This window comes from Giraffa tippelskirchi, chromosome 4, assembly GCF_054371585.1.
Source record: "Giraffa tippelskirchi isolate mGirTip1 chromosome 4, T2T-mGirTip1v1.2.pri, whole genome shotgun sequence".
Lineage (NCBI taxonomy): Eukaryota > Metazoa > Chordata > Mammalia > Artiodactyla > Giraffidae > Giraffa > Giraffa tippelskirchi.
The window spans coordinates 194,929,343-195,073,521 of NC_137278.1; the positions used below are offsets into that span (position 1 = coordinate 194,929,343).

At 41.1% G+C, this 144,179-nt stretch overlaps 3 protein-coding genes and 1 pseudogene across 16 annotated transcripts; 3 read left to right on the forward strand and 1 right to left on the reverse strand.

Annotated features, from left to right (window-relative positions):
* The first annotated feature begins 7,043 nt into the window (after positions 1-7,043).
* Positions 7,044-8,213, forward strand: LOC145545720 (sorting nexin-7 pseudogene; annotated as a pseudogene).
* Positions 8,214-35,205: 26,992 nt separating this feature from the next.
* Positions 35,206-70,873, reverse strand: RIMKLB (ribosomal modification protein rimK like family member B). Of its 6 annotated transcripts, none has more exons than XM_081587910.1 (7): positions 70,837-70,873; positions 70,472-70,554; positions 57,775-58,005; positions 44,574-44,804; positions 41,146-41,232; positions 39,918-40,121; positions 35,206-36,547 (listed from the first exon to the last, which is right to left on the reverse strand). In XM_081587910.1, exons 3-7 carry the CDS (start codon positions 57,947-57,949, stop codon positions 36,084-36,086), a joined length of 1,161 nt encoding a protein of 386 aa, XP_081444036.1. In that variant the 5' UTR covers positions 57,950-58,005; positions 70,472-70,554; positions 70,837-70,873; the 3' UTR covers positions 35,206-36,083. The 6 variants fall into 6 exon arrangements, with proteins under 6 accessions (XP_081444036.1, XP_081444034.1, XP_081444037.1 ...); XM_081587908.1 differs by having other exon boundaries at positions 70,787-70,838; XM_081587911.1 differs by lacking the exons at positions 70,472-70,554; positions 70,837-70,873 and adding exons at positions 61,745-61,830; positions 70,078-70,228.
* Positions 70,874-71,235: 362 nt separating this feature from the next.
* On the forward strand, positions 71,236-110,936 carry MFAP5 (microfibril associated protein 5). Of its 9 annotated transcripts, none has more exons than XM_081587916.1 (14): positions 71,236-71,277; positions 90,611-90,737; positions 94,841-95,100; positions 98,518-98,657; positions 98,810-98,943; positions 99,442-99,501; positions 101,028-101,063; positions 104,012-104,056; positions 104,534-104,566; positions 104,942-104,977; positions 106,782-106,811; positions 107,730-107,817; positions 108,752-108,825; positions 110,509-110,936. In XM_081587916.1, the coding sequence occupies exons 4-14, from the start codon at positions 98,557-98,559 to the stop codon at positions 110,619-110,621; spliced, it is 750 nt and encodes a 249-aa protein (XP_081444042.1). In that variant the 5' UTR covers positions 71,236-71,277; positions 90,611-90,737; positions 94,841-95,100; positions 98,518-98,556; the 3' UTR covers positions 110,622-110,936. The 9 variants fall into 9 exon arrangements, with proteins under 9 accessions (XP_081444042.1, XP_081444050.1, XP_081444044.1 ...); XM_081587917.1 differs by lacking the exon at positions 71,236-71,277 and adding an exon at positions 71,398-71,586; XM_081587919.1 differs by lacking the exons at positions 71,236-71,277; positions 90,611-90,737; positions 94,841-95,100 and adding exons at positions 71,376-71,586; positions 81,826-81,942.
* A 19,089-nt stretch (positions 110,937-130,025) lies between these two features.
* Positions 130,026-141,516, forward strand: AICDA (activation induced cytidine deaminase). The gene is made up of 5 exons (XM_081591435.1): positions 130,026-130,126; positions 135,428-135,575; positions 138,534-138,807; positions 139,077-139,192; positions 140,018-141,516. The coding sequence occupies exons 1-5, from the start codon at positions 130,119-130,121 to the stop codon at positions 140,069-140,071; spliced, it is 600 nt and encodes a 199-aa protein (XP_081447561.1). The 5' UTR covers positions 130,026-130,118; the 3' UTR covers positions 140,072-141,516.
* Positions 141,517-144,179: the final 2,663 nt, after the last annotated feature.

The window sequence follows — 144,179 nt, forward strand, 5'->3', positions numbered from 1 at the left end:
CCCATCATCAGGGTCTTTTCAAATGAGTCAGTTCTTCGCATCAGGTGGCCAAAGTATGGGAGTTTCAGCTTCAGCATCAGTCCTTCCAATGAATATTCAGGACTGATTTCCTTTAGGATGGACTTGTTGGATCTCCAACATCACAGTTCAAAAGCATCAATTCTTCAGCGCTCAACTTTCTTTAGAGTCCAATCTGCAAGCAGTAACAAAGATCAAAGATACTGAGCAACTAAGACCCAGAAAAATAAACAAATAAAAATATTTTTAAAAAGAAAGAAAGAACTGAACCAGAGAAACTGAAAACTTTATGACCTGGAATTGGAGCCTTGATGCTGCCAGGATTCATTTCCCCCACCCCCAATTTTTCCATCTTATTTGTTCATCTCCTGCCACACAGAGGATTTCCTTCAAGTGATGAGGAAGATGGCAACTGTGCGTCCTCAATCCATATTCCTTCAGCTCTAGGATTCCAGTGGACAAAAATTTTCATCTAAGTTATATAAATTTCTAAAGAAAGATTTTATTCCTTCTTTCACACACTCACTTCTGAATCAACTATTGTAGCCAGGATACTATGATAGGGCTTCCCAAGTGGCACTAATGGTAAAAATACACCTCCAATGCAGGAGACTTAGGTTCAATATCTGGGTCAGGAAGATCCCCTGGAGAAAGTAATGGCTACCCATCCCAGTATTCTTGCCTGGAGAATTCCATGGACAGAGGAGCCTGGTGGGCTACAGTCCATGGGGTTGCAAAAGAGTTGGACACAACTGAACTTACTTACTTGCTTACTTACACTATGATAGGGAGTTCTTGGGTCATTCTGAGGCCAGCGTTATGGCTTACTATGATTGACAGCCCCATCGAACCACATGGACCTGGAGACGAGAAACCCTCTAAAGAAAGAAGAGGGTTGGGGTAAAGATGCTGGGGAAAAAAAAAACACGAAGTCTATTATAATGCCCAATAATATGAGTTTGGTTGAAAACATTGCCATAGTAATATAAATTAATACAGTTCAGCTATTTAAAATAATGTTTTTATGACAAAGAGAATTGTTTGCAATACTAATTGAAGGGGTAGGAGGAAGAAATAACAAGACAAACTGATTTTTACAAATTTTCACTTCCTCCATGGCTGCAAAAATGCCAGTGAGGAAAAGCAAGACAAACTGCAAGATCATGGCTTTTCTTGAACCAAAAAGTTGAATCAGAGAGCTGAGTCAAAGTTAAGTCAACTAAACAGCCTGAAATCTAAGGAGGCACGGTTCCTCCAGAGCAAAGATGGGATGTTTAATCTGTGCCAGTACATGGGAAGTACTGGAGCCATCATAGAAACAGTAAGAATAATACAGCTAAAGGTTTCTATTTTCATTTTATGTATTTATTTTTGGCTGCATTGGGCCTTCATTGCTGTGCACGTGATCTGGTTTAGTTCTGGTGATCGGGGTCCATTCTTTGGTGCAGTGCCCAGGCGTCTCACTGCTTTGGCCTCCCTTGCTGCAGAGCACGGGTTCCAGGGTGCAAGAGCTTCAGTAGTTGTGGCATCCATACTTTGTAGATCTGCAGCATGAGGAATCTTCCTGGACCAGAAACTGAACCCATGTCCTCTGCACTGGCAGGCAGACGCTGGACCAGCTGAAGTTTTATAATGAACTATCCCTGGTAGCTCAGTTGGTAAAGAATCCACCTGCAATTCAGGAGACCCAGGTTCAATTCCTAGGTCGGGAAGAGCCACTGGAGAAGGGGTTGGCTACCGATTCCAGTATTCTTGGGCTTCCCTTGTGGCTCAGCTGGTAAAGAATCTGTGTGCAATGAGGGAGACCTGGGTTTGATCCCTGGGTTGGGAAGATCCCCTGGAGAAGGAAAAGGCTACCCACTCCAGTATTCTGGCCTGGAGAATTCCGTGGACTGTATAGTCCATGGGGTCACAGAGAGTTGGACACAACTGAGTGACTTTTCACTCACTCACATTAACTATTAAAGGCCTATGTGGGCTTGAGTGCTATCTCCCCAATCACAGGAGATGGCAAGAGTGAACATCGACATTTTAGGAATAAGCAAACTAAAATGGAATGGAATGGATTTAATTCAGATGACCATTGTATGTACTACTGTAGGCAAGAATCGCTTAGAAGAAATGGAGTAGCCCTCATAGTCAACAAAACAGTCCAAAATGCAGTACTTGGGTGCAATCTCAAAAATGACAGAAAGAACTCTGTTCGTTTCCAAGGCAAACCACTCAATATCACAGTAATCCAAGTCTATGCCCCGATCAGTAATGCTGAAGAAGCTGAAGTTGAACAGTTCTATGAAGACCTTTTAGAACCCCAAAAAGATGTCCATTTCATTATAGGGGACTAGAATGCAAAAGTAGGAAGTCAAGAAACACCTGGAGTAACAGGCAAATTTGGCCTTGGAGTACAGAATGAAACGGAGCAAAGGCTAATTGAGTTCTGCCAAGAGAACGCACTGGTCATAGCAAACACCCTCTTCCAACAACACAAGAGAAGACTCTACACATGGACATCACCAGATGGTCAATACGGAAATCAGATTGATTATATTCTTTGCAGCCAAAGATGGAGAAGCTCTATACAGTCAGCAAAAACAGACTGGGAGCTGACTGTGGCTCAGATCATGAACTCCTTTTGCCAAATTCAGACTTAAATTGAAGAAAGTAGGGAAAACCACTAGACCATTCAGGTATGAGCTAAATCAAATCCATTAAAATTATACAGTGCAAGTGAGGAATAGATTCAAGGGATTAGATCTGATAGAGTGCCGGAAGAACTATGGAGGGAGGTTTGTGACATTGTATAGATGGCAGGGATCAAGACCATCCCCAGATGGCAGGGATCAAGACCATCCCCAAGAAAAAGAAATGCAAAAAGGCAAAATGGTTGTCTGAAGAGGCCTTACAAATAGCTGTGAAAAGAAGAGAAGTGAAAGACAAAGGAGAAAAGAAAAGATATACCCATTTGAATGCAGAGTTCCAAAGAATAGCAAGGAGAGATAAGAAAGCCTTCCTCAGTGATCAGTGCAAAGAAATAGAGGAAAACAATAGAATGGGAAAGACTAGTGATCTCTTCAAGAAAATCAGAGACATCAAGGGAACATTTCATGCAAAGATGGGAACAATAAAGGACAAAAATTGTATGGACTAATGGAAGTAGAAGATATTAAGAAGAGGTGGCAAGAATACACAGAAGAACTAGACAAAAAAAACTTCATGACCCAGATAACCACAATGGTGTGATCACTCACCTAGAGCCAGACATCCTGGAAGGTGAAGTCAAGTGGGCCTTAGGAAACATCACTACAAACAAAGCTAGTGGAGGTGATGGAATTCCAGTTGAGCTATTTCAAATTCTGAAAGATGATGCTGTGAAAGTGCTGCACTCGATATGCCAGCGAATTTGGAAAACTCAGCAGTGGCCACAGGACTGGAAAAGGTCAGTTTTCATCCCAATCCCAAAGAAAGGCAATGCCAAAAAACACTCAAACTACCGCACAATTGCACTCATCTCACACGCTAGCAAAATAATGCTCAAAATTCTCCAAGACAGGCTTCAACAGTACGTGAACCATCAACTTCCAGATGTTCGAGTTGGATTTAGAAAAGGCAGAGGAACCAGAGATCAAATTGCCAACATCCGTTGGATCATTGTAAAAGCAAGAGAGTTCCAGAAAAACATCTACTTCTGTTTTATTGACCATGCCAAAGCCTTTGTGCGGATCACAACAAACTACGGAAAATTTTGAAAGAGGTGGGAATACCAGACCACCTGACCTGCCTCCTGAGAAATCTGTATGCAGGTCAGGAAGCAACAGTTAGAACTGGACATGGAACAACAGACTCATTCCAAATCAGGAATGGAGTCAAGGCTGTATATTGTCACCCTGCTTATTTAGTTTATATGCAGAGTACATCATGAGAAACGCTGGGCTGGAAGAAGCACAAGCTGGAATCAAGATTTCCGGGAGAAATGTCCATAACCTCAGATATGCAGCTCACAACACCACCCTTATGGCAAAAAGTGAAGAAGAACTAAAGAGCGTTTTGATGAAAGTGAAAGAGGAGATGACAGAGGATGAGATGGTTGGATGGCATCACTGACTCGATGGACATGAGTTTGAGTAAACTCTGGGAATTGGTGATGGACAGGGAGGCCTGGCTTGCTGCAGTCCGTGGATCCCAAAGAGTCAGACACGACTAAGTGACTGAACTGAACTGAATTGTGGGCTTGAGTAGCTCCCAAGAAAAATCTCTGTGTGCCAAAGAAGCAAGGGAACTTGTATTTACTCACAGATTCTTTTCCGAGACTTTGACCAGGTGTTGCCAGAAAGACTAAGCAAGGATGACAGAGTAAATTAAGCCTCCCTTAGTAGTACAGGCATAGAGGACAACATTATCTACCCCTGCAAGAAAGGGCCAGCTCCTCTTATTGTTCTCTCAAAAGTCTTAAGCCTCTGAAAAGGAACAGCAAAAACCCACTGTTGCCAACAGAAGGAATAAGGCGAGAAAAATCTACCCTGGGGAGAGAAAAGAAACAGCTCTCAGTGAAGAGTTCTGTGCCGGTGCTTTTATCCATTATGCGTGTATGTATATATGCATGTTATTTATTTTTGGCTGCACTGGGTCTTCACTGCCGCACGCGGGCTTTCTCTAGTTGTGGCAACAAGGGCTGCTCTCTAGCTGTGCTCAGGCTTCTCATCGTGGTGACTTCTCTTGTTGCAGAGCTTGTGTCCTAGGGCACACAGGCTTCAGGAGTTATGGCGCACAGGCTCAGTTGCTCTGAGGCACACAGCATGTTAGTTTCCAGGTCAGGGATCCAATGCAGTGTGCTCCTGCGTTGGCAAGCAGATTCTTAACCACTGGACCACCAGGGAAGTCCTGCCAGTGCCTTTAGACATCTCCTAAAACTGAAGGAGGGGCAAGAAAATCCTTCCCACACAAGACCTGCCAGAGGTAGGCAGGAATGCTGAGAAACCTCATTCTCCAGGGCCCAGGTATATAAAAGCTATCTAAGATTGAAGATGAAGAGGACCACAGAGAACCACCCTACCCCCTCCCCACTACTCTAGCAAGCACCAAGTCACGAGTAGTAGCATCTGCCACTGGCAGAGGAGCAAGAACAACGAGAGAAACTGTTTCTGTATAAGCCTCCAAGGTGTATAAGGAATGTGAAGAATTGAGGGTGGAGAACAAACATTGAGAAATCTTTCCATCATTTCAGACCCCACCCTAAGCCTAAGACACCATAAGAGGAATTTGAAACTTATGGTGCCCTAGAAGTAATCTTGGCAATAGCAAAACCTAATTCCACCTTACCTTTTAACTAGATGGTTCCATCCACCAAGCAAACTGCCTGGGAAGAGGCACAAATAGTATTTATCTAAATCTCTCCTATTCTACACAAGATGTCTGGCATTCAATCAAGAGTTACATGATCTGGACTTCCTTGGTGGTCCAGGAGTTAATACTCTGTGCTCCTAATGCAGAGGACCTGGGTTCAATTCCTGGTCAGGGACCTAAATTCCACTTACCGCAACTAAGACCTGGTCAAACAAATAAATACATATTTTTAAAAATTATATGATCTATCAAAAGAAGAAGAACAAAGAAGACAAACCCCTGCCTTCTAAATACAAAACAATTGACAGAACCAGGTTCAGAGGTGATCTACATGTTAGTAATATCAAAGAGGGAATTTAAAATGGCTAGGAGAAATTTCATAAAAGATCTAATGATAAGGGCTTCCCTGGTGGTCCAGTGGCCAGGACTCTGAGCTCCCAACACAAGGGAACTGGGTTCGATCACTGGTCAGGGGACTGGATCCCACGTGCCGCAACTAAGATCCAGCGCAGCCAAAAAAATAAGTAATTTTTAAAAAGATCTAATGATAAAGGTGGACAGCATCTATGAACAGACAGGGAATTCTAAAAGAAAGACATTAATGATAAAAGATAAAAATACTGAAAATAAAAACTATGGTATCAGAGATGAGCAACTCCTCTTAAAGGCTGATTAGTAAACCTGACAGAGCTGAGGAAATAATAAATCAATTTCTACTCTTGAAATGAGTCAATAGGAATTATGCAAACTGAAACGTCAAGAAAAAAGAGGACAAACAAATTGAACAGAGTATCCAAGAGCTGTGGGACAATATCAAATCCTTTAATGCACATGTTATTAGAATCCTAGGGGAAGAGAGAAAAACCAAGCAGAAGAAATGTTTGAAGAGATAACAGATGAGTTTTCCAAAAGTAATGAAAACCATCAAATACTATATCCAAGAATCACAGCAGGATAAATGCCAAAATAAAACACACCTAACCCATCATGTTCAAACTTCTCTAAACCAGAGATAAATAGGGAGTCCTGGAGGTGGCCAAAGCGGGAAAAAAATACATATATATATATTTCATATTAAAAAAACAAAGGTCAGAATTACAACAAACTCTTCTTGAAAAACATAACTATCCAGAAGACAATGGACAGACATCTTTAAAGCATCAAAAGAAGAGGGGGAGGGGATTCTGTACTCAGCAAATGTATCTTTCAATAAGAAGGGGGAAAAGAGGTTTTTTTTCAGACAAACAAAAGCTGAGAGAATTTATTGCCAGAAGATGTATTCTACAAACAACATTAAAGGGAGTTCTTAATTAAGGCAGAAGAAATAAGACAGGAGTTGACAAACTGGCCTGCTGTTCATATCCAGCCTTTCACAGGTTTTGCAAATAAAGTTTTATTGGAACACAGTAATATTCATTTGCTTACATATTATCAGTGGCTATTTTGTGCTGTAGTAGATCTGAAGGATTATTAAGAGACTATGTGGCCCCCTTCGCCTCCAGCAGGCCCCAAGCCAGGTGGGGACGAGCTCAGGCTGGGCGTTCACTCCAGCAGTTCCGCGTCTGCGCAGCGGACGTGGGGCTGGAGCGGAGACGGCGGGGAAGGCGCAGGATGCGCGGGAGCCAATGGGCAAGCTCTGGGAAGCCGAGCTGGCGGCGGCGGCCGGATCGGCGCTCACTCTCGGGATGGAGGGCGAGTGCCGGGCATCTCAGGCGCGCTCCTGGGGCCTCCCGGCTGGGGGCGCCGGCGAGGACAGCCCGGGGCGGGGTGAAGCCCCCCTCCCCGGCAGCATCGGCTCCTCCTCCCTGCTGCAGGCCGAGGTGTTGGATCTGGACAAGGACGAGGACGACCTGGACATGTTCCGTAAGGATGCCTCATTGATGGACATGAATTCCTTCAGCCCTCTGATGCCGACATCCCCTTTATCAATGATAAACCAAGTCAAGTTTGAAGATGAGCCAGATTTGAAAGATCTTTTTATTACAGTCGATGAACCTGAAAGCCATGTTACTACAATTGAAACTTTTATTACTTATAGGATTATTACTAAAACATCTCGTGGGGAATTTCACTCCAGTGAATTTGAAGTTAGGAGACGTTATCAAGATTTCCTTTGGTTGAAAGAAAAACTTGAAGAAGCACACCCGACTCTGATTATTCCACCATTGCCAGAAAAGTTTATAGTGAAAGGAATGGTGGAATGCTTTAATGATGACTTCATTGCGACACGCAGGAAGGCATTGCACAAATTTTTTAACCGAATTGCTGATCATCCAACTGTAACATTTAATGAAGACTGTAAAATTTTTCTTACTGCACAAGCTTCGAAATTCTCTTCTCACAAGAAGCAAGGGCCTGGATTACTCAGCAGGATGGGACAGTCAGTCAGAGCAGTTGCATTGTCAATGAGAGGAGTTAAAAGTCGCCCCGAGGAGTTCATGGAAATGAATAACTTCATTGAAATATTTAGCCAGAAAATAAATTTGATAGATAAAATATCTCAGAGAATCTACAAGGAAGAAAGGGCTGTCATGAAAAGAAAAGACCAAATACAGGCAGAATTGGATTCTCAAGTTGAAGCTTTGACATCCAAAAAGGCAGATACTGATCTGCTTACGGAAGAGATTGGAAAACTGGAAGATAAAGTGGAGTGGGCTAATAATGCCCTGAAAGCAGATTGGGAAAGATGGAAAGAAAACATGCAAAATGATATCAAGTCAGCATTTACAAATACGGCTGAGGAAAACATCCTCTATTATGCGGGTGGGAATCCTCATGGGAATCCTACATGGGAATCCTACATGGGAATCCTTCCTTACATCACAGACAGATCTCCACTTGGAAGAAGCCTCTGAAGATAAATTGTAATCTCATTGAAGACCTCTATGTCATCTTTGGAAGATAATGTCTGTTAACCAAAGTTATTCTTTCTCAATGGGCTGGATCCTTTCTAAAGTGGATGAAAAGTATTTCACACTATCTGGAAAACCAAGAACTTAAAGCTCAGGTGTTCCCGATCATTGATATAAATTTGGAGATATATATATATATATATATACACACACATATATATACACAGATACACACATATACAGACATATAAATATTTAGCTTAGTTTTAACTATGTTCTTAAATTTTATGCCAATAATTATACATAAAAAAGTTTTTTCTTAAATATTTGTCTGCGGAACATGTCATTTTAAATATATTGTAAAGACTCAGTTTTAATAAAAAGTTTAACGTAAAAAAAAAGAGACTATGTGGCGTGCAAAGCCTGCATTATTTATACCTCATCGTTAACAGAAAAACTGTGCCGACTCCTAGGATAGACATCATATGGTTGCGTCACTGCAAGCAATTGGTACCTAGTCATTGTGTAACACATAATGATACTTATTGTACAACAAAGCCTGAGTTTCTACCAACTGTAAACCCCTAGAGTTAGGCGTCTTCCTCCTAATCCATTCATCTGTACCATGGCCTTTTCTCTTCACATTCAGCAGGTTCATAAGTTTATTTGCCTTTAGTGATTTTGCTTTCTTACAGTATGAAATGATGAAGGTTGATTAAAGGAGAGATTACATTAAAAAAATAAATAATAAAGAACAGGAAAGCAAAGATAAAAGAAACAGCAGCTCTAATTTATTTCTCTATGAGAGTCTCAAGTCTTTTCCTATTGTGACTCTTCAAATCCAGCCTAAGCTAAAGCGAAGAGGTATGGTAGATGCTGTTACACATACGCACAGTTCCCAAAGACCCCAGTAGCATAAAGACCAAAAGGAAGCAAAACTAAAAGAAGATAAAACAGGAGAGCTGCGTTCGATTCCTGGTTTGGGAAGATCCCCTGGAGAAGGGAATGCCAACCCACTCCAATATTCTTGCCTGGAGAATACCATGGACAGAGAAGAGCCTGGTGGGCTACAATCCATGGGGTCGCAAAGAGTCGGACATGACTGAACGACTTTCACTCGCTCAGAAACTGCACAAATAAATGCAGATCTCTGGATATGATATCAAAATATAAAAGGCATATAGATCAATTTAGATCACTCTAAAAGACAAATGACTGCCTAAAGCAAAAAATAATTCATTCTGAGCTATAATGTAGGAGTAAGGTACTTTTTAACATGTCAAAACAATGGGACTGAAAATGAATAAAGAGGACTTCCCTGGTGACACAGTGGATGAGAACCTGCCTGCCAATGCAGGGGACATGGGTTCAGTCCCCTGTCCAGGAAGATCCCACATGCCTCAGAGCAACTAAACTTGTGGGACAACTACTGAAGCCTGCGTGCCTAGGGCCTGTACCCCACAACAAGAGAAGCCACAATAAGAAGCCTTTGCACCACAACAGAGAGGAGCCCACCCTCCCCAAAACTAGAGAAAGCCCTCGCCCAGCAACGAAGACCCAGCGCAGCAGAAGATGAATAAATAAATAATGAAGAAAGAAACTTTGTAGAAGCGGCTTATCATAATCCCTTTGGCATCTCTTCCTTCTTTCCTCCTACTTTGGATTTTCTGATTCTAAATTTTTCTCCTCTTTTTCCCTTTGTAAAATGTCAGAGCCCACCACTATCCATGTCTACTTCTCTCTGCTTTTCTAAAATCCCAGAAATACACCTTCATTCTCTTCAGCCAACGATCTTTTACTCTGGTCCTTTGATTTTAGTGGATAAAATTCGTTAACCATGGGATCTTGTTGAACATCTTCTAACCCTGTGGATCTAAAAGAAAAATGAGAATGGAGGCAGGTAAGAAGTAAAAATGTTTAGCTGCATATCCAGTAAAATATTGGCTGTGCAATGAAAACATAGTAATGCCTAGGCTAGGGAGGGGTGCTGATCTACACGACAAGTATTTTTTGTTTGCTTGTTTTTGGCCATGCAGCATGTGGCATCTTAGTCCCCCCAATCAAGCCTGCAACCCCTGCATTGGGAGGCAAAGTTTTCACCACTGGACTGCCAGAGAAGTCCCTACATTATATGTATTGAATCTGGATACAGTGACAGATTACATTTTCCTGGGCTCCAAAATCACTACAGACAGTGACTGCAGCCACGAAATTAAAAGATGCGTGCTCCTGGGAAGAAAAGCTATGACAAATCTAGACAGCGTATTCAAAAGCAGAGACATGACTTTGCTGACAAAGGTCCTTATAGTCAAAGCTATGGTTTTTCCAGTAGTCATGTACAGATTTGAGAGGTGGACCATAAAGAAGGCTGATTGCTGAAGGATTGATGCTTTAAATTGTGGTGCTGGAGAAGACTCTTCAGAGTCTCTTGGACAGCGAGGAGGTCACATCAGTCAATCCTAAAGGAAATCAATCCTGAATATTCATTGGAAGGACTAATGCTGAAGCTGAAGCGCCAACACTTTGGCCACCTGATGCGGAGAGCCAACTCATTGGAAAAGACCCTGATGCTGGGAAAGATTGAGGGCAGGAAGAGAAAGGGACAGAGGATGAATGGTTGGATGGCATCACCAACTCAATGGACATGAGTTTGAGCAAATTCTGGGAGATGGGGAAGGACAGGGAAGCCTGGCGTGCTGCAGTCCATGGGATCACAAAGAGCTGGACACGACTTAGTGACTAAACGACAAGTACTCAGTACAGCTAAGGAAAAAATTTGTTCTGCTGTGTAGGGAATTTTTTTAATTTATGTTATCCCAGCATTCTCAATCCTTTTCTATATATTTTACATTTTATCCCACACCCTTCTGCTTCAGAATGTTACTTTCTCATTTTCAGGTTATTTCCACTTTTTCACATATATTCTTTGATCTTCCATCTGCTAACATTTTCTTTGAAAATTTCGTTGTCCAAATGTGACCAGCTTTCTTTGCTTGGTAGTCTCCTAGGATACACGTTGGTACTATGGTATTCTCAGCAAGCTGGGTTTCTGCTCTCCTCATTTGAGAGGAAGAAAGAAGAGAGGGGTGTGTTTCTGTCCCACTGTCAGCCTGCTGAGCTGAGACTACCTCCGGAGAGCAGGGACTAACTAAATCAAGTCCTGCTTTTGGGAAAAAAGCAGGGAAGAACCGCCCAGAGCTGGGCCACTCCTTGCTTGCTTCTGTGTCTCCTCCACCCTTCTTGACTAATTATAAGCTCAACTCTTTTCTTTTCCAAATCCATTCCAGCAAAGGACGTATGTGTCAAAGTTCAGATATGAATGCATCAGGGCAAATGTGGTTCTCACGCAACCCCACCTAAGCTTCGACAGTACCTGAACTAACATTTAGTTTCCTGAAATAAGAAATGAAAGAAAACTGAACATGCCTATTACAAGAGGCAAAGGAGAAACAGAGATCACATGCTCAGATTATACACAGGAAAAATATTTTTTTTTCAATAAATATCTATTGATCACTGTTATAGGATGAATTGAGCTCCCCCAAAATTTGTATGCTGAAGCCCTATCCCCAGTCAGTATCTCAGAGTATGACTGTGTTTGGAGATGGGGTCCAGTCTGCCAGCTGAACCTAAAGATTTTGGATGTGTCTCCACAATCATATGAGCCAATTGTAAATCATATTTGTGTGTGTGTGAATTTGATTTATATATAAAAGACATCTTCAGCATGTTAAACATAATAGGGAAAGTATTTGAAGACCTTTTCTTTGACTTCGAAGTAAATATTTCATAACATAACGTACACATGAAAAGTCTAATAATGAATGAGAAACATACTAAAGAAATGCCTTGTGGGGCTTCCCTGGTGGTCCAATGGTTAAGACTCTACGCTTCCATTGCAGGAGGCTCCCTCTCCATCCCTGGAATGATTTAGTACCTAAAGCATGCTACTGATATTACTGGATTAGAAGACAAATCTGTGGGCTGGGTTAGAGTTGAAAGGAAAAGTTCAAAGGAATACAGTGTGTGACAGAAATTTCCGGGACCCTCTTTCATACAGGTTTTCATTGGACTTTTATGGCCTTTAATTTTTTATATGTAATTCTATTTATTTATTTATTTTTCGCTATGCTGGCTCTTCGTTGCTGCTCAGGCTTTTCTCCAGTTGCTTCTCTCTAGTGGGCTTCTCACTGCGGTGGCTTCTCTTGTGTGGAGCACAGGCCTGGATGCTCTGTGTGATGAAGGGTCTTCCGGGATCAGGGAAGATTGGCAGGTGGATTCTTAGCCACTGAGCCACCCGGGAAGCCCTATCACTCTTACTTTTTAACTTTAAATCCTTTACCAAAGCCAAAAAGAAAGAAAATCTTCCATTTTGAAAGACAGGACCTTCCTCTTCGATCATAACCATATTATTTTGTCCAGGAGGCACTGATTTATCCATACTAAGCCACTCTTCTTGAATGTGCTGGGACTATTTGGGAGAGGGGGAAGAAGAGGAAGGAGGAATAAAACAGATGTAAGTGCTTCCAGGAAAGCATCACCTTCCTTCTGGAGACGCAGACTATAAGAGATTGATATGAGAGTAGAACAAAAGTTTTCCTAGAAAGTCAGCAATGCTGGGCACATAGGAAGCAGTCAATATGTTACTGTCGACTGCTGAAGTGAACCAATAGCACCTATACACTTCACAGCAAGACACTGGATACTCTACACCAGCCACCACTATTTTATTACTGTGGTTATATATTAAGAATATATGAGCCCCAGGGAAGAACAAGCTGTAACCTTAGGCCACTTAGATCAGTGTCTGGCTGTGGGAGGCATTTAATAAATATGAAAGAATGAAAAAAAATGAGAGAAAAAAAAAAAAAGGCCTAACAAAGGTAATTTTGTTATAGCCACCCGTTCTGGGAAACAAGCTCACTCAGAAGGACGATGCAGATAGTGAAGTGCAGTTTATTACACCGGCGGGTCCAAGGCAGAGTCTCCTCTTAGCCAAGGACCCCGACCAGCATTTGTGAAAATCTTTTATACCCCGTGTGTACGTGTCTGAACCCACCACCCAATTTCCTTTTGACTTACATAAACAAAGGAAAGGTAAATACAATCACAATAACCCTATCATTCATGTGTTATGTGTTCAAACAATCAATAATCAATAAGCCCGAGGTTACAGAAAAAACCTTCTATTGTCGTTTCCACAGGCACTAAGCACAGAGTTCAGAGTCCATTAGAGAGGTGGCCGAACATGATTAGCACAAACAGGCCTAAGATGGAGTCCAGGCCCTATGAATTCCTTCTTCAATTTCAGCAAAAATCATACAGTAAGACCCTCCAAAAATTTGTCCTTCCATAAAACCGACCAAAAAAGCCTGGCACAAATGGTAAGAATGTATCCAAGGAATATTTAGTTAAGAAAAAGAGCCAAACCTGGTAACAGCAATGAACTTTGCAGCATTTTAACTTATCTTAACCCCACTCCTCACTCCCCAGTTCTGTGGCAGCCTTAAAAATAAAGCCTGCATTTCTAATACTGTGCGTGACTGCGTGCTAAGTCGCAGTCGTGTCGGATTCTTTGCGACCCTATGGACCTTAGCCTGCCAGGCTCCTCTGACCGTGGGATTCTCTAGACAAGAATACTGGAATTGGTTGCCATGCCCTCCTCCAGAGTATCTATCTTCCTGACCCAGGGATCGACCGGCGTCTCTTACGTCTCCTGCCTTGGCAGGAGGGTTCTTTACCGCTAGCGCCACCTGGGGGTGGGGGAGCAGAAAAGATCTTATTCCCAAAGAAAGGTCATTATTTGATCTATTTGCTAGGGGTTCCCTGTAAGACCATTGGCAAGGCTCTTTAACTTCACACAAACTTGCCCAGAGCTAACCACCTTGGGGACCGAGGGAAGAGCATTTGCTGAATGTTTCAACATCACAGCTGCCTGAGATGTTGATACACACAATAGACTAACCGCAAAGCTTAAAAAGAAAAGCTGAGGAATGAGGTATCCACAGGGGCTTTGAAAAAGCCTGACATTGAAAAATTCTTTGGAATTATTTTAAAAAACCACAGAACAAGCAAATAACAAGTTTAAGAAGCACCAAAATGATAAACCCCGAGGAGGCAGCAGAATCTACTTTGCAGAGCTGGCCTGTATTATTTGAGATGTTTAGTTTTCAATAAAAAATTTATGAGAAATAAGAAAGTATCATTTATACACAGGGGGAAAAAAATCAATCGAAATAGTCACTGAGGAAGTCCAGATGCTGTACTTATTAGGTAAAAACTTTGTCTTAGTTATTTTGTTTTTAATTGGAGAATAATTGCTTTAAAATGTTGTGTTGGTTTCTACTGTACAATAGTGTAAATCAGCTGTAAGTATACATATGTCCCCTCCCTCTTGAGCCTCCCTCCCACACCTCCAATTATTTTAAATGTGATCAAATCACATCTAAAGAACTAAAGAAAGTATGGGAATGATGTCTCATCAAATAGAGAATATCAATAAAGAGAAAGTTTGGGGAACTTCTCTGACTGTCCAGTAGTTAATATTCTGTGGATTCCAATGCAGGGAGCATGGGTTTGATCCCTGGTTGGGGAACTAAGATCCCATATGGTGCAGGGTGCAGCCACAATGAAAAAAAGAGAGAAGAGAGAGAAAAAGTTTTTAAAGGATCTAAATCGATATTTTGATGTTGAAAAACATATATTCTATCCTGGGGAATGTTTTATATCCCCTCTTTTTGTGTTTTCGCTAAATTGCTTCAGTCATGTCCAACTCTTTACAATGCTGTAGCCCACCAGGATCCTCTGTCCATGGGATTCTCCAGGCAAGAATACTGGAGTGGGTTGCCATGCCCTCCTCCAGGGGGCTCTTCCTGACCCAGGGATCAAACCAGCATCTCTCATATCTCCTGCCTTGGCAGGCGGGTTCTTTACCACTAGTGCCACTTGGAAAGCCCTTATGTGCAGTAGAGAAATGTGTTTTGCTACTGTTGGGTGTTGAACTAGTCCATGGATGTCTGTTAGATGTAAAGTTGGTCAAGTCTATTTCCTTGTTGATTCTCCTTGTACTTGTTCTAACCATTATTGAAAGTGGGGTATTAAATTCTACAGTCATTATTGTTGAATTGTCTATTTCTTCCTTCAATTTTGTCCATTTTTACTTTTCAGACCTGTTTTAGGTGCATATGTTTATAATTGTTACTTCTTCTTCATAGATTGACCTTTTCTCATTATGTCTTTTTTTGGTTTCTGGTAACGATTTTTGTCTTCAAGACTGCACTGTCTGATATCAATATAGTTACTCTAGCTCTCTTTTGGTTACTGTTTCACGGCATAGCCTATTCTGTTCCTTTACTTCTAACCTACTTTCACCTTTGAATCAAACATGACAACATATAATTGGATCATGTTTTTCCTTTTATATATCCATATGCCAATTTCAGCTTTTTGATAATTTAATCTTCTTTCATTGAATGTATTAAAGGAACAGTTAGAATTTATGTCTGCTAGTTTGACATTTGTTTACTATGTCTTTTTGTTCCTCATTTCCTCCATTCAATTCAGTTCAATTTAGTCGCTCAGTCATGTCTGACTCTTTGCGACCCCATGAACCACAGCACGCCAGGCCTCCCTGTCCATCACCAACTCCCAGAGTCCATCCAAACCCATGCCCACTGAGTCGGTGATGCCATCTAACCATCTCATCTTCTGTCATCCCCTTCTCCTTCTGCTCTCAATCTTTCCCAGCATCAGGGTCTTTTCAAATGAGTCAGTTCTTCCCATCAGGTGGCCAAAGTATTGGAGTTTGAGCTCCAACATCAGTCCTTCCAATGAACCCCCAGGACTGATCTCCTTTAGGATGGACTGGTTGGATCTCCTTGCTGTCCAAGGGACTCTGAAGAGTCTTCTCCAACACCACAGTTCAAAAGCATCAATTCTGCAGCGCTCAGCTTTCTTTATAGTCCAGCTCTCACATCCATACATGACCACTGGAAAAACCATAGCCTTGACTAGATGGACCTTTGTTGGCAAAGTAATGTGTCTGCTTTTTAATATGCTGTCTAGGTTGGTCATAACTTTCCTTCCAAGGAGTAAGCGTCTTTTAATTTCATCGCTGCAATCACCATCTGCAGTGATTTTGGAGCCCAGAAAAATAAAGTCAGCCACTGTTTCCACTGTTTCCCCATCTATTTGCCATGAAGTGATGGGACCAGATGCCATGATCTTAGTTTTCTGAATGTTGAGCTTTAAGTCAACTTTTTCACTCTCCTCTTTCACTTTCATCAAGAGGCTCTTTAGTTCTTCTTCACTTTCTTCCATAAGGGTGGTGTCATTTGCATTCTTTTTTGTTACAGCTTTCTAGTGGACCACTTAAATGTTCTTGTTTCTTTACTACGTAATTTTATTTTTTGGCCACAGGATCATACTTCCCCAACCAGGGATGGAACCCAGGCCTTTGGCAGTGAAAGTTGAGATTCCTAACTACTGGACCACCAGGGAATTCCCTACATATTTTTAAATTGTGTGTTTAGTGGTTGCTCTCCGAATTATTATTAACATCTTAATTGGTTGCAGTCTGACTTGGATTAATACAAATTCCATTTCAATAGTTTACAGAAACTTTACTCTTACGTAGCTCCACTCCCTCCTACTTTGTCCTGCATATTTTCACCCTGCTTATTTAACTTCTATGCAGAGTACATCATGCGAAATGCCGGGCTGTACAAAGCACAAGCTGGAATCAAGATTGCTGGGAGAAATATCAATAACCTCAGATATGCAGATGACACCATCCTTATGGCAGAAAGCGAATAAGAACTAAAGAGCCTCTTGATGAAAGTGAAAGAGGAGAGTGAAAAAGTTGGTTTAAAAGTCAACATTCAGAAAACTAAGATCATGGCATCTGGTCCCATCACTTCATGGCAAATAGATGGGGAAACAATGGAAACAGTGACAGACTATTTTGGGGGGCTCCAAAATCACTGCAGATGGTGATTGCAGCCATGAAATTAAAAGACACTTGCTCCTTGGAAGAAAAGTTATGACCAACCTAGACAGCATATTAAAAAGCAGAGACATTACTTTGCCAACAAAGGGCCATCTAGTCAAAGCTATGGTTTTTCCAGTAGTCATGTATGGATGTGAGAGTTGGCCTATAAAGAAAGCTGAGTGTTGAAGAATTGATGCTTTTGAACTGTGGTGTTGGGGAAGACTCTTCAGAGTCCCTTGGACAGCAAGGAGATCCAACCAGTCTATCCTAAAAGAAATCAGCCCTGAATATTCATTGGAAGGACTGATGCTGAAACTGAACTCCAACACTTTGGCCACTTGATGGGAAGAACTGACTCAATTGAAAAGACTGTGATGCTGGGCAAGATTGAAGGCAGGAGGAGAGGGAGATGACAGAGGATGAGATGGTTGGATGGCATCACTGACTTGATGGACATGAGTTTGAGTAAGGTCCAGGAGTTGGTGATGGACAGGGAAGCCTGGGGTGCTGCAGTCCATGGGGTCGCAGTCGGACACAACTGAGCAACTGAACTGAACTCCTACCTTTATGCTCAAATGACTTGTCCTCGAGTTTGTTGATTCTTATTTCTGCTGAAAGCTCCTTTAGTGCTTGCTTCATTTCAGCTATTATATTTTCCAAGGGCAAAGTTCCCCTTTGGTTCCTTCTGTTTTATTTTTTGGCCAGGTCGCAGGACATGCGGGATCCTAATTTCCTGATGAGGATCTAACCTGTGTCCCCTGCAGTGGAAGCTCAGGGTCTCAACCACTGGACCACCAGTGAGGTAACCTGGCTCCTTTTGTAATTATTTATTGATATTCTCTATTTGATGAGATACTGTTCTCAAACCTTAGTTCTTTAGACAAAGTTTTCATTTAGTTCTTTGAACATATTTCAAATAGCTAATTTAATGTGTCAATATTTTTTTGGAAACTGGGTGTATCAAATAATATAATGTAGCAACTCTGGCAATCAGATTCTCCCCTCTCCCCAGTTCACTGTTGTTGTTGGTTCCCTGATCAGCAGTTCAACCCACGACCACAGCAGTGAAAGTGCCTAGTGCTAACCACAGGACCACCAGGGTGGTCCCTTTTTCTTGTCTTTTTTCCTTCTTCAGGTCTTTCTTGAACACATGTTCAGCCTGACTCATGCATATGGCCTTCCAGGATATATTGAAGCTTTCAAAGCCCCTATGGCTAATTCTCTCTTCAGCTTTTCCCTTTTAAGCTTTTTGGTTATCTATTGTTTGCTCCAGCTGTGATCAAAGTTTGTTTTTTTTAAAACATTATTTATTTTACATAGCAGCCAGGTCTTAGCTGCAGCATGTGGGATCTAGCTCCTTGACCAGGGATGGAACTTGGATCCCCTGCACTGGGAGCATGGAGTCTTAGCCACTGGACCAAGAGGAAAATAACTGCTTTTTAAAAAAATATGTATTTTCATTTCACTGGAGTACAGTTGATTTTCAATGTTGTATTAGTTTCAGGGGTACAGCAAAGTGATTCAGTTATATATATACACATATTAATGTTTTAAAAGTATTCTTTTCTCATATAGGTTATCACAGAATACTGAGTAGAGTTCCCTGTTCTACACAGTAGGTCCTTGTTGGTAAGGCTTATTGCTGAGTTTTGTTAAGCGTGGTCAAATGACTTTCAAACTATGGCAATTTTTTTTCCCACTGCTGAGGCAATACACTTCCGAGTTCCCTCCTTTTGGTCCCATGATATATTTGGGTTTTCCATTCTGGTTGGTGGGAATACAAACTGTTCAAGTCCGTTTGTGAGCCTGGGTGACTGTTCCTACTAATAATTTCAGGTGCTTCTTTTGTTGCCCTTGTAGGGACTTCTCTGGCCATCCAGTGGTTAAGACTTATCATTTCCAATGCAAGGGGCTGAGTTTGATTCCTGGTCAGGGAACTAAGATCCCACATGACACATAGCCAAAAAAAAAACCTAAAAATATATTACTTCTCTGCTCAAAACTGTTCAGTGCTTCTCAATTTCTCACCACATAAAACAATGTCTCTACAGTTTTCTTAAGGTCTGTTAATCTAGCACTTAATTACCTTTCTTCTACCATTGCTCTCTGTGTTCCGTCCATACTGGCCTCATTGCTGTTCCTCAAACATTCCAGGCACACTTCCAGCTTAATAACATTTACCATTTACTATCTGTTTTCCCCTACTGTAATATAAAGCAAATGATGATGAGGATTTCATTTTTTTGCTGATTTAACCCAAACATCTAAAATAGTGTGTGGCAAGTAGTAGATCCCGTAAATATTTGTGGAATGCGACTCTAAACCTAATCATAGAGCATTCAGGGTACTAGGAAGGTTACAGAACAGACACTCAGCCACAAGAGACAAAACAGAGATCTGGTTATCGAAAACAGAGTACAGTATCAGAATCTTGCCAGTAAAAAAGATTCTTTGAGGACAAGTGTTATTGTTGGACCAGAGATATTTAATGCTTTTACTAGAGATAGAGTTTAACCTAGAGATTGGGCTAAGTGACGCAAACTGTGGGAAGCAGGATCTGATATTAAGCTCAGCCTGAAATGCCTCAAAAACATGACTTCAAAGGGTAAAAATGTCTAATAGAACTTCAGGAGCAGCTCAGATGTGTACTTGGAAAATATTATTCCTACTAGAAATATTTGAAGACTTGCTATATAATACCATCAGGCTCCTTTAAAAACCGAATTCGTCAAGATTTTTAATACCAATGAAGATGTGAAAGGGTGTCTTAGAAACTAACGGTAGAACTGTAAACTTTTCAATTTAAAAAAACGTGCTAAATTATATGAAATGTGAAATTTACCCTTTAAACCACTTTAAAGTGTCCAGTTCAGTGGCAGTAAGTACATTTACATTGCTATGCAACCATCACCACTATCCATCTCCAGACGGTTTCAACACCACCCTTCTTTTTTTTTTTAAAGATCAGTTTTCTCATATATTTATTGGCCATGCCATTGAGGCATGTGGGATCTTAGTTCCCTGACCAGGGATTCAACCCATGATCCCTGCAGTGGAAGCTCAGAGTCTTAACCACTGGACGACCAGGGAAGTCCTAATACCACCATTCTTAAAAGGAAAAAAAAAAAAGTGCAACAATAATTTTTTTCTAAAAGTATTTATCTACCTATATAATTGTTGGCTTAAATAGAAACTTCTTCCTTCAGTATCCTGAAGGGATTAGTTATATAAGCAAAAGCAGGAGAAAGTGTAAATGAAGCCCAGAGGCCCATCTAATTCCATGTGTTCTGTCTTTGAAGTAGAAAAGCTTACATCTCTGTTTAAGTAGAAAAACGTGTGCTAGACTCAACCTCCTTTCATAACACCAGATCTCATTTTTCTTTCAAATATACCTTACTAGGAAGGCTGCTTGGCAGGTCCTCCATTCTTTTATTCTGTGATAGCTGCCAATACCAGTTCTCCTGGCTTTGACAAAGGTGGAGCTCTACACGGAAGGCCACCTCATGTGAAGCCAGCAGCAGTCTGTGTGGGCTGAGGTCTCTGTCTGCTGGAGACAGAGGAGCATGCAGTACCCATAGAAGCTCTAAAACATGATTTCTGCTTTCCAGGGTAGTAATTACCTTGGTGTTCCCATTTAGGCCAGAGAGTTATAAAAGGCACAGAACATTTTTTGCCTGTCATCCTTTGAGTGGCCCCAAACTGGCAAGCTCGATTTCTTAAAACACATCCCAGCTGCATGGAGAAGCTCACTTCTCCCTTGATTTCCAGACTTGTCCTTTATAGGTTCTCTCTTTCCCATCTCCCCACCCCCGCCTCATCTTGTCCTCATGCCTCAGTCTTTCTCATAAATTTGTCTCTACTGCTTCTCTTTTCAGACCTAGTCTTTGTGCACATACAGTAGATTTTATTTTTCCTTTCTGGCCACACCACAAGGCATGCAGGATTTCCCTGTTTAGAGATCAAACCTGTGCCCCCTGCAGTGGAAGCTTGGAGTCTTAACCACTGGACAATCAGGGAAGTCCTTATTAGGTTTCTTCTACTACATAACTCACTGTCACAAGTTTAGCTTTTTAAAACAATTCACATTTATTATCTCACAGTTAATGGGTAGGGAGTCTGGGCACAAGTCGGCTCAGGATATCAGCAGACTGCCATCTCATCTGAGTCTCAGGCTCCTCTTCCAAGTCCAAGATCTTGGTGGAACTCAGTTCCTTGTGGTTGTAGGAGTGAAGGTGTTGACTCTCAGACACTCACTGTTCCTCATCCTCTCTTCTGCCCTCCATATGGCAGTATGTTGCAAAGCCAACAAGTGTGTCTCTGCTCCTTCAAATCCAGTTTCTCCTTCCTGTTCTCTAGAGCTTCTTTTAACCAGGCCACCTGATTAGGCTGAGCCCATCAAGGACCATCTCCCATTTGATTAATTTAAAACCAACTGATTAGAGGTCTTATAGTCACAAAGTCCCCGGACCTTTGTCATACAACGTAACCTAATCACACAATGGTATGCCACCATATACACAGGTTCCATTTAAAAAAAGGGAAATATAGACTTCTCTGGTGGCCCAGTGGTTAAGAATCTGCCTGCCAATGCATGGGACATTTCAATCCTGGGTCCAGGAACTATGCTCCCACTTTCCACAGGGCAACTAAGCCCGCACACCACAACTGCTGAGCCTGCACACCACAACTACTAAGCACGTACACAACAAAAAGATTCTGCATGCTGCAACTAAGACTCGACACAGCCAAAAATAAATAAAAGAATAAATACATGTTAAGAAAAAAATAGGGACTTCCCTTGTGGTCCAGGGGCTAAGGCTCTGTGCTCCCAATGCATAGGGTCTGGGTTTGATCCCTGATCAGGGAATTAGATCCTACATGCCGAAACTCAGAGTTCAAATGCTGCAAAGAAGACCTGGTACAGCCAAATAAATAAATAATAAAAGTTTTAAAAAAGAAAGGGAAATAGAGCTTGCTTCCCTCGTGGCTCAGACAGTAAAGAAGCTGCCTGCAAATGCAGGAAACCCAGGTTCATTCCCTGGGTTGGGAAGATCCTCTGGAGAAGGGAATGGCAATCCACTTCAGTATTCTTGCGTGGAGAATTTCATGGACAGAGGAGCCTGGTGGGCTTTAGTCCATGGGGTCACAAAGAGATGGACACGATTGAGTGACTAACACACACATACATATCAGAGGATGGCAATCTTGGGGGCTTAATGGAAGAAATATCTTTCTTCTCACTTTCTGAGTATTCAGAGCTATTCCAATTCATTTCCATTTACCAGATCATCATAAAATAAACCAAAATGCTTCAGATTCCCACTATGAGAACAGTGACTAAGGGTACTTTTTAAATACTTAAGCTTTGCTACTATGAAACCATTGGAAGATCACTTAAATCCTCTAAATTTGTCTTAACCTTTCAAATATATCTCCAGTAAAACAAGAAAATAATCTCTATACTACTATTCTCCATTTTCATTCCATTCATTGGCTCTTTTTAGAGAAGAAAACCACCCCCCTTCCCTTTTATTCTTGTGGAAAACTCATTCTATTATGTATTAGGAGAGAGCCATCGTAATGGATTTGAAGTGTTATCTCATTGTAGTTTTGCACTTCCCGAATGATTAGTGATGTTGACATCCTTCCATGTGCTTATTGGCCACTCTGTTCTTCAGAGAAATGTCCATTCAAGTCCTTTGTCCATTTTTTGAATTAGATTTTTGTTGTTGCTGTTGTGTTTTAGAAACTCTCAATTCTAGATACTAATCCTTTATCAGATATAGGTTTGTAAATATTTTCTCCAATTTCTACTATTGATATCATGCAAATTTAACTGTTCACAAGTCTTCTTCTTTCCATCTTCCAGCTGAATTTTGGGATAGTGGAAGACAGCGGAAAAGGGAGAAATTTATCACTTATAGTTCAGGGGAAAAGGGAGAAATTCTAGCTGACCCATTAAGTTCCAAACACTATTAGGTTTACTTTTAAATCTAAGAAAAACCTATCATTGATCATTTTCGCAGATGGAAAAATTGGTGCAAAGACAAATTCTCCACACAGAATTAGCATGTGGCAAAGCTAAATTTTAGACTCAGTTTTAACTTGACTTTGATAGTATTTGTCAAATGATTAGGCTAGGGTTATAGAAGGAAAGTTATGACCAACCTAGATAGCATATTAAAAAGCAGAGACATTCCTTTGGCAACAAAGGTCCGTCTAGTCAAGGCTATGGTTTTTCCAGTGGTCATGTATGGATGTGACAGCTGGACTCTTAAGAAAGCTGAGCACCAAAGAATTGATGCTTTTGAACTGTGGTGTTGGAGAAGACTCTTGAGAGTCCCTTGGACTGCAAGGAGATCCAACCAGTCCATCCTAAAGGTTATCGGTCCTGGGTGTTCATTGGAAGGACTGATGTTGAAGCTCAAACTCCAATACTTTGGCCACCTGATGGGAAGAGCTGACTCACTGGAAAAGACCCTGATGCTGGGAAAGATTGAGGGCAGGAGAAGAAGAGGACGATGGAGGATGAGACAGTTGGATGGCATCACCAACTCAATGGACATGTGTTTGGGTGGATTCCAGGCGTTGGTGATGGACAGGGAGGCCTGGCGTGCTGCAGTCCATGGGGTTGCAAAGACTCAGACATGACTGAGCGACTAGAACTGAACTGAACTGATAGAGACTATTGGACAAATAATAGGCTTGATTCATCTTAGTTCAATTAATTGCAAATTCCTTGAACTTAGAAATCTGTATAAATCTGCTTTAGGTATAACGTATTCATGTTATCCAAAGTCAGGACTGGCCCAGTGAAGACCAGCCCCAGTATATTTCAGGCTCTTTGGCAGAGATGACTTGCATAAAGTGGTCTGGAATTAGGCTAATTCACCTGTTTACACACAAACTGAATTTATAAAAAGCTTATTACTTGTGCTAGCAAATATATATTAAAGTTTCTGACTAATACTGGCATACGTTTTGACTCAAATGGGTTTTCCTGTAGATGAGAGTACATACTTAAAGAGATAATAAAAATTGTTTTGGAAATATTTGATTGGCAACTTTGTTTTTTCTCCTTTTAGCATGATAAAATACCCTAATTACGCCAAATATGGATTTTGAAAATATTCTGAGTGTGTGCTTAAATACTCAAGTTGATTTTATTGAACTGGTACAAATGACTTCACTATCCCTATTGGCACCTTAGTGCCTGGTTATTAACTAGACCTGGCAATTGTTTAATCCTACCACATTCCTATTATGGGCCATCCTCCATCAGATCTAGTGTCACTCAGGCCAATCCAATGATCTGTCTGGTTTGTGGACTTGAGCCATTACTTTTTAAAACTCAGGTTTTCCCCCCATCGTTTGATGATCAATCTCATGATCAAACTGTGGGATTCTCTTTGAATATAACCATGGAAAGCTCCAGCTATAGTTTTCCAGGGTGCAGTTCAGTGCAGTCACTCAGTCATGACCGACTCTGTGACCCCATGGACTGCAGCACGCCAGGCCTCCCTGTCCATCACCAACTCAAACTCATGTCCATTGAGTCAGTGATGCCATCCAACCATCTCATCTTCTGTCATCTCCTTCTCCTCCCGCCTTCAATCTTTCCCAGCATCAGGGTCTTTTCAAATGAGTCAGTTCTTCCCATCAGGTGGCCAAAGTATTGAAGTTTCAGCTTCAACATCAGTCCTTCCGATGAATATTCAGGACTGATTTCCTTTAGGATGGACTGGGTTGATCTCCTTGCTGTCCTAGGGACTCTCAAGAGTCTTCTCCAACCCACAGTTCAAAAGCATCAATTCTTCGGCGCTCAGCTTTCTTTATAGTGCAACTCTCACATCCATACATGACTACTGGAAAAACCATAGCCTTGACTAAATGAGGACTTTTGTTGGCAAAGGAATGTCTTTGCTTTTTAATATGCTGTCTAGGTTGGTTATAGCTTTTCTTCCAAGGAGTAAGCATCTTTTAATTTCATGGCTGCAGTCACAATCTGCAGTGATTTTGGAGCCCAAAATCTGACACTGTTTTCCCATGTATTTGCTGTGAAGTGATGGGACCAGATGCCATGATCTTAGTTTTCCGAATGTTCAGTTTTAAGCCAACTTTTTCACTCTCTTTCACTTTCATCAAGAGGCTCTTTAGTTCTTCTTTGATTTCTGCCATAAGGGTGGTGTCATCTGCGTATCTAACGTTACTGATATCTTTCCTGGCGATCTTGATTCCAGCTTGTGCTTCATTTTTTATCATTAGTATACATATTCCTCCCTGAAAATACTAGCTTATCTAGCAAGGTTGAATTTGTGTTCAAATTCTTTTCAATTGGCTACCCTAAGAAAAATCTATCAAGGTTTTTCTTCCTTCAGTCTCCTTCCCTGTATCATTAATAGAATTCTTTGGTTGCATGTAACAAAAACAGCAAAAAAAAAAAAAAACGTTTTTTTTTTGGCTGTGCCAGGTCCCAGTTGCAGCATGTAGGCTGTTTGGTTTAGTTGTGGCATGCAAACTCTTACTTGTAGCATGTAGGATCTAGTTCCCTGACCAGGGATGGAAACTAGGCCCCCTGAGTTGAGGGTGTAGAGTCTTAGCCACTGGATGACCAGGCAAATCCCAAGAAAATAATATTTTTGTTATGAGCTAGTGGGGGAAAAAGTGAGATAAAAAGGTTTTGTGTTTTAATTTATCTGGGCTGCAATGGGTCTTCATTGCAGTATGCAGGCTCAGTAATTATGGCACTCAGGCCGAGTCTTGGCAGGTGGGATCTTAAGTTTCCTGACCAGGGATCAAACCCAGACCCCTTGCACTGGGAGTCTTATCCACTGGATCACCAGGGAAATCCCAAGATACAAGTTTTTTTTTTTAATATGAAATTTCTTAGCCAATGAAATGTGGAACTATGGAATAATCCTGTATCAAGAAATCTCTCTCTCACACACATGGGCACACACAGTGATCCAACCAAAAGATCATGTGAAAGGAGCTTAAATAATAAAACTGAAAGGAAATCAAGAAAAATTCAGATTCAGCAGGTCTTTCAATAACCGAAATTTACAGAATTCAAGGACAGCATTTATTAAATATTCAACTATATGCTAAGAATTATACATGCATTATAGTTTAGCTAATACTTAGACATTAATCTAGTAAAGCAGGTACAATTATTTCCGTTTTTCTTCTTACAAACACTCCTTTATGTCTTGCAGGTGACTTATCAAAGACCATGTAAACGGTAAGTAATGAAATCAGAATTTGTATCAAAGGCCATTCTTTACCGAAAGTATGACAGCTGCCTCTGTATGTACACGTATGTTATCAGATCCCCTACAGTTCAAATAAACCAGGTCAGACATGGTCTCCAGTCACAAGATTAAAACATAGTGAGCAGCACTATGACAGGTGTGTGCCAGAGCCTTGTCAGAAAGACGGGAAAAAGGGTGCACTTCTTCAGAGATGAAAACATGGCAACAATTATTCAGCACGGACAGACATACTGAGATGAAAGCGGTAGGAGAAACTCCACATAATACATGTTTTAGTGTCTATCTTTGTGCCAAAAGGAATAATCATATCAGAATATATTATACAGAGATCAGTCTGTCAAGAACCAAGGAATTTCAGCTTGCAAAAAGTGAAGAAAAGAAACAAGGAATGACCCATGTGGAACAAGCCTAGAAATATGGATTCAAGTGAATTCACACCAAATGTAGTGGGCAAAGATAACTGACAGAAGAATGAATCACACCCCATGCTGTTTCATTCCCAGTTCTGGTGTATTTATTTTAGAAAGAAAGCACATTGAACTAAACACTGGAGAGCTACTGCTGCCTTGTTTTGTGTTACTTCTATCCTCCATTTGAAAAAACATCCAGTCAAGATGGATCTTCATCCATTCTGTGAGACCAAAAGAACCTAGAGGGGAAAAACACATACAACTCACTCAAACCACAGATTTAAACAGTGCCTATAAATAGGATGAGAAAAAAGAAAAAGAAGATACGAAAAGTAGCTAATGTACCAATAAAAAATAGCAAATTGTCTAGACTGCCGCCAAAAACCATAACCATATCTTTTTGTCATCACCACACTTTACCTTGGTGATCTCATCTAAGGTATATCATCCTTACTTCTCAAATTTACTTGACTCTTCTTCGGGAGAAACTATTCTTATTTCCTGGAATTTTCTCTCTAGAATCAACAGTTCATTTATAGGTCCATTATTTTATCTATTTTTTTCAAGATGTTGCCAACACCACAGCCAAAATTTTGTTTTTATCCCTGGAGTTTTGTGACTTATTTCAGTTAGACATCAAGTAAGCATATTTTTCTAGTGACTGATTTAAACTGTACTATAGAGATATGGGCTTCCCTGGTGGCTCAGAATGTAAAGTGTCTGCCTGCAATGTAGGAGACCTGGGTTTGATCCCTGGGTTGGGAAGATCCCCTAGAGAAGGAACACACTCCAGTACTCTTGCCTGGAAAATTCCATGAACAAAGGAGCCTGGTAGGCTACAGTCCATGGGATTGTGAAGAGTCAGACACGACTGAGCGACTTCACTTTATAGAGATATGCTATCTTACAAAAATCAACCTAATTTTAGACACTGAATTTTAATTAAAAAATACAATTATATAAAAAATGTGTCAGTAATATTACTCCCTAACAATCCTATCAGATAGACAACAGTGTTTTATTTTAGTCAGCACCAAGAGGAAAAAAAAAATCACAGAAAGTTACTGTAACAAAAGGCCTGAATAAACAAAATTAAACTTAAAAGGTTCTTCCTCTAATGCTCCAGACTACATTTTCAGTAAGTTATTCAATGAGCAATAAATTTTGGCTCTGATTAAGATCCAAGCTATTCATTTTCTTTCAGCTCTAAAGCACTGACATCTCCATATACTAACCAAAATGTGACAGAACTCTTTCTAAAAATTTAGAAATTGTAATTTTATTAACTGAAGCCATGTATTCTTATGTTCCATTCTAATATATGTAAAGCTGTGTTTAGCATTAATCAATTTTTAATAAGTGACTTATTATACCATTTTTTTAAAAAAGAAAATTCACCACGTATTTAAACGATGATATCAGTTATTTCGGCTTCCTGTTACTGTAAATCTTTTATTCCAAGTATACACAATCAGTCCACTTAACTATCTACTTCTCCCATTGCTAGCCTAGAAACCCGTCAGAAAAAGAAATTCAGAATATAATGTTCTATCTTTGTTGCAGATTGTTTTGTTTCCCAGAACAGAAGCAAAGGTAGGCCAGAGGGGAGATGAAGTAAAATCCACATGGACTGAGTGAGAAAGAGAAGCACGGAGAGACAGAAGAGACATACCAAGCCAGGAAAGCGGAAGCACAACCAGAGAAAGAGGAGAGGGAAGGCAGAGCCAAATAAGCAAGAGAGAAGGCGGATGTGCAGAAGGGACTAATGGGCAGATAGTGATAAGGAAATGGGACTAGAAAGGAAAGAGATAGCAAGAAGACCCTTTTCAGCCCCAAACTTTGTCAAATTACATACTTTTGTAGTTATCCCCCTAATGCTCCCACTAAAAATAGGAGGTTTATGAGATAGCATAAATGTTTACCATCATTAAAGTCCCCATATGGAATATGTTCATAACTTGATGGGGAAAATCTTTTCACAATGAGTATCAAATCACCATGTTGTACACTTTCTTAAAATTTTATCTGTCACTTATACCTCAATAAAGTTGAGATAAAAAAAATTTATATGTATCAATATACTGGAAATCTCTGATTTTACATATTGCTACTTTTCTCTCCCTAATTTAAAGAATGACAGTACTCTGCTTAGGACAAATTCATTCTACATCAAAAATTTATAGCCATACATGATTACGCACCACAGTAATTTATGGACCACTGGTATCAGACTGAAAACACATTCTTGAAATTAACTTACCATTTTAGAGTCAAGTTCAGCAATTGCAGTCCTGTTTTCATTTCTGTCCTGTTGCTGGACATGGTATGTCACATTCTCTCTTCTCCTATGCAGGCTGCCAGTAGCCATCAATCTGAAGAATTCTTTCTTCTGCTGCCACCTACCAGTTTATTTCTCTGCTGCAGCAGAAGAGTATATAGAAAAGGTTCTCGCTTACTAGTCACATTAAACAGAAAGCTTCCTTTGTTTAACATTTCATATTTTCACATGTGCATGAACTTCCTGTTTCCCTGAAACCTCCCCGCCAAAAGTTAAAACAACAAAAATCCCAATCACAGAAAATCAAAACAGGTATGATCAATGTTCATGCTAAGCTGGGGGAGGGGGAGAGATTCAGACACTCAGCAGTTGCCATCTCAAGGAGCCATTCCTTGTCTGTTAACACTTTTCTTCTTCACCTGTCCCTACAAATAATAAATGCATGACTTAACATTTTAACTAGGTAGTCTACAACTCCTGCAAAATTTTAAGTTCAGAGACTACCAAAAGACTCATGGAAGATGCAGCAACAAAGGAGTTTTTAAAAGTAATTCTAGAAACTAAGGGTGTTAGGTGCTTTACCTGCTTGAGTTTTCAATGTTCTGGACTGCTTATTGCCCAATGGCTCTGAATACATTAAAACACGAACACATACGCCACCTACATTTAAAATAGGGTAGCATTTGTATGCCCATATCAATGGGTTTATTTTTTTGCAAAAGAGTAGTAATTTCATTAGGTCCTTTTAAAAGGACTGACCACCAAAAAAAAGGCACATTTTCTCATACCATAAACATACATAGAAGAATTAGGGCAAAAAAAGGGAGACAGAGTGACAAATGTAATAACTGTTGCAGAACTGGAAATTAATACCACAAAAATGCTTTTTCTCTTTTTTAGTATCCTGAGATTCACTTGTATTTGCATTCTCCTTATTATTGAGGTCTAGGTTTCATTTATTCTTTATTAGCTACTAAAGAACAATATGCAAGAATGAGCTACTGATAATAATGAACTAGTAAAAATGGCATGTTTTTGTTCCACCCTCCCACTACCTTTATTCCCGAAGTAAAACCTTTTGTCAACTTAAAAAAAATAATGCAAACACTGACATAAGCACTAAAGAAAGGCTGGTCAACAGTGGCACTGCAGTGACATTGTTTCTGCTTTTTCATTCCTTCCCCCATCTCAAGCCCCACCCTTTGACCTCTGTATATGGGATGAGCCTGAGCAGGAGAGTTGCTGATGTCAGGACTGCGCCGTTCCCACGGATGCTCCTAGAGGCCTGCTGTGCTTCTGGGAACTGGGGCACAGGGATGGCTGTCTGACTGAAACCTAAAACAACAACAATTCACCCCACCCCTCATGTTCCCGAACCCCACAACAGCAGCCAGGTATATATGCTATATAAGGACCATCTAATATACTTTGAATATGGTGAAATCTGAAAGTAATCATTCTTAACATGTAAGTGATCTTCAGGGAGGGGGAAGTGGGGAAGGCAGCGGAATGGAGGTTCACAAATCCTCCAGGTCCCAAGTAATCACATAGTGCATACACCCTAACGCTGGCCATTCTTATCAGCAACAGGACAAGGTCCTTCCATTCAAGCCTATTTAGTATACATCATAAATTACTGCAGGAGTGCAGTGGGATTTCTTGGTTAGTAAATTTCAGTTCAAGAGATAAATATTTTAAATCTTAAGATGCTACGGGAATGACTATCCCTACCTCACAGGTGTGAACTGAAGCACAAAACAAGTTAGTAACTTATTATATGCCTTTAGCAGTAGAAACCACATTACAAGCCAGGATTTCCTATTCACTAACCTAGAGGGTTATCAGACTTACAGCCTGCTTGGATAGGACATACAAAGAGAAGTTTTGAAAGGTCCGGACTTCTGCCACTAAAATTCTACCTATCAGAAAGAGGATTATCTCCCAAAACTCGTATTAGAGCTAAAACTTCAGGAAGGACAGGAAAAAGAAGGAAAAGGGTAGGTGGACTGGGATAGACAGAGGAGGCGATAGTATATTAACTAATGGGAAGGCTGTTAAAGTGGCTAAATTTATATTCCTATTTCTGCCACCAAACTTGCCTCATGGAATTAATAAATTGCTTCAAGATCTTGTGCTTCAGAAGTGCCCTCCAATCTATTCAACCTATAACTTTTTCAATGTTTAAACTATTATTTTATGATGTCTGCTGACATCTACCTCTTTTTGAGAACTAGTGTTTCAGAAACACTAAAATCATTTGTTCTGAAATCATGCTGCTCCTGAAATAAATACTCTCTATTATCTTGGTCTCATTACCTTTCACTTTTATAATGAAGTCAGAGAAAGAGAAGCACTGCTAAGGTCAACTGAAGGCTATGGTGAGTTTTTACCATATATATATAACCTAGAACCTAATTTTACCTTTTCAAAACTCTAGTTTTCCATACCTGTCAACTCCTAATTGATGTCTTTATACTGTGAGCTCACTGTGTATTCGGAACACCAACCTCTGAAAAAGCTTAAGCCAGAGTAGCACAATGGAAGAAACATACAAACCCAAAATAAAAACAAAGCCAAAAAAGTCACACTCTGAAATAATCATAGACATATATGCAAGAAACGGAAAGATCTAAATGGCTAAAGCAAATCTCCCAAGAAAGTTCTGAGTTCATCCCAACTAATTCAGACTTTACCCCCAAAGGTTTTTCTATAACCAAATTATTTGCTAGACAAATTTACACATTGTTTTTTGAAATGAAAATAATTACAAACCCATGGGTGCCTTCAAAGTACATAAAGAAAGGAACTTTTAAAAAGAAAGTAAGGTTAGCCTTGTGATGGAAAAAAAAAGGAGAATCAAATTACCTGCCAGCAGGCTGGGGTTGTGCCTGAATCCAAACCGCTGCATTTACCATTCACTCTACAGCTGCATTATTGGGGGAAGGGGAGTTTAGAAGGGCACTGACCCCGAAAGTTCTCAATACTTCTCACTCATCATCAGGAAGGGGGAAGAAGGAAAGTGTTTTCTCTGGGTATTTTTTTGTTTGTTTGTTTTTGTTTTTTTGGCTCCTGAAAAGGCTGGCAAAGAACAGTAATAGTGCAAGCAGTTAGAATATTTCTTTAAAAACAATTTTAAAATGCAAAACATTATGGAATTTAAAACACCACATTTTCGTTAATGTAGAAAGAATTGTCACTAGAGTTAGGCAGCCACCCCAAAACAGCATGGCAAAAGGGCAATTGATATAAACGAAATAAAATACCACACAAAAATCCAAAACAAAACTAAAAACATTTCAAATTAAACCTGGAAGACTAGGAGATTCCAACAGCAGATTTCTGTCCACTACTGAAACATTCCAAAATCCAAGCTTCAAAGGCGCCTAAATGTATCTTAAATGAAATTTTGTTTTCTTTTGTTTTTTAAGGAAAAAAAAAAAAGAAAGAAAGAAAGCAGTACCTGGTTATAAATCCTGCAATATATTACATTAAAAAATATCCTAGTACAACAAAAACAAATTTTAAAAGAAATTAAACAAACAAACAAACAAATAAAAACAGTAGCAGCAGAGGTTACCTGTCTGAGCACCTACATTTTCTTAGGAGGGGATCGTGTCTCACCAGCCATATAGCCCATAAACCTTCTCAAAAAGAGTGAGTGAGCCAGGAGAAAAATGTAACACAAGATTGGATTTCACAACGTCTCTAAGTGCCCCAGACCCCAAACTGGGGATTCATTGAAGGAAGAGAATTTCTTTTTCCTTGTTTTCTTCTTGAGAAAAAGAAGAGATGATCATGAAAGTCAATGACTTCTTTCAATGTCTTCAATACCTTCTCAAAAGTCTGATAAAGTGCTTGATGAAAACAAGTCTCTCAATGGATTTTTTTCCTAAATATTCCAGGATGTTTTCTTATTTGATAGCATATACAGAAATATTTCAAAGTTCAGTGGAGTTAAAGCCAGCAGAAATGACCAATCAAAAGAAAATAACTATTAAACTTTTAAATGGAATAGTTCATATCTGTATGTTTGTGTGTATATATATAGTCCGCTTTTCATCATGGGTGACATAAAAGCAATATCAGAAAGAATTATGTTTAAATACAATTCAGAATTACAATTTTAACAATATATAATAGTTTTACAATAATTCAGATTTTCGCATGATAACAACTATACATATTTGGTTAATACACATTTTTAACTCTCATAATAGCAATAAAGATTTTAAGAAATGTACTAAACAATATGAAAATATATTTAACTTTCACTTAAATATCTGGGCTGGTTTATTTGGATTCTTCCAGTATGGTTTGTTCATAGACGTTACTTTTTTGAGAGAATTCAAGAGGACATTTGTGTTCTTTAAGATGACCATCCTTGCCCTTCTCATTCTAACATATGAGTGTATGATACAGAAGTAGGTTGGTAAGGCTATGTTTTAATAGAGTGTGAATGCACAAAAGATGGATAGTGAGCAAAAGTAACAGTGAAATAATCTCAGATATTTTTTCTAATGTATTTGCTCAATTTGATAATTTTTTACAAGGCTACACCTACATCTTTCCTGGTGCCTTATCCCATCCAACAGAAACCTTGAGTTTTTCATCAAATAGAGAGAGTGTTCTATTTGTGTTTTAAAATTCACTGACCTATATACATGTGATATGTAACTAGTCAAAGTGTATGTGTCATAATCTATGTGGCAACCAGATGGTCTCTATACACATATGAATGATAATTTAATCAAATGTTCTCCCTTTTCAGTTCTCTATCCCAAACAGTGTGCATCTTCCAAAGTACAGTCATTCAGTAAAACAAGTACCAAGTGAGCCAGAGGTACTTATATATGCCACAGTATGTCCCACGATAACCTTGTACAAGTCAAATTCTTTTAGATGAGATTAGAATATCCTAAAGTAAACCAGAAACTCCTCTTATACATCTTTTTCTAAGGTGAAATGAGACACTGCACAGATTAGAGGTACTATTCTATTTGTCAACAATCAACCTTTCACTCCATTTTAATATTATTTAATTCTATGGAAAAGAAAACAAATTTTATTACATTCCTTTTTTTTTTTAAATCGGGGAAAAACTGTACAAGTAAGCATGATCAAACCTCTGTTAGAGCTGGTTAATACTGATCTCATTGCCTCGAAGTCTCTCTAGTAAGTGTCCAAGAAATTATGTTTAAGGTCCATCTGAAGGAAAAAAAGCACTGGAGAGGCAAGAAAGGACTTGGGTAAAAAGCTTCAGAGGATTGTAGGGAGATGGAACTTGCTGCTTAAAAAAATTACGTTGAGCTCTGGAGCATCTCTACTTCTTAACACACCTTCCAAACCATTCGTTGGAATAGTTTCCCATGTTTAAAGGCTCATATTATATGCAGTTTGGGGGCTTTTATGAATTCAGAAATAAAGAAATATAAAGAGAATATTGAAGGCTTCAGAGTAGGGCTGTAAGAGACTGCTAAGTCCCCAAACAAAAAATGTTCAGTCTACCCCACCCGAAAATCTATGTGTAATAGGAAAAAACGCACAGCAAGAAGCAGAGGCAAAGCATGTAGCCTTGAATAAATCATACACTGGACAGTCTAGAATCAAAGAAAAAAAGCAAACAACACACATATACACAAAAGCCTAAAAAGCATCTATTCTCCTCATATCTTCAGGTAAGTACCTCCACCCAGCAGAGTACAGTTATGAAAACAACTCGACTGTTTTTTTTTAAGTAAAAAACAGTGTTTCCCATCATGCTCCGTTTTCTAGCATCTATCCTTTTTGATTGGTTGGTATAAACAAAAAGCAAACACATAAACATGCATGCGTGTACAAGCACATGCACACACGCACACACACACACACAACTCCCTCTTAAAATGTGAAAAATGCCTATAAATAATGATGGAATCACTTCAATTTTATACTCAGGAACTTATAGGCCCTTGATTTGCACCCCTAAAATATTTTTCTTTGTCCTTATTCTTTAAATGCCCAACCACCAAAAGAAAAAAGGAAAAAATAAAAGGCTTAAATGCACATGTTTCAAGTCAGTGTCTTGTTAACAAAAAAGGTAGCATTTTCTTCACTTTGGCCATTGTTAAAGATGCAGGCATAGATCAGGGAATGTTAAGACTAGCATGTATTAAAAAAAATGCAACATTAACAGAGCATATGTCTTTCAAAAAAGGCTAAAACACTAACAAATACAAGTCAATGCACATATTTTTAACTAGTGCAATTTTATCTACAATGGAGTAAATGTTATTTTGTGTGCCAGACATTGCAATACTGTTCATTTCCTTTTTATCATGCAAACATGCCAATTTTGCCATTAAAGAAAATTTTTATTGGGTCACACTCATGTTGCCCTCCCACCCGTATCAAGGGTTGAAAAAAGTCACTAAGAGAGTCCCTCAGGATTTCATAAATATGAACATAAAGCTGCTAGTTAATAGTGTATAGGCTGAATTTTCAGATTTTTAAAAAGAAAAAATTATAATTTAGGTGGATGTTTACCTCATCCATTAAGACACAACATGAAATTACACTCTTGTGAAATTTGTACCAACTGTACAAAAACAAAAGGGACCATGAAAAAAATTATGATCTTCATGGCCTGAAAGCCTACACATTTCTGAGTAACTTAAAAGAATAACTACAAGAGCCTGACATTTTTCTGTGTCTCACCTCTTCTGCCTCTCTATGTGTAGCATTTGTAAATAAAAGTAACATCTTAATAGCAGAGATCGTGTCTATCTCCCACTTCTTCGCTCCTAACTACTCCTACTCAATTTCCTCATCTTCCTGAGCATTTTTCATGAACAGCATTGCAAGTTGGTTTAAAAAAGAAAGAAAAAAAGGAAAGAAGAAAAAGAAAGTTTTACAAGGGTTTTGTTGGTTAATTATTTACCGGTGGAATCACTCCACCAGGAGTTTGATTTCATTGGCTAGCAGTTGGTTCATGTTGAATAGGCCCCCTGGGAGCTTGGTGAGCAGCTCTCGCTCGGTGGTTTCAGGGTCGCTGTCAACAGAGCTGGAACTTGCGCTCATGTTGTCAACAGCAGTGTTGGCTGGGGGACCCAGCTCCGGCTCACTAGTCTCACTGGCCGTGGACACCACGGAGAGCAGGGACATACGCCGGGTGAGCCGGCCAGAGGGCAGAAGGGAGGCGGCATAGTCCGCAATGATACCAGCTACATCTAGATTACAAGCCTTATCAAAGGCGATGAAACCTACATTTGCATTGGCCTCGCAGACACAGAAGGAGCCGTCGTCTTTCATCAACAGGTCAATGCCACACACATCCATTCCTAGGATATTAGACACCTGGATAGCTAGCTGCTTCCCTTGTTCACTCAATGAGCACATCATCCCGACACCACCTGGCAAAAGAGAAAAAAAGAAGTTACCAAAGTGATAAATTTTTGGAGTAAAACTAAAGCAGCCCTTAAAAGTAGCTTGCTAAGGTTAACCATCTCTTCAAAATCTTCTAAATCAATAGCAAAAACAAAAGTGCTATGCTAATGTAAAATTGGGACTCTGAAGTCTAAGACTCCAAGCCAGTCTCTCAACAAATTGATGAGTGAGTACTTTTTCAATATGTTATGTTTTCTGAAGACAATGAACTTTGACTAAAGCCTATCTTACTTGCAATAACATGGAACTTCTGCAAAAATACAGTTAAACTATTTAATATTGTTATTGGTTTCTATCAGTTCCAGATTTTGATTTGTAAAAATAATAGAGATGCGTAACAGAGATAGAGAATAGAATCTAGGAACACAGTTCTCTTGCTCAACAGCCCCTATTCTATGTGTCATCCCTAAGTTGAAAGTATCCCGGGGCTTAAAGCAGTTGGCTGAGTGTAGGGGAACTCTTTGCTGGTATCTGAGAGAAAAGAATTAGAACTAGGTTTTCTAATTTGGTGACCAGCTTTAGGAAGCTTTAGATAAGGACCAGAAAGCAAAAGAACTCTGACAAAACCTTGGCTTTAAGAGCTCAACAGAAGGAAAGTTGACCTCACTACTATGTGAGTATTGCCTGACTCCAAAAAGACCAAAAGGTAAATGCACACATGAGTAGGATTCAGGTACTCCTCCTCACCTGCCCACCACCACCACCAGTGAGGCTGGAAGAGTAATGGAGAGAAGCCCAGGAATTGGAGGGCTTCATGTAACTGCCTCAGTAAGGGAATCACACACTAGCCAACGAATTAAAGACTGCTTCTCGGCATCCACAGTACTGATGGATCTTTAATGCTCTGTAACCATTTGCAATGTTCCAAATAACCAGAGCAGAGCTCTGACATGATGGGATAGTAACAAGAACAAAAACAAGCCGTCTACAACTTGAATGAAAGAAAGAAAAGCATGAAGTTTAAGTTTAGCACAAAAAAACTCTCTGAACTAAAACAAAAATGACTACCCAATTTAAAAACTTCCATAGCAGAAATGAAGGAGTTGCTTTTGTGAGTTTAACTTTTAACTTGGAAAATCTAGCTTAAGAAATATTTTGAAGCACATACAAAAACACTGAGGTGAAGCCACAAACATAAAAAATTTGGTAACTGAATAAGAAAAATTTCTCCCCAAAAAGGAAAGAAGAGTTTTCCTGAGGCTTAAAAAAAGTAGGTTTGATAGAAACAGCTTACTAAAATCCAGGTTGGACAGACTGAGAAGAGACACATATCTAAAAATATCCTGACAAAACTATTGAGCTTTTCAAGTAAAACAACCAAAAATAAGAGAACAAAACAAAACGAAAAACTTACAAAGAATATATATTACCTACCCCCCCCACTTCACCCCCATTGCCCAATCAGAGTAGATTTGGACATTCAATTGCAAAAGTGTAAACTATAAAGCGGGCTTCCCAGGTGGCGCTAGTGGTAAAGAATCCACCTGCTAATGCAGGAGACACAAGAGACACAGGTTTGATCCTTTGGTCGGGAAGATCACCCACAGTAGGAAATGGCACCCTACTCCAGTATTCTTCTCTGGAAAATTTCACGAACAAAGAAGCCTGGCAAGCTACAGTCCATGGGTCCATGAACAGTCAGACATGACTGAGCATGCACACACAAACTACAAACCAGTAGAACTGAAGCAAGACTTTTACAATTTCAGAATCCTATCTCAGCCAATACATCATTCTCTCTTAAAAAGAAAGCAGGCTCTGAGGTATCTATCACTCACATACATCATCCAGGGAAAATAATCTAGAAAAGATATTAACAGCAGATGACTAAGAATAGAAAACTCAAGATATGGGAAGGAGGAGCTGGAGAATAAAGAGTGATGAGTAATAATTCTTGCAATATGGGTATGTGTGTGTGCATGCCCAGTTGCTTCAGTCATGTCTGACTCTGGGATCCCATGGACTGTGTAGCCCACCAGGCTCCTCTGTCCATGGGATTCTCCAGGCAAGAACACCGGAGTAGGTTGCCATGCCCTCCACCAGGGGATCTTCCTGACCCAGGGATCGAACCTGTGTCTCCTACATCTCCTGCACTGCAGGATTCTTTATCACAAAGCCACCGGGGGAGCCCCAATATGGGTATAATTAACTGTAAATAGATAAAGACAGCCTGGGAATGGATAAACTAAGCACTATATAAGGATTCTTGAAACAGAAGAGATACTCAATAAAAGAAATTCTAATCCATACTTGAACTAAAACTATTAGATGGTTTCACCAGAACAATGGAATATAAAGCCCAGGAAAGCAGAAATTTTTGTCTGTTTTGTACAATGTTATATACAAAATACTGTTAAAACAGTACTTGATGCTCAAAAATATTTGTTCAGTGAATAAATGAATCAAGAGGAAGGGAGCAGGAAGGAAAGTAAGACTGTTCTAATCCTCTCACTGGGTGAGAGAGGGAATAAGAGGTGGTACATTTTCAGAGGAAAGATTTCAAGGAGTCTGGATATGAAGTCTTACACTAGTGAAGGGATCAAAGATGACTTCAAGGATTTAGTCTAAACTAGAAAAATACAGCTGCCAATAAACAGTAAGGAGAAAACAGTGTGTGGGACATACTGGAAGAAGTAGTTAGATGGGGAGTTCAGTTTTGGACATGTTGAGACTAAAATCTCGCTAACAGTTATCTACATGGCACTATTGACAAGCAGTGACATATGTGTGCCCACGTTCAAGAAGAATGCCTAAACTGGAAAGATAAATTTGAAAACAGTAACATACAAATGGCATTTAAAGCCACAAGCTAGGTAAGATTACTAAGAAAGTAAAATAAACAGAGAAGAGGAAAACACCTAGACTGTGCGCTGAGGCATTTCAACAATAAATGATCTCAGAAAATATACATTTAAACAAATGAAAATCAGCAATATTATCTGGACCAACAAGTTAAATAGGTTAGGACACAGCTTAAATGAACCTCAATTATACAGAAAATAATACTGGGCTGGCCAAAAAGGTTGTTTGGGTTTTTCTGTAAGATGTTACAGAAAAACCCAAATGAACTTTTTGGCCAATTCAATATAAAACCAAAGAGGGAATTGGTCGACATTTCATACGGGTGTGAATTGGGTTACAAATTGAGCCCAGGGTGAAAGCAAATTTATACATACATAAATTATGTTCGTGGTAAGTCTATTAATCATATTTACATGTAAAAGATACATTTTTCAACTTATTAAGTAAAAAGATCTGAGTTATATACAAATACTCATTGAATAAGCTTAAATAATACTCCTTTATATCCTAGAAAAACTCCTGCATTGCTTTTACCTAGTGAGCAGTTGCTTTGCATCCTCCCATCTGTAGAACAGCGTAACATGGTGCCAACCACACGGCCTCCCACGACAATGACACGTACATCCCTTCCATGAGACTCTTTAACATACTTCTGGAACAGGTATGGAGCTTCATGGCGAATAAGATGACTTAGATCAGCCAAATGGTGCTTATCTCGAGCCAAGAAAACCGCTTTGCCTGTGACAGAAAAAAGAATAAGAAATGAGCATGTCATCAGACTATGAGCAGTTGATATCTGCTACCTATATCTTCTTGAGTCCCAATCTACTTTCTTTCAATCAGTTGCCTATGGTCACTCTCTCATTCCCCAATCTCTTAACAGAATTTATTCCGGTATATATTGTGAGGCTTGGTTCTTATGAATTGCATTCCTTCAGGTTAGCCAATAATACTAGCCTCACTTATCAGTAAGACATTTTTGTGAGTTTAAAAACATGTTTTATATATTATGCAATATTAAGATATTATATTTGCATTTAGTAAGATAACAGTACATTACTACTTTTGTGCCAATAGAAGTGTCTGTTTTTAAAACATAGTTATAAATACTCTGACAGTCTTCTCATTAAGAGGAAGGGGAATCTATGTCCCATTGCTTGAATCTAGGAGGCGATGTAACTGCTTCAACCAACAGAAGACAGAATCAGGAATTCTATCTGACTTCTGAGGCTAGATTGTAAAAGGTCACACAGATTCTTTGTTCACTGGAGCAGTCACTGTAGGAGCCCTAAGACTTCTTGGCTGACTGGAGAAGTCAGGTAGAAATAGTGCATTGAAGTCCCAGCTAAACCCTCATCCAGTTATCTGTCAAGACTCTAAAGCTTGGAAGTACTTGGATTTATGAATCATTTTACGCCTTAAAAAATTCATTACTTAATCCAAAGTTATTAACATATTTTATATGCTGTTTTCAAACAACATAAATTGGGATGGGGATGATGGTGTTAGTGATCTAGAATCCTTGCACTGTTGAAAAGGAAGATAGATCGTTAATTTGAGACTCAGTCTAAATTAAGTATGCATCTTAAAATGTCCAAGATAACCACTTAATGAACAGAAATAGTTTTCAGCAGAACTCAACAACTCACAAAAGCCTTCCACAAGTCTGAGGTACCATGCACCTAGCAATTTCCCTACAATTTTCTAGAAGTTTTGAAGAATAGTTTCAATATTATGTACAATAGCAAGAACTCATACACACCTCTATGACCCCGTGTATTCTTCACCACCATTGGGAACTCCAGTACTTCTGCTTCATCAATCATTTTAGCAAAATTTTCATGACCACCTGGTTTGAGCAAAAAATACAATTTAAGAATAGCAGCAGAGGTGTTTTATGATATATTTTATCTAAAGTCAGGAAGACAAGGAAGGTAGAAGGTAAGAACTTCATGGCTCAATTTTGTCTTCAGTTAGGTAGTTAGTCCAGTCACTCAGTCGTGTCTGAATCTTTGCAACCCCATGAATCGCAGCACGCCAGGCCTCCCTGTCCATCACCAACTCCCGGAGTTTACCCAAACCCATGTCCATCGAGTCGGTGATGCCATCCAGCCATCTCATCCTCTGTCGTCCCTTTCTCCTCCTGCCCCCAGTCCTTCCCAGCATTAGGGTCTTTTCCAATGAGTCAACTCTTTGCATGAGGTGGCCAAAGTATTGGAGTTTCAGCTTCAACATCAGTCCTTCCAATGAACACCCAGGACTGATCTTTAGGATGGACTGGTAGGATCTTCATGCAGTCCAAGGGACTCTCAAGAGTCTTCTCCAATACTACAGTTCAAAAGCATCAATTCTTCAGCGCTCAGCTTTCTTCACTGTCCAACTCTCACATCCACACATGGCTACTGGAAAAACCATAGCCTTGACTAGACGGACCTTTGTTGGCAAAGTAATGTCTCTGCTTTTTTTTTTTTTGGTCAACAGTTTATCAGTTTATCTGGTAGAAAACTGGACACAGTCGGCTGACTCATTCATTTTTAGAGTTGCATGATTATTCCATTGTGTGATTATGTCATCGTTTATTTAACCAGTCATCTTTTTTTTTTTTAATAAATTTATTTATTTTAGTTGGGGGCTAATTACTTTACTGTCTCTGCTTTTAAATATGCTATCTAGGTTGGTCATAACTTTCCTCCCAAGGAGTAAGCATCGTTTAATTTCATGGCTGCAATCACCATCAGCAGTGATTTTGGAACCCAAAAAATAAAGTCTGACACTGTTTCCACTGTTTCCCCATCTATTTCCCATGAAGTGATGGGACCAGATGCCATGATCTCAGTGTCTTCAGTTAACCATCAGTTTAAAACAACTACTCCTTTTTAAATGGGTAAAAACTATTAAACTATAAATATTCTAATATCCAAATCAAAGAAGTTAAAACAAAGTTTCCTAGTTCTATTAACATTTTTCGTTTTTTATAATTTATTTATTTATTTTGGGTTGCACTCCATTTTCATTGCTGTGAGTGGGCTTTCTCTAGTTGTAGCAAGTGAGGGGCACTCTTCATTGTAGGACTTCTCATTGTTGTGGGTTCTCTTGTTGCAGAGCACAGGCTCTAGGCACACAGGCTTCAGCAGCTGTCACACAGGCTTAGTTACTCTGCAGCATGTGGAATGTTCCCAGACCAAGAGCTGAACCTGTCCCCTGCATTGGCAGGCAGATTCTCATCCACTGTACCACCAGGGAAGTTCTATTTTTCATATTTTCATCCTTTATTCTTCCACCACACAAGTAATAGAAGCCCTAAGATCAACTTTAGTATACAGCATTCTATTTGGATTAAGAAATAGAAGAGTGAGTCAGTGGGGAAGATTCATCCCAAGTTGAAAAAATGCTAACATGCATGCGCATGCGTGCTCTCGCTCTTATCAAATACACAAATTAATCTTTCTTTTCTCTATTATAAACCAGAGTTCATTCTACCATGAGCTCTTCAGTACCCACAAGTTATGTCTTGCTCTTTGTTTATACTGCCTAGAAACAAATGACAAAGAGCAAAAATGGATTGTAGTTGCAAAAAATCAGCATGGCTGACAGAATAATCAGACTAGGAAAAAGTTCATTAAACAACTGCAATATCATAAATTTGTAGCTTAAGAGAAATTATGATTAGCCAGTCTCCAAATTTTAAGCCGGATTTGGTTAATATACTTTGCTCCTTTCCATTCTCTTAAAATCAGTACTGTAGACTGATGAGGTAAGCTATAACATTTCAAAAGCGTTAGGAAAAAAGAACTATTCATATTGTCTCTTCTTGTGCAATTGCTAAAAAGAGCAATGTTATCCACATATGCCATACAAACTGGCGGAGTTCCCTTCTTTAAAATATTAAAAATAACAAGAGGACAGGAATTTCTTTTTAAAGCCTCTCCAACTTTCCAAGCATTCGGCTGGACATTTTAATGAAAAACTACAGTGATTTATAGTAAGCCTGATTCTTTCCGAACTAGAAGAACTGGAAAGTCAGGAATACATTAACACAACAATGCTTATAACAGTGCTACTTCAAGTGTGGTCCACAAACCCCTGCCTCTGTGACTTCTTTGCTACTGATATGTGTCCAGAAAAATATAAGAAGAGTAAACACAAGAAAATAATTTAGCATCGTTCTGATATTTTTACAGTACTTTATGCATACTGTAAATTGGTTTCGAGCACTATAGTATTGAAAGCCACAGTAAACTATTTTTTTTTTAAATAAAAAAACGGTCCTCTCCCACAGATGACTTCAGAAGCAATGGTTTAAAGCATATCTAGTGTCATTTTCTTTAAAAAATATGAAAATATTTATGAAGCATTAACATGAAAATGGTAATGAAGATAATCAGAAACTATAGAGCAATTATCAGATTCTTTTACCTCAGGAGTTGTCAAGCTAAGGACAGATTTGGCTCATAGCCTTTTTTATTTATTGATTTATTTTTTTCATAGCCTTTTTGTAATAAAGTTTTACTACAAAACAGCCACATTTACTGTTTAAGCTTCATCTACCGCAGCTTTCAGGCTTCCCTGATGGCTCAGTAGTAAAAGAACCCGCCTGCCAATGTAAGAGATATGGGTTCAACCCCTGGGTCAAAAGATCCCCTGGAGAAGGAAATGGCAACCCACTCCAGTATTCTTGCCTGGGAAATCCCATGGACAGGAGGGGCCTAGCAAGCTATAGTCCATGGGGGTCACAAAAAAGTCAGACACGACTCAGCAACTAAGCAAAAAACAACAGCAGCAGCTTTCACAATACAAATGCTTTACTGAGGGTCACAAAAAAGAACATATGGCCTGGAAAGCCAAAAATATTTACTATTTGACCCTTTACAGAAAGAGTTTGATAAGTCCATTCTACCTACACCAAAGAAGTGAAGTGAAGTCGCTCAGTCGTGTCCAACTTTGTGACCCCATGGACTGTAGCCTACCAGGCTCCTCCTTCCATGGAATTTTCCAGTCAAGAGTACTGGAGTAGGTTGCCATTTTCTTCTCCATACCAAAGATAAGTCTCATAATTCTCCTGAATTCTCCTGCCTAGTCTGTTAAACCTTAAGTTCTTTCATGTATCACATAACCCTATTAGTTTAGCAGGGCTTTCAATATTATCAGTGCTCTAAAACCGAGGCTATAAGGTCTTATTGGTAAACTCACCATAAGAAAAAGTATCTGGCAGAGGAACACCATGACCTGCCAACTCTTGAAACGTCCAGAACTTATTAACACAGTTCAGGATGGCTTGAGGTCGGTTCATCAGCCTGCATCCCATCTTCTCTAGATGGCGCAAAACAGTGATGTCACTGTCACTCTGCACCCAAGGGGTTGGTACTCTCACTACGACCACCTGCGGGTAGGCAGTGATTAGTTCTCCATTGATACGCAGACCTGAAATACACAGGAATGAAACCAAAACCATCAAAGGAGAATATACAATAAAACAGAGAAATAGATACATACCAAAGCTCAGGTCTCAAAACTAAATGTACTATTCTGCTAACATTTTACTGAGACAGAGATACATTCCTCCCTAAATGATTTTCTTTTGTAAGAAAAAAAAATTTAATGAGAAGAATTTATGTACTGGGTAAATAAATTCTGGTACATGCCAATACAATGAAATATTATGTATTCACTAAAAAGACTGTCATAAATCTCTATGTTTGAAGACAGAAACATGTCCAGATTTGCTTTCAGAAAGCAAATAACTTTGTGTTTATATATGCTTTTAGTAGAAAAAAAGAATTTTTAAAAGAGCGGTTACTTCAGTTTTATCCAATACCATTCTATTTTTAAACAGGTCCCAAATAAAGGAACAAGGAACTAGAGTTGCTTCTTAAAACCTATTTTCATTAAAATACATATACTTATTAAAACATTCAAATATAAAAATATAACACATTTATCCCATCCAACATCCCAGGTTATTATTAGTATTTCCCCTAATGTTACCTAAGTAAAGAAAAATATGTAGGTAATTTTGACAAATATTTTGTTTGTATCATTTTGTGGTACTTTCTTTCATCATGTAAAATTATACCAGACATCTAAGCCAATGTAAATATAGCTTTATGGAATTATACTTGAAGATACACCATATAATCAACCCCTTACTCATGGATATCCATTCAATAAATATTAACTACTATGTTAATAGTAGGTTCTTTTCTAAAAGTTGGGAAGATTGGTAAGCTACCTGTCTGATCACCATGTTACACATCACATACCCAAGACTTTTATAGGGAGTGTGTGTGTGTGTGTGTGTACACCATCTTTTCTTTATATAATCATCTGATTTGTCAACGGACATTAAGTTTGTTTCCATGTCTAACTATTAAAAATAATGCTGCTATGAGCACGGGGGTAACAGATAAATCTTCAAGATAGTGATTTTGTTTCCTTTAAGTAATATACAGAAGTGAAACTGCTGGATCCACAATTCTGAGTCAAAGAGACTACATCTGTTCTGATTAAGGGAACTGAGGTTACGAGCTTGATATTGCCTGTTGATACATCCCTATCTTTTAATCCTTTCCTATATGGCAGGGGCTATACGCACTTCCCAGACCCCCTTACCAGCAGGATTCCAATTTGGAGAATTCACCAGTGAAAGATAATTACAAACAATTTTAAAGGTCAAAGTAGAAGTCATTATTCTCTGGGGGCAGCTATGGGTAGCGCTGTGGTCATCAGCAGATGTGAGGTTTTTGGCCAATGGCTCCAGGCGTTCTCCTCATAATCATGCTGCTAGAGATCAGCAGCAGCAGATTTCTGCAATCCTGCATTTTCTCATTTCTTTGGCTTTTGTGCTGACTTGCCTCAACAGGCAAGATCTAAACAGCATTCTCCTTGAAATCAGAAAAAAGCCTAGTGACCAAATGAATGGAAAAAAGGTGAAAAGGGAATTTGGTTTAGGGCAGACGATGCTGACTCTGGATCATAGATATGATCATGGTGATAACATAAGGACATCAAAGTAGAACTGTTCTGTAATAGTTGAAGTACGGATAGGAACTATGCACATATGTATACAGAATTCGTATCTGGTAGTGTTGGGTGTGAGTGTGTACCTATAGGAATCAGCCCAAGACTTAATGGGGACATATAGGCTGAAAAACAAAAAAGAAAAAATGGAAATTCCTAGGACCAAGACCTGATGAATCTCAGGTAAAGGTCACAAGAAGGAAGCGAAAACCTGAAGAAAAATCCATCAAAAAACTCAAGAAAATCTAGTTTTAAGTATTATTATGAAAAATAAGAAAAGTTGGTATTACCAGAAGAAAATAATCAAATTTGTTACATGCAAGGTAAAAAGACGAATGATCAGAAAAAAGATACTTTAATTGTCAAGAGAAAATTCATCTATTATGACATTATCTTCTCATTTCCCTAAACTGGAGTTTTTGCTACTTTTAAGAAAGGGGATTAAAGAAGGTAATGGGAAGTATTTCACTCTAAGTCTACTGCCAAAAAGAAACCGGGAACACGGGAATATTTTACCCAAAGCACAGTCAAGATCTGCATAGTACACTATAATGGGTATTACTGAGGATGGAAAGAAATTCAATGCCTCCTGTGACAAAAACAGACACTTTATTACTCCAGGCAAGAAGGTGATCTGAGGCTACTCAGAAAAACAGCGGCAGGTACAGATGAATGTGAACCCCCCCAAAAGGCAAAGCACTACTGATCTCTAGGGTACTTTTACTAAATACAATTTATCTTTGTTGTAGAGCTTATGAAACTGAAATATGGGGCAAATGACTCTTTTCCTTAGATCTCTGTTATTCATGATACACAGGCACAATTGCACTCTACTTACGGTGGCCACAGCTATTCATTCCAAATGAACGTGCCACCAATCAGTTCTGCTTTCAATTCCATTCTTTTTTGCTTATCATCTTAAATGGTAACTTATGAAGCTATTCATCTAACTTTGCTTTGTACTGGGATAGAGATTTCAATATAAACATTTTAGATGTAAGTTTTGAATTAAGTGTATGATTAAACATCAAAAGTCAGTAATGAGTTAACCTTAGAATAGCAATGGGGCTGGGAAAAATTTCTGTTCCTATATTTTTTGTATATAAAGTGTATTATGTATTAAAAGGCTGCCGCTTTGTCAAGGCAAAGTGAGAAGGTGCTAAGGGCTGATTATTCTCCTGGTGGAAAGATTCCTTTGGGATATTAATAATCTCCTTGCCAGTAATTAAGTGGGAAATCTCACTACACCTGTGCTTTTTGAGTCTAGTTTGGCTACATGATTAAGTACTAAGTGTTTTTATCCTCAGGAAATAAGAAACAGACAACTGATAGGCTCCCTGCTGACTGGCATTTCTTTTTCTTCCATCCTTTAGAGTTCAATAGTATTCATCAGGATTTCAGGAATCTTTTAAAGCTGACATAACTTTAAGTATTTTAACTGGAAGTGAAGGTGTTATTTGTACATGATTTAAAAGCCACATAATCTCTGTGCCAAAAATAAAGGAAGCACTCAAAGATTTAAGACAGATGAATTATGACACTAGACAGCCTGAAAGGGCTTCCATGAATGGAAGGGGTAGTTGAAAACAAATTTTGGACCAGAAATCTAACATATTCTTTCTCAGGTTGTGAGTTCTACCTGGAAAAAGCAAGTAGGCAGGATAACAGAGTCATAACTTCTGAGCACTCCCTACACCCTGCTAAATTCACATTCAGTCGTTTAGGTCAGTAACCCAGAATACTAATCCATTACTTAACTGACAGAGCTATTAAATTCACCACATGTAAAAATCTTAAAAAAAAAAAAAAAAAAAGACCACATAATTCTGAACACTTTAAAATACCCAACTCACTGTAAATCTACTTTTCAATATTTTAAATAGGACATTAAAATAAAGACTGCAGCAAGAGGGCTTTGGTCACATTGGACTGCTGCCCACCATAAATGCAGATCTGTCTTCACATCAGAAAGGTCTTCTTACACTTAAAGGAAAAAAAAAAAAATCACTGGCTTATTTGCCCCACAGGTCCCAAAAATGTAGGAGGAAACTAATTGCCCAAATTTTGAGGACAATAGGGCAATTAGTAATGGAAATTTGTAGTGCCAAGGGTCAAACAATTCTCAAGAGTTATACAAAATACTTAAAAAGTCTTTATTAAGGCTGGGTTAGAACTCACACTTCTAGAAATTATCAAGTATCAAAAAACCAGGCATAATGTAAGAATCCATTCTTTTGAGAATATATATGCCTTTCCTATCTGCTCACCTGCTTCCCATCAAAATAAATTTTATGTTTCCTATCAAACCACCCCTCTTTAATATCTGCAGCAATCCTTTCCCCCCCTCAAATGTGTTTCTAAGACTTATCTCACTATTAATCCCAGATAGCAAAAACAAATTTTCTTCAAAGATATGCCCTTTGGGGAATGACTAGGAACCAGTAACATTTCTTTCCCAGGTCCCTCATCAGTGGTCCAGAAAGAAACAAAAGGAGACTACTTTAACAGTGTGCCTCATTATGACTGAGCACTGCTGTGTAGCAGCTGACAGTCATGTGTCTGAAAAAAAGGGAGAGGGAGAGAGAGAAAAGGAGAAAGAGATGAGGAAAGTAGAAAGCAAACAAACAATCATTCAGATTATGACTGGTCTATTTTAAAGACATCTTTTATTGAAGACAATGACTGGCTAGCTTCTGCTCTAAGTGCCTTTAAAAACTATAGAATCTGGAGTGACGATAACCAACTCTATCCCCAAAAGGAGGTAAGCTGTAACAAATACAGAAAAATGTGATGCCGCTAAATAATTCACGATGGTGTGATCACTCACCTAGAGCCAGACATCCTGGAATGTAAAGTCAAGTGGGCCTTAGAAAGCATCACTACGAACAAAGCTAGTGGAGGTGATGGAATTCCAGTTGAGCTATTTCAAATCCTGAAAGATGATGCTGTGAAAGTGCTGCACTCAATATGCCAGCAAATCTGGAAAACTCAGCAGTGGCCACAGGACTGCAAAAGGTCAGTTTTCATTCCAATCCCAAACAAAGACAATGCCAAAGAATGCTTGAACTACCGCACAATTGCACTCATCTCACACGCTAGTAAAGTAACGTTCAAAATTCTACAAGCTGGGCTTCAGCAATATGTGAACCGTGAACTTCCAGATGTTCAAGCTGGTTTTAGAAAAGGCAGAGGAACCAGAGATCAAATTGCCAACATCCGCCAGATCATCAAAAAAGCAAGAGAATTCCAGAAAAACATCTATTTCTGCTTTACTGACTATGCCAAAGCCTTTGACTGTGTGGATCACAATGAACTGTAGAAAATTCTGAAAGAGATGGGAATACCAGACCATCTGACCTGTCTCTTGAGAAACTTGTATGCAGGTCAGGAAGCAACAGTTAGAACTGGACATGGAACGACAGACTGGTTCCAAATAGGAAAAGGAGTACGTCAAGGCTGTATATTGTCACCCTGCTTATTTAACTTATATGCGGAGTACATCATGAGAAACGCTGAGCTGGAAGAAACACAAGCTGGAATCAAGATTGCCGGGAGTAATATCCATAACCTCAGATATGCAGATGACACCACCCATATGGCAGAAAGTGAAGAACTAAAGAGCCTCTTGATGAAAGTGAAAGAAGAGAGTGAAAAAGTTGGCTTAAAGCTCAACATTCCGAAAACTAAGATCATGGCCATCTGGTCCCATCACTTCATGGGAAATAGATGGGGAACAGTGGAAACAGTGTCAGACTTTATTTTCTGGGGCTCCAAAATCACTGCAGATGGTGACTGCAGCCATGAAATTAAAAGATGCTTACTCCTTGGAAGGAAAGTTATGACCAACCTAGACAGCATATTTAAAAGGAGAGACATTACTTTGCCAACAAATGTCTGTCTAGTCAAGGCGATGGTTTTTCCAGTAGTCATGTATGGATGTGAGAGTTGGATGGTGAAGAAAGCTAAGCGCCAAAGAATTGATGCTTTTGAACTGTGGTGTTGGAGAAGATTCTTGAGAGTCCCTTGGACTGCAAGGAGATCCAACCAGTCCATCCTAAAGGAGATCAGTCCTGGGTGTTCACTGGAAGGACTGATGTTGAAGCTGAAACTCCAATACTTTGGCCACCTCATGCGAAGAGTTGACTCATTGAAAAAGACCCTAATGCTGGGAAGGACTGGGGGCAGGAGGAGAAGGGGATGACAGAGGATGAGATGGCTGGAAGGCATCACCGACTCGATGGACATGGGTTTGGGTAGACTCCGGGAGTTGGTGATGGACAGGGAGGCCTGGCATGCTGCAATTCATGGGGTCGCAAACAGCTGGACACGACTGAGCGACTGAACTGAACTGAAACTCCTTAAATTTTACAAATGCTGGTATTCGAGCTCAGCATGTTAGAGTATATTCTCTTTACCTTTTCTATAGTTTACAATGGTAGGATGAGGTAGGCTGATGGCACATGTGTTAATTGTTACTAGTAATATATCTTGGGAACTTGATTCTTTTGTATTCAGCTCCGAAGCAAACTTGGTTTACTTAATACTTGATGCATTGAAAAAGACCCTGATACTGGGAAAGATTGAGGGCAGGAGAAGAAGGGGACGACAGAGGATGAGATGGTTGGAGGGGCAACACTGACTCAAAGGACATGAGTTTGACTAAACTCTGGGAGTTGGTAATGGACAGGGAGGCCTGGCATGCTGCGGTTCATGGGGTCGTGAAGAGTCGGACACAACTGAGCGACTGAACTGAACTGAAGGTCTCAGTATTAGAAGCAAAAAGATATATTTATATTTTTCTCATTTAGCATAAAAAGTTTTATTTTTTCCCTTACTATTATCCAAGTATGAAATACTATCTCTAATCTAATTATGCATTATCTTCCCCCATAAGATAGCAATCTATTCTAAAATAGTTAAAAATATATATATGGAGAGAAAAGCAAAGAAAAGTGGGGAAGTGTATCATTTTAGTCACTATTAATGAAGCCAGTCATAAAAATTACTGCAGTTTTCCAGCAACAGACTAGTATAGACAAGGCGAGAGGGGAAGCAAAGTATCTTTGTGGTGTTCTTTAAATGTCAAGTCTCACTTTCCACTTTGAAAAAGAGTAAACTTTTAACAGCTTCAGGTTAAAGACAAATATATAAGTCTGTTCCAACCTACTTTGGCAAGTAGAGCAGGTGACATAACTACATGATATCTAGAACTTTTTGATGTAAAATTCAAAATATAAATATATATTTAGATAACTTTAGATAAAATTTAGAGCTATAGAATAATAAATAACAAAAAAGGAAACAGTATTAAACTCACCGTATACATAAAACTCTGAAGAAACCAACAGGGGAAGTAAATTAAGGTTCTTCTCTCATTATCAAAGGTAGATAATGAAAGGACAGCAAAGGCAAACACAGAAAGTGAACAGATCTACTGCAACAAGGACCCCATATCTGATTCAAATCCAAGCTCTACTGTTTCTCCACTGTGTAACCCCAGGCTAGTTACTCAACCTCTTTGTGCCGCAGGTTCTTTAAAATAAGAATAGTAGAAGTAATTCCTTTACAAAGTTGTGATGAGAATTAACTTTGTTAACATTAGTTCGCAAGCGCCGGGCATATAATAAGCACTTAATAATTTTTAATCATCTCTGCCATCCATCTTCCTCTTTTGCACAAGGGAGACTGAGAGACAGAATAACCAGAAATTTCCATTAGAGTAGGAAATACTATCTTGTTCAAAGCTATATCCCCCAGCACTATCTGGAATATAGTAGGTACTCAATTATTATTATATTGAAATTTGAACTTGTCTCATCATGGAAGGGGTGGGACACACAACTTGGCATGTGGAATCTTAGTTCTCCAAACAGGGATCAAACATTCGCCCCATGCATTGGAGTTTTAACCACTGAACCACCAGGGAAATTCCTCTCACCATTTTTTAAGAAACAGAGCATGTGTTTTACGTAATGTCTGAAGACATACTGCCTAAAACAAGATGTAAATAACTTAAATACCAGAGGTAAATCAAATCACATTAACATCTAAGAAAAAGGAAGAACAGAAATTAATGAATAACAAGCAAATTCCCTGGTTGGGGAGCTAAGGTCCCATATGTGGCGAGGTTCAGGCAAGTAACTGTGGTTCCATAATGCAGTGGTTATCACATTCACCTCACACTCAAAAGGTCCTCAATTTGAAAACAGGCAGAAACAGGCTTTCTTTTGGGGCTTCCCTGGTGGCTCAGACAGAAAAGAATCTGACTGCAACGCAGGAGTCCTGTGTTTGAACCCTGGGGTTGGGAAGATCCCCTGAAGGGAATGGCTACCCACTCCAACTTCTGCCTGGAGAATTTGAGGGACGGAGGAGCCTGGTGGGCTACAGTTCATGGGGTTGCAAAGAGTCGGACACGACTGAGTAACTAACACTAACTAAAACTCTCAAGAAAAGAACGGCCACCATAAAAGTTGGTTCCTAGAAAACTAACGTGTTTGTAAAAAGAAATATAATTTTTAAACTGAAATAAAGTGTTCTGCAGCAGAATTTAACAGACTGCAAAGGTTTATTTTCAACAGACCATCAGTTCCGTTCAGTCATTCAGTCGTGTCCGACTCTTTGCGACCCCATGGACTGCAGCACACCAGGCTTCCCTGTCCATCACCAAATCCTGGAGTTTACTCAAACTCATGTCCATTGGAATAGGTGATGCCATCCATCTCATCCTCTGTCGTCCCCTTCTCCTCCTGCCTTCAATCTTTCCCAGTATCAGGGTCTTTTCAAATAAGTCAATTCTTCAAATCAGGTGGCCAAAGTATTGGAGTTTCAGCTTCAGCATCAGTCCTTCCAGTGACTATTCAGGACTGATTTCCTTAGGATTGACTGATTTGTTCTCCTTGCAGTCCAAGGGACTCTCAAGAGTCTTCTCCAACACCATAGTTCAAAAGCGTCAATTCTTCAGTGCTCAGCTTTCTTCATAGTCCAACTCTCACATCCATACATGACTACTGGAAAAACCATAGCTTTGACTAGATGGACCTTTGTTGGCAAAGTAATGTCTCTGCTTTTTAATATGCCGTCTAGGTTGGTCGTAACTTTTCTTCCAAGGAGCAAGTGTCTTTTAATTTCTCGGCTGCAGTCACCATCTGCAGTGATTTTGGAGCCCAAAAAGATAAAGTCTGTCACTGATTCCATTGTTTCCCCATCTATTTGCCATTAAGTGATGGGACCAGATGCCATGATCTTAGTTTTCTGAATGTTGGATTTTCAGCCAACTTTTTCACTCTCCTCTTTCACTTTCATCAAGAGGCCATGGTTCCAAGTGAATAAAAGTAACTACTTAATCTCCAGTTTCACCAATGTGTGCCTTGAGTTATTAGAATCCCATTCTGGAAAGGTAGTCTTAATTGATTTCTGCCCTATCTATGCCAAGTAACCAAGTCTCTGAAGGTCTATTGTTGGCAACATGCTCTCTGGAATTAATTTTTGTATTGGGGAAGGTTATTTGATTTGTAAGCAATTAAAATATCTCTAGTTAACTTGAGCAGGAAAAGTAATAATGGATGTATATAGGATCATGCACAGAATTTAAAAAAAAAAGAATGATGTAAAAACCAGGGTCAAAAAAACAGCAGGGCAATTCTGGGAATCCAGGAAGCAAGAAACAACCTATAAACTCAATAAGGTGCCATACGAAAAATAACTAAATTCCAAAATTTCTCCTTCTATCCTTGAGTCAAACAAACTTTCATCAGGTCAAACATTTCAACTTTTTATTAAGGAAAATTCTAAATAGAAAATAAAAATATTATAATAAATCCAATGTACTATCACCTGCTTTCAAAAATGATCGACACATGCCCAAACTTGTCAGAGTAGTCTTGCTCATCCCTGTCCTCTTGATCCTTTTCTTTTCCCTAAAGGTAATCATTGTTCTTGTTGTTTAATCTCTAAGTCACGTCCAACTCTTTGTGATTCCATGAACTATATAGCCCACCAGACTCCTCTCTCCATGGGATTTTCCAGGCAAGAGTACTGGGGTGGGTTGCCATTTCCTTCTCCAGGGGATCTTCCTGATCTAGGGATCAAACCCACATATCCTGCATTGGCAGGTGGATTCTTTACCACTGAGCCACCTGGGAAGCCCATACTTGGAAAATTATGGTTTATCCTTTTATTAATTATTTCTTAAACCAGCAAAAGTTAACACTCACATATCCTTAGAAAATGGTTCCACACTAATAATGCCCTTTTCTCAACAATAATTTCACCTAATAATGCTGTGTTTTATCAAGCAGATTTTCAGCATGTATTTTAAAATAAAGACTCTTGGGCACATACAATCTTAACTGCAACACAAAAGGCACTAATCAAAAAAGGAAAAATACAAACTGTACTTAATTCAAAACTCTTCCTGACCAGAAGATGTCATTAACAGAGTTAAAAAAGCAAGCCACAGATAAAAGATATTCATGGTACACATAATCCCATAAGAGACTTGTTTCCAAAATATAAAACAACAAAACAAAAAGATACACCTCAATCAAAAATGAGTATAAAGAGGATTCTGAGAAGATGAAGGAGTAGGAAGCATCAGGACTCTGTTTCACCATCAAGACAATCCCTGGTCAATTTGCTGAAGGACCACAACTTTCACAAAAAGACTGGGATCATAAATGCAGTTAATTTTGATCAATTTCAGAACAGCAGCAACTACTCATCCCCCACTCTCTAGCCATACTGTGCACTTGGTTCTGGAGCAGCTGACACACCCTGCAGGAGTCAGGGTGGGTACAACGACCTGCCCTCAAAATATCTGGGATCTCTGCTCTGATGGCTGGAAGCAGCTTCTGATCACAGAGGTACAGACAAAGAGGCCATAGTACTTTTTGTTGTAACACTCCCTCCACTGGGCTTCGCAGGTAGTGCTAGTGGTAAAGAACTCACCTGTCATTGCAAGAGACATAAAAGACTTGGATTTGATCTCTGGGTCAAGAAGATTGCCTAGAGGAGGGCATGGCAACTCACTCCAGTATTCTTGCCTGAGCCAGGCGGGCTACAGCCCATTGGGTCGCAAAGAGTCAGACATGACTGAGTAACTGAGCATGACAATGACATTAAAAGAAACTATGTGTGTGGGGGGGATAAATTGGAAGCAGATACATTTATATGTAATATAACTGATTCACTTTGCTGTATACCTGAACCTAACACAATACTGTAAATCAACTATACCTCAATAAAAAAAAATTTTTTTAAGGGGGGAAACTACCTCAAAGATACTCAAAGAATGAAAAAAGTCAAGGAAACAATATGTGAACAAAATGTTAATATCAGCAGACAGAACACATAAAAGGAAACCAGTAAGTAATTCTGGAGCTGAAAAGAACAATAACAGAAATGAAAATTCACTTAAAGAAATTCAAAGTAGATTTGAGCAGACAGAATAATCAGTAAACTTAGGCATTGTTGGAGTCCCAAGAAGACTGGGGGGAGGATAATATTTGAAGAAATAGCAGCTGAAAACTTCCCAAATTTGAGGAAAGATGTGAATATAAACATCCAAGAAGCTCAACAATCTCCACCTTTTGACAGACACATGGTGAGATACACTATAATCAATCTTTCAAAAGATAAAGAGAGAATTTTGAAAAAAGCAAGAGAGAAGCAAATCACCACATTCTATGGATCCTCAATAAAATCACTGGTAGATTTCTTATCAGAAACTTTGGAGGCCAGAAGATAGAAGTTAATATATTCAAACTGCTAAAAGAAAAAACTACCAACTAAGACTCCTATACCCAGCAAAACTCTAATTCAAAAAAGAGGCATTCACAGAAAAGCAAATACTGAATGAGTTTATGAGCTGCAAGGTGAAAAGACAGGACACATGTCAGTTAACTCAAAGCAGTATGCAAAAATAAATCTCTCAATAAACGTATATAAATAGTTAGAAGAGGTATTTTATTATTATTTCTCCACTTAATTCCTCATCTGTTTCCTCATCTATAAAATGATAATATTACCTTCCTTACAAGATGGTATGAGATTTAAATAATTAAAATAGGTACAAATTGTTAAAAAAAAAATCAACTAGGAATTCCTGGATTCATATGATGTACATAATGAAAAGTCTTTAATATAAAATTAGATTCAACGTTATGGGGAAACAAGAGTTTCTCAAGGTTTTATCATGTTAAGATGATAAAGGTAGTATTTGTGAATGAGAGAGAGCTGGAGAGGAAAGACTGTGAAAAAGAGATACAGGGCTGTTGTGTCATGAAAATGTTGGCTCTAAGACCCAGATCCAGAACAGTGAGAAGTAAAAGTTAGAATAGTTGTGGCTTGGAAGGAAAAAGCAACAATATTTTGTGGTATAAATGGCTCTTAAGAATGGATAAAAAGGCCAAAAGGCAATGTTACAGAGACAGAAAAACTGAAATAAGAAGATTGTTTTAGGGGGAAACATGGGTTCAGTTTTGACAGACTGGCATGGAAACAGTTGAGAACAAAGTAAAAATGTCCATTAGGCATCTAAGAAAAAACCAAGCACAATGGTTTTCAACCTATGAAACTTCTGAAAAATAGAGATTTTCTACCTCTCAAATCTTTCTGTAATGTGTCTATTTGACAGAAGCTGGGTCACATGAGGAACACAGGGGACTCTTGGAAATGCAGCCTTTAGTATTTCAACTTTTAAAACACAGAAACATACACCAGAAGCCTGTTGAAGTTGTGTTTAGTGAGCTAAAATACCACACTGTCCTTGAGATCTCTTCTCAACTCAGACTTCAAGAACATGCTTCTAACACAAAGTATCTTGAGTTTTTATTTTCAACAACAGTTGTATGGACCTTACAATTATAAAGTTGTAAAAGCATATAATAGATATCAGAAAGAAGATTTCAAGGCAAATCTGTTATAGGTACAGGAGGGTGTGCAGTGACATCCAATTCCTTTCATAACAATTTTACATTTATTTGTGTGATCAACTGATTAATGTTAATGTCTAATTTTACACACCATACCAATTAACTAGCACAAAGTGGGTACTCAATATTTAATGAAAGAATGACACACTACCCCAGATTTTTCTGAAGCCGTGTAAGGTGCTGGAACTGGGCACCATGTATTAAAAAAAAAAAACTGGACTGAAAATAACATGGTATGCATCTTTCTTAGAAACATAGTAACTACTTATTAATTCAAGTGAAATAATTTAGAAATATTTCTAATGCAGTTATTTGTAAAGAAACAATGATATTTAGTAATGATAAAGCCTATTACCAGATCCTTTGACCTAATTATTCCTAAAACAAAAAGAATCACCAAATTCTAGGTAAAAATCCAAACCGTTACTTAACTATAGACTTACCCAGGTTTCCTTGTTCAACTGTTAGCACCAACTCATCCATCACCACAGCCCTAAAGTCTAGTTCCTCCTCACAACATTTGGCCTTTAACGCTCGTAAGATCTCTTTTTGGGGATAGTCTTCCCTGATTCGACGATCTGTCAAGAACCACAACTTGGCAGCCACAGAGCTACACATCTTGATCTGCTGTTCCTCCTTTCCTAGGATTACTTCGTCCTGAATATAGACTCCTCCTAGATGGAAAAGAAAATACACATACAAAGTAAATCAAGAAATTTTATTTTTTTTTCCTTTCACACACACAAATAAGCACTACAATTATATATTAACCATAAAAAAAAAGGAAAAACTATATCCCTGTATCTTTTCCATCACTACAAACTCAAATAAATAATGTACATTTGTGCAGTTACTGTTCAACTGCTTGCCTTATTCCATACGTGTTCTGGGCTTCCCAGGAAGTGCTACTAGTAAAGAACCCGGCTGCCAATGCAGGAGACACAAGAGACTCAGATTCTATCCCTGGGTCGGGATGGTCCCCTAGAAGAGGAAATGGCAATCCACTCCAGTGTTTTTGCCTGGAGAATCCCATGGACAGAGGAGCTTGGTGGGCTACGGTCCACAGGGTCGCAAAGAGTTGGACACAACTAAGCACACACAGCACATGTATAATTTATTATAAACATCTTTATAGGTTGGAGAAGGAAATGGCAACCCACTCCAGTATTCTTACCTGGTGAATCCCATGGACGGGGGAGCCTGGTAGGCTACAGTCCATGGGGTCACAAAGAGTCAGACAGGACTAATTGACTTCACTCACTCTTTATAGGTATGTTTAAATATGAGAAGGTAGTACCTATACTACTAGATGAGTGTCACTACTGATATCAATCACCATTTAATCAAAATAAAAATTTGAGAATGTGGCGGAAATTTTTAAATAACCAAAATAAATGCCAAAGCTCTTCATTAAAATTTATTTTTCAGTCAAGAGACAGCATGCTCTTACTCGATGTTTTTATTCTATCTTTAAATAGAATTTTTATTAAACAAACATAGCTTGTTTACTAGAATGCCACCAAAAAAGAGAGTGCTACTTCTCAAGAGTTTATATCATGAGTAAGAGAACTGGAATCATTTTCATGAAGAGTAGCAAACAGTTACAAGTTTTACTAACAAGCATTAACAGGTGATTTTAACAAATAAAAGATTTCTAGTATTACTCCATATGACATGGCAAAACTAACGCAAAAGGAAAGAACAAGGGGAAGCAACAGCCCTACAGATGGACTGCTTCATAGCAGCTGGAACTGGTTTCCTGTGCACCATTCGTGTGCTTTTGCACAGTCTAAACCAGAAAGGCCTGCTCCACAGATGCACACAGTAAGAGCAGAACATCATGGGACAGAGGCACTACCACACACACACACACACACACACAAAACACTCACACCACCCACTCTGTCAAGACCTTGACTGTCCTGCCTACCATACTCACCTACCTGCCCTAGGACCCACCATCTCAAAGGCATCAGTCACTGGATACCAGGAAAAAAGCACAAGAAAGAGGTTTAGAGCTCAATTTACACACTAGGAATATGGAATGTGGCCTTCCAGACCAGTGGAAAAGGTCTCACTCAGAAGAAAAAGCTCCACAAGTCACACCAGAGAGATGCCCAGTTTCCACTGAGAGGGAAACTATTAATGTAAAAATGCCCTTAAAAGTGTTTACAATGGGTAGCTTTTGAAACACCCACTCATTGACCTCCAATACTCAATACCTCTGTGCCTCCACTCATGCTGAAGTCTTGACCACTGTCTGTTTTTATGATTGATTTCACTGCATGAAACTTCCCTGCATTACTAGTTCAGTTGTGGCCCCAGTAGAAATCAGGATGGGGCTGTGGTAGCCACTGGTAAGTGGGAAGCAGTTACGGTAAATCAGCTTTTAGGAAAAGGCCCAGGCCACAAAAGTAACACACATGATGCTTCCAGTGACTCTATAATCACACAATAAAAGGCATCCCAAGACTGCAGTCTCATACAGTCTTGCAGACTCCTAAGAGATGCTGCTTGTGAGCATACCCATCTTGTCTGGCCTCATGGCCACAGCTCTGAAAGCCTCATGTAGTAAAATTTGGGTGTTTCTATGCTGCTACACAACCAACTAACTATGTGCTCAGATTAGGCTCCCTATCTCTTTTCATTTTCTTTTTAATGAAGAGGCTCTAAATCCTCTTACACCCAGGGTTCTAAGAAAGAAAACGATGTTCCCTCTCTGTCTGGGTGAGGTGAAGCAAAGATTGCCACAATTGGACCCCAACCTTTCAAGGAGGGGTGCCTGAACCCCCTAATGTAGAACTGGAAGAATGCTATTACCTGCAGAAGAAGGTAGAGACTATGTTGATGATGTCAATGGCTATGGCTCCTCAAAGCCCACCTAAGTGGCAGACAACACGGGGGCTGTCACCCTGTGCTGCACTGACATATCTTCATGCAGAATACTTAAAAATCTTCAGAATATTGTTATGCCCTGGTTTTCTTGTAAAGTTTTGCAGAGGTATGTGGCAACACTGTGTTCCAACTCAGTATTCCTGTACACCAAGTAAATGGCATCACCAATTTATAAAAGTCAAAGTGTGCTTAACCATCCTCACCTTACTGTTCCATTGGGGTTGGTATCTTCAAATGACACTTGTCTAGATTTTAATCTACTACAATCTTAGTCATCTCCAGAGACCACTTATTGCCAGGGAGTAAAAGGGTACAACCTCTTCTTTGCCCAATGGTCCACTCCAGTTTTCACAGGAGGATTAAGTGGCTTGGTGCTCAGGGATGCTGCTACAGTGGCTGTTTGTCTTTTTCAGGCTGTTCCATTGGGATCCACATCTAACCATGTGACAATGTAACCCAGGAAACAGGCAGGTGAAGACGCCAACCACAAAGGCACAGGCTCTGTGGCCCCAACTGTCCCACCCATGTAGCCCCTCCTGGCCTGAGAGGCCACCAATGCATTCCTATGGGCCAGAGACCAACAGATTGGTGTCTCCTCCCCTATTATTTTAAAACATCTACTTTTCTTTTTCCCAATCTCTTAACATGAAGGAAAACGATAAGTCAAAAGCGTAACTGTCAATCTATACAGCCTAGGAGACCAAAGTATGCCAATAAAAGGACTACCTTGAAGTTCAAATCATATTCACTATTGTAAAAGACAGGAGGGAATTCCCTGGAGGTCCAGTGGTTAAGACTCTGCTTCCACTGCAGGGGGCACAGGGTGAATCCCTTGTTGGGTAACTAAGAACTTGCAAGCTGTGCCACACAGCAATCAATCAATCAATGACAAGAAAAGGTCCTTTGTAAAATAAAATGGTTTCCCCCTTTTCCCCTGACATTTAACTGAGTAAGTCTGGCTACGCAATAACATATTTGTATAAGAAGAGTTTATTCTCCAAAAGTGTAAGATAAAATACAGCATTCGCAAATGTCCACATACACATCGGAGCTTATTTTTCCTCTTAGAATGTAAAATCAGATCTACTAACTCTCATCCTCTTCATCTAAAAGTACCAAGGAAAATGATATATAAATATCAGATACTAAGTGGATGCTAAAATAGCGTTTTTTAAATAGAGGAAATTTATAAAATTTAATTTTATATTAGAGATAGTTTTCCTGTGAAAATTATGGATAAGCACACCAATTTATCTTTATCTGTTATCTTCCAATAGTACAGGCAAGGCTAATTAAATGAGAATCCTAAGATGATTCTTCATTCATTTTTCTTGAGAGGCTTCTTCCCAATGGTAATTATTCTGCTAAGGAAAAAAGCAAAATCACAGTCTACCATCTGATAATATTAAGGACATCTCTTACTACTAGAAAAATTCTTTATTCCAGATAAGATACATCAAATTAACTCAGAATAAAAAGAAAAGGAAAAAATGTTGGAAAAAATATATATACACTTACATAAAAACTAGGATTTACTCCACTTGGCAATTACTACATATGTGCTTTCAACGACATCATTCTGTCCTGGATGCGAAATACAGGAGCTGGATCGGTTTACACAGACAAATAACAAATGTGTGAACAATCAGTCTTTGCCTATTATCTTCTCTCTTTTCTCCTGACAGCTCTCCTCCTATACATAACCCCCAGGGCTTCATTCTTAAATCTTTCTTTCCATTCTCTAGAAAAGTCATTCTCAGCCCAGTTTCAACTACTATCATTGACCTACTAAATATATTTTTCCAACCAGGAGTTCAACTGAATTTCAGATCCTGTTTTAATGTGCCTAATGGGCATCCCTAACTCAGTGCCTCCCACTACTGCCTCAGTTAAGCAAGCAAAGAACTATACTACCTATTTATTGAATCAGTGGACTTGCACAGTTCCAACCCATGCTGTTCAAGAATCAATTGTGTGTGTGTGTGTGTGTGTGTGTGTGTGTGTGTGTGTGATGATATATATTATAAACAGATGATCTAACAGAATCACAATGTTTAAAGATGTTGAATGACATGCCTTATCAAACTCCAAATTGAATAATGACTTATTTTAAAACTGAAAGTTAAATGAACACTACTTCAAATTAAACCTTGGGTATTACTAGTCAAAGCTATGGTTTTTCCAGTGGTCATGTATGGATGTGAGAGTTGGACTATAAAGAAAGCTGAGCACCGAAGAATTGATGCTATTGAACTGTGGTGTTGGAGAAGATTCTTGAGAGAGTCCCTTGGACTGCAAGGAGATCAAACCAGTCAATCCTAAAGGAAATCAGTCCTGAATAGTCACTGGAAGGACTGATGCTGAAGCTGAAACTCCAATACTTTGGCCACCTGATGCAAAGATGTGACTCATCTGAAAAGACCCTGATGCTGGGAAAGATTGAAGGCAGGAGAAGGGGATGGCAGAGGATGAGGTGGTTGGACAGCATCACCGACTCAATGGACATGAGTCTGAATAAACTCCAGGAGTTGGTGATGGACAGAGAAGCCTAGCATGCTGCAGTCCATGGGGTCGCAAAGAGTTGTACACGACTGAGCAACTGAACTGAACTGATGGTGACTGCAGCCATGAAATTAAAAGATGCTTGCTTCTTGGAAGAAAAGCTATAACTAACCTAGAAGCATATTAAAAAGCAGAGGCATCACTTTGCCGACAAAGGTCCGAATAGTCAAAACTATGGTATTTTCAGTATTCATGTATTCATGTATGGATGTGAAAGTTGGACCATAAAGAAGGGTGAGCACCGAAGAACTCATGTTTTCAAATTGTGGTGCTGGAGAAGACTCTTGAGAGTTCCTTGGACAGCAAGGAGATCAAACCAGTCCATCCTAAAGAAAGTCAACCCTGAATATTCATTGGAAGGACTGATGCTAAAGCTGAAGCTCCAATACTTTATTACCCTGATGCAAAGAGCCAACTCATTGGAAAAGACCCTGATGATGGGAAGAATTGAAGGCAAAAGGAGAAGAGGGCAGGAGAGGATGAGATGCTTAGATAGCATCACCAACTCAACAGACATGAATTTCAGCTAACTCCAAGATAAGGAAACCTGGTGCTGCAGTCCATGGGGTCTGAAAGAGTCGGACACAACTCAAGAGACTGAACAACAACTACAAAAGAAAATGAATGATAAAATGAAGATCTCAGAAGAGTCCAATCAATCAATTAGTAGTGTTAGACCTGGGGGCTTCCCTGGTGGTCAAATGGCTAAGACTCTGTGCTCCCCATGCAAGGGGCACAGATTCAATCCCTGGTCAAGGAACTAAATCCCACATGCCACAACTAAAAATGCCATCTTTCTCAATTAAGACCCAGTGCAGCCAAATCAATGAATATATAGTTTTCTGAAGTGTTATATGCCTGTTACCCCATTACCCACTAAACAACTGTCCCTTTGAAACCTGTAGAGGTACTTTCTCTACAATCTCATCCTTTAGCTAAGATGCCACTTTAACAATAATATCACTGTTTGGACACCATTTTCATCAGCACATTAACTTGAAGGTAGACTGAAATGCTTTGAAAGCAGGAGCAGGAGGTTAGGTATTAATCCAAGATTACAGTGATAGAAAAGAAATGTATGACAGTCCCCTCATTATTCTTGAAAGAGTATACCTCAAAAACAGAGCAAATAGCTAATTTTCCAAACTTTATACGACACATTCATTCATACTCTCTCCATATGGCTCTTTAATCTATGATACCCTTTTTTAAAAAAAGTATATACATGATTTAGGAGGTGAAAAAATGAGAGGATGGCCATTTTTCTGTACAGACTCAATAGGGACCCTCCATCAAAAGACCTAAGAAAAAGAGTAAAACATTGAATGTCTACATAGAAACAGAAAACAATGAAGGTAAAGAAAGGCAACACTTTGGGATATATAAACAAACACCTATAAATTTCCCTTTTTATACAAAGAAACATATGCAAGACAAAAGCAAAACAATGCATACAAGTGGGGTTAAAAACATTCTCCATTTATAGTTCACCAAACATTTCCCGCTTTGCCTTTTTTTTTTTTTTTTAAGATTTTTGTTGTTGTGGACTATTTTTAGTCTTTACTGAAAATTTGCTACAACATTGCTTCTGTTTTATGTTTTGGTCTTTTGGTGGAGAGACATGTGGGAGCTTAGCTTCTCCACCAGGGATTGAATATACACCCCCTACACTGGAAGGGGAAGTCTTAACCACTGGACTGCCAGGGAAGTCCCTATATTTTGTTATTTAATCTGCACACAATTATGTAAATATCATTTAGTCCTCACATAATTATGTGAGAAACACAGACATAACAAATCCCATCTTAAAGGAATGATCTGCCCAAAATATCAACAGCAGATCCAAGACTAGGATTCAGGTTTTTTAATTTCTCTTAACTATTTTAATACTTAAAAATATCAAAGGGAATTTAAATAAAGAAAATAAATTCACTTTTGAGTGATTACATGTACCAAATACGATGTTAGACAGTTTACTTGTATCTTCTCATTTAATCCTCACAATCATCCCCATGACACATTATTATCATCATTTGGCAGGTGAGGCTAAACTAGCAGAGAGGTCACTTGTCTAAATTAGAAAGAGGAAGAGCCCAGAGTCACTTCAAATTCCACATACTCAATAGCAGAGACTGTCACTTGCTTCCCAATATCCACTATCTACTTACTCCTAAGCAATAATGTATCTGATATTTAGCTGAGCAAAGTGCTATAGGACTAAGAACCTTTATTTGTATTCCCTATGTTTTCTCACAACTAAATATGATCAAAGAGCACTGAGTCAAAGTACTGCACTCCAACTTCCAGGAAGCATACTAAAGGGATGTACTCTTCCTTGGTCCTTGCTCCACGGTTGTTATGTATCTCTAACATCCATTTGGAGTAAGTCAACTCTAAGAAAAGCACAGCTACATGTTAGAAGAACTTGACTGCACAGTGCCATAGCCTTAAACTGTTTACTATCTCTTTTTCATGAGGAAGAAATAAATCTAACTTATGTCAAAGATATCTGGGGATTCCTTTACAGTCAAAAAAGATAAACTACTAAATATACAAAACTAAACATTCAATTGCATAATACATTTAATTAATGAGTGTCTACTATGCACTTTATCTGAAGACACTGAAAATCATGGTAAGAAATGAAGTCCCAGCCCTCAGAGAACTAAAAATGACCTGATGTTAAAATGTCATGAATAAAAAAAAGTGTTCAGTATGACTAAGTACTAGGAAAATGCAAACAAAAACATGAAACTACCTCACACACAGGATGGTTACTATCAAAAAGAAAAAAAGAACAATAACAACAGAAAATAACAAAAGTGTTGGGGAGGATGTGGAGAAACTGGAAGCATTGCAAACTTGTTGGTGGGAATGTTAAATAGTGCAGCTGCTATGGAAAACAGTATGGCAGTTCCTCAAAAAATTAAAAATAGAATCAACATACAACCCAGGAATTCCACTTTTAGGTATATACCCAAAAGAACTGAAAGCTGAGTATTAAAGAGGTATTGGTACACACATGCAGCATTATTCACAAGAGCTCAAAGGCTGATGCAAGCCACCTTTATGCCAGATGAATAAATAAAAATGCAGTATACACACAATGCCTTTGAAAGACATCAGATTCTGTTACATGCTTAACATGTATGAATCTTATGCTCCAGTACTAGAGTACTCAAACTCACAGAGACAGAAAGCATAATGATGGTTGTTAATGGCTGGGGCACTGAGAGATTGGGGAGTTAAATGTTTTATGGGTACAGGTTTTCGATAATGCAGAACAAAGAAAAGAGTTCTGGAGATGGCTATGGTGGTGGTTGCACAGTATGTGTGTACTTAATACCAGTAAAATGTTAAGATGGTAAAATTTAGGTGTATACTATACCATAAAAAGAAAACTGGAAAAAGGAAGAAAAAATTGTCATGAACAAATTAACATGCAAATGTTCACATATTCCCAACTAAAGGGCCTGAAATGCTACCTTTAAATAATCTGTAGGTTAGTTACTAAAATTCCTAAAATACTTTGTGTTATAAAGAAAACCTATGTTTTCTCTGGAATCCAAATAACATTTCTAATGATTTCACTTAACAGAGAAATGTTACATCAGAGTATCTCTGGAACCTGGCACAAAATTTCAAAAATGTTCCTGAGATGCAATGCACAGTACAGCTCAAAGTTCATCACATTTAACATGTTAAATGTTGGGCCTTCTTTCCAAATTTTCTTTCTGGACACTATGTTGAAAAAAAACAATTGGAAAGCTGTTAATATATTCAAGAAGGCTTTATAGATACGGCTAATTACATCACATGTCAAAGGAATACGCTAACAACTGAGAACTCCAAAACATCAGGGAAGAATTCCAATGCTGCTATAATTGGGCCAACTCGCATGTATTTTCAAGATGCAGTTTTCTGATCAAGTATCAAAAGACTGAAACAATGCCAAGACAGGGCAGCAGAGCAGTAAGACAGAACAGGTCTGATCTTATACAGCCAATCCACGCTCTACCTCTGCACTTCTAACAAATGAAGGTACGAGTTAGTATTAGAAGTGGTTAAGAGAGAAACAGAGAGAAAGGAAGACTGTTAAGCTGAACAGAACAAAAACATTTAAGGGGCAGTGTTTGTTTGTTTGTATCACATTTTGTAGTGTGCTGTCACTTTCGAAAGAAAGGTAGTAAAAAAAAATTGGCATAACAATATTCACACAAATTTGTTCTGCTAACTCATCAATTCACAGACAGAGTAGACTCCTCAAGACATTGAAGAGAAAAGTGACTGTCAGGGCAAAGGACAGATAACAATGAAAATAAACTATCCATGTTATGAGGACAGAATCCCCATCTATTTTTTTCTCTACTAATATCCCCAATGGGAAGCATAGAACCTCAGAAAGGACAGGGTTAAGAGTTAGGGAGTTACTTTAAAGGAGTTTGTTATACTGAAGTATAACTGGAGATGAAAAAAACATAGCTATTTTCAATATTAAACACCAAGTAAACTGTGCCACATAATATCTAAATGTAACTGTTAGAAATTTAAGTTTTCAGTTTCTCATAAAAAACAAACAACCCAAACTACTGCTACTTCCCATCCTTGTTACACAACTGATATTGAAATAATTACTTTTGTTAACAATTAAAGTAGGGGCTAGGGTTAGGGTCAGTAAGGAGAGGAAAAAAGATATAAGCAGATGGGTTCCATGCAGACTAGACTCTAAGGGAGTAGAGCTGGCTAGCTCTGTGGCTTTTGTCCTCCAAGCCAATTCTGAAAGAGAAAAAAACACTGGAAAGAAAACACTGAAACTAACACCATGGCATCAGTGACCATGAAGCCAGAAAATCAGTCCTTTTCTGCAAGCTGAACATTTACACAGATATGCATGGCACATAAATCTAAAGTATATAATATACAGACATTCTTGAAAGTATTATTTCTTAATGACCCTAAAATATGACAAGTAGGAAAATTCCCAAGTACTAAAAGACAATTTACCCAACCTCTGTGCTTAATCTCCCCTATTCAACCTCTCTTGAAACAACTGCACATCAGTACAGCTAACATTGAATAATACTACTTTTTCATTGTCCTTATCATAATCTACCCCTCAATTAAATAACATTTCTAAAGGTTCTTTTCTCAAATGCTTATGACAATCCCACTTGCAGAGAGCACTCTTCAAAAACTAACCAGCCATAAAGTCTCTACAAATCTACATCACTTAAGTACTCCCCCACCAAGAAAACAGCTATCAGCAAACAACATACAATAAAACTCAATTTTCTCTCTCTTCGTGGGTTGTTCACGGGTACAGAAGTTCTTTCTCCACCCATTTTCTGTATTTAGCTTTCTGTCTGCTCCCCAGAGGAAAGTGTTATGTCCCAAAGTGTGGAACAATTCATTCTGTTCTGTTCCATTCCCCTGATCTAGCCCAGTGTTCAGTCCTTCAGCTGAGAGGGAGGAGAGAGGACCTGAGATCACTCTAGTGACTCACCCAGTAGCAAATTCCAGGTGACTACAAATAGGGGAAAGTAAGAATTGGGAGATAATTTGAAAGGTGTGTTTCATCTTGTGTCCCAAAGTAATGCACTAAGCTTGGTTGGTGTTCAGAGGAAAAAACAGACCTTCACTTTAGAACTTTCTTTAAAATATGGCTAAGAAGTGTTAGAATACTTATAAGATACTGCTGGTCATTTCCCTCTGGTAAGCAAAAGGGGACAGAATGAGAAGGGAAAAGGGAAAAAAAAAGGACAATTCTTGTTGCTACTCTCCCCTCCATCCCTAGGTGCCATCATATTCAAGATGAAACAGGAGAAATGATTAACTTATCCAACCAGGAATTGGGCTTCCCAAGTTCGATCCCTGGGTCAGAAAGATCCCATGGAGTGGGAAATGGCAACCTACTCCAGTATTTTTGACTGGAGAATCCCATGGATAGAGGGGTCTGGCCGGCTGCAGTCCATGAGGTCACAGCAAAGAGCTGAACACAGCTGAGCACGCATGGATATCATAACCAGAAACTAAGATCAGTGGAATTTTAGCTGGTAGCCAAAAGTCTTGAAGTTTGATATTTAACAGCTCCTTATCCCCTGCAGGGAGAAAGGCAGGATGAGAAAACTGGCTCTTGACTAAGTAGAGGACTCTCAATGTGACTGAACAGAAGACTGAATTTGCTGTTCCCCTTCTTGGCTCTCAGAATCACAGACTGCTCACCTCCCCAACAAGCAGACTCCAGCATCTGGGGGCAAGGATAAGAGAAGATGAGAGAAAACAAGGGAGAAAGAGAGCGAGAAAAACATCAGCCATGTTGCCAAACTAACAACTGAATCTATGACGTGAAAGAAGGAAACTAATAGCTAACCAAGACAGAATGGAATAAACAAAAGACCACGTCAAAACAGAATAGGTCTCCTCCCCTTTGACACACCAACCAAATAACATCCAGTAACCAATACAAAAGAAATTTTAACTATAACTACCTTACAACGATATGAGAGCCTTTCATTCTGAAAGTTAGAAAATAAATGGTGACTCTCCATGACTGAAATTTCAGAGGCTGTTTTTAATCCAAATGAATATTTAAAAGTGTTTGGACAATCAACTGTTTTTTCAACGACCTTGAAACTATCCGATGTTAGCAAAGTGAGGTTTAAAATAAATAATAATTTACATTTTAATCGTTCGTTAAAAGTTAAGTCGTCCATAATCAACCTATCAAGCCCACAGAAAGAAAATCTTCCATATTAGGCTGCCCAGTTTCCATACAGATTTCAAATCTAACCCAACTCCACAAAGATGTGGGAACAAGTCTGGTAATTAATGGGAAAACAGCACAATGAAAGAATTTACAAGGAGGTTACATGGAGCACGGTTAGTATAAAAATCCCACTCCCAGAAGAGAATCAACGCCCCATCTTTATTCACACACATACGGGGGATAAAATAAATCTGCTACCAGAGATAAGGACAAATTAGTAAGGCAAATCTTAAGTTATTATCCTCTTAACTATTTTGTATTTATGTGAGGGGTGGGGTTAAAAGATTTGCATCATGGTCAAATGCCTTAAAAAAAAAATCACAAGCAATTATTAAATGTCACTCCATTCTTATCCAGAGGGCTGTCAAAAGGAAAAGGGGGAATGGCTGTCACTCTTTCTAAAACGTAAGGAGGAAAACGTGAAATCAGAACAGAATTAACTGCAAGACCATCACCATCCCCGCCCGCCTCGGTCTCACACCACAGGAATCCGTCTGATGGCACCAGGGGCGGCAGCGATTACCGGGCTCCCGGGGACAGGTTAGCGCCACGCGTGTGCGGCTCGGCCGCGCCTTCCCGGGTCACCACACCCCCTCGCCGAGGGGGGACCGCACTGCTCCGCGCCCGAAGCCACCGCCGCCTCCCTCCCTTCAGCTTCCCGCACCGGCATCCTCAACCCCTCTCGGCGCGCACGCCCCGCCCGGGGTCCGCCTCGCGCTCGCCGCCCCCAGCTCTGAGGCGACCACCGGCCTCCACAAGACCCCGTCCCCGGCGGCTCCACGGCCCGGGCCCGCTCCTCCGGAGCACGTTCCGCCCCAACTCGGCCGCGGTGGGCGGGAGGGGCGGTGAGGCGGAGGGCGGGAGCGCCTCCACCTCTCGCCACGACCCCCGGGGAAGGACGCGAGGGTCCAGCTCACCTGGCTCGGGCGGCTCCTCCCTCGCTCTTGGCCGGCGGCGCCGGGCTGGGGGCCTCTGAGGGCAGCGCGGGCAGCCAGGCGGGCTGGAAGTCCGAGAAGGAGGGGAGGGGGAGGGGGTCGGGATGCCGGGAGCCGCCTCCTTTCTCCGCTGCTGCTGCCGCTGCCGCCGCCGCCGCCGCCGCCGCCGCGGCTCCAGCAGCCAGGCCCGGCGCCCTCGCCCACTCACCCCCCGCCTCCTTGCTCACAGCCGCGCGGCTGGTGTGGCTCTCCCTCACCCCCACCCCGGCACACACTCACCCCCACACACACACTCACCCCCAGCCGCTCCTCACTCCCTCACACTCCCTTCACACTCCCTCACTCGCCTGGCGTGCGCGCGCGCGCGCGCGCGACCCCGCTCTCACACAGCAAGCGCGACGCCGGCGGGGGCCGCCCCGCGCTCCCTGAGACCGAAGCGCCGCGCACCGCCTGCCCGCGTGCCGAGGACCCGCGCGCACCCCCGGCCCCGCCCTCCAGGCGCTGCTGCGGCGTGGCCGCGGGCCGGGGGACGGCGGCCGGCGGACGAGGGGCTGAGCCAGCTAGCCAGCCAGTCGAACCCGGCCGAGCGGATCTGACACCTGCGTCGGGACCCGCCCCTCAGGCGCCCAGTCCCCATTCGCAGCCCTCGCGGCCTCTGGGGTCGAGGCGAGGCGGTGGGCGCGCGCACCCGGAGGGCTACGGGAGCGCGAGAGCGCTTCGAGGACGCGCCTTCCCCACCCGCCCCCAAACCGTCCTCACTGAGAAAGGGAAACCGGTGGAGGGGCGAGGTCTGTTCCCAACTCGAAACCGCGTGGTGAATCCCTTCCGTTGTACACACCCTCCCCTCCCTCACAGCCCCTCCTCGGGCCCCACTTAGTCCACCCCTGACGCGAGCCCCCCGAGTCCCCGGACGCGGTGGGCGGTGTGCCTGTCCGCCCCTTGGCGCCTCCCACCCGGCCCCGCCCACCGCCCGCGCTCCCCTGCGGATCCCGGTCCCTGCGAGTCCCTTCAAACGGTGGTCTCCCCTCCGGAGGCAGGAGGCAAACATCTGGGGATAAAGATCGTAAATACCTCTGAGGTCCTTCTCCGTGTTCAGAGTAAGGACAATGCCTCTGTATAGTGTGAGGCCAATTTTTAACTACATCCTATGTTCTCAGGGCTTTTGGCAGGTTTTAAGATGCAGGCGGGGCCGCGTGGCACAGCCAGCTCTACCGCTTAGAAACCAGTGTAAACCTTGGGCAAATGAAGTTACCTAACTTTCTCTGAGCCTTTGTTCTGAACAGCGTCTGTTCCAAGCTTGCTGTAAGAATGACATGTGATAATACACTTGAAAGCATTTTGTAAATTCTCAAGCTCTGCGTAAAAAGGAATGTTCACTTCAGTATGTTTCTTCACAGTATGGCTGAAAAGGGACAGATTTTTTAAAAGATGGTGCTGGTAATTTCACGCTGGTGAGGAAGGTCCAAAAACTCCTCTGCAAAGGAGCGTAAGAATATGAATCTGTTGAAAATAACCCAAATGTACATTGAAAGACGAATGGGGAAGGAAGATGTGTATAGGTAGGAAGGAATACTATTCAGCCATAAAAAAGAATGAAATAGTGCCATTTGTAGAAAGGTGGATGACCCTAGAGAGTATCCACACTCAATGAAGTTAAACCAGACAAAGACCAATACCATATGATATCACTTATATGTGGAATCTAAAATATGACACAAATGAAGTAACTTACCTACAAAAGAGAAACACAGACTGAGAAGAGGCTTCAGAGAGTGGAGTTGGCGGAGAGATGGCTTGGAAGTTTGGGATTAGCAGTTACAAACTCTGTTATAGTGAATGGATACACAAGGTCCTACCATACAGCACAACGAACTATATTCAACATACTGTGATAAACTATACTTTATATTGGAAGATAGTCATTTCCAAATAACCTTACTTATTTCTTACCCCCAGATATCCCCAGCTGTGCTACAGTTGTGTCCTAACAAGTCAGCCTTCTTGCAGATCACAATAGCTTCTCAGTCCCCTCAGCCAACAAATTCTTTTCAGCATTCCTTTCCCAATCTTTACAGTCTGCTTTTTTATTTATTTACCACAGAGTCCCCTGACTGAGAAACGTAGCATGATTTAGGGTGTTCTACTGCTGCTACTACATGTTATGACACTGAGCATAACCTATGATAGTGAACAATTTTCATCAAAGATACACGTAGAGGGGCAAAAGTGCTATATGACCTGTTGTTGTCTAGCCGCTAAGTTGTATGGCACCCTTTTGCAACCCCATGGACTGTAGCCCACCAGGCTCCTCTGTCCATGGGCTTTCCCAGGCAGAAATACTGGAGTGGGTTGCCATTTCCGTCGCCAGGGGATTTTCCTGACTCAGGGATCGAACCCGCATCTCCTGCATTAGCAGGTGGATTCTTTACCACTGAGCCAACAGGGAAGTATGTATGACCTTCAAGAGAAAGCGGGGAAAGGTCCATAGAACTAAAATGTTGCTATATAGTCCACTCTGATACTATCTCCTGGAACATAAAGTACTTCCCTTCTATGTGAAGAGGAAAAGAGAATCAAAGCTTGATCATGGAGATATGAGCACAGTGAGCCCAAGATACACAGGGAAACTGGCACAGAGAAAAGGTTGCAGACATGCCCAGCAGAAGATCCAAATTCACAGTGCCATGCACATCCAGGAAAACCAGGTTGTATAGATGAAAGTGTGGATAGGGGGCATTAGACTAGTAACCAACTGGCTGATTATCTTTTAAAAAAAAATGCTATCAATCATTCAATACACTATCGCTATGTGCCAGACACATCCTAAGAAATTCAGAAAACACAGCAACTTTGCTTTCACTTAATCTTTCGTCAGGGAAACAAAAAAAAAACAAACCTAGGAGTATATTTTTAAAAAACAAAACCAGTGAGAGAATTCCCTGGTGGTCCAGTGGCTAAGACTGCCTTCCAATGCAGGGGGCCGAGGTTCCTTCCCTGGTCCGGGAACTAGATTCCACATGCCTAAGAACTGGTGCAGCCAAATTAAATACATAACTTTAAAAAAGAAAACACAAAGCCAGTGGCATGTCACTGTATTTTTAGCATTTCCATAGTGGGAAAGCAAGGTTCAGTTTCTTAGGTTCAATCATAGGTTTGCAGTAGTTATAGGTTTCATGGGTTGATGGTAGTTGTTATGTCTGGACAGGTAAGGACTCATCTCTTTTCGGGGACAATGTAGTTTATCTTGATTTAATCATGCACCATTCGTTTTTAACTCATAAATTAATATTCTTCAGAAGAGGGTTAGTTGAATCCCTTGAGAAGACATATTATTAGTAACCTCACATCTCTGGAGTCAGATAAATCTGATTTATCTGATTTGAAATCCTAGCTTTATTTACTGGTGTCATGGGATCGTCGCCTCAGTTTTCTCGTCAACAAAATGAAGATTATTTCATTGAACTTTAAGGACTCATGAAAGTTACAGTGGCTCAGTTGTGTCCAATTCTTTGCAACCCCACGGACTGTACAGTCCATGGAATTTTCCAGGCCAGAATACTGGAATGAGTAGCTATTCCCTTCTCCAGGGGATCTTCCCAATTCAGGGATTGAACCCAGGTCTCCTGCATTGCAGGCGGATTCTTTACCAGTTGAGCCACCAGGGAAACTCAAGGATTCATGAGGTAACATAAATATAATGCACTAAATAGTAACTGCACATTAGCTATTATTAGACAATGCTGATACCAAAATAGATATCAAAGAGAAGTTATACAATGTTCTGACGTGGTAATAGTACAAATATACATATTTACTGATGTCCCTTTGATTGTGAAACCAACTCTACCCTGAATAATATGTGAGACAAAGTTAAAGAACATCCTTTGCATAAAGCAAAACATTTCCAGATTTTTGTTCCTAGACATAATAGAACCACTGGGGAGCTTACATCAGAATATCTGGGGTCAGGGTCCAGATACCAATATTTGCTAACACTCTTCTGGGAATTCTAATGTGCAGCCAAGCTAAAGACCAAGGTTTAGACAACAGAGATGCTGGAATTATCTGTATGACTTTATTAAAATGCTCTTGGTGGACAATGTGAAAACAGTAATGGGGGAGGCACATAAAACAGAAGATTTGATGAAACAAAATCTCCCAACAAAGTTGCCCAGGTTCTTTCTGATTCCACTCGAGTTGCATTGGTGTATAGTTACATCAGTCAGAAAAGCATAACTCATCTACCACGGAGACTACAAGTCAAGCAAAAATCTTTAAGTACCCCATAGCCACCATCTGGTGCAAATCTTTTCCTCCTGGGGTTAAGGACAAAGAAACCAGCTGGGATTTGATCAAAACGAAAGGAAAGGCCCAAAGTAGTAAAGAGAAAAACTATAAACAGGAAGGAATCCAGGATTGTTATCAGTACCTAAAATAGTGTCCGTCAGTGGGATATCTAATGTGATTTTTGTGGGTGGAGAAAAGGTAGTGAGTCTTTATCTGAATGTACACAAGCAAATAAGGAACAGTGGCAGCAGCTGCAGTCTAGCTCTCCCCAGGCTTCCTCTCCCAGAGTCAGCCGGCTGGAACCAGCCTGGCAACAACAGTCTTCACAGTTAGAAATCGCTAAACCCTGATCTAGCCTTTCTCCACCCACGTCCCTCCTCCTTTCCCTCCACTCCATTTCTGCACAGTAAGCTGAGCGCCTCTAACTACGCTAAGAAAATGCCAATGCCAACACAAAGGAGGATGGGGTGGGAAGAGGCAGGAAAGACAGTACATTGGCTGAATCACAGAAGGAAAAAGTGTAAAGGAAAAATACTTAAAAGACTTAGAAAGAGCATGATGTAGATTTTTTTGTCCCCTTCCTTTAGTTGTATCTGCCCACTATCTCTTTTACTATACTACACAAGAGTACTCCAGAATGTTTAATGCAGATTCCTTAGCCTTCACCTATGACTTTCTGAATTTGCCATAGTATCTGCATTTTTTTTTTTTGAACCAAACACAAAGCTTATAGAATCAGCCAATAGCCTGCAAGCTTACCATGTAATTCTTAGGCACGTGAAAGTTTGAGAATAGTGTCTTAAAGAAACAAGCCATCTGTAAAATATTCTTAATTTAAAGCACTCAGCATTTATAAATTCAATGGAAGCCCCAAGCAACCTTGCAATGTTGAGTAAATATTGTTAGTCTCTTCTAACAGAAGAGAAAATTGTGGCAATGAGGTAACATCATTGGTGGCAATTTCCCAGTCTTCAGATTCTCTATCCACTGGAGTTTATTAAAAGTATCTCAATCTAGGCTTCCCTGGTGGCTCAGTGTGTAAAGAGTCTGCCTCCCAATGCAAGAGACATGGGTTCGATTCCTGGGCGAGGAAGATCCCACATGCCACAGAGCAACTAAGCCCACGAGCCACAACAATTGAGCCTGTGCTTTAGAGCCCGGGAACCAGAACTATTGAAGCCCATGCACCCTAGAGCCTGTGCTCCACAACAAGAGAAGCCACCACAATGAGAAGCCTTCATACTGCAACTGGAGAGTATACCCCGCTCTCTGCAACTAGAGAAAAGCCTGAACAGCAATAAAGACCCAGTACAGCCAAAAATAAATAAATAATAAAAATAAAATGTTATTATTAGTAGTATCTCAATCTAGGAAGAATGGAAGAAGAGAGAATGGACTAAGCAAATGTGGAAAGGTAACAGCATGTTCTCTTTAAAGAAATAATAGGGGGAAAAAGAAATAGGGGAGAACCCTCCACTCAGCGCAGAAAGTCAGCTGATTGAATCTGTTGACATTTCAACCATAGAAATGATATCAAACTACACATGAGCTGTTGGATCTGCCATGAATGTCACCAGTAGCACCTTGAATGATTAACAAATATTTACAGATTGAATGGATGAAAGAATGAATGAGTTCTGGGATCATCCTAATGACCTGGCATCATCTTGATTGCTCTGGTCCAGTTGCTGTCTTTTTCACATTTAAAGTTAGACTAGGGCTTCCCTGGTGGCTCAGTGGTAAAGAATCTGCCTGCCAATGCAGGAGACGCAGGTTCGATCCCTATCTCAGAAGATCCCACATAGCATGGGGCAACTAAGCCTGTGTGCCGCAACTACTAAGTCTGTGCTCTAGAGCCTGGGAGCCACAACTACTGAAGCCCTAGAGCACTCAGCAACAAAAGAAGCCACCGAAATGAGAAGCCCATGCACTGCAGCTAGAGAGTAGCACCCACACTCTGCAATTAGAGAAAATCCTGAACAGCAATGAAGACCTAGTATACCCAATAAGTAAATAAATAAATAAAATTATAAAAAGTTAGACTGGGGAGCTCCATTCATTCGTCTGAGTTCATGTAATCATCTTCGATGCAAAGAAACAGAACAATATCTATTTCTTCATTTTGTTTATAGATCATTCTTGCTCTCTTGGGTTTCAAACCCGTAGTGATCAAACCCGTAGTGATCATTAAGCTAGATTTGTTTAATCTTCTTTACTTTTCTCTTAGGTTAAATAGAAAGCTCCACCTGACTCCCCCAAACTGTTTCCTTGATTTTTCATCTCAGTATCTCTCAATTTGGGATTCATCCTGGGAGCATGAGGAAACACTGAAAAGAAAGAAAGAAAAAAGGAAAAAAATTTTATGTTGAGTGACACAGTGCAATTACTAGGCAAATCTCTAATATGAAAGTTCCAAACCTTCCTGCTAGTTTTCCAAAAGTTTTCTGGACAATTAGGAAAGACAAGCTAGGCCAAGAATGTTGCTGTTTATTGGTCAGTCATGTCCAACTCTTTATGACCACATGGACTGTAGCCCTCCAGGCTCCTCTGTCCATGGGGTTTCCCAGGCAAGAATACTGGAGTGGGTTGCCATTTCCTTCTCCAGATCTGGTTGCCTCATAATAAACCTATTATGTCTTAGAACATGTTTAACTCTCCTAATAACCCCACTGGTTCTGAGTATCTTCTGTTTTTCTTGTCTGTTCAGTCACTAAGTCATGTCTGACTCTTTTGTAACCCCGGGGACTATAGTCTGCCAGGTTCCTCTGTCCATGGGATTCTCCAGCTAAGAATACTGGAGAGGGTTGCCATTTCCTTCTCTAGGGAATCTTCCTGACCCAGGGATCAAACCTGTGTCTCCTGCATTGGTGGCAGATTCTTTACCACTGAACTATCTGAGGAACAGAGAGGTTGAATAACTTGTTCAAACTCACACAGCTATTACTAGCTAGCAAGTGGCAAAGCCATGATTTGAATTCAAGCATCAAAGTACATACTCTGAACCAACTTCTTATAAACCCTCAATGACTGCACACTTGATTTTGTCAGCAGTTTCCTCCTACTACTTAGTATGTAGAGTAGTATTAGGATAGCAATGCCTGATATTTTGGCTTATGTCTCTAACATAACATACAATTGATAAATAATGGTGTGTGTGTGTATTAGAATTTGTCACAAAGAATCTACGAATCCATCAATCAAACATATAAAGATTCAACCAAAAAACTATTACTGTTACTCTCTGAATATGTATAGATTCTACTGTGATCAACAAAGTACCAATTCATTTGTCACAGATGGATTTGCTAAAGTCACAGAAGCTTTTTTATCATTAAGCTTCTTCTCAAATTTCAGTTGCTAAACATAAAAACTACTATTTTGTGGGAAACTGTGAAATGCTTTGAGGTTCAAAAGGATCCATTAATAGGTTGGGGCAAAAAAGGATTTAGCAGAAACTCAGGGTTTACTAGACAAACCAGGGTTCATGCCTGACAGAGAGGGCAGAAAGTAGGTCAGTGTCCCTGGCAGTCAGAGCTGGTAGAGAGTAATGTCACCCGAGAAATGGGGTGGGGGGGTAGGGGAAATGGAATTTAAGGTGGAGAAGTGGAGAGACCCTTTGAGGTGGGGAACTGTGGGGCCGGGAGGGGAGGAATTTACAGAGGCGGGCTTAAAGCCTGCCTTTCACCAGCTAATGGCAGAAACAGCTGAATCTCCGCTTCCTCCTCCTTTCTCCCCCGGGCTGCTTTCTCCCAGGCCTTATCCCCTACCTCGGATCAACATCAGACCACCTCTGCTGGAGACAAAGACACCAGAGAAGGGAATGAGGAAAAAGACAAGCCTGAAAAGGAATAATTTCCATAAAGGAGAGAGTGGTGAGGAGAGAAGTGAAGAGAATTTTAATCAAATCCAGGGAGACATGATGAGAAAGAAGAAAAAGGAGTGAGGCGGATGAAAAGAAAGGGAGAAGATGGCTGAATAAAATAAAAGACATATTAATGAATGGAGGACAAGTAGTACCGGAAATACAGTTATAATAATCTCTAATGTTTTAAAATGAAGCAAGCAAAGAGCTGAGGAAGACATTGTAATGACTGCAATTTGAAACCATCCAAAATATGTAGTGTTTTTGCAACAAGGCAAAACCGACAGGGTCCCAATTAAGAGTTCCCTCCCTAGCCCACCTCCAAGTTCAAAGTTATGCTATTTATCCATGGAGATCTAGAAGTTCTCATGACTAAGTTAAATACCTCACTCTAGGTGTAGGTGGTCCCTGTCAAATTGTTAGTAATCATAGTAATAACAATAACTACTACTGGAATGTAGAGACTGTATTTCAACACCCCTGTTTTTGAAACATCATGGACTTCATGAACTATTTCAATCACTAAACAATTTTAAGGAATTAAAATGCAACAAATCCTGATCAAAACTGAACATCCTTGGTTCGAGCCCGTCCAGGGATGCCCCCCTCCCCAAAAAAAAACCCCAAACTGGACATCTTTCCATTACAGCCAATAGCTCCCTGGTCTAATAACAGCACCAAAAAAACCCCCTATCTCTCTCATTTAAGAACTGGTAATGTTCCTTTCTGGATAACTGTTAAGTTTTAAACTATCCCCTGGTGTAACCAAAATATATGTGTAATGTACCTGCCAAGGTGAATTGTGTCTAGAAAGAAATAAGGGAGAAAAACTAGGAAATAATCTCATCAAGGTACCACAGGAACGAATGATATATATAGTATATATAGTATATATATATATAGTATATATAGTATACTATATATATAGTGCCTATATTTGGAAGAATGTTGCTTTTCTTTCTCTCTTCCTTAACAAATTTCTTCCTTCTAAGTAAGGAATTTTTTGTGCTTATATTGTTTCTCATTCATTTTTCCTTTCTCCAATTTTTTTTTTCTTTCTCTTGTTGCAACAGCTTCTCTATTTCCACCTCAGGTTGCCCCCCTTTTCCTTCTGACTTTGTTGCATCTTGGCTTAGTCAGCCAGACTTCCACTCCACTCTGAGAGCTGGAATCTGAAACAGCGCATTTGGCAAAAAGTCAGTCACACATACCACACAACCACAAACAAGCACTCTGACTGCAAAATCCTTTCAACGGTACATTCCTGTTTCTTGCAGTCAGCAGTTCACATAGACCCGCGATCTGAAATAAGCAACGCATACATTCACATGCATTCTGCATGCACATGGCCTCCGCAGTCAGCTCACAAAGACACAGTATCTGCAGAAAGGTCTTGCAGGCAGCATACACAGGCAGCATACACAGGCAGCGCATTCCCCGCCCCCTTTCATGGCTCTTCCTGACTGGCTCTTTCTCCCAGCCACCTCCGCCCCTCCCGCTGCCTGGCAGTGACTCTCCTCCTTTTCCGGCAGTTAAGTAACTGCGGTACCATCCATCACTCCTCCAACAGATCCTCGGGCGAAGAGATTGTTTCTTGAAGCTCTCTTTTCCCCAGACTGGGAACTTACTCTTGCAAAAGGACTATCAGAACACAACCTTCTGGAACACAATACTGTGGCCTGGTCCCTAGTGTCCTAACTTGTTTGCACAGATTTTAATTTTGCCGTGGGAGGCTTGGGGAGAAGGAAAAAGAGACAGGGAGAAGGGAAGGAAGGAGAGAAAGCCGCGGGAGACATTTCCATGAAGACAACTTGAACAAAAGCAGAGAAACAGTTAGGAGGGGACAGCAGAGGAGAGACAAAACGAAGTGTGAAAATAAACGGAGAAACTAAGAAAAAAGAAGTATAAAGGTTTATTGAGATTTTTGTTACCCACTAAGTAACTGAGGTGATTCTAGAAGTAGGTCAGAAGATTCAGTAGGTGAATCAGAGACAAAACAATCTCCTGATGAGATTGTATCATTTGAAATTTCTGAAAAAGACAAAACAGACAACAGTCACCAATATCTGCTTCAAGGAACACAAACTACTCGTTTGAAAGATACTTGGAAAGAAAGTACATTTGAATTTCAGTTAAACTAACAGATAATCTATCCCAAATAGTGTAATTTTTGATATATACTAAAATTGTTATGCAGGTCAAATTTATTTAACCATCCTGCATTTTTTTCTGGCAGTCACACCCTCAGAGGATTCTGATTCAGGCTCTCAAGTTTGAGAAATACTGGTATGAAGTCTGAAGTCCTCGCTTTTAGTAAGAACACCTGGAGGTGTTCTTATCCCTATTTGCGGTTTCTAATCCCCACACCAGTCACACGGAACTGAAAGAAGCAGCTCAAGAGTCTTCATTGTGATGTACATTGGATTATTTTGATGCACTAAGGCTTGATAACCACTCTTCCTCACAATTCTTTCATGGAGCCCTCCCTAAATCTGCATGTGTTAATTAAATTAGGGAGCCATTAGAATGAATGGCCACCAAGTAGAATATAACTAAGGTCTTACAGAAAAACCCGGAATATTTTGACCAACCTAATACATCCCGCCAATAATTTTCTTGCTTCTCTCTTTTCCCTGTAGAAATCTCCCCAACTCCCATGGGTGGGAAGCTGCTCAATTAGAGTGGATTTTTGTTCATGTGTACTCGTAAAATACTCAGATTTTAAAAATCTGAGTCATGGCACATGACTGTAGCTTGCCTTGGCGTCTTTGTTTTGGGGCTTCCCTGGTGGCTCAGACAGTAAAGACTCCACCTATAATGCAGGAGACGGAGGTCTGATCCTTCGGTTGGGAAGATCCCCTGGAGAAGGGAATGACGACCCACTCCATCACTGTTGCCTGAAGAATTCCGTGGACGGGGGAGCCTGGAGGGCTACAATCCATGGAGTCCCAAAGAGTCAGACACAACTGAGCAACTAACATTTTCACATACTCTTAATATGCCTCAGTAGGTCTTTTAGCTTTCTGTTGTCAGCAGAGGGAACAAAAGGAGCTCCTCAGTGGCCTCCTAGAGAAATGAGGAACCATGTAGAAGTACCCACTTAGCCCCTTTAACGCACGGCTTCTCTGGAGGACGCAGCTGAAAACTCCTTGGATCCTTGAGCTGTCTGAACGTTTCATCTTTGCAGATTGGGTCCAGAAACCAGCCAAAGTCAAACTGGGTCCAACTTAAATTAAAACCAGACTGGATTGAAGATGGGATTGGATCTGACCCAAACTGAACTGGGTCCCGTGTGAGCCTGCAGGTGAATAAATTTTAAGACTGAACAAATATATTAATCTCACCAAAGATAATCTTGAATTGCAATGGCCAGAGTGGGGGAACTTTTAACTTAGATCCAGTCAAGAGATGCCCTAGACAACAAGGATTCCCAGCCTCTCTCAAGAGTAGAAGGAAAATTATTTATCCTCCTCTACAGTTTCTCTGCTTCCCAGGTGGCTCAGTGGTCAAGAGTTCGCCTGCCAATGCAGAAAATGCAGGAGATGCAGGATCAATCCCTGGGTAGGGAAGATCCCCTGGAGGAGGAAATGGCAACCCAATCCAGTATTCTTACCTGAATAATCCCATGGACAGAAGAGCCTGGTGGGCTACAGTCCTTGATGCCGCAAAAGAATCAGACACGACTTAGCAACTAAACAACAAGTTTCTCTGCCTGTCTGGGGCATTCAGGTTTTTGGTTCTTAGGGACATATGCAGGCAGCTCAGCTCCAAAATATAGCTGGACAGAAACGTGGGCTATTTGTGGCTAGGGTCCTACTGACAGTTGCTGGCTCTCTGGATTATTTTTGGAAGTGGCTCCAGATCTAGGAAGGTATTATCTTTTGCATCCTCTTTGGAGACACCTCTTGGATCCCTGGGATTGTTCCAAACTACCAGGAAAATTTACTGTTTGTCCCAGCTGAAACCTGACAAAATATTTGAGGGAGGGGAGGAGAAGATCTACATTTTTTAAAGTAGGCCTGTGGTCAAAAGTTGGCCTAATTGGAAGTAGATATTAAAAGTCTTTTTTTCTTAAAGGCATTTTCTCCTAAGCTAAAATGAAACTATGTACGCAAAGGGAAAGAAAAACATGCTGAGATCATTGTGGAAGCATTTACGAAAACATTCCAGAGACCCGCAGCTCTAAATCTAGAACACAGGAATCTAGATTTCCATCTTAATTCATGTATTTGGGTGGGTGGATCAGGCTCTTGATTTCATTCAGACCTATTCTTTGAGGATTAAAAACAACTATACTTGCCCTTCTAAGTGAAGTCCTTATAAGAATAGAAATTTGGCTCTGGAAGGAATTCAAAGCCCAGAGTAAAACTCAGGTCGACTCTGTGGAGTCAGTAAAGCCCCTTGGGAAAAACAGGCCTGCTAACCTGTTTACAGGATTCTTGGCAGCCTTTCCAGGTAAAGAAGGAAGGTCACTTCCTGCCAGGCCCTTAAATCTGGCAGTTATCCCTAAATCTATAACTCAGGTCATAGTTGCACAACCAGAGTTCTGACGCTTTCTTGCTAGGATGGTCTTGGATAATAGAATTGCTTGACGTTACTTATCAGCTTAGCAAGGAGGAAACTGTGCCACGGCAGAATGCCTCCTGTCACACCTGGATCAACACCACTACACACTGGTATTGTGCTAAATACACAAGATTAATAAATAAGCCACTTGCCTGTGGTGGGTCAATGACCCTTCAGGTACATTCCCTGATTTATTTGACAACAACTGGTTTGGTTCATAGGAAGTTCTGATTAAGGAATATACCTCTCGCTCTTGGTATTATCCTCCTTATAGTCTGTGAAAAACCGACTCATTTGAAAAGACCCTGATCCTGGGAAAGATTGAAGGCGGGAGGCGAACGGGACGATAAAGGATGAGATGGTTGGATGGCATCACCGACTCAATGGACATGAGTTTGAGTAAACTCCGGGAGTAGGTGATGGACAGGGAGGCCTGGCGTGCTGCAGTCAGTGGAGTCAGGTCAGAAAGAGTCAGACATGACTGAACGACTGAACTGAACTGAATAATAACCATGGTTGGTTCCTTGGTGTGCTGTGTTCTCCCACAGGTCTTAAATGCACATTCATAGCCATTAGCAGCATGTCAAATGGTCTCACTGGGCTTGCAGAACAGAAACAAGATGAATAACCAAAAAAAAATTTTTTTCCTTTTTGGCTGGGCCATGCATCTGGTGGGATCTTAGTTCCCCCAACCAGGGATTGAACCCCAGTTCTTGGCAGTGAGAGCGCAGAGTCCTAACCACTGGACTGCCAGGGAACTCCCCCAAAACAAATTCTTCTGTGAACCTGACATGGTAATCAGTATCACAATGAGACAAAAGCAAGTTAATTCTGATGGTGACTGAGGAGTTCTGCTAATACCAAATTTTTGATGAATCTCTCATGTACAAGAGGATGATCAGAAGGGAGAAATCATTAAGTTAAGTAAGCAGGGAGCCATTAGACTGTGGAGGCTCTAATTCCAAGGTGGCTGTATATAAGCAAACCAAAATCTAAGCCTGTAAATGCCTCAAGGTTATGAAATTGAAGCCTAAGGGTTGTTGCTGTTCAATGGCTAAGTCGTGTCAGACTCTTTGCAACCCCATGGACTGCTGCAGCACACCAGCCTTCCCTGTCCTTCACCATCTCCTGGAATTCGTTCAAACTTATGTCTATTGAGTCATTGATGCCATCCAACCATCTTATCCTCCTCTGTCACCCCTTTTCCTTCTGCCCTCAATCTTTCCCAGCATCGAGGTCTGTTCCAATGAGTCAGCTCTTCCTATCAGGTGGCCAAAGTTTTGGAAATTCAGCTTCAGCATCAGTCCTTCCAATGAATATTCAAGGTTGATTTTCTTTAGGATTGACTGGTTTGATCTCCTTGCTGTCCAAGGGCATCAGTTCTTCAGCACTCAGCCTTCTTTATGGTCCAACTCTCACATCTGTACAGGACTACTGGAAAAACCACAGCTTTGACTATACAGACCTTTGTTGGCAAAGTGACGTCTTTGCTTTTTAATACGCTGTCTAGGTTTGTCATAGCTTTTCTTCCAAGGAGTAAGCCAACCACAAACAGCCATATAGGCCTTAAGCTATAGCCAAGCAATATTTCTCTTGCTTTGCTTCTGCCTTTTTTCTACAAAAGTGTCACTCCAAGAAACTAGTTTTTTTTTTTCTACATAAGAAATGTGTGGGTCTGGCTCTCCGACACTTGCCAATTTCCAAACACTAGCTGGGTATCCTACAATTCTGTTAGATTATAAAATTACGTAACCAGAGTTAGTGTTGGATCTCTCAAGTGCAGGGCTTAGTGCCACAAGACTGTTTCCACTTCCGCTGCCAGTTACAAGTCCTAACTCGTGTACTTCTGAACACCTGGCTATAAATCAGTGTTCTCACAATCTTTTCCTCAAGTTCAATAATTTTGTTAAATGACTCACGGAACTCAAGAAAGTACTTTACTTATTCAGTATTACCCATTCATTGTAAAGGCTAGAAACAGGAGCAGCCAAAGGGACGGGGTGTGTTGGGCAAGGTATGAAGGAGGAATATGCAGAGCTCCTATGCCATCCTTGGGCACTGGACCCTGTCAGCACTGGGATGTATTCCCCAAACTATACACACTCCAAACCCCTTCCATCAGGTAATTTTTGTGGAGCTCCCTTACATGGGGGAGGATTAAATCATAGTCCATCAACAATAATTCACGCCTCCTTGGAGATGAGGAGATGGCTGAAAATTCCAACATTCTAATCACATGGGTAATTACCCCAGCAATGAACATTCATCCCATGATGATCCTAGAGTCCCCAACACCAGTCACGTCATTAGCTTAGAAAAGACAAGTCACTTCTGATATTTCCAGGGTTTTATGTGCTGTGTACTGGGGGGGGGGGGGGCAGAGACCCAATAAAAGATGCAAGAGAAGAGGATTCTGGTGGGGAGGATCCCCTGGAGGAAGAAGTGGCAATCACTCCAGTATTCTTGCCTGGAAAATTCCCACGGACAGAGGAGCCTGATGGGCTACAGTCCATGAGGTTGCAAAGAGTCAGACATGACTGAATGACTAAACACACAGGCATAAACCTGACAGAATATATACAAAAATGATCAAAGGAAACCATAAAACTCTGAAAAAAGAGATCAAAGAAAAACTAAATGAGTCACTATCCCATGTTAATGGATGGGAAGACTTCAATATTGTCAGGATGTTAGTTCTTTCCAGTTGATCTATAGACTCAATATGATCCCTATCAAAATTCCAGCAAGTTATTTTCTGAATGTCCACAGACTGATCCAGACCAAGAACAGACAACAAAATGGAAGACTGAAACTAACTGACCTCAAGACTTACTATTGAGATCCTTTGAACTATAACTTGCTTAATAAATGATACCCATAACCTGCCTTCATTGACCAAGCTTGCTTTAATTGTTCTTGCAGATTGCATACACTCAAAACTTCATGTAGCTTAGATGAAACATCATAAGACTTCTTTAACAGCCCTTATAAATAACACCTCTGATGTATGTATGCTACAGTACAATTGCTTAAATTGTTTTTCAGGAACTGGGAGCTAGTCTTGTCCAGCTCAAACCAACCACTGGGCCTGGCAACCTTTGACATCAGGGGGTCAAAACCTCCGCCCTGGGATCATGCTGATGCTGCCATTTTCTGAACAAGCATCCCATGAGAAGCCGGAAAATCAGATACACCAGCACAGAACACTGATTACTTCACCTTTACCTTGTCTCCCATCTCTTTCCACGTAGGGAGCCCCACTTTAGGCCACCCTGCTTCCTTGTCTCATAAACATCCCGAGCTCTTCACTTTTGGAGAGGTGGATTTGAGCTTGGAGCTCCTTGCTTGGCTGCCGCATGAATATACCCTTTCTCTGCTGCACACCTCTGTGTCTCAGCATTTGGCTTTCTGTGCATCAAACAGTATAAAGCTACAGTAATTAAGGCAGATCAAAGATACATCATAGGGTCTAGAAATAGGCCTACATAAATAACAATCAGGTGATCTAGAACAAAGGGAAAAAGGCAATACAATGGAGTGAAGACAGTCTTTTTAAGAAATGGTCCTGGGACTTCCCTGGTGGTCAGTGGTTAAGAATTTGCCGGCCAATGCAGGGAATACAGGTTCAATCCCTGGTCTGGGAAGATTCCACATGCTGTGGGGCAACTAAGCCCGTGTGCCACAACTACTGAGCACAAGCACTACTGAAGCCTGCACGCTCAAAAGCCCATGCTCTGCAGCAAGAGAAGCCACCACAATGAGAAGCCCTTGCACCACAACTAGAGAGAAGCCCCCACTCGCCACAGCTGGAGAAAAAGCCCTCATAAAGCAAAGACCCAGCACAACCAAAAATAAATAAATGAATAAATTTTTTTTTTAAATGGTACTGGAACAACGGGATATCCACATGCCTGCCCTTCACCCCACAAAAAGAATCTAGACACAGACCTTATGCTCTTCTCTAAAAAATTTAGCTCAAAAAGTGTCATAGACCTAATATAAAATGAAAAGCTATAAAATTTCTGGAAGATAACATAGATTTAGATGATCTTGAGTATGGTGGTGACTTTTTTAGATACAAAGTCACTGTCATTAATAAGCTGAAACTTCATTAAAATTCCAAATTTCTGCTCAGCAAAACATGGTCTCAAGAGTATGAGAAGACAAGCCACAGACTGGCAGAAAATATCTGCAAAATACATATCAGATAAAGAATAGTTATCCAAAATATACAAACAACTCTTGAAAATCAACAATAAGAAAAATAAACAAGGACTTCTCTAGTGGTCCAGTGGTTAAGAATCCACCTTCCAATGCAGGGATTTGGGTTCAGTCCAGGGAACTCAGATTCGGTCCCTGGTTGGGGAACTAAGATCCCACCTGCCGTGGAGCAACTCAGCCCGAAAAACATATGCAAAAAATTGCACATGTATGCTTATTGCAGCTTCATAATTGCCCAAACAGAAACAATCAAGTAGGTGAATGCACAGTTTAACTGTTATTCAACACTAAAAAGAAATAAATTACCAAGCATGAAAAGGCATGGAGTGAACTTAAATGCATTATGATCAAGAAAGAGAGGCAATCTGAAAAAAACCACATACCGTATGATTCCAACTATATGCATTCTGGAAAAAGAAAAACAACAACAACAACTAAGAGGCAGCAAAACGATCAGTTGTTGTCGGGGCTCGGAGGAGAAGGGGTCATGAAAAGGCAGAGCACGGAGTACTTTGAAGGCAATAAAACTACTCTGTACGATACTATAATGGTGGATGCATGTCAATACCCATTTGTCAAAACCCACAGAATGGACAACATTCTAAATTAGAGTGAACTCTAATTTACTCTTGTAACAGTGGACTTCCCTGGTATGATAGTGGGGAAGGATGTGAGTATGTAGGGCAGGGAGTATATGGAAATTTTCTGTACTTGCCACTCAATTTTGCTCTGAACATAAAAACTGCTCTGGACAAAAAAACAAAACAAAACAAAACACGTCTTTTCAAAATGGGGAGAGGGGAATAATGGGCTTAAGATGAGGCATAATTCTCCAACTATCCTAGAATTACCTGGGGTAGAATTAGCTGGATTGGTGGTGATTATGATTTTCAAACATGTCACTTAAGAAAGTCTAAGTCTCTGTCTTTAAATAATTTTATTTTGGTTATTTTTGTTTTTTTGTTTTTACTGCGCTGGGTCTTTGTTGCTGCACGCAGGCTTTCTCTAGTTGTGGTGTCTGGACTTCTCATTGCAGTGGCTTCTCTTATAGTGCACAGGCTCAGTAGTTGGGGAGAAAGGGCTTAGTTACTTTGTGGCAGGTGGGATCTTCCCGGTTCACGAATCGAACTTCTGTCTCCTGCGTTGGCAGGCAGATTCTTTACCACTGAAGCCACCAGGGAAGTCCCTAAGTTTCAGTCTTATTTATAGCCAATAGTTAAACTTTCTCCCATTTTAAGAAGCCAATGATACTGGAAAAAAAAAAATGAGTTGTGTCTTCCTATGTCTGGGAATAAAGAAAGTTAAGTTCGCTTCTCTTTCCCACTAGATTCTTTGAATGGAGGACTTGGGACTGAATCCTTTTTTAATTACCAGTAGGTTGGAGAAGGCAATGGCACCTCACTCCAGTACTTTTGCATGGAAAATCCCATGGACGGAGGAGTCTGGTAGGCTACAGTCCATGGGGTCGCTGAGAGTCGGACATGACTGAGTGACTTCACTTTCACTTTTCCCTTTCATGCACTGGAGAAGGGAATGGCAACCCACTCCAGTATTCTTGCCTGGAGAATCCCAGGGACGGCGGAGCCTGGTGGGCTGCCGTCTATGGGGTCGCACAGAGTCGGACACAACTGAAGCGACTTAGCAGCAGCAGCAGTGAAGTGCCTGGCACTGAGAAGGCAGCCAGAATGTAAATGAAGTACAGTTCTGAGTCATTAGGAATCTTTCATCCTGTTGGGCACAGCTCAAGAGTTGTGCTACATGAACTTTGTCAACAGTCAGTTGGAGTAGTAAATGAAGTGTAGGAAAATTCAGCCAAACGTCAGAGCAGATCCGAAGAAGTGATTTGTCGCCCTCTCGTGTTCAGTCTTAGGAATACAGTTTCTCCCCTGCTGCTGCTAAGTCGCTTCAGTCATGTCTGACTCTGTGCCACCCCATAGACGGCAGCCCACCAGGCTCCGCGTCCCTGGGATTCTGCAGGCAAGAACACTGGAGTGGGTTGCCATTGCCTTCTCTTCCCCTACAGTAGGCATCCGTATTCTGAGGCACAAATAGGAGTCCCAGGCTTGGTTTTGGGCACGCAACAGTGAGCAAAGCATCTGCCCACAATAAGCCCACATTGTGGTGTAGACACTCAGGAAAACAATCCAAAGCTGAGCTGCAAAGGATGAGTAGAAATTAGCCAGAGGAACATAAGGGTTGTTATGCTAAATTGATACATTAAGGATTTTGGTGGAGGTGGTGCAAATGGAACCGAGTATGTGCAGCGGCTTAGAAGCAATAAGAGAGCTTGGAGCTTTTGCAGAACTGTAAGTCAGTCAGTCTGGTCGGAAAGCAATATGCAAAAGGGTCGGGGTGGGTGTGTTGGAGCACTGGTGATGAGAGGTGGAACTAAGAGGTTCTATCTGTGTCATTAAGGATAATGAGACGCCTCTAAGGTTTTTAAGTCAGGATGACCTAAGTTGAGTAATGCTCGAAAAATTACTCATAGTGCTCTATATTACCAATTAAGGTGAGGAAACTGGGAGATGAGTTGAGACTGTTAGAGTAATGACCGGACTGAACTGGGGTGGTGATGGAAATAAGAGAAAACAGATGTATGTGTATGTATGTGAGTGTGTGTGTGTTGGGATTCAAGGTGAGGGAGAAATTCAGGGATGACTCACGTGCTTCATTTGGGTGACGGTGGCAGAGTTCTAGAATGAGAGGGGCGCTAATGCAGAGAATGACTTAATTTTACACATGCAAAGATAAGGCAATTAACTTAACATTTATTCACATGTCTTTCTTGGGCACCTTCCTGTATTACAGGGTGGAAAACTAAAAACTACATACCCTAGACCCTCTTAATGTGGTTTACATTCCAGCAACCAAGAAGACTTGAATTCAAAGCCACATAAGTGAAGAGAGAGGTAGGCAGGGAGGATGCATTTTGCTAGTATGGAGTCTAGCAGAATCTGTGTGCTCCTGGAGACTGAGTGGTGACATCTCAGCATGCGAGGTGGCCTCCAGAAGAGGGGTACTGGTCTCTTGGAGGTTCCTGCTAGGAGTCTGTTCTTTAGCTTCCCTACCTCTGCCGCCCCCACCCGCCCTTTATGCTTAAATGATCCTGCTCTCGGTAAGATAAAGCCTGAGGGACTCAAGGTGCCAATGAAACATCCAACTAGAGATGCCTATTTTACTTTCAGGTGTAGAAGAGACTGAGGTATAGATCTGGGAGCAGAAGCAAAAGACGGTGAATAGAGACACAGGAGTAGAGTCGAGTCAAGAGACAGGTGGCTGGGGAAGAAACTTGAACCCTTCCAGCAATGAAGGGTAAGCAGCAGAAGAGTGTCGGTTGCTGCAGAAACCAAGGACTGAACTTTTTCTATCTTATTGAGTATACGAGAGGTCCTTAGAATTGTGATGAGAGGTAATTAGGTTTCAGGGAAAGGGCAAAACACAAATTTTTTTGGCACTTAGCTAATCTGTTAAAGATTCCATTTAACCTTGTGACACATGTGTGCTCTGCTGTGCTTAGTTCCTCAGTTTTGTCCAACTCTTTGCAACCCCGTGGACTGTAGCTCGCCAGGCTCCTCTGTCCAGGAGGATTCAACAGGCAAGAATGTTGGAGTGGGTTGACATGCCCTCCTCCAGGGGATTTTCCCCATCCAGGGATTGAACCCAGGTCTCCCGCATTGCAGATGGATTCTTTACCATCTGAGCCACTAGGGAAGCCCTGTAACACATTTTTTTTTTTTTTTTTTTTTACCACTCCTCTCATCAAGAATCGAAGTCTATTTCTCCTTCCCTTAATTTGGAACTAAGACCCTGCAGACTTCTTTTAACTGACAGAATATAGTGGGAGTGATGTGGGGAACTTGTGAGGCTGAGTCCTGGGATTCCCCTGGTGGCCCAGTGGTTAAGAATCCATGCTTCTACTGCAGGGGCCACGGGTTCGATTCCTTGTTGGGAAACTAAGATCCCTCATGCCCAGGTGGTGGTTTAGTCGTTAAGTTGTGTCCGACTCTTGCGACCCCACAGACTGTAGCCTGCCAGGCTCCTCTGTCCATGGAATTCTCCAGGCAAGAATACTGGAGTGGGTTGCCATTTCCTTCTCCAGGGGATCTTTCCAATCCAGGAATTGAACCCAGGTCTCCTGCATTGCAGGCAGACTCTTTACCAAATGAGCTATGAGGGAAGCCCTCTCATGACCAGCAGCATGGCCAAAAAACTGAAAACAAAGTTAGGGAGATCCTAAGAGATCTACACCTTCTTCCTTTGCCTCTTGGGATGTTTCTTCTCTCCATCAGGGCCATGCTATCTGAAGCCCAAGTGAGTCAGCTGTAGATACGACATAGATGAGAACCGAGGCTTTTGCCAGCAGCCCCATCAGAGGCTCGTTTCCATGGGCAGCCAGCACCAGAGAGCCATGAGTGAGACCATCTGGGATTTTTCAGCCAACACCATGTCAAGCAGACTTAGTGCCTGATCAATGTACAAAATCATGGAAAATAATAAACTGTTTTTCTTTCAAAACCCTAAGTTTCCGTGTGGTTTGTTAAAGATCACTACTAAGGGAACTAGAGAGAAGGATCTTCCAGTGGAAAGATGATCAAAGCTCAAGATAAGAAAGATCGTCTTGTACTTCTGCCCAACCCAGAAGCCCGTCTCAGGACAGCTCTGAAGACTTCCTTCACTTATACCAGAAAGTGCAAGGGGTGCAGGTGAACCCAATAACACGCAAATTCCAGGACTTCCCTGGTGGCTCAGTGGTAAAGAATCCGCCTACCAATGGAGGAGACGTGGGTTCGATCCCTGAACTGGGAGGATCTCATATGCCTCGGAGCAACTAAGCCCGTGCGCCACAACTGTTGAGCCTGTGCTCAAAGAGCACAGGAGCTGCAACTGTTGGAAGTCTGAATGCCTAGAGCCTGTGCTCCACACCAAGAGAAGCCACAGCAATGACAAACCTGCAGACTGAGCTAAAGAGTAGCCTCCGCTCACAAGAACTAGAGAAAGCCCGTGCAGCAAAGACTAAGCACAGCCATGAAGAAATAAAATTAATTTTTTTTATATTAATTAAAAAAAAAACCCAAAACAAGCAAATTCCTTTTCCTGTCACAAGATTCAAGTCTAACTTTTACTGATCATTCAATCCATCTTTCTGTTTCTAGAAATACATCAACATCAAATCACTCCACTATCTCCAAAGAAAGGATTTCCAGAACTTTCCTTAGAAAATGTTGTGAGCAACATAAAAGCAAAACAATATCTGTTTTATTTCTCTTCTATTCCAACTGCATATTAACAGAATGGCTGGAGTATAGAAAGTCTGTTGACTGATTTAATGAATTTTAATTATTCATGGCCTTATATTCAGGAAATCCTCAAGATATCATTTAAACTAACCTCCAAAAGAAGTTCATTTTTATTCTGTCCTAATTTTTGTGGAAGTGATAAATATGAAGCTACCAAAATCTTCAAAATAGTATAAATTAAAAAACTGTTAAATTCCTCTCTCAAGATTTCTGCTCCAGGCAGAGTAATAGATTCCTTTGGTTCTTTACTACAAACTGGATGTTTTAGTTGTTTAATTCTTTTCTATGGAAGCTCATAAGATTTTCTACATTTCAAGTAAGTTGTAGTACTAAATTATAGAAAGTCTTCTTAAATTTTTTAACTTTAATTTTAATTTTATGGGCCACAAGGATTGTGCGATCTTAGTTCCCTGACCAGGGGTCAAACCTGCATCCCCTGCTTTAGAAGCAGTCTTAACCACTGGACCACCAGGGAAGTCCCTAGTAAATCTTGATACAAAGTGAATATTAAAGGTGATTCTATGGTTTCTGTGTGCTTTCTTTCTCCCACCCTCTTTTTTCCCTTCTCCCTTATCTCTTCTTCCTTTTCATCTCTCTCCTTCCTTTTCTCTATGCTTTCCTATGAATGTTCTAATTTCAAAAGGATGTATTTAATTTATGTAGCCCAATCACACTTTTTAACACAGTGCCTAGCATATGGTAAGTGCTCCATGAACATTAGTGTATATTAACACTAGTGTATTAAACTAGTGTATATTAACAGCCAACATATTATATTAGCTAGGGCTTCCCAGGTGGTGCAGTGGTAAAGAATCTGCCTGCCAATGCAGGAGATGCAGGTTCAATCCCTGGGTCGGAAAGATCCACTGGAGAGGGACATGGCAACCCACTCTGGTATTAGTCCATAGACAGAGGAGCCTCATGGGCTACAGTCCAGGAGGTCGCAAAGAGTCAGACTCAACTGAGAAACTGAAAATATGTATTATACTAGCTAATTTAGTATTTCATAATAGTGTAATTGTATTAATGTGATTTTATTATATACTATTTAGTTGGAGATACAATCGTTATATGACGCATTCTTATCTACTTATCAGTTTAAAGCATTTATTTTCCCAAAGTTTCTGTTGGTTAGGAAGCCAAGAACAGCATTACTGTGTACCTCTGGCTGAGGGCAGCTCACTAGGCTATAGTCAAGGTGTTGGCTGGGGCTGCAGTCTTCCAGGCCAACTGAGAGAAAATCCATTTCCAAGTTCATTCACACAACTGTTGGCCATGAGCTTCTCTATAGAGTGACTCACAGCAGCAGCCGGCTTTGCTCAGGGAAAACAAGCAAGAGATCAAGAGAGCACCAGCCCTAGAAGCTGGAGTCTCGTAATCTCTTCTGGGAAGATATAGCCCATTGCCTCTGCTGTTATCTTATTTGCTAGTAGTATACGTAGGGGTGAAGAATAGAACATGGGGATCACCAAGGGCCATCCTATAGGTGTCCTGGCTCATACCGACTATTAAAATGCAAACATATCTGTCATATAAATGTGCATGTCCACTGATTTTACTAGCTGTTGCTATTTGAGAATAATTATATACATGAGAGTTCCCTGGTGGTCCAGTGGGTAAGAATCCGCCTGCCATATTGTAAACCAATTAGCCTCCAATAAAAAAAAGAATCCGCCCGCCAATGCAGGGCACACAGGTTTGATCCCTGGTCCGGGAAGATTCCACAGTGCCATGGGACAACTAGGTGGCTGCTCCATAACTACTGAGCCCTCGCCTAGAGCCCATGCTCTGCAACAAGAGAAGCCACCGAAATGAGAAGCCCACACACCACAACTAGAGAGTAGCCCAGCTCGCTGCAACTAGAGAAAGCCTGTGTGCAGCAACAAAGACCAGAAAATAAAATAAATAAGAGCACTGCGTAAAAAAAAAATTATACATTGAATTTTCCTGGATGTCTTTCATATTTTTGAATTTCAGACTTTGTTTTCATTTCTTTCCTGATGAGTAGACTGAGAAGATAGAGATTTCCTATCAGTGAACAGGTATTTGTCTTATTTTGTGTGTCTACTGCCAGTTTTATCAGTTATTCACATTTATTTGTTGTGGGCTCCATTTCAGGAAACCTAACAGAGTTCTGAACCTGAATCAAGTATTTTATGTTTGCACGATCGGTCGAGAGGAACAGTGCAAGGCCACCACACCATCTGAAAACGATGTGACAGAAGCACTCGTTATTGTTGATGAAAGTTACATATGTTTCACATGCAATGATTTTACAGCCCTTCTGCCAAAATTCCTTTATTTCTGGAATAACCGTTGCCTGATTTCTGTACCTGTTTCTTCCAGCTCTATTCTGCTTCCTTTGGATCAAAACACTGGTTAGTTATGTATCCTCTCAAACTACTTTCTTCTCTAGAACTTTCCCCTCAACTTTTTTTTTGCATTTAACTCAGTTTTTGAATGTTTATATCTCAAAATATTTCCAAGTCTTCATCTCAACTCGAATGAACAAATTTTGAGTTCTCTATGCTAATCATTATGTCAGCCAGAGCAGAATAAGGACCTCTCAGTGTAACCAAGAAGACAGACACGCAACAGAATATAATAAAGCTGATGCCACAATGATAAAAATAAAATGGAGAGGTAGCTCAGTAGAGGGAATAATTGACCTTTTTTTATAATTTTCTTTTATGTGGACCATTTTTAAAAGTCTTTATTGAATTTGGTACAATATTGCTTCTGGTTTATGTTTTGGTTTTTTGGCCTCAAGACATGTGGGATCTTAGCTCCCAGACGAGGGATTGAACCCACGTCCCCTGCATTGGAAGGTGAAGTCTTAACCACTGGACTGCCAGGGAAGTCCGTGGTTAAATCCTCAGAAGCAGAAGGGACCAGGGAAAGATTTCTGGGAAGAGCAGCCTTGGGGCTGGGTTTTGATGTGCGTATAGGCATTTATTTTTGTGTTTCCCTGGTGGCTCAGACGGTAAAGAATCTGCCTGCAATGCAGGAGACCCAGGGTTGATCCCTAGGTCGGGAAGGTCCCCTGGAAAAGGAAATGGCAACCCACTCCAGTATTCTTGTCTGGAGAATTCCATGGACAGAGGTGCCTGGCAGTCCATGGGGTTGCAAAGAGTAGGACACAGTTGAGTGACTAACACTAACACTTTCACAGGTATTTACTGGAGTTGGGAAAAGGATATTTCAGAAAGGAAGGAACAGAAAGTGCAAGGCAGGGAGGTGTTAAGAGCAGAGTATTAGAGTGGCGCATGGTTACTAAGATGAGGGAGGCTCTCCCTAGCCCAGGGTCTCAGAGGACATACGTTTATTGGCTCTGAAGGCCTCCGCTGAGTCCATTTCTTAGGTTTGGCTGTTACGGCTTTATTGCTTCATTCTGCTACACACAGCACACACACCCCCCCATCCCCACCTCATATAACCCTCCTCCTTTCCTCTCCTCCCTTTTATGGGATCTGTGTGAGTGTTTAGGCCCTGGATTTAATTTAGTTGGATCATACTGCAGTAATAACGTTTCTGTACATTTGCCCAGAGGCCTTCAAGTAATGGGTGTATTCTTCACAGGCCAGTAAACAGATGAATAAACCAGCACGCTGTCTTGCATCTCTGCCTCCCTTCTCTATCTTTGCATTTTACCCATCATCTACCGATTGGAGACCTCCGTTGAAAACTAGTGTTTTCCTGGCTCTCTCAGACATGAGAATGCTTGCCTTAAGTTGCTTCTGCACCTGCCAGTCAGTTCCTCGGAGGCCTTTCCTGTGTCCTGGACCTGCAGCAGCTCCAGCCTGTGTTGGATGAGTATACGGACTGCGGTCCGGGGAGGTCTTCCCTGGGGAGAGTCTCAGCTCCCGTCTCTGGATGGCAATTGCTCATTCCTGGGCCATGGGTGCTGACTTTGACTTGATGTAATTGTAATGATAACCACCGGAGAAAAGTAAATCTGAAGCTCTCTAAGTTCCACGTGGAGACTCTGAAAACAGATGGGGACCTGTGCTCAAAGGGGCCACCAGGGCTGCCATGAATAAGAAATCAACCCAAGTACTTGCAAATAAACCACATCCTTGAAGGACCAGCAAGAATACAGGGTGGTTTCTGCTTTCACTAGTTCCTGCCTTCTTTCTAGCTTCCCCCTCCCTTCCTTCTGAGGTCCCACTCACTGCCTGATTTCTCCTTCTGCTTGCTCTGAACATTCTGTCCCTGTTTTCTCTCCTCTAACTTCAGACTCCCCACCCCCCGGGACCCCAGGAGAGCGCCCCCTCCTACTGCCTGGGGAGGCTTTCCGGAGATACAGTCTTACAGTCTCTGGCTGGGCCAGCAAGTTGAGGTCATTGCCGGCCCTGCCAAACGACTGGCCTGAGTTCAGTTACTCCATCTGTCTGTGCTTCACGGAAAACATGAGTGTGGCTCTAGGCCCTCTATTGTGTGTCCTGCCTGAGTTCTGCTCTGCGTCTGCTTTCGTTCCTTCCCCACACCCACCACCCTGTCTTTCCTTGCTCTGGCTCTCCCCAGACATCTGTCTTGCAGCCTCTGCACTCTCATTATGGAGCAGATGGAAAAAGATCAAGTTTTGGACCAGGCTGGTGAGGAAGACTTGGGTTTCGTCCACAGATTTGTTCTGGGGACTGACCAGAACCGGCGTAGTTTAGAGATAGAGCAGGTATAGCTCCCAAAGAGAAACCAGAGGTGCTATTTGCTTATTTCTATGTCCATAGCTCTTCCTTCCTCATGACCACTTCCTTCCTCCCTTCTCCCCTTACATCATTAATTCTCTTCTTTCTTCTGGTCTCTAATCTATTAATATTATCTGCTCTGTCTACCTGTGCTGGTGCTCAGGTGCTCAGTCGTGTCCAACTCTTTATGACCCCATGGAACTGATGCCCACCAAGATCTTATGTCCATGGGATTCTCCAGGCAAGAATACTGGAGTGGGTTGTCGTTTCCTTCTCCAGGGTATCTTCCCAACCCAGGGATCAAACCCGAGTCTCTTGCATTGGCAGGCAGATTCTTTACCACTGAGCCACCAGGGTCTACCTGTATGCTTCTCTAACTTAGCTGTTCCGGGAATGGAATATAGACTAAGGAAGCTAACAGATAACTTGAATTTGACACCCTGCTAGTGCGCCTAAGTTCAGCCATTTTTCAGATTTGCATTTCTGTCATTCAAGTTTATTCTCGCTGAAGTGGAGATGTTGTAATGGTCTAAGCACGAGGGTTTCTAGGAATAAGAGCAAAGACAAAGTTTTTATAGCTCCTGGATCGGAGAAAGTGTTATATACATATTACGTGATATGATGGGAAATAAGGCAAGCAGAATGAACTTGGCTCCCAATTTTCATTGGCCTTCTGATGGCGTTTTTGTCCTCAACAGTCCAGAAACCAAGATTCTTAACATAAGCTTAAACAAAACCAAAAGACAGCCTAAGGCTGGCATCTTCTCTCATGGAGCTCCTCCACAGTACAAAAGGATGAGGCTCCTGTATTCCTTAACTTTCCCTAACCTTAAGACAGCCAGCCCTTCTCCTGGACAAAACTCGTGTGGTATCTGTGTTTGCTTGGATGTGGCAATAAATGAGATTATGGGGGTGGCCAGGGGGAGGCTAAATGTGTGGGTCAAGAAAAGAGGAAAAGAAAAAAGAGAGACACAAAGAAACAAAGAAATTTGGGAGAGTAGAATTCTAAAAAGACAAAATTGAGAAAGGGGGTTGGAAGAATGATTCAAATATGAAAGACAGCCAGAGACACAGAAACGGATTCCTCGGGGTTTTTTTTTTTCTCTTTAGGTAAAAAGTAACCCAAAGACAAAGTGAGACTGGGGCCAGATGGTGGTTCATGGAAGAAAGGCATATATGAGCTTGAGCCAACCCGTCAAGGGAGCAGCACCATCTCTCATCAGTGTGATCATAACCTTTGGAACGAGGGTGTGAGTGACTGCAAAGCCCCATCGCCCTTCTCCTCCCAGCATCATAGTAGCACTAAATCAGACTCCTCTAGCCTGGCTTTCTCCCTCCCTCCCTCCCTCCCTCTCTCCCTCTCTCTCTCTCTTCCTTGCTCTCCCTCATCTCATTGTTTCAGAGAAGGCCAAATTCGAAGTCCTTTCCAGGGAGTGGCCCTGTTCATCTTACTCCCCAGCCAAAGTGGAACAGAGAAGGAGAGAGACACATTCAACAACCAAAAGACTCGGTGGAAAGAGCAGAGAACCATCAACAGTGAGTGGCTTGGATTGTCTAAAACCCTAAATAGACAGAGGGAGGGTGTGTGTTTGTGTGTGTGTGTTTGCGTGTGAAAGGGCTGGAAGCAGGCAATGGAGAATGTCATTGATTTAGAATTGAACAGACATCTCAATTATCTATGGAATTCAAATGAGGAGACACTAAGATGAGCAGATATTATTTAAAAAAAAAAAAAGCCACAGATATCAAAACAAAAGTTTAGATACTAGCGTTTAAAGAGGCCATGGGGTGGATGGGGGGCCCATCATGAACAATGTAGAGTATAAAATTTCCTGACTTGCTGGGAAAGAAGGAGTGAGAATGATGGCAAATGATCACAGGAGAGAGTTTGAAGAAGCGTTGGAAGAAAAGAGAGGAAGGGTCTGAGACTTATGGGGGACCGGTAAAGACCTTGGGAAGCAAGGCATCCTACAGATATGCTTGCCTGGAATGAAGTGCTGATCACAGTCTCCACTCTCCCCACTCACCTGTCAGACATGGTGTTCTTCGGACCCAAAGTGCTCCTGCTTCTCACGGCCCTCATCATGTCCTCTGGTGAGTCCCTACCTTTTTTTCTTTTCTCCCTAAAACGTCAGCTCCTCAGAGGTGGGTGGAGGTGTATGTTAGAGGGAGGATGGAAGGAGGCTGAAGGGGAATGGGAGGAGAGATGCTTGCTATTTAATTCTAGAATTGCCCATTGAAGAGAAGTAAAAGAACACGAGGAGTTCCTTGGCAGTCCCCTGGTTAGGACACTGCGCTCTCACTGCCAAGGGCCTAGGTTCAATTCCTGGCTGGGGAACTAAGGTCTTGTAAGGCTTGCAGCATGACCAGAAAATGAGAGAGAGAGAGAAGAAAAGAACAGACTTTGTGATTAGAGGGATATGATTAGAGACGACCTCAGATCTGGGGGAAGGCAGCTTGAGAGTTATGAAATTAAAGCAAAACTAAGATACACACAAATGCATATTAACCAAGAGGGCCACTCTCATAAATATACAAACAGGGAAATAAATACCAAAGGAGGAAATTCCCTGGTGGCCCACTGGTTGGGACACAGTGCTTTCACTGCCATGGCCCAGGTTCAATCCCTGGTCAGGGAACTAAGATCCCAGTCCCACCCCCACTCACCCTCTGAAAAAAAGAAACCAAAAGGAGAAGCTGATATATATAATTGTGTATACAGACATAAGGACCACCTCACAAGAAACTTAAGTTTAAACCATGAAGAAGGGGCTTTCCTGGTGGCTCAGCGGTAAAGAATCGGCCTGCCCTGAAATGCAGGAGCCATAGGAGATGAAGATCCAATCCCTGGGTCGGGAAGATCCCCTGGAGGAGGGCATGGCAACCCACTCCACTATTCTTGCCTGGAGAATCCCATGGACAGAGGAGCCTGCCGGGCTACAGTCCATGGGGTCGCAAAGAGTTGGACTGGGTAACTGAGCACACACCACGTCTTAAACTGTGAAGGAAAACAGTGGGGATATATTAACCTAACAAACACAAGCACCAGATTCACACAAGCAGATTCACGTGCACAGAGAAAATGTTGCCACCTCTATAGACAGAAGGAAAATGATCTTCATAGATTGTACAGAATTGAACTAGACAACTGGCCACAGAAAGTGAACCTTGGATTTTCAAAAAAAAAAAAAAACCTACTCTTTTTTTTTTTTCTTTCTTATTCTGCCAAACACAGACTATGAGATAATTATTTTAGGCCTTTTTCAGTAGTGTAGCTGGAGGGGCTGGCTGTGGGGACAGAAGGACGGGCCATCAGGAAGGGCTGCTGCCTTGTGGGTGGATCAGGATCCCACCCTTTCTGGATGGACCGAGAGCAAGCAGCCTCCTGAGTCAGGGCCCAGCAGAGCTCCCCTTTGCGCTCAGCCGTCTCCTGTCTTTGAGTGTTTCCATGTCTGTGTGTAGCGCTAACAGTCTGCCTGTTTCTATGTGGAGCTGTAGCAGAAATAAAACACAGGAAGACAAAGTACAGCAATATTCCCATCATTTTCTGGTTCATCTCAGAAAAGCTTTATGGGGTATAGAGCTGGACGCATTCACATACTTCTCTTTCCTTTGTGCAGGCCGGACACCCCTAGGGGTCAGCGGACAGCGAGGAGGTAGGTGATCCCATGGATGTTGGCTCTGTTGGGGTTCTTATCAGGACAATGTAGCCAAATGGTCAGAGGTCCAAGAATTTGTCCTACCATTCAGAGATGCACTGCCAAGGTGTGTGAAATAATAGAATTGAATTCAACAATCCTGTCATTCCATTCATAAAACTTTCTTGTTCACTACTGAAATAACTTCACTCAAATCTTCTCTATGTCCATCTCATTTCCACACCCTCAGATAACACCCACTATTCCTAACAGAAAGAATTTTCCTATCCATTTAAGAGTGGAGAAACTAAAATGCAGACAGAAAAAGAAGTCTTCCCAGTCCTGTAGAGAAATTGTGGCTCAATGAGACAGAATCCAGAAGTTTCGGCTTCCAAAGGTCCACTTCCTTCAGCTCGATTCAACATCTGCAGTTGCCTCTAGGCACCAACATAATTGTAATTTCTCTTGCTTTTCCCAACCCTTGAGAGCACTATAGTATATAACCCTCTAATGAGTCAAAAGATCTAATGAGTAGGTCACAACTGGTGCTTTTAATGAGTTAAGATAGACTAAAATAAAAATATACACTGGGGACTTCCCTGGTGGTCCTGTGGCTAAGACTCCATGGTTCCAATGCAGGGGGGCCCAGGTTCGATCCTTGGTCAGGAAACCAAAACCCCCATGCCACAACTAAAGATGCCAAGAGCCGCAACTAAGACCATGCACAGCCAAAATAAATATTTCTTAGAAGATAAATAAAAATAGAGTACACTGCAAGTAGATTACAGAAGTAAAGTATTATCTTTACTTTTGTTTCAGTTTTATATGCGTATACTGGCTCACAATATAATTTCTTACTGTGCATCTTGGTAGAAGAAATAAAAATACAGAAAAACATTTGGTCTGAATCCTTATGTTTTTTGAACCCAGATTTTATTTCAGCCCTGTGCTGTGCTGTGCTCAGATGCTCAGTCGTGTCTGACTCTGTGTGACGTTATGGACCGTAGCCCGCCAGGCTCCTCTGTCCATTGGATTTCCCAGGCAAGAATACTGGAGTGGGCATCCATTCCCTCTTCCAAGGGATCTTCCCAACCCAGGGATTGAACCCATGTTTCCTGCATTTCAGGCAGATTCTTTGTCACTAGAGCCACCTGGGAAGTCCCAGCACCAGCACAACTAAAAATCCAAATTCCTTTCTTTGGACTGGTTAAGGTCCAGTCCTGTTTTATGACTTTGTGATGCTTTTTGAGCAGAAATATTGTTAAGAGCTGATGAAAATGTCTCCACAAGATTCCTTCTCAGAAAACATTCACAAGTCCTTAATAAAGCTTTTATGGAGGTAGCTCATGGAAAAGGTGGGTAAACTGAGGGATATACAGAAAACTAGTACTCTGCCTGAAATTCTAAGAACACAGCTAGGATATTCTCAAACCCTTTGTTCACCTCCTTCTTCCTCTATTTCTGTGAGTGGTTGGACTGGAATGTAGTTGGAGAGAAATGGAAACAGGACAGGAATTGGCTACACCCCGGAGAAAATCCACTCCCTTCTTACAGCCTCTGGAATGAATCGGGTCAGTGGTTTTTCATTTATCCTGTGGGACTGGAGCAGACTTGAATTCCTTTTATCAAAATCTGCTCTGAAAGAAGAAAGCTCATGTTAAAAATTGTTAAAAAGATGTAAAAGTTTCCTGTCCCATCTGAAGCCTTTCTATCTGGAATTTTTTTTCTTAAAGATAAGGTGAGGAATAAGCAGGGGAAATTCCTTTAAAATGTTTTGTGTTTTGCTTCTAGTACAAGGATCAGTAACTCTGATATGCTTTATAAAAATGCTATTCTCACCAGATTGTAAATCGGACACTTGCATGCTGACCTCAAGGTGAAGTATTATGTGGATTTGCTGACCTCTAGTGGGTAAAACCGATAATGACTATAAGCCTTTTACAGTGAAAATTCATTACATATGGGATGTTTGTTATACGTCTAGTTCTTCACACTGCTTTTTTATGTTGCTTGTTAAAGCAGAGACTATTTGTTTCAGGTGTGGCTGTTATGTACAGTTTCAGATGAAGTTTTCTTAGTTTATCCAAATAGCTTCCATCTTAAGACCTGGACCATTTTTTACTTCTCCTTTTGTCTTTACTTTCCAAGGATCAATAGCAAAGCATCGCCTCTCCTCTCCTCTCTTTCTACCTCACTTGCCACTGTGAGGATCAGCAAACAACCAGTGTAACCTCTTGTGAACATTGTGTAGAAAGTATCATCAGGCTAATATCCAAAAATATCAAAATCATGAATGTCAAAACGCACACTCTGGGGACTTCCCTGATAATCCAGTGGTTAGGATCCTGCACTTCCATTTCTGGGGGTGTCAGTTCAATCCCTTGTCGGGGAACTAAGATCCCACATGCCCAGTAGCACAGTCAAAAGATTAAAAAAAAAAATCACAGTCTTTTTGAGAAAGACAATTTTCATTTAAATAAGTATCACAAAGAGGTCATCAACCCAGGATAACTATCAACAAGCTCTATGATCTTGGATGAGTTATTTATTCTGCTGATGCTCAGTTTTACCATCTGTAAAGCAAGCCCATAGTAATCCCTAACTAGCTGTATCGGTTATTATCTTTTAGGATGAAGAAGTCGTTCTTGCAGTCCAACGCTGAATCAGAGTTTAATCAGTAGACTATCTGATGGCCATGTTGTTCATTCATTCCTCTAAATAAGGACAATGGGAAAGGGACAGTCTAGGGTTAGGATCGTATGAGTATATTCATGGAAGTAGGAAAAGTGTGACATTTGTTTGGGTTACAGGGGAAAGGACTTTGATTGGGAAACAAAGAAAAATCCTTTTAGGATCTTACTACATGATGGCTTCTGTGCTTGACAATTTCACTTCCTGGGAGTGCAGGGGTGGGGGGTGGGGGGCAGAGAATGCTCAGAAAGTGTTTTCTGATTGTTTTTATACAGATGATGTGACCACAGTGACTTCGGAAACATTCACAGAAGATCCTAGTAAGATATTCTTTTATTTCCTTGCTCTCACCTTGTGGATAGAAGGATTCAGGATGATGTCTGTATAAAGTAAGAGGAAGACTAGAAAAGAGTTTCAGAGACGTCCCTGGTGGTCCAGTGGCTAAGATTCCATGCTCCCAATGCAGGGTGCCCAAATCCCATCCCTTCTCAGAGAACTAGGTCCCTCATGCAGCAACTAAGACCTGGCACAGCCAAATAAATAAATATTATTTAAAAAGAGAGAGATGGATTCAGAGCCCTGTTGTCTATCTTAGATGCCACCAAGGCTATAAACATGCCCAATCTTTCTACCGCTTCCTTTTCCTTGTGTGATAGTCCCTTATATTTCCCCCCAAGAGTCCGCATTCTTTCGCGTCAATCTTGCCTCCTTTTAGATCATCATGCCTCACCTGCTTTTCCCTTTGCTGCTTTTCCTGCTTGCATTTTTCATTCCCTGTGTCTGTCATATCTTTGCAGATCTGGTGAATGATCCCTCTACAGATGAAACAGGTAGGTTTCACTCCAGCTCTTAAAAATAGCACATTTCATTCTAATAGTCACAGTATTTATTCTAGCTCTTGAATCAATCTTGTAATTTTTATCACTGGGAAGGGGATGAAAGAAAAGATGGTCCCTAGCCCTCTAAAAAAGAGGAAGCAAAGTGGATTCATAGCTTTAAAAAACTTACATAAAGACTTTCAATGTCAACAGGCCAAATAATACTCAAAAAAATTATTTTCAATGATCTCTCTTCCCCTGGACACAATACAAAAATCCAGCCATTGCCTCAGCTTTTTCCTGTTACCCACATTCTCCTTCCTGCACACTGCCTTCCCCTTTGTCAATCCGGAGACCTTCTCACATCACTGTTTTGTGCCTTTTCAGTTCTGGCTGATATCAAGCCTTCCACTGATGACCTGGGTGAGTTCAGATCTGGGACCTCAGGGCCACGGGGACTGTTCTGGGCTTCCTGCAACACCCATGATGGAAGACAGTACAGCTGGTGAAGAACCCTAAATAGGACTACATGTTATGCAGCACATTTGTCCAACAGTTTAATTGAAATTAATGACATGTAACAGTTTAATTTAAATTAATGACATGTTTGATCCCCTAACAAGCAAGAACTGTGGTTTGATACACAAACTGCCAAGGTTTGATTTTTCTCTTCAAGTTTCCAAGATCAAATGGGTAAAGGTAAAAGTGAACAAAACTTATTTTCTTCTAAACTTTATCTAATACAGTGAAGTGAAGTGAAGTGAAGTGAAGTGAAGTCGCTCAGTCATGTCCGACTCTGCGATTCCGTGGACTGTAGCCTGTCAGGCTCCTCTGTCCATGGGATTTTCCAGGCAAGAGTACTGGAGTGGGTTGCCATTTCCTTCTCCAGGGGATCTTCCCAACCCAGGGATCGAACCCGGGTCTCCTGCATTGCAGGCAGACTCCTTACTGGCTGAGCCACAAGGGAAGTCTGAGATAGATAAAGGAGTGGATAATTTTACTCAGTTTCACCAAAAATATATAATCAAGCAAAAGAAGCTGTGAAATCTCAGAGTCCTTGACTATATTCAGTGTTGAGAGTTAGGAAAGGCTTTTCTGAAGGGCACATTGACTAGGCTGATTCCTGGAAGACAAGTAGAAGTGAATCAAATGAATGGAAAGGCAAAGAGCTTTCAGGTAAAGAAAACAATATGGGCAAAAGCTTAGGATGGAAAAGAAAAACACCCAGAGAACAGTTCATGCAAGGGAAAGTTCTAAGCAGATTATTGAATTGGAAAGCCAACAAGAACGCTGTTGCCTAGTCCCAATAAAATGTGATGTCCTGAATTATTTTGTTAGAGGTATGGGAGAGAAATGAGGAGTCAGGGAGCCGGGACTGTTGAGAAGAAGTCCAGTTTTCTATTAGATAGATGGTAGCTATTGGGTGGATGGTAGCACCATTCACTGAACATTTTGAATTGGTGAAGGGAAAGAAGGCAGTTTGAGACATGGAAGGATCTTTAAAAAAAAAAAAATCCATGAGCTCTTCCGCAAAATGGCAGTTGAATTTGTAGACCTGGAGCTTATTAGAAGAAAGTTCTGAGCTAGACATAGAAGTTTGAGAATTCTCAGCATGTAAACCTGCGACTGAAAACATGGGAGCCTGGGTTGGATCTCTGGTAGGGGAAGTAGATCCCATATGCCACAGCTAAGAGTCCACATGCCCCAGCGAAGATCCTGCATGCTGCAGCTAAGACCCAGCGCACCGGAAACAAAGAAATCGGGCATAGATGAGATCACCTAGCTAGCATTCTTCCTATAGTATCCTATTAGCAGCGCTTCCGATAACATTCTACAGGTAACTCCCGTGGTTAGTCCATTTCTTCAAGATGCGTCTTAATCCTTGACTTACTCTCCATTCTACAAATTCAGCCAGTATTTAACTTGCCCCTAGGTTAGGACTGGGGCTTCCCTGGTGGCTCAGCGGTAAAGAAACCACCTTCAATGCAGGAAATGCGGGTTCGATCCCTGGGTTGGGAAGATCCTCTGGAGAAGGAAATGGCAACTCACTCCAGTATTCTTTCTTGGAAAATCCCATGGACAGAGGAGCCTGGTGGGCTACAGTCCACAGGGTTACAAAGAGTCGGACATGACTGAGCACATGCGGGGGTCTCAAGTAAGGCAACATGACAGTTACAGGGCAGTGACTTCTAGAACCAGTAATAACAATAAAATTTCCACCTTTCAGCCTCACTCAATGACAAAAATACTACCACAGGTATGATTTTCTTTTGCCTGTCTTTTTCTTAAGCTTTTTTTTTTTCTTCCTGAAGATTCCTAATCTCCTTGTTCTTGGGAGAATACTTGGTACATCTGCTAGTTTTATTTCCAATTCTTTCTCAAAGACTATTTGCAATCTTCTTCATATCCCTCCCACCCTACCTCACTGTCTATGAGTTCCTGTTCTAAAGTTTGTGGGGAAAAGATGGGACCACTATTGCATGGTCCCAGAACAGTCCTCTCCATAAACTAACTTTGAACATAATCTGTCTGTTAGTGGGTCGGGAAGTGACCTCAAGGACTCAACATTACTGTAGACGTCATGCTTTCTCTAACATATTGATAATTCTGATGTGCAGCTAGGGTTAAAAACCACCAGAACAGAGAAATAGTGATCCACTTTAGAATTCAAATTTTTCAGAATATGACTGTTAGCATTTCATCTTTGATGTTACACCTGTCTAACCCTAGAAGGACTTTTTCCTAGAAGAAGCCACAGGGACTATTTTATTCTCTTTCCTTTCAGGTAGGGAAGCACCTAAATTTCATTGTTTAGCCAACATCTATTATTGTTTTGTGGGCTTCCCTGGTGGCTCAGCTGGTCAAGAATCCACCTGCAATGCAGAAGACCTGGGTTCAATGTCGTGAAGATCCCCTGGAGGAGGGCATGGCAACCCACTCCAGTATTCTTGCCTGGAGAATCCCCATGAACAGAGGAGCCTAGCAGGCTACAGTCCATGGGGTCGCAAAAAGATGGACATGACTAAACAGCAGCATTATTGCTTTGTATTGGTTACAAGAAGAACATACCCCAGCTTACAGTGATCCTCTGCAGAGACTACTCTGTAGGTTTTCCCAACTCTCTCTCCCCTCCTCCATTCCTCTAACCATGTGTTTTTATGGTGGGTATCTTCAGAGTGCCGGGATGAGAAATTCGCCTGCACAAGACTCTACTCCGTGCATCGGCCAATCAAGCAATGCCTCCATCAGATATGCTTCACCAGGTAAAGGGTCCCGTATCACCCAGAGAGCCGCCCATGAGAGCGCTTTCATGTCAGTAACTATTTAATGAGCACCCATTCTGGAATTTCAGTCTCTAGCGGGGCAGAAGTTTTAAGCATCACCCTTTTAGCTATTCCGAAGGTGCCAGTTAGAACCTAGAGTCTGCACGGACTTAAAGAATGAACTTATGGTTGCTGAGGAAGGATACAGATGAGGAATAGTTAGGGAGTTTGGAATGGACATGTACACACTGCTGTATTTAAAATGGAGAACCAACAACGACCTACGGTATAGCACAGGGAACTCTGCTCAATGTCACAGAGGAGAATGGATACGTATATTATGGTTGAGTCTCCTTGCTGTTCACCTGAAACTATCACAACGTTATTAATCAGCTCTATCCCAAGACGAAATAAAAAGCTTTTTTAAAAAATGAAAATAGTTTAAAAAATAAAGCAAATAGACTTAAGACCTGAGAAATAAGTAATGGGAACTGTATTATGATAGAAGAAAAAAAGAACCTTGAGTCTGGATCGAGGCACACGGAACAGTTTAACTAACAAATGTAGATGCTGAAGGCAAAGATGGTGAGTACTGGAGGAAGGATGGTCATGAGGGAAACAATGGTTTATCAAATTTATCACATCCGAGAAATAGACTGGAGCTGAAAATGCAAGCGTGAAGGTAGAAAATAGTAGGGAGTAGTGTGGAAAGTATTAAAGCTTGAGTCTAGGTGGAAGTTGTAACTAACAAGAGTGATCGATACCATTCTATCTTCTACACTGCTTGGGTGGGGGTGGGAGTGGGAAGTCTGAAATACTTAAAGAAATCCAGGTATTTCCAGGAGTTGAAAGAGGCATCTCAGGCTGAGGCTAGTTCTCCCTCTCAATGCTTTTTCCATCTCCTTCTTGCACCGTGACATTGGATCTATGGCAGTTCACGGCGTATGTACGTCATCAACAATGAGATCTGCTCCCGTCTTGTCTGTAAAGAACACGAAGCTATGAAAGGTAAGACTGGCTTTGATGGGGAGGAACAATAATGAGAGCAACTGATAACTGGGGCAAGGTGCTAACAGACCCAAGATGTGGCTTTGGAGGAGGGCTTTAGGCTGCTCTCTGACTTCCATCAGCTTCTGCTCCACCTAGTTACCCCAATAAACGATATAAAGAAAGCACCATGTTTGGTATATTCATAACCCTCAAAGCTGCTGTACAGCACAGGAAGCTCAGCTCTGTGTTCTGTAATGACCTAGAGGGGTGGAATGAGAGGAGGAGGGAGGGAGGCTGGAGAGGGAGGGGATATATGAATGCGCATTGGGCTTCCCTGGTGGCTCAGCCATAAAGAACCCATCTACCAATGCAGAAGATTTGGGTTTGATCCCTAGGTTGGGAAGATCCCCTGGAGAAGGAAATGGCAACCCACTCCAGTATTCTCGCCTGGGAAATCCCATGGACAGAGCAGCCTGGCAGGCTACAGTCCATGGGGTCACAAAGCGTTGGACACGACTGAGCAACTAAATAACACATAGCTGATTCACTTTGTTGTACAGCAGAAACACAGCATCATAAAGCAATTATCCTCCATTATTAACATTAAAAAATTGATAACCCTTAAGAAAGCACCGCTAAATCTCTTTCCAACTAGACAGAAACCCCTAACTTCTCTTATGTGTAGATAGCCCTTTCAGATGCTCTGCTACTTTGAAGATCATTCACCAGAGATAAAAGGCCAAGTCAACTATTACAGATAACAGTCTCTACTAGTCCTGCAGCCACGTTCATAACTCCAGAGGGGGAAAAAGACACTAATTTAGAGACTATAATATTTGGATACATAAAAAAATCACTTGGACATTGGCTGAACACTGGCTACCTTTTCAATAGTCCACCAATTCCAAGAACCATTTCCCTTGCTTATTGTGATATTTCAGAGGTAGAGTAAGGTAGAAAGATTTTATTTAAAAAATTGCAAGAGTCCAGATGTGTGGTTAGACACTGTGCATGGTGTGAAAACACTATTTCTCACCTTCCCCTGGCCCAGCCTCAGATGATGGCTGCCGTCGTCAAAGTCACCACATGCAAAAGCCACTCTGACTCAGCTGCCAGCCTTGCACTGACCCCCTCTGAGTAAGAGCTGTACTTAACTTCGCAGAAGGAAACTTTCCTCTTGCCTTCATTGGCTCTGCAAGCCACCTGCAAGGGAAGCACCTTGACACTGAGGATGAGTATCTGGGACTCGAGGCGCTTTCAAGTGTCTCGGGGGACTTGCTAAAGTTAGCCATTTGCACACAGTAAACACTTTTGAATGACTGGACCTCATTTTTTTTTTCTGCTCTTTAATAAGTCCACAATTAGAAGAATTGGGAGCAAGGTGTGAAAAGGAAATTAAAATTTACTGACCACCTGTGCTCACTTCTTTTGCATCCATTCTTTCGTTTTCAACTACATGTTTAAAGCAGGTATTTCAATGCTTTTTTGCAGAAAAGGATGGTGAGGTTCAGAAAAGTCAAGAATCTTTCTGGTAGGGAGTAAATAACCAGTAAGTGGCAGATCCCAGGTTCTAACCCTGATCTATTTCTCTTCAACCCTTTCACTGCACCACTGTGCAGTCTCCTCTTTCTTCTTCTCTTCTCTTGGAGCCCTGGCCACCTTCCTACATCCTCATCTCAGCATGCTCTGCTTCTCTTCTAGATGAACTCTGCCGTCAGAAGGCTGGTCTGCCCCCAAGGCGACTCCGACGCTCCAACTATTTCCGCCTTCCTCCCTGTGACAATGTGAACTTGCAGGGACCCAGTGGTCTGTGATCAACAAGGAAGAGGAAGGAAAGAATGTGTGGGTGGGAGGGAACTCCTTGTCCAACCATTGTCAGCCAACCCATAGACATGAATAGTTCTTAAACCAATCCCTTTGCAATGTCTAGCTTTTGCCCCTACTTCATTTTTTTTTTTACCCGCTTCTGTCATTTTTCAGTACGTAACATATAGTTTGTGTAGTATTGCATGGTTTTGCTGCTTCTCCGTATCATAGACCTGGTAGATAAATGATTAACATGTCGCTTAGATAGAAACATTCTATGTACAATGTCAAGAGAAAATAAACTTGAATAAAATTATTAAAAATATTAACTACTGAATCTGTTTGAGATAGATCTTAGGGGGGAAGATGTCATCACTGTCAATCTCAACTAACCATAGAACATCAATATTTTACATTCAAGCATTTCCTAGATTAACTCTCCATTCACTTAAGTGGTACTCTTTACTTCTACTATTTTGCTGGATTATCCTAACTTTTGCCTGTTATGTCCTCTTTCTGTTGTTCAGTCACTCAGTCACGTCCATGGACTGCAGCACACCATGCTTCCCTGTCCTTCACTATCTCCTAGAGTTTGCTCAAACTTATGTCCATCAAGTCCGTGATGCCATCCAACCATCTCATCTCTGTTGTCCCCTTCTCCTCCTGCCTTCAATCTTTTCCCAGCAACAGGAAAAAAACAGGGTTTTTTTCCAATGAGTCAGCTCTTTGCATCAGGTGGCCAAAGTGTTGGAGCTTCAGCTTTAACATCAGTCCTTCCAATGAATATTCAGGGTTGGTTTCCTTTAGGATTGACTGGTTTGATCTCCTTGCAGTCCAGGAGACTCTCAAGAGTCTTCTCCAGCACCACAGTTAGAAAGCATCAATTCTTTGGGGCTCAGCCTTCTTTATATGCCCTCTTTATGAGAAGGATTATGGTAATTTTGTAGTTCTAGAAAATACTCCAGAAACAAGAGTTATTCAGTCCTACTATAAAGACCCAAAATGTCTTCTGCTAAGCTCAGAAGCTGAGGCTAGAGAGAGGAGTACACCAGGTATAAAGTTATCCAGTTTTTCATGCGGTTAGTTATTCAATCACCAAGCAGAGCTAGAAAATCTTACAACTATTCACAACTATCGTGTCTGTTTTACACGAAGAGAAATACTCTATATTAGGACAACAGTCCACAATGTCATAGAACAAAACCATATTATGAATGACAAATTAAACATCATGGATGCTTTCATTTAAATAACATAGTACCTTTCCAAAAAAGCCAGTGGAATTCAAACAGAAACTAGGGGACTTTGAGACAGTTCTATGTGGCAGAAGTCCACTTGGTAAGGGTTGGATTCCTTCCACTTTGCAGAAAAACTACCGAAATGAGGACTAGATTCTTGCTGTTAAGGAGCAGCTTAGTTTAATAGGATTTGCACAAATGATTAAAGAGAAATACTAGGAAAAAACCCTTGATGCTCTTCATGAACTTGACCCTTACTGCACATTGACTGAGAGGTGGCATTCCCAACAGAAAGCACCCCAATCCCGTTATTGTATACATTGCAAATTAGACATTTAAAATAAAACTTTTTCCAACTTCCTTCTCAGAGAAGAGTGGTCTCCTTTGGTCTATCTCTCTTTTCTGTGTTTAGAAAAAGACCTGAACTTGGGCTTTTATCTTCCTTTGAAAGCTGAGTAGCAGCATCGCTCACATATCTCTGTTCTGCTCTTCTCCATCTTCTCCTCCTTCCTTGACCACTGGTTCTCCAACATTACAAACTTGTTTACTCTCCCCCAGATGTGGCCCACTCCTCAGTTCTCCAGAAAGTTCTCTTTCTTTTCTGTCCCCTTCGGTCTTACTGGATTCAGTTTCATGTTTTACCCTTCCTTTACTTTTGTGTCATCAAATTCCTGTGCTTTGCCATTTCTCACTGTTCTGATGTCCTCTGCTTTTTGTCTTCTTCTCCATGTGGAAAGCAACACTTCTAACTCACTTTCCATCCTTGCTTTCCTCCCCCTTACAAAGGCTTGTTTTCTCTCAGTCTCAGGGCAGTTTCAGGAGGTTAGTTTTGGTTCCAGTTTTCTTTCCCTCTGTCCTCTCTTCCCCACTTACAAAGCTGCATTCATCTTTTTGGTATAGCCACTATGGAGAACAGTGTAGAGGTTCCTTAAAAAACTAAAAATAGAACTACCATATGATCCAGCAATAGTACTACTGGGCATAATCCGGAGAAAACCATACTTCAAAAAGATATATGCATCCTAATGTTCATTTCAGCACTATTTAAAATAGCCAGGATATGGAAGCAACCTAGATGCCCATCCAACAGAGGAATGGATAAAGATGTGGTACATATATACAATGGAATACTACTCAACCATTAAAAAGGATGATGCCATTTGCAGCAATATGGATGGACCTAGAGATTGCCATGCTAAGTGAAGTAAGTCAGAGAGAGGAGAAACATAGTATGACATCCCTTATATGCGGAATCTAAAAAGAAATGGTACAAATGAACTTACAAAATGGAAATGGACTCAGTCTTAGAGAACAAACTTATGCTTGCCAGGGGTAAGGATTGGGGAAAGAAATAGTTAGGGAGTTTGGGATGGACATGTACACACTGCTATATTTAAAGTGGATAACCAACAAGGACCTACTGTATAGCACAGGGAACTCTGCTCAATGTTATTTGGCCGCCTGGATGGGAGGGGAGTTTAGGGAAGAATGGATACCTGTATATGTATGGTTGAGTCCCTTTGCCAAACAACTAAAACTATCACAACAGTATTAATCAGCTATACTCCAAAACAAGATAAAAAGTTAAAATTTTCATTCACTTCCTTTTTGTTGCTGTTTACTCTCAGCCCCTTTCAGGTCCCTGGTGTTCTAGTTTCCCTTCCTTGGTCTACCCCAGAAAAAGACTGGAAAACATTTTACTCTTAATGGTATTAATATTACTCTTTTCCTGGTGAACACAAATGACAATCTTCTTAAGCAAGGAACTTTTATTCTGATGAAAAAGAGTTATTTGAGGGAATTCATGGGGGTCCACTTCCAGAGCCAAGGCCCAGGGTTCAATCCCTGGTGGGCAACTAAGATCCTGAAAGCCTCGCTGTGTGGCCAAAAAAAAAAAAAAATTATTTGAACTGAAACAGTGGATATTTAGTGTTGGATATAAAAGATTTGGTTAAAGTTTTGGGAAAAGTATCACTGGGCTTCCCAGGTGGTTCAGTGGCAAAAAATCTGCCTGCCAATGCAGGAGACATGGGTTCAATCCCTGGGTCAGAAAGATCCCCTGGAGAAGGAAATGGCAACCCACTTCAATATTCTTGCCTGAAAAATTCCATGGACAAGAGGAGCATGGCAGGCTATAGCTCATGGTGTTGCAAAGAGTTGGAAATGACTGAGCATGCCTGCAAAAGTATCATTAGGCAGTGATGATTATCTCTTCCTGGCACCTTGAAGAGACAGACTCAGCTGCCGGTTCACCTCATCTAAAAAAAAAAAGAAAACATGTTTTCTTCTTGTCTTCTCTTCCAAAATTGCTCTGAACCTAACCTTCCCACATCATTTCACGCATGTGACTGAAGTAAATTCTCCTTCTTCTTTGAATGAAGAAGTTCTGGAGATTCAAATGTGCACTCTACTCTCTAAAAAGAGCTCCTTGCACACTTTCTCTAAGTATTCATTTGACTCATGGTGCAAAAAGCTGTCTCTCCACTTCTGGACCATTCTTTTGATGTCCCCGAGCAGTATGTGTTACCAGCCACAAGCTCCTCCCCCTCCCTGATGCCTGACGCTCGTGGCGAGAGTTGATGTTTACACCTGATCAGAAGGTGCAAGCAACTTTGCTTCCTTCTGTACAGAAGCAGCTGGAACACACTGAAAAGACACAGCTGAATAGAAAGAGAAGTTGGAAGAGTACCAGAGAAGGGGGAGAAGGGGATGGCAAGAGTGTCAAGAGATTGACATCAGAGAAGGGGAACCCAGAGGCTAGAAGGTGGAAATTCACAAATCTGTCTGGGAGAAGTGTGGTGGAGGATCCGAGTTCCATACGAACCCATCTGGAACCTTACAGGGCAGAGTGAACCCTGGAGAGGCAAACTCTGGGAGACAAAGATTTGGTTAAAAATATAACACTCCAGGGCTTCCCTGGTGGCTCAGCGGTAAAGAATCCACCTGCCAGTGTAGGAGATAGGAGTTCAATCCCTGATCTGGGAAGATCCCACATGCCACGAGGTCACAAAGCCTGTGCACCACAGCTACTCAGACTGTTCTCTTGAGCCCGTACTCTGCAACAAGAGAAGCCACCAAAATGAGAAGCCCATGCTCTGCGACCAGAGAGTAGCCTCCATTCACAGCAACTAGAGAAAAGCCCCTGCAGCAACCAAGACCCAGCAGAGCCAAAAATAAATGAATTAATTAAAAAATACAACATTCTAATAAAAATTGAAATCCTTGTGTGTCTTAGCACTTTTCACTAACCAAACACTAGCGAAAGTGACTTGACTTTCTCTGTGGTAGAGAGAGAAACAGGTGGTCACAGTTTGTTTTTTTTCTAAAAACCAGTCAACCAAAGCCAGAAGTGGCGGTCAGACGATAACTTCTGGGCAGAACCTAAGATGGAAAAGCAAATGTTGTTTATATAAATAGAAATGTAGAGCCTGTACCATAGCTTCCTGTTGACAAAATCAGCTTCGCTTCACCTCAAACCTTCAATGGTTTTAAAAATAACTGATAACGGGGTTTTTTTTTTTCTTTCAATTTGTCCAATCACTTTCAGTAAGATTCTAGCTTTTTCTTAACCCACAGGTTCTAAGTTCATTTCTCTGTCTTCGGCATTCTTCTCTTTCACTCCCTTTTCCTTTCTGCTGTGTGTTTACCCAGCTATATAGCTATACTGTGGAGCTTTTGGGAGTATATTGCCATAGTTCTGTACCGATCCATAAGGGCTGAACTCGGGATGATCTCATAAACGTGTGTGAGATTCACCTCCTCCCCTAACCGTTATAAAAAGGACTTTCCTGGTGATCGAGTGGCTGAGAATCCGCCTGCCAATGAGGAGGACACAGGTTTGATCCCTGATCGGCCCACATGCCACGGAGCATCTAAGCCCGTGCGCTGCATCCACTGAGTCGATGCGCCTAAAACTCACGCTCTTCAACAGGAGAAGCCACCGCAATGAGAACCCTCAGCACAACTAGAGAGTAGACCCCTCTCGCCGCAACTAGGGAAAGCCCGTGCACAGCGACGGAGACCCAGTCCATCCAAAAAAGAAAGTTTCTTTAATTAAAAAAAAAATAGTGATAGGCTTTGAGCAGGTACAGGTAAATATTTTAAAGGAAAATGGGATTGGTGGGCACTGAGGTGTCAACCCTGTCGTTGCATGTTTTCCTAATATTTCGTCTTTTCCCAAAAGGTCAAACACAAAGAGCTACAATGAAGGACAGTGAGAACTGTATAGAAACACCATTCTTGAAAATGGGTGAAATTCAGAGAGGGAAAGGAAAATAAAATAATATAAATACAAATAAGCCTATGAAGATGTGAACATTAAAACCAAAGTGCTGAAAACAAAAATTACTTCAAAAATGCTCATATTAAATATGCATGACAGCTCCTTAATTGGCTATTGAGAGAAACATATTGTTTGTTGGAAAGTGAGCTAAAATCTGATAGAGTTAAACAACTATGCTCTTTTCTGTGCCATTAGCTACCTGGGATCAAAAGACCAGCCTTTGTGCAATAAATCAATTAATTATAAGTACAATAATTCATAATTAATCACATACTGCGATTCCTGTAAAACTGTAATTTACAGTTCATTGGAATCACAGTATGTTCTAATAACAAGGCAAGAATAATTTCTGTGCTTCCCTGGTGGCTCAGTGGTAAAGAATCCACCTGCCAATGTAGGAGACGTGGGTTCCCTGATACAGGAAGATCCCACATGCCTCAGAGGAGCTCAGCGGTGCCCTACAACAACTAAGCCTGTGCTCCAGAGCCCACGAGCCACAACTACTGAGCCCACATGCTGCAGCTACTGAAGCCCACATGTCCTAGAGCCCGCAAATTGCAACTGGAGTGTAGACCCTACTGGCCTCACTAGAGAAAAGCCCAAGCAGTAACGAAGACCCAGCAGAGCCAAAAAATAGGTAAATAAATGAAATTACAAAAAAAATTTATAACTTCTCTCTTGCCACGTAACAAACTAAAAAAAAAAAAAACCATCTAAACACGGAGCATCTAAAATCTAAATCAGTGTGGTTCCAGGCATAATAAAATGTGTATTTGTATCACCCTATTTGTTTAAATAGCATAGAAGAATTGATACTGGTTTCTGGGCAAGTCCTGTTGTTACACTCACCCTGTGTGATCCTAAGGTAATCACTGTTATAACTGTAAATTGGTCACAATACATCTGCCTTAAGAGTGGTTCTGAGGATTAACAAGGTCGTATATTCAAAGGTTTTTCGCCTGTAAGACTAAGGGACTTTTTTCCTAGTTAAGCTGATTGGTTTCTCCATAACTGTCCTTGAGTAGGTTAACTTTCTTCTTTCCCTTGTGACAAAGTGAGGTGTGTGTGTGTATACGTGTGCATTAGTAGCTCAGTTGTGTTTGACTCTGTGACACCATGGATTGTAGCTCACCAGGCCCCTCTGTCTGTGGGATTCTCCAGGTAAGAATACTGGAGTGAGTTGCCACGCCCTCCTCCAGGGGATCTTCCTGACCCAACGACCAAACCCAGATCTCCTGCATGGCAGGTGGATTCTTTACTATCTCAGCCACCAGGGAAGGCCAAAACGAAATGACCCTCACAGAGTAGCCTTTGCGTGGAGAGGTATGGAAACCTGCTAAGGGTGTACAGTGCCACCAATGCTAGCTTCTCTACAGTTTGACTTTCCTAACTTAAAGTTGATTTTTTCAGTATCCAAAATCTTCTTTTGGGCAGAGCAGGGTCTTTTTTGCAGTAGCAGCTGGCAGGTCAGCCTCTGATGCTCAAAGTTGCAGGACTGGAGTGCAGGTAGGATGGATGGGGCTGTGTGGCATTCCCAAGTGCTGGACAGCTAGACACCTTGCAACGCTTGCAAGCACCAGAGGGAAGGACAGGGCCACAGCCCGTGAGGGAGTCCAGAGCCAAATGGGCAAAAATAATGATCTCACCTCTGGCCTTGGGAATGCAGCCCTTGCCATGATTGCACCCATGCAGTGCATACCTGCAGTGCGGGCAGAGGTGCGCCATCAGTTTGGGGGTTAGTCCTGGACACACGCATCATGCAGTGTGACGCCCATAACCAGAGCTGTCTTGTCTTTTCAGCCAGGAAGCTTTATCTTCCCGACCATCCACAAAAGAAAGCGAAAGCTTTGGCTGGTTGGGGCAAGTCATGAACAGCCTCTTCAGCACAACTTGGCTGAAGATGGAGTCGGTTCTCTGGCCAAAAATCTGTACAGCTTGACCAACACCCTTGGGAGATGTCCTGGCCCTGGGCTCCCTGTGCTGAACTTTTGGGAAGAAGTCCGCTTATTGATGGAGCCTACTGCTTGGCTAGGGTTTGTTTGTCTGAACAAACATTATTTCATTTTGAGCGTGACCCTTTGAGGTGGACAACAGAGGGATCATTATTGCTGTTTTTCAGATAGGGAACAAGGTTTAGAAAACTGAAGGGACCCATCTACCCTCTGGATAAAGTGTGGCAGAACCGTGCCTAAACTAAGTTCTAAACCTTAGGGTAATATTAATGTTCATTCAGTTGCAAAAGGAAAACTCAGACACATCTTGTTTAGAAATCACAAGTCATTTCCTTGGTTTCTGAAGAAGGTTTGTGAGTGAATCTAGACAACCCTTGCTGTCACACACCATATGCACTACCCAGGAACTGCGCCACTCTGGAATTCTGTGGGGACAGCCAGGGGTTGTGAACCATGAACCTGGTTAGAAGGAAGAATATGAGAAAAGCCCAAGATGGCCATACTTTTTGTCTTTTCAGAAGGACAGAGCACCAGTTTGTTGGCTGACTAGTCAATAGTTTTAATCATGGTTTCTTTGATTTCTTTGGGCAATAGAGACAGTGATTCTGAGCACAGACTCTGCGGCTCGACCCCACGGCTGCCAATCCTGACTCCACCGAGTAGATGAGTCATGTCGGTTACTCAACTTGTTTCTACTTTCACCTCCTGCCATGGCACGCGTTTTCTTGTTTTCTTTCCAGGTATGATTTTTGATCAAAAATAAAGCAGAGCTTTCATTTATACCACAGACTGTTTTCTCTCGTTCAGGGGCAGAGAGATGCTTAGTTTTGTACAGCCTGGCCCACAGCCTTCAATTCCCTGTAAGCACCTATTCTGTGCACCTGAATTTCCCACTCCTGTTCTTTGCTCTCCTCTGTTCCAGGGAATGTATCACCTTTGCCTCTCTTAGTTATGGGCTTTCTCCTCTGTTTACACATACTGGCAGCTGAGAAAATACCCATCACTCTCACGTTTTTTCCAGCTCTTCAGATCCTTGAAGTTTCTCCGAATTAATCAGGATTTTTAAATTTGTTATTTAGGTGAAATCCACATAAATAAAAATAAAGTATACAATTCAGACTTCCCTGGTGGTCCAGTGGATAAGAATCTGTCTGCCAATGCAAGATAACACGAGTTCGATCCCTGGTCCGGGAAGATTGCACATGCCACTAAGCCCTTCCCTACAACTACTGAACCTGCACTCTAGAGCCTGTGCTCCACAACAAGAAACGCCACTGCAGTGAGAGGCCCACACATCACAAACAGAGAGTAGTATCCTCCATTCTCCCCAATCAGAGAAAACCCGAGAGCAGCAATAAAGCCCCAGCACAGCCATAACTTATTAATTTAAAAATATACAATTCAGTGACATAAAGTGCATATATTGTTGTTCAACTACCACCTCTATCTACTTCCAAAAAGTTTTTATCACCCCAAAAAGAAAATCCTAAACCATTAAGCATTCATGACGATTCCCCACTCCCTCAAGCACCTGAGTAACCACCAATCTGTTTACTGTCTCTCTGGATTTATCTATTCTGGATATTTCATGTAAATGGAATCGTACACTATGTGGTCTTTTGTGTCTGCCATAACCAGGTTTTAAGGTGATCGTATGGGACATAAATGACTAATAGGAGCCACTTCTACTTCTTTCTATGCTGTAGCAGTACCTCCTGTAAGGAACCTGTGGATGGAGGTCTAAAGTAACCAAGACAGGGACTTCCTTGGTGGTCTAGTGGTTGAGAATCTTCTTGGCAATGCAGGGAATGTGGGTTCAATCCCTGGTCTGGGAACTAAGATCTCACATGCCATTTGGTGCAACCAGAAAATAAAAATTAATGAAATAAAGCAACCAGTAACCAGGACATGTGGGTAGCAGAACCATGTTCAATAATGTCAGTAAAGTGCTGAGTGCACTGAATGACTTTCTAACTATGCCAAGGAAGTTGACAATTCCTGCTCTCTTGTAACAAAGTGAAGACATCTTGACGGTATATTTAGTTGACGTGAGGATGGGTTGGGGGAGAGGAAAAACAAGGCGGTCTTAGAGGAGGAGGAAACCCAGTTCACACACTAAGGAATCTGGGGCTGTTGATGTCAAATAAATGTTTCCCAACTCTCTAAGATCCTGAAACTAGTTAAATCAAGAGGCAATGTGCTCTAATGGGTAGTGATGGAATGATTATTGTCAGGCAATGATCACTACAGACCCTCAAAAAAGGTGAGAACCGAGGAGGAAGAATGTGCCAATATGATGCCAGGACTTCCTAAAGAGAGGATGATCTGATACCAACAACTGTTGGTAAGTAGACAGAAAGAGTAGAGAATAGCAATTCTATAAGTAACATTTAATCTGCTATCCTTGCTTCAGGACCTATCCCTTATTCATTTTAGAGCTATTTTTAATCAAAATTATCTCTACCGGTCAATGAAATCACATCATTCTTTATACCACATCACTGAGCATACAAATAATGTGGAATTTGGTTTTCCGAATGCACCTACCCACAAAGAGAAAGACCTGTACGTTATTTGAAGCACTTCTCATTTTCCCTGGCATTTCAACTGTTTATTAAGCAAGCAAGCAAACACACACACAAACACAGATACACACAAATTTTTCAGAAGTGCATAAAGTCACACAATCATAGAATTTTAGAGCTGGGGAAGACTCTGAAGGTCTTCTAGGCCAATGAAAACTAACCACCTGCTTGGAATCAATGAGTGTTTGTCAAAAAGGCAGGGTACTGGGCTGGACTCCAGAATGACTCCAAAATCTGTAGGGATTAAACACGGGAATATGCAATTTTATACACTTACTCAAACCTCAGAGTATGAGAACCTCAAAATTACTCATATTTTATTGCTAAAGAAAGTATTTTATTACTCACATTTTATTACTATCAGAAAACTTTGAACCATGGGAGCAGATTACTTTGATGATCATAATTTATATTTTTAAAGTATCTGATCTTAATACTTTCAGTTGCTATAAGATACTATTTTATTAAAACAATTGTTGTTTATAGAATACCTTCCATGCACTCGACCACATGCAGAATCACTTATTTAAATTACTTTTAACAAGGGCTTTCCTGGTGGCTCAGTGGTAAAGAATCCACCTGCCAGTGCAGGAGACACGGGTTTGATCCCTGGTCCAGGAAGATCCCACATGCCGCAAAATAACTAAGCCCGTGGGCCACAACTATTGAGCCTGTGCTCTAGAGTCCAGGAGCCAAACTACTGAGCCCGGGCACCTAGAGCTGGGGCTCCGTGCTCCACAACAAGAGAAGCCACTGCAACAAGAAGCCCTCTCACCGCAACTACAGAGTAGCCGCTGCTTGCCACGACTAGAGAAAGACTGCAGCAACAAAGATCCATACAGTCAACAATAAACAAATTATTTTTAAAAATTACTTTTAACAGTCTTTTTTTTTTATAAATTTATTTATTTTAGTTGGGGCTAATTACTTTACAATATTGTAATAGTTTTTGCCATACATTGAACTTTTAACAGTCTTAGGATAAGCATTCCGACTCTTTGGCCCTCAATGTTCACATCTGAAAACTGGGATAATAGTTTCTACCTCTTAGACTTAAATGAGATAATACATGCAACTTGCTTACACAGAGCCTATCATAAAGTGCACAAAAAAGGTTAGCTATTATTACTATTATTTATTTACATTTTATACAAGGGGAAAATATAACATATGGCAGCAGGCAACCCACAAAGCAGTTCACTAAGAAATGGTGGAGACAGAACTCAAGTCTTCTGTCTTTGATTTCAAAAACCTAACTTTTCACTCTTTCTTGTATATGTGTGATCAATGAAGCTTTGGTTAATGTTCCTATCAAAAATAACTCTTTTTTTAGACCTTTGGCCAGCCCCATGCTTTTGATGAATGCTTCTGTGTTCTTTCAACCTCAGTAAGTTCTGGGCAGCTGCACAGCAGAGGCTGAGTGAGTAATTCCTGTATATGTCCCTCAACTTTTTCATACCCCAGAGAAATTCAGTAATATGGCTGGCAGCAAAGTGAGAAAAACAAAAATTGGGAAATGCAGAAGTTGAAGCACTCCAAGACCACACTTTAACCCACGCGGAAACCTTTTTGGGCTCTTTTCAAAAACAACAAAGTATCATATTGAACAATCTACCTGGTGTCCAAAAATAGTGGTCTAGGGAGTCATTGTCTGAGCATCTCATCTCTCAGACACAGGAATGTGTACCCTGGAGAATTCCCAGGGGGACTTCTGGCCATAACGAAACCCCACCTTGTGTTTCTCATGAAAGTCTGGTTGGTGGTGAAGTCCAGATGTCCAAGACCACTCAGCCACCAGAGGCACAATTTCCAAGTCATGCTGTTTCCGTTAAAAATAACCTAACCAGGTAGTCCTGTGGGTTCTGACTTTTCAAGAGAAGTTGGTGAGGGAAGAGGGTAGTTAGTAAGGAAAATAACTTTTAAAAATACCTGAAGGAAACCCCATATTTTTTTTAATCTCACCAACTCCAAATCTCCAGGAATGAAAAATGCTACTGTCATGATAAGAGATGTACTTTTTTTTCTCCTTTAATAGAAGAAAGGTGAGCATGCACTATAACTTTCTGAGAAATAAAGTCATTTTCTAATGCTGGATGAGTTATGCTTCTTAAATAATTTTACAGCCATTATGCAAGCTATTTAACTCTCCATTTTGTTAAAAAGCTTTTCTTAAGAAGCTTATATGAATATGAATATGAATGACATCTCTTTTTTTTTTAAGAGAAAAATTGAACTTGTTTTTTAAAAAGCACAAAAACCCTACATACTAAAATTGCACACATCAAGTATTGGTCCAATTTTTAACAATCTATTTACAATTAAACAGCACCATGGTTTTCTCACCTAGGTTAGTTAAACATGCCCAGAAAATTTTTATTCAAAGTATACGTTCCTTTAAAATACAATAAACTCTTAACTGAGCTCAAATCCTCAACAAACAAAAAACCTTTTACCAACCATAGATAATTATATCACCGAATTTACTTAAGAAAAATAGATTTGAAGATTTTTTTTCCCTCCAGTTGACAAACTTTGAGAGATGCCGCTGTTTAATGTGGCACACAAATTAAGAAACATTTTGATAACAGGGGCATTATACTGAAACACCCTCACATACCTCCACCTCCACATATAAAAATATTCCTTTGGAATCAATGCTGCTGTCTCCTCTTGAACTTGACATCTCATTTTTATCTGTCATCATTGTTTTCTTACAAGCCATCACTCATACCAGAATAAGTTATCATTGTGGCTAAAACATATGAAGTGCATGTCGAAGCTCTGCCTTTGCTCATGCTGTTTCTGCCAATTTTGAGAGAGGATGAGAAATTTTATCAAACATATTCATGTATTGCAGATACTAAGCTTTCACACTCACACAGTAAAGCTAAGCAGATCCTTGGAATGACTTTGTGACGAATGCTTTCCCAATGTCGTGTGCTTCATTTAAGTGAAAGGTACAGACCCATGACCCAAGATTTCAGACTATCCTCCAGAAATTCTCTGCTCTGTACATTTTCCCCCACATTTTTGGGGCCACAAGGCATGTGAGATCCTAGTTCCCCAACCAGGGATTGATCCCATGCTCTCTGCATTGGAAGGGTGGAGTCTTAATCACTGGGCCACCAGGGAAGTCCATTTGCTCTGTACTCTATTAAAATTCTATCCATTCATCAGAATCTTGATTAAGAACTCAATCTGGGGAATTCCCTGGCAGTCCAATGGTTTAGGACTTGGCACTTTCACTGCCAAGGTCCCAAGTTCAACCCCTGGTCAAGGAACTAAGACCCACAAGCCAAAAAAAAGGAAATCAGTCTATTGTGAAGCATTAGATTATGAATTCTTTTCTTTCTCTGACTTCATCGCACTAAGTGGGTGATGGTGTCCTGTTACTAGGATTAAATAAGAGGTGAAGAGACCACTGTGTGGGACGCATTAGCAAGAATTCTCTACAGAGAATCATGAAATCATTGATCCTCAATTTGTTTTTCCCATTAAACTTTCCTATAAAAGAGAAGTAAAATAAGAAATGCTGAGCATCTTAAACCAGTCACATGTTGGGCTGAAATGTCTTTGGAATCTATGTTTCCTCTCTAATGTTAACACGATGCTCCATTTACTTGTGGGCCTGCCATATGTTGACTTACCCTCCATGCGTGCATGATAAGTCGATTCAGTCGTGTCTGACTCTTTGCAACCCCGTGGACTGTAGCCCGCCAGGCTTCTCTGTCCATGGGGATTCTCCAGGCAAGAATACTGGAGTGGGTTGTCGTGCCCTCCTCCAGGGGACCTTTCTGACCCACTCTCCATCAGGAGAATAAATGTCATTGAAACCATCCATGTCGTGAGGATTTTTACTTTTTAAATGGGGATAAGCTAGGGTAATGGAGAAAAGCATAAATGTAAGGAAAACTAACAAGCCTATTATATTTTGCTCTAAATAATTTTGAATAAAAACACTGTTTTCCAATTTTTGGAAACCTTTATGTTCTAGGAATAGCGTGACCTATTTATCCTGTAGTTTTGACTTTTCCTGTTGTTTTGTTGCTAACTCTTTGCAACGCCATGAACTGTATGTAAAGAGTTGGACACGACTGAGCGACTGAACTAAACTGAACTGTGTGTAGCCCACCACCAGGCTCCTCTGTCCATGGGATTCTCCAGGCAAGAATACTGAAGTAGATTGCCATTTCCTTCTCCATGGGATCTTCCTGATCCAGGGATCGAATCCACATCTCCTATATTGGCAGGTAGATTCTTTACCAATGAGTGACCAGGGAAGCCCTATATTGCCATGTACTCAAATTTAGGCGTGAAGATATGCGTATCCAATTTTGAGAAGCACAAGGCGGTCGTCCCTTCAACTTTGAGATGCAATGATTCTGTCATTTTTATTTCAAGTCTTTTATTGACATTTAATTGTTTTATATTGTCATTTAAGATCACCTGTTTTAATGCTTGAAAGGTAAGTTCCTTGAACTCTAATATGCATCATTGTTCCCCTTCAAAGCTCAGCCTTATGCTTTCTCATAATAAGCCTTCAATAAGTATTAAATGAATGAATTTAAGTTTTCAAAGATGCTGTTTACAAATTACTTATAAAAGCACTTTTTGAATTATCTCCAAAGGGGTAAAACATTCAAACAAACACAATAGATTTTTTTCCTCCACCACAACCTTCATTTCAAGTACTGGATATCTAAACCATTTGTGTATGTTGGAGAGAATCTTCCTTATGCAATCTCTACACTGAAAAGTAAGATTTTCAAAACAGGAGACAGTATATAAGAATGTACATTGAATTGTATATTATTGGATTCTACTAATGCTTTGATGTTTTTGTTGGTCAGTTGGTCAGTCATCAACCCTATCAAATCTAATTTATGAAATAGAATTAAATAAATATCCACAGATAATTCTAATGGAGGTGATGGAATTCCAGTTGAGCTCTTTCAAATCCTAAAAGATGATGCTGTGAAAGTGCTGCACTCAATATGCCAGCAAATTTGGAAAACTCAGCAGTGGCCACAGGACTGGAAAAGGTCAGTTTTCATTCCAATCCCAAAGAAAGGCAATGCCAAAGAATGCTCAAACTACTGCACAATTGCACTTATATCACATACTAGTAAAGTAATGCTCAAAATTCTCCAAGCCAGGCTTCAACAGACATGAACTGTGAACTTCCAGATGTTCAAGCTGGTTTTAGAAAAGGGAGAGGAACCAACTGATGTTGAAGCTGAAACTCCAATACTTTGGCCACTTGATGGGAAGAACTGACTCACTGGAAAAGATCCTGATGCTGGGAAAGATTGAAGGTGGGAGGAGAAGGGGTCGACAGAGGATGAGATGGTTGGATGGCATCACCGACTCAATGGACATGAGTTTGAGTAAATGCTGGGAGTTGGTGATGGACAGGGAGGCCTGGCGTGCTGCAGTTCATGGGGTCACAAAGAGTCGAACGTGACTGAGCAACTGAACTGAACAGATAATTCTGCTTCTGGAGGAATGGACTTGATTGCCACCTTTTTTTTTCTTTTGTCTTTTGGCCAAGCCGTGAGGCATGCCTAGATCCCTAACCAGGGATCAAATCTATGCCCCCTGAATTGAGAGTATGGAATCTTAAGTACTGGACCACCAGGGAATTCCCAATTTTTTAAATTTTATTTTTATTAATTTTTTTGCCACAATTGGTGGCTTGTGGGATCTTAGTTCCCTGACCAGGGGTGGAACTCTGGTCCATGGCAGTGAAAGGCCATGTTATAATCAGGGGACAACCATGATTGCCATCTTTCTCTGTTCTCTCCCACAGCGCCTGGTCTTGTATGTTTCCCAAAACACAATGTTTTATTTCTCTTTGCTGCTTGGCTGAGACTCATGTCCCATTATTGAACTGAGAGATGCGGAAACATTCAGGTGAAAAACGGCCACCAGAGACTCTTTCAACAAAACAAGAGCTCCAAAATCCACGCTTCAGTTAGATTTAGATTTACTTACTTGCTAGACCAACTGTCTACATTTTTATGTGGAAGAGAAATCATATCTTGCACAAGCAGTTTATTGAGTCTGTCTGACATACACAGCCAAACTCAATTCTAACAACACAAGTCATATGGGGGGAAACTTCTCTGCAGCTCTGATGAAGATTTCTAAACTGATATGGTCAATATGACTAAGATCTGCAAGGTTGATTTTACCAGCATGACAACATTGCGTGAGCTTTGAAGTAAGGCAGATCATAAAAAGGAATGAAATTCTGATGCATGCTCTACCATGGTTCAATCTTGAAAACATTATGAAAAGTGAAATAAGGCAGACACAAAAGGACAAAGATTGTATGTTTCCACTTAGGAGTGCCTGCAATAGTCATATCCATATAAGATTACCAGAGACGGCCAGGGGGAATGGTGAGTTATTGCTTAATGATTATGGGTTTGGGGGCCGGGGTCATGAAAAAGGTTTTTGATGGCTGCACATTGTGAATGCAATTAATACCACTGAATTGTGCTTTTTAAAATAGTCAGAGGGACTTTCCTGGGGTCCAGTGATGAAGACTCCATGCTTCCCCTGAAGAAGGTACAGGTTCGATCCCTGGTCAGGGAACTAAGATCTCACATGATCTGTTGTGCAGCCAAGGGGGAAAGAAAGTTAGAATCCCAGAAACCAAACCAAAAGTAAACAAAAACGAAGCAGGTGCATCAGCAGCCAGTCTATTTTCCTATTTCTGGCCGGAACAAAAGGGCATAACTTGAAAAGAGAGAATATACAAAAGGAGCTCATACAGTATTACCAGATGATGTCAAGTTCCCCTCATCAGTATCAGGAATTGAGCTTCCCACTGGGGTAAGTTGGGGAATATTTTTCCAATTTTCAGATTTTGTGATGTTACCATCTCTGAGAATTAATATTAAACTTCCTTTGGAAGGATGTGTGTGCATGTCACTCTCTAGACAATCGGTTGATAATACAGTAAAGATGCCACTCATATCTGAGGAAACAAGTGAATCAGATTTTACACGCCCTTGGATGATCCCACCTTGGCCTCCGCAGAGGAAATTTTTTTTTTCTATTTTGGGGGGTCGTGCCACACTGCCTGTGGGATCTTAATTCGATCAACTAGAGGAGACTAAACTAAGAATTGAACTGGCGAGCTTGGCAGTGAAAGCATGGAGTGCTAATCACTGGCGTGCATGCATAAGTCTCTCAGTTATGTCCAACTCTTTGCGACCCTATGGACTGTAGCCCGCCAGGCACCTCTGTCCATGGGATTCTCCAGGCAAGAATACTGGAGTGGGTTGCCATGCCCTTCTCCAGGGGATCTTCCCCACCCAGAGATTGAACCCATGTCTCTTATGAATCTCCAGCATGGCCAGGAGACTGCTAACCACTGGACCACCAGGGGAATCCCTGCAGAGGAACCAACCTCTCATGGACCTAAGACTCAGTGAACATAGACAATTTTGTATTTGAAGTTATAAGCGCTAAAGAAAAATATACATTAAAGAAGGGGAAAGAAAAAGGTCAGGGTGAGGGGATATAGTGGAAATTTTAGATATGAGACAAGAAAAAGTCTCAACTATTGATACAAGGAGTATCTGAGTAAAGATAAAGGATCAAGCTGTAATAATAGTGCAGGGGAAGTGCATTCCAGGCAGAGGGACAAGCAAGTGCAGAGGCTGAGGCCTGTGTGTTCCTGGTGCAGAGCAAAGAGAGCGGTAAAGCAGGGGCAGAGGGTCTGGGGAGCCATTTGTAAAAATGTTGACTTCTTACTGAGAAAAGGAGGGGTCAGGGAGAGTTGACAGCAGAGTGACAAGATCTAGAATATTTAAAAAATGGGACTTCTCGGTCGGCCCAGTGGTTAAGACTCCACACTTCCAATGCAGGGGTCATGGGCTCAGTCCTTGGTAAGGGAGTTAAGATCCTGCATGCCATGCAGCCAAAAAGGAAAATTTTTCAGGATGCTTAGACCTGGAGGTGGTGACAAGTGGTCAGGGCCTGGATTTATTCTGAAAGGAGAGTTAACAGGATTTGGGCATGAAATTTAAAAGGAAGAGAACAATCAAGAAGATGGCCAGGATGGCTCTGAGCACCACTGAGACAGAGAAAGAGGTAAGAGGACTGGATTATACGTTGGGAGAGAGAACAGGTGCTCGGTTTTAGCCATGTTTGAAATGCCCAGACATCCAGACGGAGATGCTGAGGTGGAAGATGGACATACTTGCCTTGAGTTCAAGGGAGAGTTCCAGGCTAGAACTACAGACTGGGGCAGCGGGAAGATCATTAACATATAGATGATTTTTTAAAGCCTCGAAGCAGAAAGAGAGCAAGAACCCTGGCCGCTTTGCTCACTATTGTAACACCAGCACCTGGCACAGTTTCTATCGCCTAGTGGGTATTGAATGTCTATTGAATGACTAGATAGAATGCATATGAACGCAGGAGGGAGAAGTAAAAATCTTTATTAGACCAGCTTGTACGAGGGAGGGAACTTAAAGCCTCTTATTTGAAAAGCCCAACCTGTTTTCCAAGTTCAGTGCAGTCACTTAGAGGCTGATTCTATGTGATGAAATAAATCTTTTGTTGTTTGAGATGCTGCTGCTTCTGACTTCAAATTAATATACAGCTTCTGTGGAAAAGATGAGCTTATGCAAAAATTATCCTTTGGTGTAATCATCTAGTCTTCTAGCAATTCTTGTAAAGCAATCAAAGGAAAAAAAGAAAAATCAGTGGTTTGGGAGGCAAAAACCTCTGTCCTAAGTCTTGAGTGTACTTGGCCAGCAACCAAGCAGGAACGGTTAGTGTGGGTCTTTATTGAGACTCAGAGCTATTGTGTAATTAAATGAGGAATAGATGCTTTTGGCTGATCGAACACAAGATGCTTTTAAATTTATTTTTATTATTATGTTTTTAAAAATTAAAGATACCATTTTGAGGAGTTTTCTGGCAATCCAGTGGTTAGCACTTGGTTCTTTCACTGCTGTGGCCCCGATTCAATCCCTGGTCAGAAAACAGATTCCCACAAGCCTTGAGGCACAGCCAAGAAATAAATAAATGAATAAAGATATCATTTTTTACCAGGATTACAATATACAAATTGTCTACTCTTCCTGTCTCCTGATCTTTACTACCCATGGAGGGTGGACTGGATTTTTAAAGGAGCAGACCTAAAGGAACCTATACATTAGGCAGAGTGGCCCTCCGTCATTTTCTCTCTGTGATTTTTGCCTATGAAAACCCCACCCATCTCCAGTGGACCCAAACAGGAGGAAGGCTGCTGTCGTATGGGGTACCTGTTGGTGGTGGTGCTGTTGGGGGGAGGAGCCTAAAGGGCTGAGTTCAAATTTGAATGTGTGAGACCAGTGCATTGTCAGCCAGTGCAGCAGAAGTGCTGGAGGCAAGCTTTTCTTCCTAAGATCTTCAGGGAGCCAAGAAAGACAAACTGGATTCCACCATGGACAGGTAAAGCAGTCTGCTTGTGGGTGGTTGCGCTGGCCTTCCTCTCAGAGCAAATCTGAGTAATAAGATGCATAAACTTTCCCTTTCTCCCCTAACACTGACTCACAGGATCTGCCTGGTCAAGATGCACATTTATTTTTCTGGATCTGTCTCATCTTCTGTTCAGATCTTACATGCTTTCCACCCAATTATCTTTCTCTTTTTTTCTTTCCCATACTCGAAAGAATTTTATGCACCATGCATTGGCTCGTCCTTGCAGTTAGGATAGTTTGTGGTAGTAATATTAATCAAGCAAATGTTAAGAGACTCAAATCATGAAAAGGTCATGGCAATACTGTACTAAAAACAATAGTGGTAATGGTAATAATTCTGTAAACATTCAACTATAGAACCCCTTGAAGAAAAACTTGACTACAGAGACTTTACTGAATAATTACATTCTCAAGAAATTATTTTCTAAATGCAAATATTCAAAAGTATTTGCTTGAAGGTCAGTCATTATGACTATGTCTGTGACAAGGAGATGAATTCAATAGAAAAAACTTCTTTAGTATTATAGGCCAAAGAGGCACTTAATGGCATTTTTACTCTTTACCTAGTCTTTCCATTTCTTCAGACATGACTTAACTTACTTCTTTAATGCATATTCTGTAAAAGTTTCATGATGTCTTCACATGAAGTTTATGACAATTATGTTATGATCATAGAACTTAATCTATTTCTATTGCAAATGTATGCAAATTTACACCTAAACCATATACTTCAATCTCAGTGTGGTGGATTAAATGTCCTTCAGAAACCTGAGGGCAAAATGTCACATGTCAGCTTGGTTTACAGTGAGATTTCGAAAACTAATCTGTGGTATGAGAGAAAAAAGGCTCAGTGGAGATACTTGTAAATAATGAAATGCAAAGCAACAGTAAAATCAGAGTTGAAATTCAGAGAAAGTCAAAGAAGGAGAGAGGATGAAATTCAACAGGAGAAAAGGGAAATAGGTGATTTTCATTAAGGAAAATACTGTCTGCAGAGCACAGCACTGATGGCACACGCAGGAGAGGATGACTCGGTCATGATTATTTTTAACCCATCTGTCTCTGGTTTGCATTGCTGGGGATGCAGCCAGGGTTCCGCCTCAGGGCACACAGCTGTCTGGCACAGCTGTCAACCTGTGGGCCTTACAGACGGTCTCTACCGAGTCCTCCGTATCCTTAAGAGAAACCAAAGAAACTTCGCTGGTGCACCAGTGGCTAAGACTACACACTCCCAATACAGGGGGCCTGGGCTCAATCCCTGCTGGAGGAACTAGATGCCACATGCCACAACTAAGACCAGGTGCAGCCAAATAAATAAATATTTATTTAAAAAGAGAGAGAGCAACCAGAGGATAGGGTGCTGGAAATAGGCCCCCAGCTATAATTAAAGATACTTAACAAGGTCACAGGCATGCAATTCAGTTCACTGTAACTGGTAACTTCTGATGGAAATTGTATTTTCATGTGGGGGTAGAAGGCCATTTGAATTCCTTAATCTGTGTCCTGTCCTTCCTTATACTCCCAGGACACTTTTTCCTCCTACAGCAATAGGGAACCCCCGGCCAACACCACCTGCAATGCATTATATTGTATCCCCTCCCCCACTTCTCATCCACACAGCCCAGAAGGACAGGTTAAATACAAAAGGAATTTATTGGTAAGAGATGATGCCTAATCTATTTAAAACTGGGCCCAAAGGAGAAAATTTTTTTCTTCCTCTCCAGTATTTATTAGGCATTTATTATGTTTTCAGTTTATGTAATGTGCTGAGGGTGGTTATGTTAATTAATTAACAGTAGTAATAGTAACAGAGGTAGTGCTGTGGTGGTTTTACCATAGTAAATTATCATCACTTTAGAATAAAGCCAGTGATTATTAGATCTTTGTTAACATTCATTTTGGATTCCTGTCAAATGTGAATTTTTAGTTATAAAAATTTGATTGGCTAATTTGTATATGGTTTCATATATGTAATGTATACACTGATGATACATCTAATTCTCTGCCTCAGGATTTAAAGTGGATTCCAGGGACTTCCCTGGTAATCCAGTGGTTAAGACACCATGCTTCCATTGCAGGAGGCGTGGGTTTAATCCCCGGGTGGGGAACTAAGATCTCACACATCATGTGGCACAGCGCCCCACCCCGCACACCGCCCCCAAAAAAAGATTTCCAATAAGCTTCATGTGTGTGAGAAAAACATTCAAACTACAGCACCTTTAAAAATCTCTGGCCCTCGCTTACCGATTTACTAAGGGTGACACTCGGGAAGTTGACTTCTGGGTCCATCTCATGTATTTCACTATCAAAGTATCAATAATCAACATGTCCATACAAAGGTGGGTGTAGAAGCTTTATTCACAATAACCCTCAAATGGAAACAATCCAAATGTCCATCAACAGGTGAGTGAATATACGAAATGTGCTGTATCGAAGCAATGGAATATTGCTTTGCAGGGAAAAAGAACAAACTCCACTGATACGTGCAATACCATGGATGAATGTCAAAGTCGTAATATACTTAGCAAAAGACGTCAGACACAAATGAGGTGATGATGTATACTTAAAATAAAGTTCTAGAAAATAAACTACAATTTATAGTTACAGATTAGTGGTTGTCTGGGAGGGAGAGAAAGAACTGACTGAAGAGATGGATGAGAAAACTTGGGGGGAGGGGTACCCTGAAAATGTTCTGTACCCTGATAGTTGTAGCAGTTTTAGGTGTTTACATCTGCCAATATTCATAGAATTGTGAATTTTAAATGGGTGAAGTATGTAAATTATGTGTGTGTGTGTGTGTGCTCAGTTGCTCAGTCATGCCTGACTTCGCAACGCTATGGACAGTAGCCCATCAGTCGATGGGATTTCCCAGGCAAGAATACTGGAGTGGATTGCCATTTCCTCCTCCAGGGGATCTTCCCAACACAGGGATCAAACCCGAGTCTCCTGCACTGGCAGGTGGATTCTATATGGTACCACCTGGAAACCTCAATGTAAAAAAAAAAAAAAAATTGAAATAAGTTTCAATTCTCTTGCCAGCAAACCGTATTCAAATTACTGCCTAGATCATTACTTTGACAAGTTCTCTGCACTTCTGCTCAATGCCACTAGGTGGCAGCGTTATCGCCACAGGTAGATATTTTTGCTGAAAAAGACCAAGGACAAAAAAACCAGGGATACTAACTACTGATGCTTTGGTTATCAACCACATTGGGCTACAGTTCATGGGGTCACAAAGTGTTGGATACAACTAAGTGACTAACATACACACACACACTGTATAGCCTGTGCTATGTTCACAACCACAAAGGAACTTGTGTTAGCAGAGAGTTATTTCTACAAATTCAAGTCAATTTAGTGCTTATAATGTAATAAGCAAGACACTGTACCGGGAAACAAAAAGCAATCTGTCCCCGACCCCCATCCCTGGTGTGTGAAGAACATGACAAAATATTTAGATTATATTGTGAATTTATGCATGAGATCAGCCTAACTTAAATCTTGTAAATATATACCCATAAAAAGACTAGAAGGAAAAACACAAGTATATTAACAGTAATCACCATGAGATAGTATGTCTAATTAGGAAAAAGTAGTATTAGTCACTCAGTCATGTGACCAGCTCTTTGCGACCCTATGGACTGTAGCCCACCAGGCTCCTCTGTCCATGGGATTTTCCAGGCAAGAATGCTGGAGGGGGTTGCCATTCCCTTCTCCAGGGGATCTCCCCAACCCAGGGATCGAACCAGGGTGTCCCACAGTGCAGGCAGGTTCTTTACCATCTGAGGCACCAGGGAAGGCCCATGTCTAATTATCACTAGATATACTGGTATTTTAAACTTTAATTCTTTAAGATTAAAAAATTTTTCACTTTCTACTTTTTTGTAATATTCAAGTTGAGAATGGTCAAATACCTCTCACACTTTTAACATATGACTCAAAAAGTGTCACTTCCTGACTCAAAGCACAGAAATTCTAATCTACATTCTACATCTGAGGGGGACAGATGTAGCCATCAATTGATAACAACGGTTGAATGTTTTGAGAAGGATGAGTGGAGAACAGCAGGAAACTTCAGGAGGGTTTTTTTTGTTGCTGTTAATGTTCAATTTTGCCTAGAAAGAGGGGATAGTGGCAGTTGAGAGAGGTCTTCCTGGAAGAGCTGAAATTGATGTTAGGCTTTGAAAGAGGGGTAGGTTTTGCCCAGTGGGGGTAAAAAAGGCAAGAAAGGATTCAGTCAGGGGATGTACACCAGCAAGATGGCTGGAAAGAAAACTAGAGACTAGTGCCAGGGGGTCTGCTGGAGGGGCCTGAGGAGGGGGTGAAATGATGGAGAAAAAGAGAAAAATACTAGGAAACAAGGCTAGAAACATAGATGTGTCCAATTGTAAAAGCTTTACCACAATTAACAAGTTTGGAGTTTATTCTAGATTTTCTGAGATCTCCAGGGCACCTCGTGGAAACTGTTTGAAGAGATCAGGACAATGTGATAAAAGGAAAGATTAGGGCTTGGACTGAAGCAGAGAACTGAGAGAACAGAGCAGGAACACTCCCAGAAACACTGGAAAGTTTGACTCAATAAATTTAGATGATTAGCTAATTAAATATGAGGAGTGAAGGAGAATCAAAACTGATTCCAATTCCAAGCTTTCAGGCTGTATACTTGGGATGGCAAGTTGGTAAGATAGGAGAGGGAGGTCAGGACAGGGCAATTTGGAAATATTGTTTTGACCACTTAGAATTTGAGATCAATGTTGGACATTTAGGTAGAGGTTGGGGCTTCCCTGGTGGCTCAGTGGTGAAGAATCCACCTGCCAATGCAGGAGATACAGGAGTTCGATCCCTGGGTCAGGAAGATTCCCTGGAGAAGCAAATGGCAACCCACTCCAGTATTCTTGCCTGGAGAACTCCATAGACAGAGAAGCCTGGCAGGCTATAGTCCATGGGATAGCAAAGAGTCAGACACGACTAATACTGGAGAGAAAACCTGAAAAGACGTTTGTAATTCCAAGTTATCAGCATTTAGAAGGCAGCCATGGGAGGAGCATGTCCTGTGAGCGTGGATGTCTTTGGGGTTCTTGCTGTCTCAACTGGTCTTAAATACAAGCATGAAAAGGGGTTTGTAGTGGATCTGAAGTTCAGTAAGTCTTAGGCATCCAGCATAAGAAAGCAAGAGTATCTCCTCTGGTTTGGCCCAAGTATTACAGATTTTTTTAAAAAGCTGATAGAAAGCCAAGAAGGCTGCATATCCTCCCTGCTCTCTCACCCACAGCCTCTTGATGAAGCGGAGACAGTTTCTTTACCAGTTCAAAAACGTGCGCTGGGCCAAGGGCCGCCATGAGACCTACCTGTGCTATGTGGTGAAGCGGCGGGACAGCCCCACCTCCTTGTCACTGGACTTCGGGCACATTCGAAACAAGGTATCAATTAATATCTTGCTATTAATTAATTAATGCCTGCTTCCCAAGCAGCTACACTGAGGGCACTTTTACAGCCACCTGCTGATGGTGCTACTCATCCTGGTTCATTTGTCTCCATTAGATTTCTGAGATCTCTTTTCTTTTTTATATGTCCCTGCACCCACAATAGACAGGTCCCAAAGGCAGTCATTCAACATCGTCCCCAATCCTGCTGGGCACATCAAGGCCACACCTTGTTTCAGTGCTAAGAATCACTGCCCCAAACCTTCCTCTCCTTTCCCCAGCATCCAAATTGCCTTTCAGGTTAAGGAAGAAACCCAAAGAAAGAGCCTTTTTATTTGGGGGAATATTATCAGCTCATTCAAGCTGAACTGTAAGCGTGGAAAAACAAATTGTGGCTTTGGTATTTTTAAAAATGAAGGAAGAAGAATTAGGAAAAATTAATGATTCAGTTCTATCTTTCAAATGATTTCTATTCCTTCCTGCTCACCTAGATCATAAACCAGTAAGTACATTCATCATAGTGACCCGCAGAAAATTCAGGGAAGCCGTGAGCTAAAACTAGAAGATCAGGACTTCCCTGGTGGCACAGTGGATAAGAATCTACCTGCCAGTGCAGGGGACACAGGTTCGATCCCTGGTCCAGGAAGATTTCACATGCCCTGGAGCAGCTAAGCCCATGTGCCACAACTACTGAGCTTTCATGCTGCAACTACTGAACCCTTGCACCCTAGAGCTCATGTTCTGCAACAAGAGAAGCCATAAATAGATAAATAATAAAAACTGCTTCTCAATAACATGGTGGCAGTGGTGGTTTAGTCGCTCAGTCGTGTCCAACTCTTGGGACCCCATGGACTGTAGCCTCCCAGGCTCCTCTGTCCGTGGGATTCTCCAGGCAAGAATACTGGAGTGAGCAAGAATACTTGCTATTCCCTTTTCCAGAGAATCTTCCCAACCCAGGGATTGAACCCAGGTCTCATGCACTGAGCAATAACATATCTGGCATTAAAAAAAAAAAAAAACTGGAAGATCAGAGAATTACATTTTCAAGAGACTTAATCACCAAAATCCAGAAGAGTTTACATAAGCTCCTACCAATGAATTTCCTCTCATAACATGCAGTGACATCTGCTCTTGGTGGAAACGCGGGGAAGAATCCCTGGGTAGAATGACACTGACACATTCCACTTTTCTTGGCCTGTTTGTATTGTGTTAATTATCCCACTGCAATTGTTTTAGCGTCTAGTCTTTTCCCTATTTAGTGATAAGACACATTCTAAACATAGAAAGGTTTTGTGTTCCTTTCCTTCTCTCTCCCTGAATCCTCACAGCAAAACTCCATTTAACTCATGAGGAATCAGAAGATCTAAGAGTTGGGTGACTTATGGAACCTAGGTCTTCAGATTCTTGGAGCAATGACTTTTCCGCAATATGAAGTGGACTTGCGATATCTCACTATGGTGATTACTATCACAATCATGGGGGCTCATACAAAGAGCAAACGCATTACAGACACACCTCAGAAATTTTGTAGGTTTGATTCCAGAACATGGCAATAAAGCATACTGCAATAGAGAATATTGCAATAAAGTGAGTCAAATTTGGGGGTTTCCTGAAAGTGCTAGTTTTTCAGTCATGTCTGACCCTTTGTGACCCCATGGACTATGGCCCACTGGGCTCCTCTGGTCCATGGAATTCTCCAGGCAAGAATACTGGAGTGGGTTACCATGCCTTCTCCAGGGGATCTTCCTGATCCAGGGATCAAACCTGGATCTCCCCTACTGCAGGCAGATTCTTTACCATCTGAGCCACCAAGGAAGCCCTAGTGCATACAAAAGTTATATGTTTACACTATACTACAGTTCTTTTAAGTATGCAATACAATTATATCTAAAACAAAAAGTGTATATCTTAAGCTTACTGCTAAAAATTCCTATCATCTAAGCCTTCAATGGGTGAAGGCAATGGCAACCCACTCCAATACTTTTGCCTGGAGAATCCCATGGACAGAGGAGCCTGGTGGGCTACAGTCCACGGGGTCGCGAAGAGTCGGACACAACTTCACTTTCACATTCACTTTTCACTTTCACGCATTGGAGGAGGAAATGGCAACCCACTCCAGTGTTCTTGCCTGGAGAATCCCAGGGACGGCGGAGCCTGGTGGGCTGCCGTCTATGGGGTCGCACAGAGTCAGACACGACTGATGCGACTTAGCAGCAGCAGCAAGCCTTCAATGAATCATAGTGGTAACAAACATCACTGACCACAGATAACCATAATAATGAAAAGTTTGAAATTTGCAAGAATTACAAAATGTGACACAGAGACACAAAGTGAGTGGATGCTGTTGGCAAAAATGACACAGATAGACTTGTTCAAGGCAGCGTTGCCACAAACCTTCAGAATACAAAGTATCTGCAAAGTTTAGTACAGCCAAGCACAATACAACAAGGGACCCCATATTGAATTGTTCTTAAACCACAACCGGTGCCTACTACCTCTCTTACAATACCCACCTGTCAGTCTCAGAATCTCCTAACCCTAACTTTCTATTCTCCACTCAGTGGTCCAGTGTATTTTCACAGCATTACATCAACAGCACTTCCAAGCCATGTTCCTTCCTCTCCAAGGAAGGAAAAGCAACTTCACAAACAAAAATTAAATCTGTGGTAGTGTGATGCTACTTGACCCATTCAACTCATTCCATCCTCCCATTGTTCTACAGAAATTCTGCACCCTTTTCCCTTCCCAAGGCCAAGTGTGCAAAGAGTTTGGAATCACCACTCATCACTGTGTCCTTTCGGGCAGTTGCTTCGCCTTTCTGCAACCTTGGACAAAACCGCAGACACCCCAGAAAGGCTGACCGGTGGGAGGGACACGAATTAATAATGACAGTGAAGCTACCAGCAGGACAGTCAAGGTCGGTCACCATCGGCTGAGTCTCTGCTCTCTCCCCAGGCCGGATGCCACGTGGAGTTGCTATTCCTCCGCTACATCTCTGACTGGGATCTGGACCCCGGGCGGTGCTACCGCGTCACCTGGTTCACGTCTTGGAGCCCCTGCTACGACTGTGCACGGCACGTGGCCGACTTCCTGCGGGGGTACCCCAACCTGAGCCTGCGGATCTTCACGGCGCGCCTCTACTTCTGCGACAAGGAGCACAAGGCCGAACCAGAGGGGCTGCGGCGGCTGCACCGCGCTGGAGTCCAGATCGCCATCATGACCTTCAAAGGTGCGCGGGGACCTTTCCGCCCGGCTCTGCAGAGCAGGACCGGCCATTCAGATTGGGAAAAGCCAGGGTGAGAAATAGGGGAGAGAGGGGAAGAATTCTAACTGGCCCCAAAGTTCTAACTCGCCTTGGGGCCGAAAGCTATGGAGGAGAATTGGAGGAAAAGAATCGGTGGACCCAAGGTTTTGGTGGGGAGCCAGGGTTTTCTTTCTTTCCTCACGATTTGAGCTCTGACCCATCCCCTTCCCTCTCCTTTTTAAATTTTCAAATAGATTATTTTTATTGCTGGAATACTTTTGTGGAAAATCATGAAAGAACTTTCAAAGCCTGGGAGGGACTGCATGAAAATTCGGTTCGTCTGTCCAGACAGCTTCGGCGCATCCTTTCGGTAAGTGAGGGGGCTTTCTTTGCTTCTCCTTTTCTTTCTCTCTCCAAAGTTATCTATCCCTGGCACTACTTCTATTTCCTTTTCTTATATTTCCTACATTTCCGCGGGTGTTTGTGTGTGTGTGTTTATCATTCTCCCTTTATGTTTCCTCTGATGAAAACTTAACTCTTCTCTGTTTTTGTTATTTTTCCTACAACTGAGTTTGCTCTAATGTTTCACAATTCAAAGCCCTCTACTAGCCCTCTGGGGTTTCCCAGGTGGCGCTAGTGGTCAAGAACACGCCTGCCAATCCAGAAGACAAAAAAGAGGCAGGTTCAATCCCTGGGTTGGGAAGATCCCCTGGAGGAGGGCATGGCAGCCCACTCCAGTATTCTTGCTGGGAAATCCCATGGACAGAGGAGCCTGGTGAGCTACAGTCCATGGGGTCGCCAAGAGTCAGACACGACTGAAGCGACTTAGCACAAGCACTAGCCTCCTAGTAAGAGTCCTTTCCCTACGCCACTTCCCCACCCCAAACCTCTCCCCTCTCCTCACTCACATCTTTAACTTAGACTCTCCTCAGAATCCATTTTACTTCTGGTAAAATCCCTTCCTCTCTTTCTCTTTCCTCTCCCTCTCCCCTTCTTTTCTTCAAAAATACTAATGGGAACGTCCCTGGTGGTCCAGTGGTTAAGACTCCGAGCTTCTGGGGCAGGGGACGTGGGTTTGACCCCACCCCTGGTCAGGGAACTAAGATCCCAGATGTGGTGCGACCAAAAGACATAAATTTTAAAAAGAAAAAATTCACACAAAAATTACAAAGTCACCCACTGTCTTTCTCCACAGCCGCTCTATGAGGTTGATGACTTGCGGGATGCCTTTCGTACTTTGGGACTTTGATACCAACCTTCAAGAATGTCACATACAAAGAAGATAGTGGGTAAAAGAACTATGTTTGAAGAATTCTGTTGTTCTGCAACTCTCACTTTCTTTGACTTTAGAAAAAATGTATTCATAGAGGACTTTTTTTAAAAAAATGTCTTGAAAAGAGAAGAAACACAGACCCACTAGGGTTAATGCCGAAAAACTGGTGCAGTTTTTCAATGTAACATCGCCACCTACTGGGAAATGATAGAACTGCAGGGCCTCGGAGACCCTAAGGGTCAGAACTCTGCCTTTTAAGCAGAGAGAAAGCAGGAGGTAAATGCTGAGGAGCATGGTGAGAGGATCAGAGGTTTTATGACCAGCATTTTTTATTATTTGATTCTTGTTCTGCGTTTTCAACGGTATTAACTATAAATTTTTCTACTCTTTTCCTTTGGGGTTCACTTTCAAGTGAACAAACTTGCCACCCTGTGATCCACAGAACCTAATGAGAGAACCTGGGTGACTGCAACCCCAAGCTGTCTAGTCAAAGCATTAATATCCAAGCCTGTGTTCTGTGTTTAATTGTCTGAAGCCTCATTTTAATGTTTGTACATAATAATTTTTTTCTTGGCATGGAATATGCATGATCACCGTTAGGATGTTGTATAATAAAGGAGCCTAAAATGAATTTGAGGGCTGTGAAAAAGACATGCTACAAGTGAATTGATACCTCAGGTAACAAATCGGCAAAAAGATCCTTTTAGAATCTTAATTGTACAACCACACATTTCCCACGTAACTAGTGAACGCTTGGAAGGGAGTTGCTTAAATGTTGAGAAAAGAAAAAAGTCCATTCTCTCTGAACCTCAGGAAAGTCAACCAGGTCAAGATTTTTTCCCTTTTTTTTGCATGTATGGGTCCCTTCTCTCAAAGATATGTGACAATATAAGAGACTGTGACAGAAGAGAATATTTGAGAGAGAAGGACGACAGAGCATTGCAAGGAAATAGTGTTTTATCCATTAAAATGGAATGATCCACCACAGCACAAAGTGGTTATTTGTTCCTAACAACTATCATGGACTGTGAGAAAAATATTCAGAATAACTATAATACAACTATTACCTAGCAACCCTTGCAATGCAGATAACAGATCTACAGGAAAAGTTGAAAGCAAAAGAAAAAAACTTGAATGCATAATTATATTGTTTTACTCTTATTGTACATAGTTTGTGAAAGAATTAAATATTAAAAATCCTTATTCATGTATTCATATTGTATGTTTATGCTATGCAGTGTCTCGTTTTTATTATAATCTCCCTTTTTGATTTGTTAAAATGGATTTGTAATGTCTCATACATTTATACCTTTAGAAATGCTGAGAGTAAACCATGTAATTGTAACATAGTCTAACGTTGTATTAACATTGCTATGAAATCCATTTTCTTGATTTTTTAAGTAAATTTTTCCCACAGCAAATTTGACTCCGGCTCGGTCAGCTGAATAAATGATAATTTTGGAGCTTTGGAGATAAAAGGTCAAACTAAAGTAATTCCAAAGGTGATTTTTTAAAAAAGTTAAAACTACACAAGGTCCGTATGATGTGATAGACTTCAAAGTCCAGGAATAAGTGCACACATCTATGTTCAAGTGAGTTCTGACAAGGGTGCCGGGACCACTCAGCAGAGAAAGAACAGTCTTTTCAACAAATGGTGCTGGGACAAGTGGATATCCATCCACAAAAGACTGAATGTGGATCAGACACACACACAAACTAATTCAAAGTTTATCAAATACCTAAATCGAAGAAAGTTCCTAATTCGTACCCGCATAAGTCTGCTCTTCAGAACTCAGGCAAGGCCTAAGATACTAAAGACTTTTTCTACAAATAAGAAATAAGACACAGTGGGGCCTTTCCTGGGCGTGTCCTTTTCAGTCATCCCAGGGGAACAGGAGCAGGACAAGAAAGGGAAGCAAGCTCTAGATAGAGATGTTAATCATAAACTCAGCAGAGGAACTCTGTTTTACAAGGATTTGGTTTCAAACTCACAGACTGGGGAAAAAATTATTTACAGATATTATCTGATAAGAGTCTAGTATCCAGAATATAGACAACCTAATTTAGGGACTTCTGGGCGGTCCAGTGGTTAAGACTTGGAGTTCCCAATGCAGGGGGTTTGGCTTCCATCCCTGGTTGGGAACTAAGATCCCACCTGCTGTGCGGCTCCATAAAAAAAAAAAAAAAACGCTGATACATTTCTCCAAGGAAGATTAACAGATAGCTAGGAAGGGGATGAAAAGATTCTCGACATCCTTAGTCATGAGGGAAATGCAAATGAAAACCACAATGAGATACCACTTACAGTTACTATGATGGGTATAAACAAATGAACCAAAATAATAATAATAATAATAACCATCGTTGGTGAGAATGTGGAGAAATTAGAACCATATACCGGCTAGTGGAAATGTAAAATTGTGCAATGGCTATTAAAAAGTTTGGTAGTTCCTCAAAAGTCAGCACGAAATTACTGTATGACACAGCAATTCCACCCCTTGGCACACACCCAAGAGAACTAACAACAAGGTTCAAACAAAAACTTACACATGAATATTCTAGCAGCATTACTGGTAGTAGCCTAAAAGTGGAAGGGCTTCCCTGGTAGCTCAGCTGATCAAGAATCCACCTGCAATGCAGGAGACCCCGGTTTGAGTGCTGGGTCAGAAAGATCCCCTGGAGAAGGCATAAGCTACCCACTCCAGTATTCTTGGACTTCCCTGGTGGCTCAGATGGTAAAGAATATGCCTGCAATGTGGGAGACCTGGGTTTGATCCCTGGGTTGGGAAGATCCCCTGGAGGAGGGCATGGCAACCCACTCCAGTATTCTTGCCTGGAGAATCCCATGGACAGAGGAGCATGGCCAGCTATAATCCACGGGGCCGAAAAGAGTCAGAATGACAGCGACAGATAGACACACACACACACACACACAGATATATGCCACAACATATCCTTCAAAACATTGTGTTAAGTGAAAGAAGCCAGATATAAAATACCAGGTATTGTATAAGTCCACTTCCAAAACAGATAAATCCAGAGTTCTGACTCCCTGCAACAGTGGGCAAAGTATTTAACCTTTGTAAAGTTTTACTTTTCTATCTGTAAAATGGGTATGATGTTAACTTTTCATATATTTTTCGTATTAAATTAGAGGATTACACAAAGCTGGCACTATTTTAGTGGATAGCATTGCCATTTTCTCTTTAAAAGACAGAAACCTAGGGACTTCCTTGATGGTCCAGTGGTTCCGAGTCCACCTGCCAATGCAGGAGACACGGATTTGATCCCTGGTCCAGGAAGACCCCACATGCCACATAGCACCTAAGTCCATGAGCCTCAACTACTGAAGCCTGTTGCAAAGAAATCCAACAAATTAAACCCATAAAAAGGTAAAATAAAAGTTTAGTATTCCAAACATCGCAACACTGTGTAGAGACTCAAATTCTCTTAAAACTTTCAGCTTGAAATACCAATATTTAATGTAGGATTCTTTATATTATAATTGAATGCATATTATCTTGAACTAAAAACAAATAGATTTGGAGACCAGGAGGAAGGGAGCAGGGCACAACCATTAAAGAACATAAACTGCTTAGAACCAACTAGGTTCAACTTTCAGTAGATCTTGAGCCTCATTAAACACTAATTATAATTCATTATCCTCTAAATGACACACCCACAGGGGCCAGGACAGTTCAGGGCCAAAAAGGCCAAAAAGTGGGTGGTGGCCCCATTCTGAAAAATCCCCACCCCTCCTCCAAGATGGTTAGAATGTTCCTCCCACTTATCAGCCCAGGAAACTACTCAGCCCATAAAAACTAACTACCCCACATTTCAGGGCCACCTCTCCTCTTCAGGCTTCCCAGGTGGCGCTAGTGGTAAAGAATCTGCCTGTCAATGCAGGAGATACAGGAGACACAGTTTTGATCCCCGAGTCAGGAAGACCCCCTGGAGAAGGAAATGGCAACCCACTCCAGTCTATGGGGTCACAAAGAGTCAGACATGACTGAGCACAGGCACAATAGGACTGCAGCCCACCAGGCTCTTCTGTCCATGGGATTCCCCAGGTGAAAATACTGGA

What these genes read in the sequence shown, in the direction of transcription:
- RIMKLB (XM_081587909.1), bottom strand. Translation starts at nt 57,949, where the DNA reads ATGTGTAGCTCTGTGGCTGCCAAGTTGTGGTTCTTGACAGATCGTCGA. An exon ending in GAATACACGGGGTCATAGAG is followed by an intron (nt 40,122 to 41,145) that starts GTGTGTATGAGT and finishes TTTCTGTCACAG; the next exon opens with GCAAAGCGGTTTTCTTGGCT. An exon ending in GCAAAGCAACTGCTCACTAG is followed by an intron (nt 36,548 to 39,917) that starts GTAAAAGCAATG and finishes CTCTTTTGCCAG; the next exon opens with GTGGTGTCGGGATGATGTGC.
- MFAP5 (XM_081587915.1), top strand. Translation starts at nt 98,557, where the DNA reads ATGGTGGTTCATGGAAGAAAGGCATATATGAGCTTGAGCCAACCCGTC. An exon ending in GCCTTCCACTGATGACCTGG is followed by an intron (nt 104,978 to 106,781) that starts GTGAGTTCAGAT and finishes TCCACCTTTCAG; the next exon opens with CCTCACTCAATGACAAAAAT. An exon ending in CATCAGATATGCTTCACCAG is followed by an intron (nt 107,818 to 108,751) that starts GTAAAGGGTCCC and finishes GATCTATGGCAG; the next exon opens with TTCACGGCGTATGTACGTCA.
- AICDA (XM_081591435.1), top strand. An exon ending in CGCCATCATGACCTTCAAAG is followed by an intron (nt 138,808 to 139,076) that starts GTGCGCGGGGAC and finishes ATTTTCAAATAG; the next exon opens with ATTATTTTTATTGCTGGAAT. An exon ending in AGCTTCGGCGCATCCTTTCG is followed by an intron (nt 139,193 to 140,017) that starts GTAAGTGAGGGG and finishes CTTTCTCCACAG; the next exon opens with CCGCTCTATGAGGTTGATGA.